The 132,871-nt window shown below is 45.0% G+C and overlaps 1 protein-coding gene and 1 long non-coding RNA gene across 3 annotated transcripts; one reads left to right on the top strand and one right to left on the bottom strand.

Moving 5' to 3' along the window:
- Positions 1-11,774: 11,774 nt before the first annotated feature.
- Positions 11,775-86,217, bottom strand: E2F3 (E2F transcription factor 3). 2 transcript variants are annotated; one of them, XM_073877630.1, is made up of 8 exons: positions 84,472-84,719; positions 76,569-76,675; positions 24,165-24,276; positions 22,722-22,923; positions 21,287-21,445; positions 17,984-18,098; positions 16,527-16,662; positions 11,775-15,395 (listed from the first exon to the last, which is right to left on the bottom strand). In XM_073877630.1, the coding sequence occupies exons 2-8, from the start codon at positions 76,665-76,667 to the stop codon at positions 15,133-15,135; spliced, it is 1,086 nt and encodes a 361-aa protein (XP_073733731.1). In that variant the 5' UTR covers positions 76,668-76,675; positions 84,472-84,719; the 3' UTR covers positions 11,775-15,132. The 2 variants fall into 2 exon arrangements, with proteins under 2 accessions (XP_073733731.1, XP_073733730.1); XM_073877629.1 differs by lacking the exons at positions 76,569-76,675; positions 84,472-84,719 and adding an exon at positions 85,695-86,217 and having other exon boundaries at positions 22,722-22,941.
- On the top strand, positions 85,747-87,611 carry LOC141370104 (uncharacterized). The gene is made up of 3 exons (XR_012373854.1): positions 85,747-86,060; positions 86,167-87,156; positions 87,407-87,611. It is a non-coding gene; the product is annotated as an uncharacterized lncRNA (long non-coding RNA).
- The last annotated feature ends 45,260 nt before the right edge of the window (positions 87,612-132,871 follow it).

Here is a 132,871-nt window from a genome sequence, read left to right as displayed (position 1 = left end):
TCTTTCTTTCTTTCTTTCTTCTTTCTTTCTTTCTTTCTTTCTTTCTTTCTTTCTTTCATTTTTTAAAAAATGTTTTATTGATTTATTTGACAGAAAGAGACGCAGCGAGAGAGGGAACACAAACAGGGGGAGTGGGAGAGGGAGAAGCAGGCTCCCCGCTGAGCAGGGAGCCCGATGCGGGGCTTGATCCCAGGACCCTGGGATCATGACCTGAGCCGAAGGCAGATGCTTAATGACTGAGCCACCCAGGTGCCCCTCTTTTTTTCTTTTAAATAATCTCTATGCCCAACGAGGGGCTCGAGCTAACGACCTTGAGATCAAGAGCTGCGTGTTGTACTGACTGAGCCAGCCAGGTGTCTCTTTTTTCATTTCTTAATTGCCTCTCTGATTTGTTTTTTTGTTTGTCTTTTTTTTAACTTGACTATAGTCAACATGCTGTACATTATATCCGCAGAACTTACTTACTTTATAACTGGCAGTCTGTACCTTTTAACCACATTCACCCATGTCACCCACCTCCCCACCTCCTGCCTCTGGCAACCACCAGTCTGTCTCTGGGTCTGTGAGTTTTTCTTTTTCAGATTCTACATACAAGTGAGATCATACTGTATTTGTTTTTCTCTGTCTAACTCATTTCACTTAGCATAATGCCCTCAAATTCCAACCATGTTGTTGCAAATGGCAGAATTTCCTTCTTTGTTTGCTGAATAACTTTTATGGCTAAATATGTATCACATTTTCTTTATCTATCGATGGGTTGACTCTTAGGTATCTCCATGTTTTGGCTATTGTGAATAACGCTACAGTGAGCATGGGGATGCATATGTATTTTTAAGATAGTGATTTCATTTCCTTCAGATAAATACCTAGAAGCGGAATTGCTGGATCATAGGGTAGCTCTATTTTTAATTGTTTGAGGAACCTCCATACTGTTTTCTATAACGGCCGCACTAATTTACATTCCCACCACAGTGCAAAAGGGTTCCCCTCACTGATTTGTTTTTCAGCTTATTTTATCTAACAGCACTGTGTGGAAAGAATATGAATTAGTAAGGAAAGGAAGCAAACACTTGCAATATTCTTGATCTACTTCTCATAGAGCAAAGACCAACTTCCTTCATTTTGGGTGATTCTGAAATGAGCAGTTTATATGTTTTTAGGAATCATCATGTGATCTGATTCCCACATCCCTTCCATTCCAGCATTTCTGTTTATGGTTTTAGAAGAAACTCAACACATACCAATCTCTTACCTTTCAAAGCATAATGTGAGTCAAGTGTTCAATGCTCCAATATGTTGTTAAAATACCTCTAGGCATTTTTTTTTTTTTAAGCAGCTTAAAATGCTCTTCTACCATCTTAAAATTTATGATCTTGGGGCACCTGGGTGGCTCAGGTGGTTAAGCGTCTGCCTTTGCCTCGGATCATAATCCCCAGGGTCCTGGGATTGAGCCCCGCATTGGGCTCCCTACTTGGTGGGGAGTCTGCTTCTCCCTCTCCTTCTGCCCCTGCTCACGTGTGCAGGCTCTCTCTCTCGCTCTCAAATAAATAAATAAAAATCTTTAAAGAAAAACAACTTAGGCTGTTTTCCTCAGGTCTTCAAAAACGTTGACTCCTGGAAGAGGCTGTTTGTCAAGCGGTAGCAGAGCTGACAAGTGAGGCAAAGTAAGAAATGGTTGCTGAGAGCCAAACCAGTGCCAGGAGAAGGGTCTTTGCAGTAATATCTGAATCTGTGCAATAAACATGGCTGGCGTTAGAATTTTCCTGAACAGTCTGGAAAGTCTCCTTAATTAGGCCGCTATAGAATTCAGTGTGGGAGGTTGCATTGAAACCACTCTATTTTTGATAAATGAAGCAATAGAAACTTCATTTTTATACTTAACTCTGAGAGTTGAGGCTTTCCACGTTTTATGTTCATGTAGTATCCTGCAAGCGGTCCTGGATGTGGCAGCTTTAAGTGGTAGGAAGAGGCCAGGGGATGATCCCCATTTCCTTTTCTTTTATGTCACCTCCTTGCCCTTGTAAGGAAAATAGTCATCCTAAAACAAGAGTAGCTTTCATAAATAATGTAGAATTCCATTATAAGGTTAGTACTATCTATTTCAGTTATGCCAAATAATTGCCAAAAGAAATAGGAGAGAAAAATATTGGTAATTTTACCATGAAGAGAGTATCTTTGTAATTTTAATTTAGGAAGCTAAATAATTAAAAGATGAAAAGTATATATGGGCTATATATATTTTCTCCCAAAGTACAATAAATGGGGTAAAAAAATTACATATGGGTTCTCTGTATTTTCCCCCAAAGTGCAAAAAATAGGGTGAAAAACAGCAGAGTCCACAGAAGGTTTTAAACTGAGTTGGGTGGGTAGTTTCACAAATATTTAATAGATTATTTCTTTATTGTCTCGGTTCTTCCATGAAGTGTGTGCTGTGATAGCCAGACTGGGAATAGCAAGGACCAAAATGCCAACTCCTAATGCTGGGTGGTCAGAGGGGATTTGGGTTTGGGGAATGGTCATTGTGGGGCAGGTGCATCCAAGCCGAGGTCACACAGGCTGAGAAACAGGGAGCCTCGGAAAGGGAAGGAGTAAGAGAAAGCAAAGATGTTATGAAGTAAGCTGTGGAATTTGGAGGTGAGACCGAGGCAAGAAGGAGTAAAGCAGCAAGAATGGCTCAGAAAGTTCTTTCTTGCTCCAGCTTCCCCTCTTCCTGGTATTTTCATGAAATTGATAAGGAAAATCTGTGTCCATGGCTAACGGTGCCAGTGAGAGAGTCCCAGTCCTTGCCCCGGGGCTCTTCCGGGTTCTTCTCCTGCTCTGCTTCCCGCGTGCACCAATCTGGGCTCCTCTCCCTGCCCCGCTTCGTGCAGGCGCCAAAAGGGCCAAGTATGCGGAAGTAGAAGTGTATAAATTGCCCCCTTTGTTTGTGCTCAGGGCTCAGACCTTTGGAGACACTCTCCCCTGAGCCTGCTGGCGTTAAATAAACCTCCTGTCCTCCAAGATCTCCGGGTGCTGCTTGTTCTTCCGTTGGGCGATGCAGTCCAGGTTCCACAACAAAATTACTATGAAAGTGGGGCACCTGGGTGGCTTAGTCAGTTGAGCAGCCCGCTCTTGATTTTGGCTTAGGTTATGATCTCAGGGTCCATGAACCCCACATCGTTAGGCTCCATGCTCAACGGGGAGTCTGCTTCTCCCTCTCCCTCTGCCCCCTCCCTCGTCATGTGTGCATGAGTGCTCTGTCTCTCTCTCTCAAATAAGTAAATAAATCTTCAGAAAAAAAAAAAAGAAATTACTATGAAAGCACAAGGCACACAGCACAGATCCCTGCTCCTCAACTCTTCCTGCTCTTATCAACCTCTCCCCTCTCCCCTATCCATGAGCAAGTGGTGCCTGGGGCCTTTGAGAAGGTAACTGAACACAACTGGACAGGGGGCCTGGAGCAGTTTTCCTCAAGGGCAGGTCCTGGCATTCTATCTGCACATAATCAGCATTGAAAGAAAGGCTAGGCATAGCACTCTATAGGCCTGGTGCAGTAAAACTAAATTTTTCTGTCTCCTTGCTTCTCTCCTGCGGGTTTTTTTTTTTTTTTTAATGTTTCTGATTTATTTCTTGGCTTTAAAAAAATAATGAGGGACGCCTGGGTGGCTCAGTAGGTTAAGCGTCTGCCTTTGGCTCAGGTCATGATCCCAGGGTCCTGGGATTGAGCCCCTCATCGGGCTCCCTGCTCAGCGGAGAGCCTGCTTCTCCCTCTCCCTCTGCCTGCCTCTCTGCCTACTTGTGCGCGCTCTCTCTCTATCAAATAAATAAATCTTTAAAATAAAATAAAAATAAAAAACGAATTGTAAAGCTTTGCCTTTCTCTCAATTCTACTGAATTCTCGATGTTTATCTATTAGAAGCCTTTTTATTGCAGCGCACAGCAAGCTAAAGAAAAAAAAGATGACTTCAATCTGCAGTGTGTGATTCCTCTCTAATTAATTAGTAATATGATGGGCCATGAAATATCCCATTTGGTATTCTATTTGGTATTTGTTGTTAAAGAACTTGTCAATCCCTTACCTGATTTCTTCTTGGGCATTTTGGGGCCCAACCTTAAAAACATTTTAGATGATACAATAATTTTACATTTAAAAAGATACATAGTAGCATGAAAATTTTGATACTTAATAAAATGAGATCTGTGAATTTACTGCTTAAAGTAAGCATGAAGAACCAGCACTGTTGCATCAAACTATGATCAGTTGATCGATATTGTCTTCCTGGGTCATGCTTTTGGTGTTGCATGTCAGGAGTCATCACCAAACCCCAGGTGACCTAGATTTTCTTCTATGTCATCTTCACATTTTATGGATTTGTGTTTTATATATTTAGGCCTATGATTCATTTTGAGTTAATTTTTCTGAAAGATGTGAAGGTTGTGTCTAGATTCTTTTTTTTTTTTTTTTTTTACATGTGGGTGTCCGGTTATTCTTGCACCATTGACTGCAAAAACTGTCCTTTCTTCATTGAGTTGCTTTTGGTCCTTTGTCAAAGATCACTTGACTATGTTTTCATGGATCCATTTCTGGACCCTCTATTCTGTTCCCCAGATCTATTTGTCTATTCTTTCACCAGTGCCGTACTGACTTGATGACTATAGCATGACGGTTAAATCTTCAAGCTGGATAGCCTCAATTATCCCACTTTGTTCTTCAGTAGTGTGTTGGCTATGCTGGGAATTTCCCCTTTCCCTATGAACTTTAGATATCCACTTTTGCTGATATCCACAAAATTACTTGCTGGGATTTGTTTGCAACAACTTCTTTCAATGTTTATTTGTCTGAGAAAGTTTTTTTTTTTCTCTTTCTTTTCACTTTTGAAGGATAATTTCTCTGGATATAGAATTCTAGGTTGCTAGTTTTTTTTTCTTTCAATATTTTATCAACACTTTAAATATTTCAAGTTACTCTCATCTTGCTCGCATGGTTTCTGAAAAGTCCAGTGTAATACTTAGCCTTCCTCTTCTACAAATAAAGTCCCCTGCATCCAGCTTCTTTCAAGATGTCCTCTTTGTCTTTGATTTTCTGCAGTTTGGTTATAATATACCAAGATATAAATCTCTTTTCCTCTTCGGTGAACTATAAACTTCCTGGATTGTGTTTTGGTGTTTGTCATTGCTTTTGGAAAGTTCTCAGCCATTATTTTTTTAAATTAAAAGAATTCCCATATAATTAAGGTACAGTGTTATATTAGTTTCAGCCATTATAACTTAGAATTTTTCTTCTCCATTCTCTCTTCTCCTTCTGGTATTCTTACTGAGTACATGATAAAACTTTTTACATTCTCCCACTGTTCTAGGATAGTCTGTTTCTTATTCTCTTTTTGTTTTTCAGCTTAAAAAGTCTCTAGTGACATATCTTCAAGCTCAGTGATTCTTTCCTCAACCATTTCCAACCTACTAATGAGTCCATCAAAGATGTACCTCACTTTTGTTTCAGTGTTTTCAATTTCTAGTATTTCCTTTAAAAAAAATATTTATTTGAGAGACAGCATGAGTGTGTGGGGGGTGGGCAGAGGAAGAGGGAGAAGCAGGCTCTCTGCTGAGCAGGGAGCCCCCAACAGGGCTCGGTCCTGGGATCATGACCTGAGCCAAGGACAGACACTTAACCAACTGAGCCATCCAGGTGCCCCTCTAGTATTTTCTTTTGATTCTCTCCTAGAGTTTCCATCTCTCTGCTTACATTGCCCATCTATTTTTGTTTAAAGCCCACTTTTTTCCATTAAAGCCCTTAGCATCTTAATCACAGTTATTTTAAAATCTCAGTCTCCTAATTCTCAAACCTCTATCATACCTGAGTCTTGTTCTGATGCTTGCTATGTCTCTTCAAACTTTGTTTTTTGTCTTTTAACATGCCTCATAATTTTTTTTTGCCAGAAGTCAGACATTATGTATAGGGTAAAAGGAACTGAGGTAGATGGGCCTTTGGCGTGAGGTTTTATGTTTATCTGCTTAGGAGTTAGGCTGTGTGTGTTATTTGCTGTAGCTGTCTAGAGTCAGTGGCCAAAATTTCCTCTTGTGTCCTTGTTTTTTCTTTCCTATTGTCTTGGGGTTTTCCTAGAGACTTCCTCCCTTTTAAATAGAATCTGAGGCTTACAGGTCTTTCCATTGTGGTTCCCTATTATTATACACAGTCCTGATGTTGTGGTAGTAAGGTGTGGGAGATGGAAAGCATCCTATAACCCTATAGTTGGATCTCATTCTTTTAGTGCCTCTGGACCGAGACCTCCACAAGAATTTCGGGTATTTTTGTTGTTGTGTGTATGTGTGTGTGTTTGTTCATTAGTTTCTTTCTGCCCCTTAGGTGGGACAGGAAGACTAGAAGTGGCTGGAATTGGGTATGCCCTTTTCCCCACATTAGTTAGGCTCTGACCAAATCCACGTTGGTTAACATCTGGCAAAACTGTTTTCCTCAAGAGCAGGCCTTTGTTATGCTCTGGGCATATTTCAAAATAGCTAATTTCCCCCTTCCCCTGCTAGAAGCATGAAGGAAATATTCTCAGATCTTCATCCTGAGAACCTAGTGGGGCTCTTGAAGGAAAAACTGGTGTAAGTGGGAGGGGTCCTCCTAAGACTGGGTTTGTTCTGGATCAATTCTCTGATGAATCTAAGGAGAATTGTTGATTTTCACATTGTTCAGCTTTATTCTTGCTGTGAGGCAACTTCTACACTCTTCACATATTGGACCAGAAACCACCCACCACCTTCTTTTGTACAACAGTGAACTGAAAACAATTTTTGCATTTGCAAATGGTTGAAAAGAATCAAAAGAGAATATTATTTCACAACTGGTAAAAATACATGAATATCAAGTTTTAGGACCCATCATTAAGTTTTATTGGAATATAGCCATGCTTACTTATTTACATGCTATTTATGGATGCTTTCATGCTGCACAGGCAAGCTGAATAGTTTTGACAGAGACCTCAAGGCCACAATGCCTAAAACGTTTATTATCTGGTTCTTTACAATGAAAAAAAAATTAAAACTCTGATCCCTATCTCTTAATATTTCTATGTGTATATAAATATATATATATATACATATATATATATAATCTCCTTTTCTCTTTGTGCTACATTCTTGGTAATTTACTTTCCAGTTTATTATGACCTTCTTAGCATATCTAATCTGCTGATTTAGTCATCATTTTTCCCCTTTTCTTCCACAATTTAAAATTTTTAACACTGTGTTTTATCCTTTTTCTAATCTATGTGGCAGGTTTTGATCATCTCTATTGCTTTGAGTAAGGAATTTTTGTGATACCATCTTTTATTTCTTTACACATTTCATATATATTTATTTTATATTCTGTACCTGATAATTCCATTGTTTGAATCCCTTAAGGTCTAAATCTGATATTGCCACTTCTGCTACTGATGTTGGATCGTTTCTTTATGTATTTGTTGATCTTTGATTGTGAGCTCAGACTTAGATCAAGTCTATGGTCCTACATTAAGGACCTGTCCAGAGAGGATTTTGCTCTGCTGGAAGCCAGGGAGATGACTATCACCTGAAGCATTAGAGCCCTCTTCCAATTTCTCTCGCTTAATCTGGGAGTCTGAGGTTCAACGCTTCAGTCTTTCTCTGTTGACCCAAGACTTCTTTCCTTCCATTCCAGCACCAATATCGGCAATTAAATTGGTGACTGTCTTTAGGCATGCCTGTCTTTCCCATGTGCATGCTCCTCTAATTTTCTTTTCTGCTCAGTTTTCTTCTTTATTCTTCTAGCCATTAGGAATTCCCTGTAATCTCGGCAAATTTTTTTTCTATGCAATCTCAATGTTGTATAACAGGAGGGTTTCCTGGCTATCTAATCTGCCATATTGCCAGGGTGGGAGTCCTATCCAGTTCTTTGTTCTACCCTTATGACTAATTTTGGCCCCCACTTGTTGGTTTAGCTCCTTCCCAGGACCAGGTAAGGGAATTATTTCCATACTTTCTACCTTCTCCTTTCCTTTGCGATAGCCCTGTGCCTGCCCTTGTCTTCAGCACTCATTTTATCCCCTTAAGAGATACCCAAACTCAGAGTCGACAATGACGGTGTCTTCTCTTTGACCAAAGAAACACCCGTTCTTTGGTTTCTTGCCAAGGACAGAATTTAGCTGTGGCTCTTTTCAAGCATTTTGGGTCTCCAGCCTCCTCCCATTTCTAAACACACACAACCTCTATTGTCAGCCCTAACCCATTTAAACATGATCTCTCTGTTGGCGTGGTTGAATTTCTATCTGCTGATGTCATTATTTGAGGTCCCTCCTGTGGAACTAGTGTTCTTTCTTGCTCTTTGGGTCTCCAGAATATGGCTTAAAGCTAAATGCTTTTCTTCCTCGGTTTACATCACTGCCCATAGATTGTTCTGTCATTTCTAGATTGATTAGTTACTTCTGCAGTGGTTGCCATCAGTTATGAGCGGCTTCAGATGAACAGAGGCATATGAAAATACTTTGTAAACTAGAAAGCCCTGTGCGATGCTGAGGATGATTCGGGGATAAGATACACAGTGTAGTTTAGGCTTCAGCTGATGCAGATGTCCCGGACTTTGATTATTTAGAAAAACAGTCCAGAAAAAGAAGTCCTAAAGCCTTCTGAAGGTGCAAAGTGGTCTGCACAGGAAGAGTTGTCTGAGTCTTTCAAGGGGGAAACGGAACATCCTATTTAGAAGCCTGCACCTCTGAAAGGTGGTGTGGAAGAGTAGAAGGAATTACGGCACTCGTGGACAATCTGGATGAGGAACTTCCAGAAGCTATGTTAATTCAAAATGATGAATTAACCATGACAGCAAGCCTATGGTTCCAGGGCTAAAACTTGGAAGGTTTCTGATGTGCATGCCAGAGTGGGGCAACTAAACCTTATGGACATAACAGAAGGAGCCTTGGTCTAGGATTCTAGAGACTTTTTTTTTTCCTGATGAAAAAAAATTGATTGCTGTACTGTCACATGATGAAACCAGTTTCTTGTTAGGAGGCTGCCTTCCAGCTCGAATTCTGGGATTTGATCATTACCAGTTGATGTGGCTTTGTCTGAGTTGAAACACCAGGGGCTTGATTAATGGTTGGCTTTGTTTCTCCCTAATTCCCTGGTTCTACTTCCCAAGTTTCTGTGTTCCTGACTTGCAGGCAGGCAGTCCCTGAGGTGGGGTAGCAAAGAGAAGACAAAACCCCTCTTTCCCCTAGTTCCTAGTTCTACCTGTTCCGTGATATAATCTATACCCAAGACCCAAAGTCTCCCCACAGAAGCACTAATGGAGTTTCCAATGTTGTTCCTGAGGCACATTCCTGAGAACATGGGACCTTGTCCCTTCTGTTTCCCATAGTACTTCTCAGACACTTCAGCATCAGGAACTCAGGAACTTTTTCATAGTGCTCTTCACATACATGAAAAGCATACTTGTAATTTCTAGTGTTAGAAATATTTTAGAATATTTTAATAAATTGCTCTGTTCGTCTTTCCACCTTCAAGTCGTAGATTTAAGGCACCATGGAGAGCCTTCTCTGTGCATTCTATGGATCACCCCAACTTGCTGCTACAAAGATTACTTCTTTTAACTTCTGACTGACTCCTGGCTGATTCATTCTCAAAAGCCAGTGTGGGCATTCTCACTAAATACCACAATGCATGACCTACCATTTACGCTTGTTGTTTTCCTTCATGGTATCAGGGTTGCAGGCCTGGTCTAGATGGAGGCTCCCCACTTCCTGAGATCCTAGAAAATGAATCCATTGGTTTATTCACGTTTGAGTCATGCTTACCTGGGCAATCTCCTGCACCCACTCCTGCACCTGGATGCACAGGTCCAGGACTGGGAATTGCCTCCACACCACCCCAGATCAGAATCTCCCATTTTGCAAAGCTCTTTAGTAGTAAGGCTACATCCCCCCTCCATTTCTGTTTCTGCCTCTAATCATCTGTCCTTCCAAGTCTTTCAAATACGGCTTCAGAAAGAAAAATTGCTTATTTAAGATCTGGCCCTCAGTATTTACTTCCAGCTAAAACTTGTTTCTCCCCCAACTAGACTATAAGCTTCCTCTTGGTGATAGGAACTGTGCCTTTTTCTGTTTGGACTCCAGAAACTACAACAGTGCCTGGCATATAGTAATTGCTGTATCCTTCAGTGACTAAATGAATTAATGAATGATTTCTCTTAATGGGCACTGAATGAGTGAGTATAGTGAATTTTCCAATTATTTTCTATCTCTTAATATTGCTGAGACTGACTTCTAAATTTTCTCAAGTACAACCCATCTCTACAACAATATTTAGGGTTGCCTGGGTGGCTCAGTTGATTAAGCATCTGACTCTTGATTTCAGCTCAGGTCTTGATCTCAGGTTTGTGAGTTCAAGCCCCATGAAGTACCTCTCTCACTGAGCTGACATTCTAGAAGTAGAGAAATGACAGCTACATATATATTAGCTAGTGATGTATGCTTCAAGAAAACATAGAGCCCTCGTATAAAGCACTTAAAATGGTACCCGGCATTCCAATAGCCAAAAGGTAGAAACAATCCAAATGCCCATTAACTAATGAATGGATAAACAAAATGTGGTCTATCCACACTGTGGAGCATTATTCAAGTGTAAAAAATGAAGGAAGTACTGATACATGCTTGAAGACGGATGAACCTTGAGGACCTAAGTGAAAAAAGGCAGATACCAAAGGTCATTTATTGTATGATTCCATTTATAGGAAATATCCAGAACAGGCCAATCCATATGGTCAGAAAGCAGATTAACGGTTGCTGGGAGTTGGGAGGAGGGGTATGGGGTTTGGTAATGGGTATGGGGTTTCCTTTTGGGATGATGAAAATGTTCTGGAACTAGATAGTGGTGGTCATTGCCAAGATTGTTAAATGTACTAAATGTCACTAATGGTGAATTTAATGTTACGGGTATTTTATCGTATTAAAAAGAAATAGTATCTGGCATAATATAAGCATTCAATAAAGCTTACATATTATTTTTTATAGCAAAACGAACAATAATCTCTCAAATAGAAAATTACTCAGGAGTGCCTGGGTGGCTCAGTTGGCTAAGCGTCTGCCTTTGGCTCAGGTCGTGATCTCAGGGTCCTGGGATCAAGTCCCATGTCGGGCTCCCTGCTCAGAGGGGAGTCTGCCTCTGTCTCTGCCCTCCCCGCCACCCCTACTTGGGCTCTCTCTCTCTCAAATAAATAAATAAAGGAGGATAGTGGTTTTCTTTGGGGTGAATAGGTTGGGGGGACGAGGGGTGGTTTTGTTTTCGTACTTTATACCCTGTGTATTGAATGATTGTGTGTATATGTACAATACATAACATGTTGGAATTTTAGATGATGAGCTGAGTTAAGAGTATGAGATGGCTATTCAAAACCCCTAACCTGCTCAGAGGTGGCATTACAAGAAACACGGAACCCAGGACAAGGGAGGTAATTTACCCATCATGAGAATTAAAATTTTTTGGCTTCATAACTCATTATGAAAAATAAAACTGGACTTGCCACGTGGTGTAAAAACCCTTCCAGATCTGAAAGTGGTTTTTGCCGCTGGTCAGAGGCGTGGCAAATTCTTCTGCTTCTCAAAGTGCCGAGTACACCACAGGTGCTCGACAAATATCTGGCCAGTGTTCCTGAAGTCCCATTTAAAGGGCAGGGCATGTGATGTTCTTGAACTTTGGGGCCACCTTTCCCCATGTTAAAGCACGTCTTTAAGAATGAAGTTAATACAGGAATGTAAGATACTATGAAGGAAAGCCATTTACAAGTCTGAACTCTTAAAAAAAATCATTTTATTGATCCTTTACCATACAAAATTTATTCAAATTACACCCATTTGAAGTGGTAAGATCACAACTAGAGAACAGGTTACCCTGTAACAAATCTATTTACAAAATCCATCATAAAAGCTTTTTTTTTTTTTACATTATATTACATATTTTCTTTTTTAAACTAGCATACAACACAAAGCTAAACCGATTAGTAGTTTGCCTACTCCCAATTTTGGGAGAAATACTTCCTTTTGACAAAAATCACGTACCCCGTAGGAAAAGAAATTCCCACAATCTGACAATTGCCACCTGACTCACTCTGCAAGCCATGTTCCTTCAAATCCCCCCACACACAGGCTGTCATGCACGCATCTGAGTTCTTACTTACTTTCTTTTCTTCCTGAAAGCTAAAGCTTTAAATACTGCGGTTTTATTTACAGATCTACACTTGAAAACAACAAAAACGGAAATAAGAACCACAACCACAACAACAACAACAAATAAACAGAAACAAAATAGAACACTCTTAAAAAATTACAAACCAGCTAGAAAATATTCTGGCAGTGTTTACAAATTAATTGCTATTTTTTTTTCTTGTACAAAATCGCTAGATAATGAAAGTGTGGAGGAGACTACAATCAACTTAAATAAAACGATCGCTATGCACAAATCTGTACATATGAACACACACCTAACACTGTTTGACAGCTCATGTGTTGCCCTTTATACACTTTTTATTTTGTAAGGCTCACGCAGTCATAATTCGCACACTTGTAACTTTTAGCCATTTCATGTGTGAGCGTTAATAGCAGCAACTCAATGGTACCAGAAAACCTGCATACTTAGTACGTAAAGTAACACAAATACTGTAGTACTAACCCACTTTGTGTGCCAGATACTATGTCAGAAAGAAAAAATGGGCAATGCAAGCAGAACACAGCATGGACAGCTAACTCAGGGACACCAAGCTCAGCCCACTAACTGGAAAAATCTTATGCATGAAGGAACTTTTAAGACTTATTAGTATTCCTTTCGTTTTCAAAACAATAAATACGGCATCATTACATTACGAAAAGGCTTAAGGAGAAAGCCAACAGAACACACAACCACCTAGCCAGGTGAGCGCTCAGTCTTTAGACTTTGGAAACAAAATCAGCTTTGTACAGCTGATAAAGAGAATCATGACAAAGCCGGAAACAGAGGCAGCCAACCAGATGAGATAAATATGGGAAATGGGCAAAAGCTTGGCATAAATGGTTTCCCGTACAGGAAAAAACCCCACAGTGCATTTCCAGTAGGCACTTGACACAAAGCTCCCCTCTCCCTCCCCCACCCCAATGCTTCATCACAGACCACACTGCTGTTTGTACCAAAGCCAGTGTGTGTGAGGGAGGAGGCTGGGGACGGAGGCCGAAGAAGAAAAAGAGGGATAATGTGCACCTTTGTTTTCCTTCCCAAACATACACCCACGCACACCCACACAAATAGTTTAAAGTGCTGGTGTCATTGGTTTTGACCCTACCACCACTTTGCATATTGTGGAAATCTACCTTGAATCAACTGGCTGGGGCTTTCGTGGTTTTCTTTTTGTTTTGTTTTGTTTTTGTTTCGTTTTGTGTTTTTCCTAAGGGATATTTTCGATTCCATTAAACACACAAATCGAGTGCTACTGTGTCAGGCACATAGCATTTCAATTTAACTGTTTCGTTTGGAGGTTTTTTTTTTTTAACCGGACTCCCTCATTCCCGCCTCAGGATCCAAGCAATGGACCTGAGGTACCATGCCACACGCCCAGCGGGAGAAGGGTACCTCTCCCCAGAGCCAATGGGAAAGCCATTCTTGGACCTAACTGGTAGGATTTGCAGCTGACACGAAGCCTCCAGCTGGGGGACACCATTCCTGAAGAGTAAAGCAGGACACGCCCTGGCATTCTATCACTTCTCCTTCCATGTAATGACTTCCCTTGGTCCAACTTACTCCTTCATAGAGGAAGGGGAATGGGTTCTGGGCCAGGACGATGGCAGCCCCCGATGCAGGGGGAACGCCCTGTTCTCACCAGCTTTTAAGTAAATGCCACTGACACAGTGGGGATGTCTTTGTCCCCAGAGGCCTCTCCATCCGACCCCCATCCTGAGAAGTGGTCTCCCTGAGTGCAGAGTAAGAGAGCCCTTGCCCCAGTCACAGGGCCAGGAAGCCCAAGGACGGAGGGATCCACACCTGCTGCTCCTTGGGACTGCTATGTCATCTGACCTGGTTCTCCTCTCAAACGGGCCACCCGTGTCTGTGAGCGAGCGAGCGAGCGAGCCCCAGGACTGACTCGCTCCACGCTCCCCACCCTGGGAAAGGAAGCAAGATGGGGCAATGCTTCTTGCAGAAGCTGTTAAACCTTAGATCACACACGTTTAGATGCTCTGATCAGTAGAGGTCCTCTACCTCTGCTTAAATAATATGAATTAGCAAAAACCGTTTCAAAGTAAACAATTAAATTGAAATGGTGCTGGGTGCCACAGGAATGCTTAAATGGCAGCTTAAAAAAAAAAAGGCAAAAACAATCCACAGAAAACTCCTAAGTAAGCATTTGCTACAAATCAACTTTAAACTTACAAATACGTTGGGGGCAAGGGAGTGGGAGTAGTTAATGGAGACAGGAAAATCCACAACAGCTTCGAGTGGCAGATCTACCGTTCTTCTGTATCTGCAACAAATATTGGAAAACAGGTTCTTCATCCGAAAGGCTGTGCAGGTTCTCTTGACCTCCTAGCGGTACACAAAGTCTGTAGCTTACACTGAATTATGACAGTAATTTAAATATTCCTAAGAAGAGCTGAAGAAATCCATTTCATACTTTTGCATGACTTCAAGTTTACAGTTCCTGCCGTTCCATTCCATATGAGCAGACCCCAAAGACATGCATTCCTCGGAGAAGGCACGGCTTGAAATGCTATTAAGGAAGATTGCTGTTTTCGAGTGGGCCAGGTGGCCAGACCCCATTCTACAGCCCATCCGACAGGCACAGCAAGCCAGTCCGGGAGGGAGGGAAGAAAAATATGGGTGAGAGACACCTGATTGCACATTTTCTCACTTGCTGACTCATCCAGGAGATTTTGGAGCCTGGGGCATAGCAGGGCTTTCCCAAGGGAGCCTGCGACTGTGCGTTTAGACCAAAAAAAAAAAAAAAAAAAAAATCTTGGAGCTTTTTTAATTCATTAAAATGTCAGCTTTGTTCTGAAGTTTGTAGTTTACTTCATGATACTATCTCGGAGGAAGAAGGTAGGAAGGGACAACACTGCATGACAGATGTTCTGGTTCCATAATAAAAAAATATTGGTTTATAAGGGGAGGTCACACAAAGCGTAATCAACTACACATGAAGTCTTCCACCAGCGGGAGCTTTTCCAAATCATAAGCATCAAAGAGATCGCTGATGCCTTCTTCCTCCCCAAGGCTTAGGAGATAGTCTTCTTGGAGCAGGGGAGGCAGTAAGTTCACAAATGGTCCTTCTAGGTTGGAAGGAATTTGGTCCTCAGTCTGCTGTAAGAGGTTGGCTGGGGAGGCCAAAGGAGAAAGGTTTGCCATAGAAATCGAACAATCGCTATGTCCTGAGTTGGTTGAAGCCAAGTCTGAAAGGAGAAAGAAAAAAAAAAATTGGAGGAAACCAAAAAGTAAGTTAGGATAAAAATCAAATCAACTTGTTGGAAGACTATGCATGCTGCTGTTATAAAAGCATGTACCCTCTGCTAAGGATGATCAGATGCCACTACGATCCAGCCTGTCTTGTGCTAACTGTTCACCGAGACTGGCAGCTTTTCTCTGTTCTGGTCTAACTCACTCAACTTTTGAGATGCCTACTGTTAGCAAACAAGAATACAAATGGTTTCCAAGATTAGAGACTAACAAGTTCAAACACTTCTCTCTGCTATCAGCTAGTCAATATTTAAGGAAAACAAAACAAAACAAAACACATACTGAAAAGGTGGCTTCCTCGTAGGGACTCACTGATTTTAACTTAGTCTTGTTTGAACAACTTTTTAAAGATACTTCTTAAAAATGCACGCAATACGACATGTCCGCTTTGAATGTCTACAGTGAAAAAAGTGATCTTTCGTTTTCCCATCTGAGGTGCTGTGGCAATTATAAATGCTCAGTATTACAAATCAGACCTGATTAACCTAAATCGATCTAATTCTTGCTGCTATATTGGGAGACAGTAGGGGGAAAGATTAAATACATATCCCCAGTCTGAAACCGAAAAAAGGGGAAAGAACTTAGATATTCCTGGGCTTATCCTCCCATATCTTGTCCCCATCACCCTGGGGGGTTGGGGAAAGGAGCAGAAATTAAGTTATAACTTCTTTGACAAAAGCCTCTTTGCTCCGAACTTGTTCCCTTTCGCTAGCATGATCTCTGCAGCATCATGAGAAGGTGTGTGGCCAAGTGGAGCTGGTGATTCACCCAGAGAGCTCACAGTTTCAGTCCGCACCTTAGCTGGCTTTCAAAACATTTTAAGGGAAGCGGTTTCTGCCCATAGCGAAAGCCTGAGGGGCTCCATTCGTGGGCAGAGAAGTCATTGGCTCAAAATCATGATTTTATTCTGTAACTAGTCAGAATGCCTTAAAAAAAAAAAGTTACCTTAATAACTTTTAATAACAGAAGTTTTTGTTTCTTGCCTAGGCATGTGGTTCCCACAATGGATCCTTCTGGTCACCTTCATTTTTAAAACAGTTTCCAAATAACAAAAGTGGAATTTTTACCTTTGGAAGGGGGTTTCGGGATATTCCCATTGTGGTCTTGGTTGTTTGTTTTCATTGGACTGTGTGTTTCTGTCTCTTCTGGACACAAATAAACCTCAATGGGCCCTTGGGTACTTGCCAAATGTATTTGTAGGCTCTATCAACAGAAGAAGTGAGAAAAGTTCAAACTAAGAAATGAGAGCTATAGTAATTTTCATCTAGAAATGGGAAGGGTAATTTTTATTGTTCATTTTGCTTCTTCACTGGTAGCCGCTCCCCCTGCCCCCCCATCAACAGATGACTGTCATCCTCTAGAGGAGGGGCCAGTAAACAGCAGCCTGAGGGCCAAATCCAATCCATCAACTGGCTTTGTAAATAAAGTTTTATTGGCATAGAACCATGCCCGGTCCCACTGTTTACAGATTGCCTCTGGCTGTTTTTTTTTTTTTCTTCTCATGCTCTAATGGCAACTGTTGTATAGTTGAGTAGTCCCAACAGAGACTTATGGCTCACAAAGCCAAAAATATTTACTCTCTCGTCCTTTAAAGAAAACGTTTGCTGACCCCTGCCCAAGAGGAGGTGAACTGTGTTCTTTAAATATATTCCTTCTATGCAAACTATGAAAAGGTCCTTTAAGCGTTCTAAATGCAGTATTTCCATGCTGCTATCCCTTTATGGCGGGGCGTTTTTATGTGAACTTTAATAACCACTGGATGAATAGTATTCTTAAGTGCTAGGAGCAGAGTTTAATAAGAGAATGCAGCACACTAACATCTAAAATTCTTCTTCATCTGGGTCATAGAGCTATTATTATCATTTAGGTGAGAACTCTACCCTAGATGGGAGCTTGCAAATCTCACTTTTTATTTCCTATGCATTTCCTTTTTGCTACATTTCTTTATCTTATAGTTATGGTCCAGGCCTATATTAGCAAAGATTGTCGGAAACCAATCACAAAAATATATTCCCTCCTTTCTTATAATATTCTAGTCTACCAATTGAGCCAAAGTTGTATGTGATTTCTTAAAAGTAAACATGTTCTAAAAGATAAATTCTTAAAGTGTGCTAAGATAAGTTAGGGAGATATTTTTTTTTTTTAAGTTAGGGAGATACTCTAATAAAACGTTTATGTCTCTATTCCTAGTGGGGATCATATCCAGGGCAATCAACATAAAATTCCCCAACGGTTCAAATCAATCAGAACCACCAGATACCAAATTGTGAGCAAGAAAAAGTACCAGAGGGACAGGGCACCATACCCTGAATTCAATGCCCCATGATGTTAAAATTAGACTTTTGGGACACTCAATATGTATTGAACTGTTGAAATGTTTTTGAAGTTCAGGTTAAGTAAAATGGATGGGAAAGAACTATGGAGTGTTAAGGAGGATACATGCTTTGACCACATGTCAATGATTCTTTAACTTCAGGCATTGCAAAAAGATCTCTGCAGGTGAACAAAGACGTTATCTCCTTACCTCTATTGGGTCAGGCACTTCAAGTCTTGTTTCTGGAGGGGCTTTGACAACTATAACAGTTTGGTCTTTAAGGCCACTAATTTTTCGAATATCTTGATATGTAACGTAAGCTAACGTAGTGAGTGTTAAGGAATGTAACCATTAGAAGATTGACAGAACAGATGCATGGAAACATTTTCAAGTATTTTATGACCTGTAAGAATATACTGGTCTCTCTGTCTCAATTTTTTTTTTTTTTTAAGATTTTATTATTTGACAGAGAGGGAACACAAGCAGGGGGAGTGGGAGAGGGAGAAGCAGGCCTCCCGCAGAGCAGGGAGCTGGATGCGGGGCTCGATCCCAGGACCCCGGGATCATAATCTGAGCCGAAGGCAGAGGCCTAATGACCGAGCCACCCAGGCGCCCCTCTCTGTCTCACTCTTTAAATATATGGGATCTCTTGTGAATCTTCTTTTCTGGTTGATATTCTAAACAATAAGACAAATGCACAGCGTTCTCCTACCCATTTCTAAAAAAGTCCATGGCGATTTAAAATGTTAAACACAGAAACAGAATAGCTAAACTATCAAAATAAAACCAAAACCCAGTTTGGTCAGGTTCTAGCCAAGTTCCTCTGGAGCATGGACATTCTGTGAACTTTGGTGAAGTGTTCTGTCACTCAAATTGAATGATGGCAGACCCCAATTTACAGAAGAAAAAAAAATGTAAGCTCTATTGCTCATATATTTTTTGGAACTCCAGTAACTTCTATCTGCTGCTTGACCATTCGCAAATGTCAGTAGCCACGCACATGAACGCATGCGTAGCAAACAGATATATTGGTGGAAGAACTAACTCAGAAGATGGGTCAGGCAGATAGCTGGTTTTCTTTTTTTTTTTTTTTTTAAAGATTTTTATTTATTTATTGAGAGAGAGAGCATGAGAGGGAAGAAGGTCAGAGGGAGAGGCAGACTCCCTGCTGAGCAGGGAGCCTGATGCGGGACTCGATCCCGGGACTCCAGGATCATGACCTGAGCCGAAGGCAGTCGCTTAACCGACTGAGCCACCCAGGCACCCCAGATAGCTGGTTTTCTTAAGGGCACCTGGGCTGGTTGTGATTGTATACTGCCTACCTATAAGAGAGTCGTTATTTCTCTGTTAGAAAAATTAGCCTTTGTATATTACTGACTATCAATATTTCAGTGTTCACAAGGAGGGAATGCAGCTTCCAAGTGCTCTGCAACCTGAATCAATTTGAGAAACACTAGCGGGAAAAGAGTGAAAGAGTATTTTAGTACCCTTGGTCATGACTTCTGAGCGCTGAGCGATTCTTTTAAGTGCCCTGGCAGCCGAAGCTAAGAGGATACCATGAAAGAATATGGTACTTATTACATGATAAAAAGTATTCATGCAAGCTTGCCTGGAGAGACAAGTTTTTACTTGGCACTAAAAGAGCTCACATAGCTCTCTTATAAGAGTCACGTAGCTCTCTTCTATAAGGGACATGGGGTAACATGATTAATGTACAATGTCTTTAGTCTGTTGCGTTTTTTATGTTAGCCCACAAAAAATGCCTAGGCTAAAACAGCAAATCACATGACTCAATGAAGGCCTTTCTGAAGATAATATAATATTAGCAAATAGAGTCTGTGATCTAACACGTTTAATACAGAAATAGGGTTTAGAGAGTCAGGAGGAAATGATGTCTCTTAGAACAGTGGCTTTTAATTAGAAATTGAAGGAAGCTATGAACCTACTGTGTAGATAAAAAAGCACATTCACCCCAAATATGTATATACTTTTAGGGGCATCTACTGCAGACTATCTTCTTTACATCTTAATGGTTGAGACAAGAGCTAATTCAGTGCTGAGCTTGACAGGACAGCTCATGCAAGAGTCCGGGTCTTAGGTCACCATGTATCGCATCAAGGAAGCCAACTGTTGCCTTCATACGAGACTTGACAGTTCTGAGTTTTTACTGAGAACACGGGGAAAGTGATAACCAGGTACTTACCCCACAGCCCACTGTCAAAAAGCTACGTGACAAGAACTTATTAAAATAAAAACTCATCTACAGTTACTCAACCTGCTGCAGGAAGGAAAATTTCAACACATTTGTGAACAAGCTGTACCACATTCGGAACTGAATGGCGAATTGAAAAAAATTGTGCAAACACATTTTCTAATCTTCCAAACTTTAGAGTACTTCCACTATGGCTCCCTCCTGAATTTGTTTTTTTGGGTTAGCAGCTCCCTGCAAGGAAGCTTCCAGTTTCCACAGCAAAGGCCCTAGAGAAAGCTAATGTCAGTGACTCTGCTGTAAGCTGCACGTTCCAGACAGCTGCCAATCGTCCTCCATGGGGCTCCCAGCTAAAGAGTGAATGAAACAGCCCAACTAGAGCTATTCTTGTCTCTTCCCCTGTAAACCCACTCTGGCTGCCACTGGGGTTCAAATCACCACACCTCTTCTCCACCTCACTAATCATCAGCGGACAAGATCAATCCTGTGGTCAATAGAAAATGAGCAATCGCAGTTTCAAAAAACTGCCCGAATTGGGAAATGAATGTCCCCATACCCTCCAAGGGAAAAGGTAATGTGGAACAATCAGAAGTGGGGAACACAAATTAGAGATAGGATGTCTTAAAATATTGGCTTTGTCTTCTATGCATAACTGAGAACATTGCAAGACCTTCTTGTCAACACAATGAAGTCATCTTTCTCCCTTTTTGTCGGGAGTGCGATGATGAACAGTGAGTTTTCCTGTGATGGCCAAAAGATTGTCAGCCAGTTGACAAGAACTGGCTTTTAAAAATTTTTATTTCCAAGGACCAATGTCTGTGAATGAATGGATAGACGGAGACGTCTTAGGCCTGGGCCGGGGTGGGGGTGGGGGGTGCTTCGGAAATCAGTTTCTGGTGTTGTCCATCAGCAATAATGCATGGTAGAGGTTACAGAATGATTTTTCTAGACTCTTCATTCCTTCAGCTATAGCTCAGACAGATTCAACAAATTCCAATTGCTCCAATATCTGATGAAAAGAAAATAGAATGTGAGAACCCCAACGGTGACAGTGAACGCCCACCAAAAATCTGGGGAGACAGAGAGGGAGCTGCTGGATGATGTCATTAATATTAACGCTGACACCTCACCTATCTTAGAATAGTGCTTCCTTACGCACTGCGTGTATCTGCATGTCCCGAACCACACGTGAATGACATGCGTTAACCCAAGTAAAATTCTACCTGGGCGTAAGCGTCAGTGTGTGAACACTGGGTGTGTTCTAGAAGGCACTAACCCCCAAGGAACAGGTGCACAAAGGATATCTTTGATTCTCTGAATCTTCGGTTAGCAGTTTGAGGTCCAGGGTGCAGCTTTGGATCAGTTCATCTAATTTCTTCTCCTCCTGGCTGAGCTCGGTCACTTCCTTGGACAGGCCTTGACACTGGGCCAGCATGCCCCCATCCTCAGACAGACTGCAGCCCCTAGAAACCCAAACACAGACTCTTCGTGGCTGCTCGGGGGGCCAAGGGGGTGAGGGTGCAAGGGAGGGACAGTGAGAAATGGTCCTTTTGAGTAACATGTCCTCTCTTGACACAGGAGGTCACACTGCTTGTTAGCCAAGCGTCAAAATCAGAACATTTATACATTTGTATATATTTTTTGTCTACACAGTCCTTCACCTTTCACACCATAGACATTTAAGTGTGTGGAGGGGAACCCCGAAAAAACCCCCACACTGTTATTTTCAGGTTTCTTTCCTCCAGAGGAGGGCTGTTTTTTCAGAAGGCTCAAATTCAAAGGGCGAAAGGTGGAGTTCCTGCCTGTCACATGCCTCCCGGGAGGAAAGAGAGAGAAAGAGGGGAAATACAAAAGGATAGAGAGGCATGGAAAGAGAGAAAAGTGTGAAAGAAAAGATGAAGCGTGGTTCAAGATTCAACGAAATATCATTCGGGAGGCACAAAAGACCTAGGCAGTTTCTGAGGGTCTTCTACCAACCACCGAAAAGGAAAAGGTTAAGGGAACAGATGTGTGTGCTGTATGCAAGAACAAAGACCAATACCCAACAGGTTTCTAGAAACCACAGGCCTAAATGGGTCACTGAATCGTCACAAAATTCCCCAAAAGTACAAAAAGTTACCCGCACTCATCTCATGTTTGAGGGAGTCTGTTTTCAAAGCCACCCTCTAACAGACTTGTTCCTTCCCACAACACTTTCATGGTCCCTTCTAAAATACTGGCTGTTGGGATGCTCCGTCCGTAATTCACAAACGAGATGAACCACACACTGAATCACACGTGTGGTGACGTGTGTTATCATCCCTGCTTTCCAGGAGGAACTGAGGCCTCTAAGTCTTGCCTCCATTTACCCAGAAAGCGACCTGACCTGCCGTCAGAGCCACGGATGAAGCTACGTGGTGATGGGACACCTACACGGATGTGTTCATACACAGCCGGAGTTCATTGCCAAAGCCCTGTTAGGAACAAGCCGAAAACATGTGCCCGCATCCTTTAGATCACACACACGGCCTCACGGCTGCAGATGAATAACATCCTACTTGACATCTGCAGGGCCCCCCTGCCCCGAAATCCCGGGATCTCCTTGACTGAGGCTAATCAAATGTCTCTGACAGCATCTAGAGGGTAAAGAGACATTGAACTTTGGGCTGAGGAGCCGAGGGGCAGCAGGGAGGAGACCACGGAAGTGGAGTGCGGGCGTGATTGTGAAATCTGGGGCTGGGGGTCGTGGCTTGTACTCACATCCACTGCACGTTGTTTTTCGACTTCTTCTTAATGAGGTGGATGCCTTCCAGCACGTTGGTGATGTCGTAGATTCTCCTCTTTTGCACCTTTAGCACCTCCGCCGCCTTGTTCAAATCCAAGACCCCGTCAGGGGACTGGCTCAGGAGCTGAATGAACTTCTTGGTGAGCAGACCAAGGGATGTGTCATACCGTGTTTTTTCTGAGGGAGATTTTGGAGCTTAAAGAAAAACAAAAGCCGAGCGGGTGGGGGGGGGGGAATAGGGGGAAAGGTAAAGAAATGAAGGGTTTCTTTGCAGGTCGGCAAGCCCTCTTTCCCGTTGCAGCCCAAGTATTAGTGTCCAAGCAAAGCCGCTGTTGTTGTTCTCGGTAAGTTACAGAAAGCTATGAAGTGGCTTTATTAGAAAAGGAAGGGACAGTACAAATTCCTGTTTGATGAAAGCATTTTCCTGTGAATTTCTCAGTAGTTTCTACTTTGCCTCACCCTCCTCCCTGAGTCTAGTGAGGTATCCCACACATCGTAGGTGCTCAACGTTATCTGTTGAATGAATGAAAACATGCTACAGTCTCTGAGCACCAGCACGTGGGGAAGCCCAACCCAATGGGGCCGGGGCTGCGAATCTCTCCTGCGTTTCATGACGGGGGCTCAGACAGACCCCTCGCAACTGGCTTTGCAGGCTCCATGGTCTGTGTGTGTCTGTGACTTAGTCACCAGCTTTTCAGGGAATGCTTCATTTGGATGAAGAATACCTAAACAGGCTGACTCGCCCCAGCCCTCTTGCATGTTATGCCCTCATTCAATATCGTATTTATTCTGTCGTGCGGGTGTGCATCACATAGGGTTTGTGGAAGGCCTGATCCGTAAACTCCACAAAAGGGGCGAACAAAGTCTAATTTAGCGTCTATGTTAAATGCCAGAGACATAAAGGACTATTCTGCTGTTTCCAACCTACTTCTCTCTCTCTCTCTCTCTCTCCCCAAAGAAACAAAAGGTGGGAAGGAAAACGAGCTGCAATGTAGGAGTTTCGGTCAATTTGGACACTGCCTCAGGCGGAGCTAGAGATTGGGGCCGGTGTAGACCTGACCGACTCTGGCACAGTTCTATGTGCAGTTAGCCCGGTCTCAAAAGTAATGTCCATTAAGGGAAGTTAAAATTAAATTTGATTACAGAATGGTGCCAGAGAGCTTGTACACCGGGTGAAAAAGGACACCGCGCACATTTAAAGAAGCCTCCCCCTGAGTCAGTATCCAGGCACCGAAGGGACTCTACACCCTTTGGGGGGTGTCTGCAGACACTGCGTTTATTTTCTGGCTAGGAACAGAAAGAGATGAAAAAGGACCCAACAGGCCACAATTATCCACACCTTGGCATTCTCTCAGCCACGAGCTTTGAAAGGGGGGAAGCCCACACCGGGGAGAATACGAGATGGAAGGGATCCTTACTTTTTGGACTATCTGGACTCCGCAGGGCGGCTCTTCCTTTGCCCTTGGGGGTTTTTAAGCCATCCGAGAGGTACTGATGACCGCTTTCTCCTAGCTCCAGCCGTCGCTTTGCCTGCAACGTGAAAGGACGATCGGTCGTCACTGGCCACGCGGGCAGTCACAAGCTGTGGGGCTGTTTGGGGGCTGGCCCTGCCAAAGGCTGCGGGCACGTGCCAACTCCCGGCACCTCTGCTCTGCCTCACTCGGGGCCCCTGTCATGCCCTCCGGCCAGATGCTGGATCTGGAGGCTGGGCTGGCGCAGAAACTCTCTTCACCTGCCACGGATTACCCATCTAGGCTCAGACGGACCCATCCACTGGTCCTGCAGGATCAGGCCTGGGGGCCACATTGTTTACTCCTTCATTGATTCGACATATGTGCCAGGCATGGGGTGAGACAGTCAGACCACAGCAGGCAGCGTGGAACGTAAATTCGCTTTTCCCTTGTGACACTTCGCCGCCTACCTTCATCTCTGACCCGGGTTGGATCTCTTTCCTTGTGCCCCCCAAACACTGTGTGTTTACATGCATGATAACACTTATTGGATAGAAGGGTTATTTTACTTATCTGTTTCTCATTTCCTTTAAGGCAGGGACTGTTTCCCATTTATCTTTGTATACCTAGTGCTTGGCATAGAGCCTGGCTTTCTGTAGGTATTCAATTACTCTCGCTCTCTATATATTTATATTCAACGAAAGAGTGATTAAACAGCAACGCAGCTAGTCACAGACTGCAAATGGTCATTCATCAGAACAACAAATATTGTAAATGCTCAATCTTGGGCTTCAACTAGTATCACTGTCTCCATTTTTGCATCAAACCTGGCAAATGAGAAGTCTTCATCCAAGTTTCTTCTTCTTCTTCCTTTTTTTTTTTTTTTTTGGAGGGGGAGAGGGGCAGAGGGAGAGAATCTTAAGGAGGCTCCACGCCCAGTGCAGAGCCCAACTCGGGGCTCGATCTCAGGGACCCCGAGATCACAACCTGAGCCACAATCAAGAGTCGGACGCTTAACCGACTGAGCCACCCAGGTGCCCCTTCATCCAAGTTTTTCATTTAATTTAATTTTACTTAAAAAATACCTACTTAGTGTCTATGGACTGGGCTTAGGGAACAGAGGTAAAGCAAGATGGGGAAGAGTGTCTGCCTCCTTAGCGCGTAGAGTCCAAGAGAGGAGACAGATAACTAAGTAATTGTTGTGTACTAACTAACTGTATGCTGGGATGGGTGTTCAGACAGGAATGGCACCCAACTAGACACCCCGCATGGCCCTGTGTCTTCAGGCTCATCTGAAGACACATTCTTGTAATGAGGAGACACACAATTTCATGGTAACCCCTCATCACACAGAAACAGAAGGAATAACTTATCAGCTGATGACAGACATGCAGCTTCTTTATAAAAAGTTATCAGCGAATCTTGCTCTGTTCGCTCCAGAAGCCCCTTTAGCCACATGTGGCTCATCTGAATCAACATGAGCTCGAAGTATAAAATACACAATGGAGGTTAAAACTCAGCACTGAAAAGGGTAAAGGATCTCACCAATAGTTTTTACACAGATTACATGTCAAAATGATACTATTTTGCCTTTATGAAATGTGATTAAATCAGGTAGTATTAAAATTATTATTTTACCTGTTTCCATATATATATATATGTATGTATATGTATATATATATATTTTACCATGTGGCTTAAATTTGTGGCACACATGATCTTTCTGTTGGGCAATGCTGGGCTGTACTTCACTCTAAAGGCCTAGGAATGACATTTGGCAACTTTCTTAAATTCATTTTCCCCTCCCAAATATTCTGTCAAATCCTTGTGTGAGCCTGTTGTTTTAGTTGGCCCAGCAAACATTCCGTCTTCATGAGGCAAAAGCTCCCTCATTGTTTTTGGGGGAGCACCGCTCCCAAGTGCTAGCCCAAGTGCATTGTGCCCCTAGGTGACCCGGGCCTGGCTGATCTTTTGTTCCATCCTCCTCCTCCCTCACAGTGGCTGCAGTGAGTGGCATATGACCAAAGGGGGGTAAACAAAGGCCAACCCCAGGGATTTTTATGGAGCTACTGCCAAGAAGGGGTGGGCCTTCCCAGGAAGGCTGACGTTAGCCAGAAGCCATCCGAGAATGGAGGGTCCACAGGGGCAAGTGGAGTGGAGAAATGGAGAGAGAGGGTCTGAGGCAGTCCTTCAAAACTCGGAATCAGGTCATACGCTGGGGGCAACGGTTGGTCTTTGCCCCAGATTTCTCTGTTGCATCAGCCCATAACATCTCCTTTTTGCTTAAAGCTCTTTGAGTTAGGGAAATGGAAGTGTGTTGCAAGTGACAGCTTGTGGAACGGGCTGAGTCAAGCTGAGCCTTGGTGCAATGGGGAGCTGGCAAGCCTCGTTCAAGAGTGGCAGAGTGAGTGGGTCACTTCGTGGGGCCTTCAGGAAATTATTGCGGATAAGCTTCATTTGAGGCTTGCCTGAAAGTCGAGAGGGGGACAGCTTTGCTATGGAGGCCTTTTCTTTCCATCGAAAGCAATCCAAGAGATACAGAGCTGTATCCCCTCCATGCGAAGGTCCCCAGAAGGAAGCCAAATGGGAAAAGAGCTGAGGATCTAGGAGTCTTGGGCCCCTAGGTTGGGAAGTCTGTATACTCTCCCTGGACACTCCCAAGAAAGAACCACCCACTGGCGAGCACGCTGGGGGCATGTTACTTTTGTCTCCCCATCCAGGCTATTGTTCCAAATTGCTTTGAGGCAAAGGCCTATGGAAGCCGTAAGCTGTAGGCTGGGGAAATTCCCAGAGATCTGTTGCCAAGAAACGGAGATCTAACTTCAAGGACCAGGACTAGGCAGGTTGTGTGACTTTGGATAGTTGATCCAATCTAGATACTAGACAGAAAATCTAAGAAATCTTAAAGGCAATTCTACTGCCAGAGAATCCTTAAGTCCAGAAAACAAAGGTCTATGACAGATAGCTCAGCCTCTAAGGGAATCAATCACCAAGCCAATACATCTACACCAAGAAATGAGCTGTGGAGGAAGGTCAGCCCCGCAAATCCTCCTGGAGGGTAGGAATCAAGGCAGTCCTATCGGCTGCACCAACAGTCACGTCCCCACCAAGTCTCCCAGGGCCTGGAATTTATTCCTGTGCAGGAGACATGACGTGCTTTGGGAGGCGATCCCTGTGTCATTTCCCTTCTCCCAATGGATGTTTCTGGTGGGCTATCCCGTGAGCCTCCCTCCATTGTGCAGTGGCAGGGGCTGAATGGATTTGAGAGAAACACACAGACAGTACTTAACTACTTGTACCTCCCAGACCTGAGGACGGGCACACTAATTGGACTCTCTTTTGGGAAAGGGCCAAACAACTCTGGTCTCCGATGGAGCAGCATTACTTCCACACTCACCTTAACCAAGGCAAGCATGCACGCTTGGTTAAAAAAAAAAAAACAAACCAAAAAACTAGATGGGAGGTTTTAAACAGTACAGGTGGTCTCTGCTTACACCAGGGCAGATGGAAATCTCTTTTGTTGGCTCTTAACGTGACCATCTCCCCGAACTGTGAGTTATTCTGTTTACAAACAGACCTTCACATCACAGGGCCCCTACCAGTAAAGCAACTCATCTATCTGGTGCTCAGCAGAAGGCCCAGCCATTTGGTCCTAAATAAGAGTCAAGGCTAGACAGGAGTGATGCTGTGTAGACCATTTCACACTGCCGAGGTATTATCAAGGGTAGCTTCTCTTACCAAGGAACCCTGCACTAATTTTAGGACCTCAGCCCAAACTAAGATGACGTGCCTCTGTAATGAAACAGTTAGACTGTTAAATTTCTGAAAATGTATATATAAAAATAATAGGAATAACTGTCAGGCAGCCAAGCAGTAGGCTGTGAGGGGGGAAAACATCCACAGTTTCTGTCTCCCTGGCCCCTATTTTTCCCTTTGGGGAAGAAACTTCTCCCCAGTTCTTGGTTCAGGTGGTTTCTTTGTCTCTAAGCCTGTTGCACAAAAAGCCTGCCATTGCTCAACCTCTCAGGCTGGCCCTTCCCATCGAGGGTTCAAAGGAGAGGACTGTAATCGGGGCCTGCCAATCGTGTATTCCAGTCCCTTGGCTAGTGGGCCTCTGACCAAGGCAGGAGAATCAGCCAGTGCTGGGACTTTGGTTAGAAATGGTGGGTTCTTTTCACTAGGAGCTAGTAGGACGTAAGCCTGGAGCTACCTGGGAAGTGAACCAACATGGAAGGAAAAAGCTGGAGAGAGAATGAGTCCCAGCGCCTTCAAGGGAAGTGCTAGATAGAGCCACGCCCAAAGGCAGGCCTACCCACGACTTCCATTTGTGTGGACCAACAAATTCCCGTCCTTGGGAAAAGAAAACTGAGTTAGATCACCACCATTTGCAACCCAGTGTCCTGACAGAGCTAGCCTGCTAGCATTAGCTAGAACACAAGGAACCTCTGAGTGCATACAATGTGTTATGCACCATTAATTGCTTTCCATTTCATTACGCTATCTCATTTTCACGACATTCCCAGAAAATAGTTGTTATTATTATTTCCTATCCTACAGAAAAAGATGAAGGTTTACAGCACCTAAGTAACTTTTCCAGGATCCCAGTCAGTAAATACGCCTACTCAAGTCCATGCCTACAACTGCTTTACAAAATGATTGTGAAAAACCGCCATGTAAGAATATTTGAAGTTTCATTAAACTGATGCCATCTTCCTCTATGATAAACGTAGAGTTTTACTTGATTCATAATTTTTAAGAACTTTCCTTTACACAATAAACATGGGAATTCAAACAGCGCAGATGTGCTTATGAGGAAAGCAAATCTTTCCCCCCCGCTCCTGACCCCGTTCCCTTCCTCAAAGGCAAGACTGTTAAGTTCCTTTGATATCCTTTTATTTTTTAAAGATTTTATTTATTTGAAAGAGAGAGAGTGCGCACACGGGTGGGGGGAGGTGCAGAGGGAGAGGGAGAAGCCGACTCACTACTGGGCAGGGAGCCTGACACGGGGCTCGGACGCAGGGCTCGATCCCACGACCCTGAGGTCATGACCTGAACTGAAGTCAAGAGTCAGACACTCAACCAACTGAGTCACCCAGGCAACCCTCCCCCTTTGATATCCTTTTAGACAGACTATGGAAATACAAGTATGTATACAGGTATACACCTGTGCAACCCATAAAAAAATTGTACACAAATGATAGCAAACCATACAATACTCTATTAACACATCTTCAAGTTTGACCTGTCAGTACACAGAATGACTTTATTTTTCATAGCTACAGAATATTGGATTAATTAATACACCATGATTTGTCTACTTAACCAAGCATTCATGGCATTCAACACTCTTCTAGAAACTACTACATTTTCCCATTAAGCATTCATAATGGCATTTTGGGGTAGCTATTACTATATCCACCTTGCACTGAGGCAGAGAAGGTAAGGATTTACCTAAAGTCTCAGTTACTAAGTCATAGATACCAAGATTTGAGCCTATGACTTCCCTGGACTGATGGTAATGTGCCTCCTCTGTTGCCATAGCAACTTCCGGGGTACCATGGCATCATTTTGCCATCATTACTTAGGTATACGCTCCAGGTTTCCTCACCGGACCACGAGGAGCTCAGGTCTTAGGTAGCCTTGCACTTGGCATGCACTCAGTTGAATTTACTTATTTATTTTGAATGAATCCAAGGAATAAAATTCCCAAAGTCTCTTGGCAGGTAAATCACAAAGCTCTGACATTACCCACCCGTAAGGCTGCCGTGTATGTTGTAACCCATGTGTGTATATATAGACACGTGTGTACACATATACACATGCTGCAGATTAATCTCTACACATTTGGAAAGGTTTTCAAGAAATACGAAGCAGAAAAATTAAAGTTGCAGAAGGATACACATCATGTGATTTTATAAGGGTAAGAAAAACTCTAAAATATAAACTTCGTTATAAAAATTTCCAAGTATCCAGAGAGGAAGAAAGTCTGGAAAGATCCACATCAAATGTTAATGGAGGTTATCTCTGAGAAGTAAAATTAAATACAGGGTAATGATTTCATGTTTATAGCTCTGTAATATTTGACTGTATTTTACAAAGCAATGTGTACATATTAAAGTTACACCTTCTAAACTAGCAATTCAACTCTTTGGAGTATGTCAGGAGAACATTTATGTTGTCTCTAGGGTTTGTCTATTAAAAACAGTACAGCCAGTTTCTTGAATATTTTTATATTTTTCCACGTATGTCCAACACAAATGCCCAAGTTCAGGAGAAAAATTCAGAAAGTTATTGTACATTTCTATAATGGAATGTTATGCAATTAATGATGAACAATCTACATATGTAAGTTTAAAAGAAAAGTAGGTGTGAGTAGTAAAATTTTATTTTTGTGAGGAAATTATATGCATAGGAAGAAAGGATGTCTAAGGATATAGACCTAATAGTTTAAGAGTATTAATCTCAGGGTGGTAGGATTACAGTGATTTTATTTTCTTCTTTCTAAATCATTTAAAAGTGAGCATGGGTAATACTTGCATTACGTGACAAAAATCACTTCCATTTGCCCTTTGAGGTTAGACAAAAGAAAGCCCCTGGTTTGTTTTTTATACTGTTGAAAATCTTATGTATCATTCAGTAGGTAGGGGTATGAGTTCTCAGCAGAAATGGGATGGATACGCTACCGGAAAGGCATCCCAGGCTCACGATGGGAAGGGAAGTGGTGTTCTTATCTACCATTCGACTGAATGACAGGAAAAAATTAAATCAAGAAAAAGGCATGGCCTGCTGTAGTTCACAAACTGAGCCCTAAAATAAACTCCTTTTACCCCAGTTCATAAGAGATCCGGGCAAGGGAAAGAACCGGATCTATGATACATTTTGTCTCATGGCCAAAGATGAGACAGGGCATTTTGAACAGAGGAAGAAGAGAAACAGAAGATGGAAATTAGATAAGAAGAATGAGGGCCAGGTTAGGTTCATTAGTGAAATAACCCAACGGAGAGAATCTCCAGCTCCAGACCAGACCACAGCTGAATCTCACTTGGATTCTGGCGGTCAGGTCAGTAGGTTAGGGCAGGAAGATTTTAAGAAAGGCATACCCAGCTTCCAGTTGGGACTACATAGTAACTCCATCTGGCTGACCATTTTTAAATCCATTCGAATATTTATTAAATGCCTGCTGTGTACCAAGCCCCGCACATGCAGATAACTGATTATAAAGGCGACACGGTGGTCCCTGCTATTAAAGAGGCTGTGGGGGCAAACCAGTAACGGGAAATGCATGATGAAGACAGCAACGAACCCATGGTTGGGGGTTGGGGGGCAGGCAGGCAGGCAGGGGGCTGGATGGAGAAGAGGGTGGAGGTCTGGAGAGGCTGGTTAGAGGGGGCAGCGCTTGAACCATGTCCTGGAAGGCAACGGGGTTGTCCCGCACGAAATGGAGTGGGAGTCGGGGGTCCAAGCATGCGCAGAAGCACAGAGCCTTGGAAGGGCCACGGTTCAGGGGTGCTGGTGGGTAGGGAGGGGCTTGGGTGCAGAGGGTGAAAAAGGAGCCACATCCTTGCTCCCTTCCATGTCCCCTTTTCCTGGCGCTGAGGTTACCTAGGACGAAGGGCTGGAAGGTTGTCCTCCCTGGCTTTCCTCAGCCAGGGGCACGTTCAGAATTGAATCAGAGCAGTGTCTCTATGAGCTATTAGGTGAGAAGCCCAACCAGGAACCGAATTCTTTCCGAGACCTGGTGAGCCCAATAGGCATGCAGAAGGCCCCGACGGATGCATGTGGAAACAGGAGTAGCAAGTGTGCATTTTACCGCGGTGAAGACTGCCCCTTTGATCCTGCATCCCAACCACCACCAGTGGGGGAACAGAGGTCCCTCTCTTCCCCACGCCTCCCGGCCCCAGCGAAATCCTCCCACCACTGGGCACCTAGAATGGCCCCCAAACTGGGCCATTTTTCTTCTTTTCATTTTTAAACTACAGATCTAGGGTATCCTAATTTTACTATAACTTATGTTATGGACTGGTTTGGGAATCTAACCACATACACATGAATGTTTCCAAAGGAAAAGAAAGCCTAACTTCTGGGATGGAAGCCATTTACTTATAAACTGGTGACTGCATCCCTTTCTAAAGGCATTTGTTTTGTTTTTAAGAATAATTGGGAGACAGGGCACCAGGCTGGCTCAGTTGGTAGAGCATGCGGCTTTTGATCTCAGGGTTGTGAGTTCAAGCCCCCCGCTGGGCGCGGAGCCCATTAAAAAAGAGAAAAGAATAATTTAAGAAAATTTGAGAAAAATCAATGTACACGATTTTTTAAAAATCCACTAGTTCGGGCAGCTTCTAGTGGCTACCTCCCCAGGGGAATCAGTTTTACTCTTTCTCCTGCTGGTCACCTCGCTAAGGAATAAGCTTGGAGAGCTACTTCAGGACAAAAATGTCCAGCACCCAATGGTGACGATCACCCCACCAAAGATTACCTCACCTGTTTACATCCATCATATCTTTTTCTCCGTCCTATCAGGTATTCTATCAAGTCCCCAGTTTTTCTCCCACCTGAAACTCTTGGACCTCTTGCCGTCTAGACTCTTGACTGATTGTTCTGCAAGCCTGTTGCAAAGCTGTCATTCTGTGATTTTCCACTCTCTGTACCGTGTTGAAGCCTGAGGGGGACACCTGTCACTTTATTTGACTGCCCAGCCTCTGAACCTTCCCTCCTATGGTTAGGAAACTCCCTACTTGATCAGTCTTGGTGGGAGCCGCCTTGCTATTGCAGAAGCTGAAGACTCCACGCACTCTTTCCTAGCTTCATCAGAACTTGGGCCAGGCCCGTTACCTACGAGGGACAGACAGACACACCCGCCCTGGAATCTGGAATCTGGAGATGCTCTGGCAAAGCAGCAGGCTGTTTGGTGATGGCTGCCGGAGCCCAGGAGAAATCCCTAGTGTTGCTGGACTCCTTCCGTGGCTTGACATTTTGGCTGTGGTTCTGGCTACTGATCCTTCCTTTGTTCCTGCCTGTTCTCCAAGCCTGGTTCTCTCATCTTCAATAGCCTCCAATAAAGGTCTTTTCTGCTTAAGTCGGCCAGGGCTGTTAACCGATGGCTTTCCCGGAACATACCCGAATAGTATGGAAGAGAAAATCCGAGTCCTTGTATATCTGAAATGTGTATTTCATTCTCACGCTCGATAGGCTGGCTAAGTAAAGAACGTAAGGCTGATCTTTGGTTGCCCTCAGAACCTGGAAGTCACTGTGCCAGTGGTTTTTTAAACCCAGGGTGGATGATGAGAAACCCGCAGCCACTGATTCTCATTTGGCTGAAGCTATTCGGTGTCTAACCTCTCTGAAAGCCTCCCAGCCTGCCTCACGTTTATTGTGACATTTCATAACATCTATTCAAGTGTACATTTTTTCTCACTCACTGTGTGAGGGCATCCTAGAAACTACCTGCGTGGCCTTCAGCTACAAGAAATATTTACGTTGTAAATCATCCCCTCCCATTCCCTGTCATCGCCCTGGAATTCCCATTCCTCTTAGAGTGATCCTCTAAAGCTCAAATTTTCTATTTTCCATGTCTTTGCCTTTTTGTTCTACTTAGCTGTTCTTACATTAAATTTAGCTTCCATTCACTAAATTGTTCGTTTTTTTTTTTTTTTAAAGTTTGGGCACTGAGACTTTTAATATCCAAGAGCATTTGTTTTGCTTTTGCTCTCTGATCAATCTATTTTTATAGCATCTTGTTCTTTTATGAATAGGAGAGTCTCTCCTTCGCCACTCATTATTTTCTTTTCAAATTTTCTTTTGTTTCCCGTTTAATCTATTTTCTCCAGTCTTCTTTTCCTACCTAAAGAAAAAAGAAATCTTGGCCCCACTCTATAACTGTTGTAGTCTTTTTTTTCAAATGCCTAGTCCCTATTTAAGTGACACCTAGCGGCTGTATGACTCAGATTGAGGTGATATCCTTAAATGCCAGAATGGAGCTAATCCATTTATTTTGAGAAGATTTCTCAAAACCTATCCGGCTGAGGACAAGATTCCCAGATTCTGCATAAAGTCCTTCCTGCAAACTCCTATTTTTACCTTTGGTTTATCACATCTCAGTTTCTCCAAGGCAGACCAACGCTCTCTCTGGCCCTAGCTTCCTCTGTTCTTTTTTTTTTTTTTTAAAGATTTTATTTATATATTTGAGAGAGAGAGAGAGAGAGAGAGTACAAGCTGGGCAAGCGGCAGAGGGAGAGTGAGAAGCAGACTCCCCACTGAGCAGGGTGCCCGATGCAGGACTCGATCCCAGGACCCTGAGATCATGACCTGATCCGAAGGCAGATGCTTAACCGACTGAGCCCCCCAGGCGCCCCCCGTTCTACTTTACTGACTTCCACCCCTCCATCCTTTCTCTGAGTTCCAGAAATCTGCTGAATGATCTTGTCCACTAAAAACCCCGTTCTCATTTTCAATGATTTTTTTTTTTAAACTGTTTACTATTATTCTCATCGGGCTTCCAGGGAAAGGAGATACTTCTGTTTGACGATGTGCCTTTCTGAACCAGAAGTGTCTATGTATTTAATTCTCGTTTATCAGCAGATGATACCACCGTATGTAAGGCACCGAGCTAGGCCCTCCCATGATAAAGGAATGGCTCCTTTTGCATGTAAGAGCAGCTGAAACCCAGACATCCTTCCTAAGTCTCTACCCTAATAACTGAATATGGATTATAAAAAAGCAAAAACCTCTGAAAACCTTTTACAGATTAATTCTGTATCTATACTAAAAGAATAAGAAGCTTAAGAAAAGGGCCTGATTAATAAGTTAGATTTAATGTCATGCAAATGAAGTGAAAATAAGTAATATTTTTAATAATGAGAAATACTGTGATGACCTTTTCTATCATAACCATCGTGGTCTCTCGACCTACAGAGAGGGCAAAAGGTTTTTAATCCCCCCACACAATGCTCAAGCTTTATTATTCCCTTTGAAGTCTACACTTCACATGCTTTTGCAGGAAACTAAACACGTAACACTGTGCAATTAAACCACTAACTGAAAAGAGAGTTTTAAATTCAGTCATATCACCCAATTCATAATGTGTTTAAGTTATTGCTAACCTTAAGTATGTAGTTACTGCCCATAAAACAGAATTTAAGAATTCTTCTTTTCTGACAGCTGAATTTCCAGTTTGGAGGTTGGCAAAAAGAATTTAAACTAGATTTAGTGATGGGCAGTTACGAAGTATATATAGGCTCTGCTGCTCAGATGTACTTGAATCTCCCACCAGAGTACTATTCAGTTCATCTCGATTTTCCTTTCCAACTCCTGGTTTTTGGTCTTACGATTTTACCTCACTTCAACACCAATGAAATAAACCAGGAGTTGATGTTTTCTGTGTAAGGCCAGGTAGTAAATATTTTAGACCTTGTGGGACACAGCCCTGTTAAATGGGTTTCCTTGTATTCCAATAAAACTTATTTACAAAATAAGCCAGAGGCCAGATTTGGCCCACAGGCCACAGTCTGTGGACTCATCGGATAAACCATTACCCTCCTACAAGTTGATTTATGTTTTTATTAAAGGATATTTATATTGCTCACACCAAATACTGAAATTTTACGAAGAAAGCCAGTCATCTTTTTGGGTAATGGAATTCTGTCACTGTCATGCTTTATGTTATATGTGAGGACTTCAAAGAAGTACTAAAAATACAAGCACATTTGAGCTATCTGTTTGAATAGCTGAACCTCATCTCATCCACAGAAAACAATGATAATTAAACACACGAAGATACTCTTTTTTTATGTCCTCAACCTTTATGGATAAAGAGATAATTTATAGGCACAATGAAGAGCTATAAACAAATTCTTACTATGGGTTTGACAGATCAATTTCAGAGAATATTAATTTAATTGCTTCATGACTTGTGTCAAAAAAAAAAATCTTCTCTCAGTGAACTTTCTCCCATTGAGTTATTGTAGAAACATCAGAGTAACTGTTCTGAATCTCAACCAGACTTCGGAATGTAGTTGATAAAATGGCCTGCAGCACAGTGCGAGCACCTTAAATCTTGGAAAAAGAGCATGTGTTTAATAAAGATTATCGTGGCTCCCACAAATGGGGCACTTGGTCCTGGTGGACACAGCTTCACAAACCGCCCCCTGGTACAGAAGCATGATAAACGGACTCCAAGAGGTAAGTGCTCTTTTGAAAGATGTATGAAACGAAGAACGAATTGAAGAAGTTCCTCTTAAAGTAGTAAAAGGTTACCGTCCAATACTTGCACAACTGACCTGAAGACCAAAGAGTGCTACTTTTCCCACGCACTCCACTTTCATTTAGTGGCCAACTTAATTCCTGTCTCTGAGCGTTGGGGAGTTTCTGGGTTGTAACACGGTAAGGAGGAGCCCGGGTGGAGGCCAATGAACTCCCTGAGTTGAGAAGATGGAGCAGAGAATCCAGGGAGGTCAAAGTAGCTCAAATTTGGACAGAGCCCTGAAAGGAGAGAACTGGTCAGAGACACAATCTCGGGAATCTGCAGAAGGTCCCTCTTGAGAATCCAGCAGAATATAGCGTGAAACAAATAAGAAAGACAGAGTGCCTAGAGTTCCCATGGGGCCTGGAATTATAAAATTGTAGGCACACTGTTCCTACAACTGTTCCTAACAGACAGACTGGTGGGAGTGGGGTGGGGGTGGGGGTGGGGCAGGGAAACACACCAAAAAGCAAAACCAAAACAAAAGGCAGCCTCATAATGCAGAGACACAGGTAGAGTACTCAGAAGGGTGTTGCTGCATTGGTGAGGCAAAATTAGCTTTAGAATAAATACTGCTCTGGTCCCAACCTACAAAGCAAGAACTGAAAGATAAAACTATTTCTAAGAAACCTAACGGCATCTCAGAACAAAACTGAAGAACACTTACACAAATACAAAAATGTCCAGTACCCAATAATGACTATCATTCAACCAAAGATGACCTGGCTTCCAAGGAAGCATGAAAATATGACCCAGATTCAGGAGAAAAATCAATCAAAACTGACCTAGAACCAACACAAATGGTAGACTTAGTTGACAAAGACACAGAAAAAAGTTAAAAGTTAATGTGACTGTATTCCGTGTGTTCAAAAAATTAAGGGGAGATAACAGTGATTTAAACCTACAGATTCAATGAGCTCAGTGAATCCCAAACACAAGAAAACACAGAGAAAACTAGAACAAAGCACATCACAATCAAATTGCTCATCATCAGTAATAAAGAGAAAAATCTCAAAAGCTAGTGGGGGTGAGTGGAGGAATAGGTTACAAAAAAACAAAAACTGAGAATTCTCATTTGTAACAACATAGCCAGAAGACAGTGCAGCAGCACTGTTTTATAAGTGAAAGAAAAAAAACTGTCAAGCTAGAATTCCATACCCAGCAAAAATATCTTTCGAAATCCAAAGGCAAGTAGAGACTTTTCCAGTGATACAAAAGCTGAAGGATTTTTTTTTTTTTTAACCAGTGGATCCACAATAAAAGAAATATTAAAGGAAGACCTTCAAGCAGAAGGAAATGATACCAGCTGGAAATATGGATCTATACAAAGAAATTAAGAATATCAAAAATGGTAACTACAAGGTAAATGTGTGACTTCTCCCCTTATACTTCTCTGTAGAAGACGACGATCTAAACAAAAATAGTAAATTACATTATGGCATTTATAACATATGTGTAAGTAAAATGCATGACAATACTAGCATAAAGACCAGAAGGGGAGAGATGGAGCTATATCATCATAAGGTAAGTGGTATAATCTTAAGCATACCTAAAGAATGAGTAGGGGTAAGTACAAAGAGCCAAGAATAACCAAGACAATTTTGAAGAAATAAGAACAAGGTAGAAAGACCTGCCCTACCGGGTATCCAGACTTGTATTGTAAAGCTACAGTCACTAGTGAAATGTGAACTGGTGCAGGGAGAGGCAAACGGACCAAGAGAATAGAATGGAAAACCCAGGAGCAATTCCACACATACATGGAAATGTCATGTATTACAAATGGGGCACTGCAGATTGTTGGAAAGGATGACTATTTTTTGCTTATGTCTGTTTTTTTATTGAAGTAGTTGACACACAGCACGTTAGTTTCAGGTGCACAATACAGTGAGTCCACAGCTCTTTAGGTTCTGCTATGCTCACCACAAGTGTAGCTACCAAAGAATGACTACTTAACAAATGGTATCAGGACAACTGCTTATCCAAGAAGGAAAAAAAATAAAACCGAATCCCTACCTCAAACCACACACAAAATTCAACTGCAGATCTTAATGAAGGGACTAAATTTTACATCTATGAGAAGAAACAAAGGAAATGTCTGGCTTCAATTTCTTTCTTAAGAAAGAAACGTACAGATCATACATGTGAAAAACTACATTAAAATTAACTCCGGGGGCCCCTGGGTGGCTCAGTCATTAAGCGTCTGCCTTCGGCTCAGGTCAGGGCCCCAGGGTCCTGGGATCTAGCCCCGTGTCGGGCTCCCTGCTCCTCGGGAAGCCTGCTTCTCCCTCTCCCACTCCCCCTGCTTGTGTTCCCTCTCTGTCCGTCTCTGTCAAATAAATAAATAAAATCTTTAAAAAGAAATAAAATCAACTCTGGTCATCAAAAGACCACAACGAAGTCAAGCCACCGGTTAGAAGATATGTGCGATGCCCATAACCTCTTAAGAATTATAATCCAAAAAGATAAAAGAATTTAGTAGACACTGGTAAGGAAAGGGACTGTAACCCAAGAGAAAAATTGATACAAGACAGGAACAGGTGAGTCCCAGAAGAGGGTACTAAGTGGTCAAAATATTAAACTATATAATTGGGAAAGTGTAAAATTAAAAGAATCTTTTCACTCAACAGATTGGCAAAAAGTGCAAAGTCTGAAAATAGCAGGTGTTGCAAACAGGCACAACTGTTACACCTTCCTAGTGGGTGGGGTGGGGGTTGTAAACCCTCCGGACAAAAGTTTTATCCGTACTCAGTGAAAACCATCAACTGCTCAGTATGCACCGTAAACTCTTGCACACATGCCAAGGAGGCATGAACAAGAATTTGTACTAGGATATAGTTATCAACATGGACAGATCACACAAATTCTGAGTAACAACAAAAACCCCCACAACAGAATGGACATGGTATCCTTACCTAAAATTTTAAAACGTTGAAAACCTTATTAAATAGAATTAGGGTACTACATATGTAGTATGAGTATACGCACATAAGACGTAGGTAGGAAAGTAGAAGCAACACAGAAAAGAGAGGAAAAGAGAAAAAGCAATTGGGGAGGAAAACAAGAATCTTCAACTGCACTGTTGATGTCATTATAGGGTGCTATTCTCTGAAAAAATTGTAAACCAGTAGGAGTCAGCTGGGAAGAGAGAAGTACGGGTGTGTGACCAACAACCGCAGGGCAATCTGGCAATATTAGTATTTTAAACATGCATGTCCTTTTGACCCCAAAATTGTACTTCTGGAAATCAATTTATCCTAGAGAAACACTACAAAAACGTGCACAGGGAGGCATATACAGGATGTCTGTCACAGCATTCTATTCAACGGGGGGAGTTAAAAAAAGCAAGCCTGAATGTCCATTGTCCATTAACAGGAGGATAATTAAGTAAACCACTCTATATCATACAAGCGTGCCAGAGAACGCTATGTAGCTGCAGTACTCTATGGTGAGGCCCATCTTTGGCTTTATCTAGTAAGACAAAAAAGCAAGTCAGCACAGCATTTGCAGTAGGATCTCCTATGGAAAGACAAAACCAGGGAAGGCCTTGAAGAAAGTCTGTCAGTAAGGAGGGAAGCCAAGGGTGGAGGAAGTCAGTACCCTCTACTGATGATGTGCAAGAATACGTATCTCAGGGCACCTGGCTGGCTCAGTTGGTTATGCATCTGCCTTTGGCTCAGGTCACGACCCCAGGGTCCTGGGATGGAGCCCCACGTCGGGCTCCCTGCTCTGCGGGGAGCCTGCTTCTCCCTCTCCCTCTGCCTCTCCCCCTGCTTGTGGTTTGTGCTCTTGCTCCCTGTCAGATAAATAAATCAAATCTTAAAAAAAAAAAAAGAATACAGTATCTCTGTCATTCATTTTAAATTGGTGAAAGTAGAATATAAACAATGGGAGGGGCACCTGGGTGGCTCAGTCCATTACGCAGTCAACTCTTGATTTTGGCTCAGGTCATGAACCCAGGGCGGTGAGATCGAGCCCCACATTAGACTCTGTGCTTAGTGGGGAGTCTGCTTGAGAGTCTCTCCCCCTCCCTCTCCCCCTCCCCCTGCTCGTGTGCTCTCTCTCACTAAAATAAATAAATAGATAAATCTTAAAAGAAAAAAGAATATAAAAAAGGGAACACATGTTAAAAACACAGTAACAGCCTAGGCACCAAAGAAATGATGAGAAATCAGAGGAACCAGAAGTTAAAGGTGGGGAGAGGGGGGGCCAGCCAGGCCAGGAGAAGTTCTGAGATGGCGGGCTCCTGGGGGTCAGGGAACGGGGGGCCTCCCTGGAGAACAGCAAAAGACAAAGTTCAGTCAAAGAATGAATGGATGACAGCAAGAAAGGAAGGAATGGGGGTGGGAGCCTTCAGATTCTAGAATTAGTGGTCGTTTCTATAGTATCACTTCTCTACACTCCCCTAGAATTCAATTAACTCCCAAATTTTTAGAGAAGAAACTAAAATTTATCCAATACCATGTACTTTCATGTAGTTGACCCTTGAACACAAGAGGTGGGGCACCGACCCCTTGTCGCACAGCCAAAAATTGCATATAACTTCTGATTCCTCCAAAACTGAACTACTAATAGCCAACTGTTGACCAGAAGCCTGTTAACATAAAGAGCTAATACATAGTCTGTATATCAAGTGTATTATGTACTACACTCTGACAATAAAGCGCCAGAAAAGGAAAAAAATCACCAGAAAGAGAAAATACACTTAAAAGTACCATACTGTATTTATTGAAGAAAAATCTGCATATTAATGGACCTGCACAGGGTCAACTGCAGATTATTTTAATTAAGGAAAAGTGGGTCCTCTAACAAACCTTCAACTTGTTAAGATGAAAATTTCTTTGCATTTAAAAAGATCAGTATACAAGTGAAGGGGATTAAAAGGTATAAACTTCCAGGTACAAAATAAGTAAGTACTGGGGAGGAAAAGTTTTGATGAAAAAAAAAATTAATGTTAACATAGTGACCTCAGACCTTAGATACACTGACTATTCAGAAGCAGTATTTAACATAGTCTACGGGTAACAGGAGGATTGCAAACTAGTCTCTTCGTCTACTGGTATGAGTGATAGTTGGTTTTCACAGCTGGTGTTCCTGGGATCAGTGAGTCCCCACAGATAATCCCTGCGGGTTCATTCCTCTCACTGGGCTCTCCCGAGCTAGATCACTGAAGAGCAAACAACTGGAAAATATGACCTAGACCCCAATTCAAATGATCCTCCACATGGTCTATAAAGGATTAAGCAATCCTGGAGGTGGGCGAAGCACCCTACAACACCCAGGATGGGGTACATGACGGACCCTCCATTGTCTTATTTGTTTTTGTTCCCAATAACTTCCAGAGAGGCATCCTGGAATCCTGTTTCCGGGAAAAAGAATATTAAAAAAAAAAAGCACCAGCCACGCACAGAAGCAAATTTGGCCTCTTTGTCATGGCCAGGTTTTAGCAACAGGCTGATGACCATTTTTGAAAAATCTCCTAGAGTTTCAAGGACCGAATGGAACGCTGGGCACGTGAGTAAAGTTATACCGAAAAGACATGGATTGGCCCTAAGATGAGAATTCAACTTGTGTCAAAAAGCAACATTCACCAGGGAATAGAAATTTCCCTCCCAACAGGACCACCATGAGCTTTCTGAGGCTGAGGAAATGGTCTAGGAGGCGGGTGTGGAGAGGAGCCAGACCAGGCTGGGAGGGTAGGCAGGGCCACGGAGGGGCTGCTGTAGCTTCCAGGAGTCCTGCACTAGTACCTACTGCTTCTGCTTCAATTTTTAAAGATTTTATTTATTTGACAGAAAGACACAGCGAGAGGAAACACAAGCAGGGGGAGTGGGAGAGGGAGAAGCAGGCTTCCCGTGGAGCAGGGAGCCTGATGCAGGGCTCGATCCCAGGACCCTGGGACCATGACCTGAGCCGAAGGCAGAGCTTAAGGACTGAGCCACCCAGGCACCCCATTGACCTAGGATTTAAAGGCCCCGCAACCCTGGGAACTCAAAGATGGATCCTCTTGGTCTACACAGCAAAACAACACCGCCATCAAAACAGAAACAGTACAACCCTCTGAAAGGAGTCACATCCCTCCACTTGCATCCCGCAATTTTGATTCCCCAGGTTCTGATACGTGAATCAGACGTTAACTCCCTGTTGGACTAACTGGGCCAACATTCTGATAGAGATCATGCCTGGGGAGCCTCTGACTTACACGCTAAACGTTCAGACCAAGGTCTTGGCTTTTTTCTACTTTTTAAGGAGCCACTACCTTTGACGCAGAGAAGAAAAATCAGACTAGAAAGGTCTACGGCTGGGACTGCTACTGAATGTGTATGAAATCATGTTCATTTTCCAAATGCACGTAAGAAGACCTTGAAAACATACCAGGAATAAATGCTATGAAAGATGTAGGATGGAGCGGTGGTGGTACAGTAGCTTTGAAGATACACAAACTGGGTAATAATGAATTAAGTGAACAAGTAGACAAAGAAAAATGTTCTTTAAACGAGTTTTGAAAAAAATGCTAGGCTAGTGTTCTATAGGAAAGGGATGATGATAATGCTAACCTTTACTAATAAAAAAATTAGTAACAGGGGCGCCTGGGTGGCTCAGTCGGTGGAGCGTCTGACTCTTGGTTTCAGCTCGGATCATGATCTCAGGGTTGGAAGATCGAGCCCCACGTCCGGCTCCATGCTCTGCAGGGAGTCTGCTTGGGATTTTCTTTCTCCCCACCCCCTGCTCATGCTCTCTCTCTCTCTCTCTCTCTCTCTCAAATCAATCAATCAATCTTTAAAAAAAAACAATAACAAACTATAAAGTTTATCGAGCTGAGTCTATCCGGCAGCCTCATGATTACAGGAAACGGTTGATCTGAATAGGTCTTAAGCGCACATGGAGACAATGAGGCTCTCTTGGGGGGCACGACTGAGTGGCAGGTCCAGCGAGGTGGCCACTCTGATGGCCTGCCTCCTTTTTACAGGTGGGTTTTCTCCTTGCTCATTTACCTCTTCCTCCTCCAGCCTATATACCTTAGAATCATTCCAGGCATCAGATGTTACCTCAATTGCTACTTGTTAACTGGGAAACTAAAGAGAGATCTAAGGATCTCCAAAAGCAGTCCACGTGAACCTGACACCTTGGAGAACAATTTCTCCCTCATCTACACTTACTTCCAGAGGTAGGCAAGGGGTGGGGAGTGCACCAACAAGAAACTCTCTTCATCTCTGAAGCCCCACATGCATCAGATCCTCCCAGGGCCCCTCCTCCCGCTGGCTCTCCACCTGGAAAGCTCACCTGGGGGCAAAGTGAGTTCACAAACTTGAAATGCATCACTTTCTTGATGAATGACCCCAAACGAACCTCAAAGGGCGCCACGGAGGTCTCACCTGAGAATCCATCTAGAGTTTCCTTTTGCCGGTGTTAACTATTTTGCAGTTAATCATTATGAATGCAAAATAAGTACCTACTTACTAAAAAAAAATAACGAATGCTTACCCGTGTGATAAATAAAACCAAGATCTCTACAGATCATTTGGCATTTACTGATCTGAGAACATCAGCTTATAAAATAAAATTAAGCAATCCAAAAGAAAACCTTGATAGTTTTATTAATCATATGATTAATGAATCTTGTAATTACCTTGGCACTTTTCTCAACTAATGGACTGACAATCTTTTACAAAATCTATTTCTATTTGTATTCATACGCTGATTGTATTACTCACTAAAACTGCATGTGTAGGCAGTGACTTCATAAAAATCAGGGAGGAAAAGAGGACTGTCTGAATTACCTTCCAGTTTAGAAGAACGTTCTTTATGACGATACTCTCAGAGCGGTTTATAAAGGTGAGTAAAATAAGAAACTACAGGAACAGATACATTAAAATGCGTGTTATTTCCATCATATTATATAATTCTTTTTGTCAGTTTGCAAAATAGAACTTAAAAAAAAAAAACACCCTTTTTTCAACTGTCAGGCTGTGGAGGAATGGCAAGACACAGAGCCTTCCTGGGCCCGAGCTTCCTCATTGTACCAGGTGTATAGAAGACCAGAAATACCCCTGAGAGTCTCGGGAAGCCTCGCCCGCCAGTACAGTTTACCTCTTGGTCACGTGCGCCTACCATCTCGGAGCAAGATGCCCTGCCCCAGGGTGTTCCGACCAGAACCTGGAAAGTGTTAAATTCACCGGAAATCTGTACTTGATTAGTTACCAACATAAGGTAAGGGAAATCTACTTCAAAAACTATCATGGAATCCTGAGGAAAAACCTCATACTGAAAGTCTCTGGACGTGTGACTTAGCTTGTAGCCAAACACAGAAGCTCCTTCTCAGCTCATCCTGAGGTGTGGCCAAGGCACGCCTCCGCCCCTGGATCCTTCCGTGAGCTCTGGGTCCCTAAGAGTCTGGTTCTAGAGTTGACCGGGGTTGTAAAAGAGACGACAGACTTTCTTTCTGTCCCCACCCCTATGACCACAGTGTTTATGACCAGATGGCACCCTGGTCAAAGCAGCTGGGACACCCTTGCCCCAGGGCCACTGAGAAAGTACACTTTTTTTTTTTTTTTTTACGAGCAGTGCCCTGTCTTCAGGGAAAGCAGGATGTTTAGAAAATTTTGTACTCCATCCTCCTCTCCCTTTCCAGCCAACTATGACTTGCTATGAGGAAACCTGTACAGCAGGGGTCGGTTAATAGAATCACGGGCTGCTAGGAAGGACTGTTACCCTATTGCTGTGGACAAAACAGTATCTGACAGCAAAAAAGGTGGGGAAAGTTCTAACAAGGCTCGCAGCTTAGATAGCAGAAGCTGCTGGGGGTCGAAAGTTTCCAAGAGAAGGTTTGAATCCATCTGCTTAATGCATCAAAGCACAGCCAGTGGGACAACCCAGTCCTGACACCCCTCCCCCCGCCCCCGGCGCCCCTGTCCCTTTCCCTGCAGCTAACAAAATCGGCAAGACTACTATATTGAAATACAGAGGATGCAGAGAGGAAAGCTTGCCTCAACACGGGTTCTTCAGAAGGTGAGGAAGTCATCCAAAAGGGAGGTGATTTCGGTTTCAAGTAAGTTGCTATTTCAACTACAAAGGTCTCGTTCTGATCGCATTTGCCGTTTTCGGGACAGCTTTCTGGCACGCGGTGTCTGCTCCGTTACGGTTCTTGCTGTTACAACCAAAATCACTTTAAGACAAGTGCGTGAGTCCTGCTTCTCCAGCTGGGAGGGGTACACAGGGGAATCGAGTAGGAAACTTTTAAAAGTGATGCCTGGGTCCCACCCTTGAGATCCTGGTTTAGGTGCCTGGGTGTGGCCGGGGAAGCAGGGTTTCTAAAAGCTACCCAGCTGATTCTAATGTCCCGCAGAGTTTCGAACTGCTGCTCTTGGCTGAACCCTGGTTGGAAATTAGGCCCAGAGGGTACTGCTGTTTATGGTGAGTCCGCCTTCACCTGCCAAATAGAAGCCCAATTATGGTGTGGCTAACAGTCATCAGAAGCAAAGATGCATTCTGTTCAGATATCAAATTATTTTTTAAGGAAGAGGGGCAAAGGATGACAAGGAACAATGATGCTTTTGTAGAGGGAAGACGTCTTCGAGGCTACAAAACTTTCTAGCATATAACAGAAACCAGTTTTGCTGCTGGTTTTTTTTTTTTTTTTAATAGGACAAAGGGAATCACTGACCCAATCGCAGAATTTCGGATGTAAGATGTTCTAGTCCAAAGCACTAGTGAGATATCTTTGTGACTTCTGGAAAAACCCAGGGAAGTTTTCTACTCGAAGAATACCATGGTCAAAGAAGAGACAGTTGTTTGGTGCTGGTTGTTACATGTTTCCATATCAAGAAGAGAAGGACCCAACCGCATCCATCAGGAGGGCAGCACTGTAGGGCTGTAGGTCTCCATCAGGAGATGAAATAGAACTTGGAAGGCCACGGGTCTCCAACCTGGGCCAGCTCAGAATCACCTGGAGGGCTGGTTACATGCTGACTGTCGGATGCCACCAGACAGGCCCTCTGATCTGTAGGTGGAGGATGGCAATGTGCCTTTCTGACAAGCTCCCAGGTGACGCTGAGGCTGCTGCTCTGGGAACCACCCTTCGAGAACCTTTGTGTGATTCTTGAGTGGTATCAAGAAATGTTTCTGCCCTGTTTCAGGCTTGTGATAAAGAGACAAATTACTTTGAGTGAAATGACACATTGTCTTGGGTTAAATCTTGAGATGCCCAGGAGGCAAAATTGTATCGTTCCCCTAGAGAGAAGCAGATGGGTTCAGTTAACATCACTCATTCGCTCGTGAGTAAACGTCACCTTGGAGGGGAAAATGGGAGAGCTGCCTTAAGACAAGGACCTAAACATTCTTCCCAAAGAATGTTCATGCATGGTTTGTTTCACAAGGGAATAGTGGCTATTTTTCATTTATAAAACGTTTATTTTATAATGTGGCATCTAAGGAGAGGCAAAGGTGGGCTTTTTAACTCAGGGGTTAGGGCAACTGAGATAGCTAGAAAAAAAAAATCATACTGAATCGTATTTTACAGAGTGGAGGATAAACCTCAAATGGTGCAAACATTTAAATGTAAAAAAAAAAATACAGAAATTCTGCCAAAAAAAAAAAAAGGTCACCTTCTGTATGTGTGTGTGGGAGGGGCATAGAGGAGAGTGCTTTCTGACGGACTCCAAGTCTGGAAGCTATAAAAGAAAGAAAATGGAAAAACTCTGCTAACATGAAAATCACTGTATGGGGCACATAAAACCTCAAAGACTAAGAAAATGACTAACGGAGAACAATATTTGGGGATCATATCATGGACTTAGAGCTAATTAACCTCCCTAGTATATAAAGAGCCCTGCAGATCAGTAAGAAAAAGATCAACAAGCCAATAGAAGGCTAAGTACAGGAACACACAGTTCACATACACGACTACCAGCGGTCTTTACACATAGCAGATGTCCAATCTCATACTGAAAAAGCATGCACATCCAAACCGTATCAATATTCTATTTTGCATATCTGATTGGCAAAAAACAAAAGGGGGATGACCCCCCTCTGTTGGTGAAGCTCTCCTAAGTTGTTGGTAGGAGTGCAAAATGAAACAATCTTAAGGAATCAACACCACCCCAAATTCATGTGCATACATCCTCTGGCCAGAATTCCGATCCATCTTGCAGTAAACGACCATACAAATACACCTGCGCCTGTAGGAACTGATATACGTGCCACTCTGTTCGTAACAGCTGACGGTTGACAGAATCCAACAGTCTATTCACAGGAGATTGATTTAGTAACAATGGCACAACCATACAATGGAAGATGAAAAATACCAGGCAGTTCTGCATGTTCTGGAAAGCTCATTAAAGCGCATCACTAAATGTAAGAAGGAGGTGGAAAAGAACATATAGTTATCTTTTTCTAAGAAAGAAAGTAAAAAATATTTCATTTTTCAAATTTGCATTAAACAGTGGATGAATTCACAACAAACTAAGGGAAATGATGACCCATAAAAGGCACAGAAGGAAAGTTTGGGGTAGGGGTTGGGAAACAGGCTTGAGAGCAAGTTTTTCAAGCGTACCTTCTTATCAAGTTCCTTTATAATAGCTCTTGAAATAAAATTAACTATATCATCAATGAGAAAACTTTGGTGTACCTGAACATCTTTTTTCTTTACATGCTTTCAGCACAATTCAAAGCCAAACCCACCCCCCCCCACACACAGACACGCACGTACACCCCTAAGTACTTAGTAAATACCAGTCAAGTGATAGGGCTTGGCCAAAGTTATTGACCTCCAGGAGGCCAGACATGGATGGCAAAGTCCACTCTGCATGCAAGAGCTTTCCAGAATGGCATTTACGAGGGCTTCTGAAGATGAAAGAAGCCAGGCTTTTCGTTTTACTGGATCATTCAATTTCTATAAATACTCTCTTCCAATTAAGCCAATGAATTTACATTTCTCTGGAGCCCATGCTTTTAAGTGAAGCTCAGACCTTAGCCCTAGAATGCTTCTCACTTTGTGGCACTTCCCCCTCCACCCCCCACCAACCTTTGTTTTAATAAATAAGCAATCAACATCGGTGCCTGATTATAGACTTCAGGAATATAAAATTCCCCAGATCAGACAAGAAATATGATCTGCCTTCCCCCCACCTCCCCAGCCTGTCGCTTATCTAACTCAGAATGAGGAAACAGCTTCAGATACTGTACAAAGTACACCACATGGAGTATACAAGTAAGTCATAGTAACCGAGGGTTTTGGGTACCACCTCCGTGTTTCCCAGAGATAACAGCTTTTACATAGTCCCCTAAAACAACCTACTGTCCCGTCATTCCCTATAATTAGACTGTTCTATATAAGATTTATAAAAATTTAATATAAACCTTATATAAACATTATATAAAAATTTCATATAAATCTTATATAAATGTTATGTAAAATTTTTTAAAAATAAAGACAAACACATCTAACTCACTCTGGGCCCACGCCAAGGCTCCAGAGTTACAATCCAAGGACTGTCTGTCATCTCATCAATGAAGGAAAACACGTCGGCTGACCTCCCCTGGACTGACGACTCCGGACGCCAGGAATTCCCAGGAGCATATATACCAGTGGGCCGGGAATGTGCCAGTCCTGCCGGCGTTCCTGGGACAGCTGATTATTAAACCTCCGGAGATGTTTCTAAGCTAATGCATGGAGAGCAGCACTCCTGACAACCAAACCAAAAAAGCCCACTACACAACTAGCTCTTCAGCATCCCTCGTGAGGCTTCTGACGTTACTGCCTGTGATCCACCCGGAAAAAGAGAATGGGCCTGGACAGGGGCTAAATTTTCCCTATTCACCTCAGGAATGACACTTGAGTAAAATCCTGGCTGTTGTGTCACCAGGAAGTGGTGGGAAGGCCCAAGGACAGAGCATCCAGAATTGCCAATTTTCCAGTCCTCAACCGAACTCAGTGCGTGACCCTGGGCAAGTCACTTTCCCTCTCTGGGCCTCCGTTTGCACATCCCCAAAAGGCAGGGGTGGTACCTGAGCTCTCAGGAAGGTCTTTTCCCAGCCACACGAACAGAGGCTGGAACTTTAGGTGGCTTCATTCCGCTAGCGTACTCCGTCACTTGAAATCCCGATTTACTGGCAAGGGTAAATTCTGTCAGTGACTGTGGATTCTTCTGTTGGTGATTGCTTGAGATGAATGGGTGTGTTGTAACCCAGAGCGTGCATAAAGTGACTTCAGAGCCTAATCCTTTAGATTTCTGGCTTTTCTAGACTGATTATACAGCAATCTTCACACAAGATGACATAATATAAAAATAAGGTCTCTATTTCATCCTGTCTCCTATCCTTGGAGACTGGATCAGTGCAAATCATGGACATTCTGGGGGTGAGGGTGGGAAACCCCAAATTCCAGAAGACTGCTGTGGTTCTCAGTCTGGTGCAATGGTCAGTTGTCTCCAGGACCTGTTCAAGTTTAGAAACCCAAGCAGACAAAGCAGTAGCTTGGGGTTAGGATTACATTTCTGGGCTGAGGGCTGGGGGTGGGTTGTCAGAGACAAAGCAAAACGGCAAGACTTATTGGCTTTGCCTGTGTGTGTGTCTCTCTCTATCTTTCTCTCTCCCATAGATACACAATAATGCAGTATTGCTTAGCTCATTGGTCCCTTGGGCAAGAAACCCCACAAGAGAGGCAGTGCCTTGCCCCCATGTCTGTCAAAATCTGCAGACCACCAGGCATTGCCTGGCACCATTCCCCTTCAAAATGACATTAAACAGGGTTAACGGGGAGGATCCTCTGTCCTCTCTGCTCTGAGGACCTACCTCTTTTGCCTGACAAGAAGACACAAGCTAATACATTAATCTAACTTAGTACACTGCATCCTGATACTACCCGAGAAAGACAATTTAAAAAACGATCACCTTTGGGTCCAAGGTGGCTGCATTTCTTTATAAAGAGGCAGTATAAAGAGACGTTACATGAAACCGCTTTTTCGTGATTGAGATTTATCTGCTTTAACTTTCCAGTTTCCCTTGAACTGTATGTATTGTCTGTCCAGTCAAAAATACTACAAAGGGTGGATCACCAAGCTCATTTTCCATTTCCTAGTCCAGAAACGGATATTCTCCGTCAGGGCTCAGCAATGCTTCCAACCTTCGGTGCTGCACGTGGAGGTGTCCAGTAGGCCCCCCTCTCCTCCTGCCTTCAAGCGGAGCCCCTGCCCTTTTGGGAAAATGATCATAGGTGGTACGTGCTGAGCCTCTGTTGAGAGTCAGAGTGCTGTGTTAGACACTATTACATCATCTTCCCCCAACTTCTAAGTCACAGACAAGGAAACTGAACGTCAGCCGCAGAGTGGCTTGAATCCATCTTTCTAATAGTTAATTTGCCTCTAAGAGCGAAGTGAAAACAACGTCCTTGGCTCTCAGAAGTAACTGATTGCAAGATGTACCGTAGTTCGGTAAACAAACGTAGAGAGCTCAATGGTACGAGGACAAGAAAAGAAGAAATGTCTGTCTCAGAAAATAGAGAAAATGTGCTCATGCCCACACAGAAGACACCTGCTACGACGTGCTCCCTACTCCTCCACCCCGACGTGCGATGAGCTTAAGGCTCAGAGGACAGGTACTGAGCACCTATGAGACCACGACTGGGAGCCGCCTGGTGCTCAGTGTGAATCCCGGCCTTGGGGGACCAGACCGAGCCTCAGAACAGAAGCCCAGCGGTCCTCACGCCCAAGGTCCGTAGCCACCACCCCCTCTCCCCGGGATGCAGGAGACTTCCTGTGAACTTTGGATTCACTGTGCAACACTTCCCAAGACTTACATAACAAAGTGTTGAGTGCTTAAGAGAATGTGTTTTCTCTGCATTGTGTTTGTTTGACATAACCTTTCATTTCCAAGGCTCTTGCTTCTGGGTGGGGATGTGGGCACGTGTGCCGCTTGCCTGCACTGGGGTCTGGGCGCCATTGCAGGAAGGCGCTCACATACAAAGGAAGACAGAGGAACAGGGCCACAACTTGACCTCAGGTGCAGGTGGAGGGCCCACCGGGGATTGTGCTCGATGCTGCATGTTCTTCTCTTGTGAAGGAACTAAGAAACAGGCAAGGCTTTCATCTGTCCCAGGTGTCCACTGTGTAACTCTACTGAAAAAAATGGACATCTCAAGGATTTGAGTGAGTTTATTTCACAAAGACTGAACTTGTTATGAATCATGAATAGCTAGTATTACAAATCTTACCTAAAAGCACCGTATCAAATCATAAGTACATGGTGTGGACCTGTGATGTTGGAGACACCACGGGGATGCGAATATGTAGCTTTTATCCCTAGAAAGCTTAACAATCTAGTGGGGAGGGTGTTCTATCATTTTATTTATATGTTTTTAATTTTATTTTTGAAAAAGATTTTATTTATTTGAGAGAGAGAGTGAGCAGGAGTGGGGGGTGGGGGGGGGAAGGGGCAGAGGGAGAATCAGGCTCCCCGCTGAGCAGGGAGCCAGACATGGGGCTCGATCCCAGGACCCTGGGATCATGACCTGAGCTGAAGGCAGACGCTTCACCGACTGAGCCGCCCTGTTGCCCCATCATTTTAAAAGCTAAACAAGGATAAAGTAGCGATAGGAAATTGAAGTAAAATAAATAAAATAACTAATTTTTAACTGGATGGAAGACATGTAATATCAGTGGGCACAGTTCATTGTTATTAACACATAATTTCCATAGGCAATCAAGATACCGGAATTCCCACAGGCTGAGACAGGATCTGAAGCACTACAGTTTCCAAGCAATATGATCAATAACCACGCCGGGGATTTCAGAGGAACAAAGTGTATGTTCTGTGCAGAGATGAAGGTCTGGCGACACTCTGAGTTAGGGTGCAGGGTAACCCTGTACACATCCAACATAGTAACTCCATGAAGAGAGAAAGAATGAGGACCAGGGAGGTGCAGACATCTCTGTCCCCACGCGTGCCCCTCCCCTTGTGGGCAGCTCTGAGGCTGTCCAGTCTACACGGCCCCTCCCCCACCGCACCCAGACGGGAATTCTTGGGCAGGTCCCACTTTCCTTGTTGATAGACACAATGGTTTCCTTCTCTGCCAAGAGAAGATAATGGTGTTCATGAGCCACCTGCTTCACACAAATGTTTCAAAGGTTAAAAAAAAAGCAGACTGAAGTTTCTAGAAATATGATTAATCGAGAAACCTAAATGTTTACTAAAGGCTCTATCTACCTTGGTCAAGGAGAAGAATCACGACCAGATATAAATATGCACATACACAAACATGTACATAATTGAAGGTGTTACAGCTTTTCAAATACTTTGAAACTCTGCTTGATTTATTGTTACTACATAGTGATAAAAAAGTATAAAGAGCTGAATGTTACAGAAACACCAATAATTCTAAACTGAGCTTTAAGAAATAAAAAAGAAGCACAGAAGTTTCCAAGATAATGGGTAAAATAATATGTGACACGTGAGGAGCCTTCCCTTTGGTAAGCAGCACAAGATAAATTTTTCATTTAGATGAACCAGGAGCTATTAAGAAGCCGGTTACCAGGATAATGAAAAGACTCACGGGCAGATTGTTTCTGGAGGAGGTGGGGTGAGCCCACTTCACCACATCGGCTCCCTTTACAAGCGAAGAACACAAAGCAGCACCCCGCTGGACCCCACAGCCACAGGAAGCCTGCGGGCACCCCAGAAACAGGTGGGCATATTCAACCAGTAAAGGACAAAACAAAAATGACCCTTTCCCCCAGTCAAAGCCGACCCAGCAGTAAGAAAAAGCAGTCACTCACAGGAGACCCAGTGACGAATGAGGCCTGGCGAGCCCATTGGTTAGGTGATAGAGCAGGTCTACACAAGGGTCTCCTCCTTGCGCACCTGCTGGTGGGAACGCGAAATGGTGCAGACACTGTGGGAGACAGTTGGGAGGCTCCTCAAATAGTTAAACACAGACATAGCATCTGGTCCAACAATCTCACTTCTGGGTATATACTCAAAGGAATTGAAAGCGGGGACTCAAACAGATACTTCGATGCCAATGTTCATAGCAGCTTTCTGCACAGTAACCTGACGGTGGAAACGACCCATCAAAGAGAAGAATGGATAAACTATCGGGGGTATATACACACCATGGAATAGTACTCAGCCATTAAAAAGGAACGAAATTCTGATACATGCTACAACACGGATGAACCTCGAAGATACTAAGTGAAATAAGGCAGACACAAAAGGACAAATACTCTGACTCCTCTCAGAGGAAGACCTAGAGTAATCGAATTGCTAGACGGTAAGCAGAACAGTGCTTGGCCAGGGACTGGGTAGAGAGGGGCATGCAGGGTGATTGTTTATTGAGTGCAGAGTGTCTGGTAGGGATGGTGGGGAAAAAACCTAAAAATGGATACTGGTTGCACAACGTTATAAATGTACTTAATGTCACCAAATTATACATCGAAAAATGATAAGTTACCACAATAAAACAAAACAAGGATTCCCAAGGGATGTCCTCCCTCACCCCTGCCTGTCCACACTGGATCGCTGTGTCTTCCCACCCCTGCTTCCGATCACCTTCCTTCCCCTTGTTCACTGAAACTAGTCCTGGTTGAAGTAGCCTCCAATAAATCTGAGAACCAGAGTTAAAGCAAGAGGCTTGTGATCCTGGGTCCCGTGTTCCCCTGGTAGCTCCAGCCTGTGACCTCCCCTTCCAAAGGAAAAGAAATCGTTCTTAATGAGTTTTCACACACACGGTAACTACCAACACTTAAGATTATTTTGGAAAGAAAACTTCAGTTTCTCCAGTAGGTTCCAGAGAACAGAGCAAATCCTAAGTAGGAAAAATGGGATTTTTCTACTACTCTCACTGACTTCCTACCAAGAAGCCAGAGAGACAGAAAAGGGGCCAAGCCTCCCACGAATCATCCACTGTCCCCAACTCGGAGGCCGCACCCCCTCCTCTCTTCTTTGGGCTGACGGACGTGCTTCGCTGGGTCTAAATGCCTTGATCAGAAGTAGGCAGGGGCCAAGGTAAAAATTCACAATGGCCATTCGTTTCCACTGAGTAATTCTGGAAAAATGCCCGATGGAAGATGATGTTGACACTATTAGCCTAAGTTATTATAACCCTTCTGGATAACCCATTGACATAATGATGATTTCTTTGGTAGTAATACTCCTGTCACAAAATATGCCCTGGGTAAGTACTTGTGGAATAAAGACATTAATAAAACGACTCCCTTAAACAAAAGATGAGTTCAAAATGTAATGATGCTCACAGTGTAATAACATGGATAAATCACGGATCTGTAGGAATGGGGGTTCAAGGAAGTGCAGTGAAGGGGTCAGGAGACCAGGAGATTCAGGGTAGTGTGAACCCCGGCTAGGCTGAGGAATTGACAACCCAAACCCAAACATACTGAAAGAAAAGTATCAGTGCCGGTCAGAAGTTTAAGTATCTCCATTATGTATGCTTAAGTAAGACACTGCTTGTGAGGTTAATGAAATGTGGACTCTTTTTTTGGTGTTTGTTTTTCCTCTTTTTTTTTTTTTAAAGGAAAAATGGGGTGGTGGGGTAATGGTTGCAGAGGCACACGTCACTGCATTTGTAATCGGTTATGGGTATATGGAAGGAACTAGAGTATTAAAATTAGATCCAACAGAGAAGTGGGCGAATAAATTTGTGTCTTTATTTATAAAATAAAGACACAAATAAAAAGGAACATCAGAGCAAGCCTGTCTGTCCTCCCCCAAGGGCAGCCTGCTTTGTCAACCCATGCTAAATGGTGGTCTCTCCATTCTAGAACTCAGTTCAAAATCTGAGCCATTTTGCATTCTGTTCCACATTGACAAAGTAGTTCTTTGCTGCTACTTATTTATAATTTAATTCCCCTGATGGTTCTAAAAGCAAGGGAAGAAATATTTCCAAACAAAAATCATTATTTATACAGCTGGAGTCTCCATTTAGTGAGGAAAATTAGTAGAAAAATGGTCAGAATTTGAGATAAGTTTTGAATGTTTCACAAAACCTCCTACCATCAAGTTCCAAATCTCTTTTAGTCTATTTAAGTCTTTCCCCAAGTCAACAAGGGAAGCCCCCTAATCAACTAAATTAACGGGTTCTGATCGGGGCAGCTCCTTTGGCAAGGGGTGGAGGATTTTTGAATCAGCAGGAAAAATAGCTCAATTAAAATACCATCCTAATATGTAAGGTCGTTTTTGTTTTGAAAAGGGAAACAAGCAACGTGCTTGCACGAGTAAATAGAAGACAGTCAGTCAGGCCGGGGTCTGCAGAGCAGAGAGCAGGGGAGACAGCTGGCGATTATCTGGCTAACTTAACCAGATAATCCAGGCCTAAAAATTCACCCTGGTGCCCAAATTGCCCAGACTGGCTATATTCATAGAAGAACTAAAGAGCATAATTACCAGACTCCTTGCAATCTGTGCTGTCAAGAGGTGGGCTGTTCCCAGGGGATGAGTACATCACAAATCATACTCAAGCCTCCCTTTTCCCCAGTGAGGAGCATGCTTGGATTTTCAATGTTAAGCCTGAACATTTGCTCAAGTGTCTCATGGCCTTGGAGGATGCAGTTATCCTACACTGAGTAAAGTATCAAAAATTTCCAACAGGCCACGGGATGGACAAATGACACCGGAGGAAACGCTTTACAAGCATACACCTGGAGACAAAAGTTTGCAGGAGAGATGCTCGAATGCCTCGCATGAATTCTGGAGGGGAAAAAAAAAATACCAAGAGCAAAAATAGGGAAAGAATTTGCAAGATTATGCAAATGAGAGTTAGCCCAAATGTGAAATGTGCCTTTGCGCTTATCACCAAAGTGTGAGATTAGTCTCACACTTGTGTAGCACTTTGTGTCTTTTTTTTTTTTAAACCAGGTCCTCCACCATTAATCCTCACCACTGTGTAAGGTAAATTGGGGAATTGATGTTATTCCCATTTTATGGATTAAGAAAACAGGGTCCTCAGATTTGCTGATGCAGAGCTAATGTTGAAGTTGAAACTTGAACCCAAGCCTGCTGGGTCCAAGTTGAGTGCCCTTTCCATTACGCCGTGCTAAGGGCTCAAGTTCACGCAAATAAAAACGATCAGGTTACCTGGTCAAATCTGTGGTATTCGCCATCCCGGAGAGTCTTGAGAGTCAACACATGCCACTAGAGAAATCTTAATACCAGGCCCCGCTCGAGAACACAGACTGCACAGGAGGATGGGATCAGGGAGGCTGCTCCCCACTAGCTCGGTCTGCTTCTGGACTCGGTTTCCTCATCAGCACAAAAACGGCTGAGTAGAAAACTCCCAAGTCCTTTCAACAGCAAGCTGGTAAGAACATTAACTGGCTTCGGTTTTTTTCTGTTCACGCCTACTCAGAATTTGGTGTCAACCAATGGTCTTCCTCCTTCTGGATTAACAAATGTGTCTCCAGGTCAACGGCTCTCGACCCACCTTGACCACATGAAAACAGGGTTCTAAAATGCATCTTACCAACTTTGGCCCAACGTAAGAAGTAAACACTACAGAACAAACGTGTTTAGAATTTTTCAATGTCTTCTGTAGGTGACTACGTTAGCTGCACTTCCAAACTTGATTTGCGCTGGCCAGGTTTTGTACTCTAAGGATAGATCCAGGGTAATGGAGGCTGGAATGTGAACAGTCTTCCCTAGAGACAAACGACCACTCCTTCTAAATGGATGCCCTTTCAAATGCTGATAAATTCGAATCAGAATCACCAGTCGCCTGTAATGGGCAATGGCATGTTTTACTTTCCACAGAAGCCAGGTCCAGCCAGAGACTCCTGTTTCTCAGGAGTACATCCCACCTGGGAATATCGACTTCTGACGTTTTCAAAGGTACAGAAGACTCTCCCACTCCCTAAATGGTCTTAATTGTTTCACTTGCTTGTAGGTCCGTATTTGAGCTTTACTTGAATTCAAGGGCTTAAAGGATGGGCAGCGTGTTCCCTTTACTAAACTTCATACTTTCTCACTTCTGCCTGGTACTTCTGTGTGAGAGAGGAGGGGAGAAAGGGCTACTCCCAGCGAGGGAGAGCGTCTCGTGCACCAATAAAGAGGAAGGGCTAGAATCTCCATTTGACCATAATAGGAAAAACTCAAACATTCCTTTTCCATGAAGACAATTCTTTAATACACAATCTTAGTTTGGTAAAGTGCTCTTTTTCCCCAGGGGAGGCTGAGAGGCACAAGCGGAAGAACTGTAATAATAATTGCTATTAGTATTATTGCTCTATAATAACAAAAGGAGCCCATTCTTCCTACCTCCAGTATCTCTTTTAATTACGGTATTCAGCAATTCGGTGAGGGTTAGTGATATTCATTGTTTTCCCTCTCTCTTTTTTTTAAGTTAACAAATTGGCTTGGTGAACTTCTATTTTTATCACACTCAAGGGGTCTGGCCTCACTATCCATTCGAAGGCCAAGCAATACTCAAGTTACCAACTACTGGGGGTTCACTGTTAATTTTATACACGACTTTGGGCAAGTTATAACCAACCCAGGCCTTGAGTTCTTCCTCTGTAAGATGGATACACCACTGAACTACTTCCAAGTGGGAAGACCAACTAAAAACTACCAGGAAATACTCTGAATTGGTCCATCTTGACCTCACTCATCCAAGGCCACACCCATGTGGCCACCCGTGCTGTGCAGAGTGCCCAGGGCGGGTGCCCATTGCTTTGGCCCTGGCGCCATGTTCTTGTACCTGCCCCTCCATCGCCTACGCCCGGCACCGGTCACTCTCCCGATTCCCTTCCCTGGTTATATGCATGTGCCTTTGCTGATTTTGAAGAGCAGAGCCAGCCCTGCTCAGTGGGTCAGTCACCAGGGCTCACTCCTACCACGGATGACCACAGGCAGTACCAAGCTTGCTGCAGTGAACGGGGTGTTGGGACAAGAAAGGGAGGGATATTCGGCTACCTGACCCCCTTCTGGTCTTAAACAAAGAAGTGAAGCTCCAAGGTACAAGGGCTAATAAACTTCATAAAGGCATTCTGGAAGAAACCCCGTGTTTCTTTGCAGACTTCCCAGGGAAACAGCAAGCAGCTCACTTTGGGTAATCCTGAAAAACCCACGGATGCATTCAGATGCTTTCAGCAGGTCTAAGATTTCAGGGGCACAGGAGAAGTGAGGCAGATGCATTACTTCTACATTTCCTTCTGACACCTTGATATCACAGTGTAAATGGTACCTAATTATGCCACACATCATAGTGTCTTCAAGTTCAGAGATTCTTAGATCTCAGTGACCAAGTTACCCCCTAATTATATGGATCATAAATTGCCAGACCAGTTGGAGGTTTCCTGGCTGCTTTGTGCCCCGCTCACCAGAATCCAAGCCTCCCGACTCCCACGACTGCGCTCCTTGCTTTAAACCACAACAGGGATTGGCTCACGGTTATTTTCCTTTAATAAATTCTGGCCACAAGTGAATTGAGGCTGTTTTTAATTAAGGTCTTCACCAAAAGATTGTTTGGAAAGCTCGGTCCCTCCCACAAAGCAGGATGGGCTTGTTTTGACCCGCTGCCCTGCGATTTTCCTGCTCATCATCAAGGCCTGCAATACCCTCTCTTACAGTCCTGACGAGGCGAGTGCCTCTTGCAACCACACTATGAAAAAAAGAATCTTTCACAGAAAGTCCGTCCCAAAATTTACAAAAGATTGGGGGGCAGGTGGAGAAAAGGAGGAGGAGGAGATTCTAAAGGAATCAATAAACCTGGAGCAGGGGTAGGATCTTTTCCGATAGGAATCTTCACTAATACCATGTAAGCCAAGGTGATAGGACCTCTATTTTTACATAATTCCACCAGGGCTCCTAACCTTTTTTTTTTCTTTTTTTTGGTGCCACAGACTCCTTGGCCTTCTGGTGAAGCCTACACACCCCTTCTCAGACTAATGTTTTTACATACATAAAACAATTGTAAAGGAAACACTCTGTACTGAAATACAGCTATTCAAAATATTAAAAAGCAACTTATGATACAATCATCTATGTACTTTTTAATTAACACATTAAATAAAAAGATTCAGTAGCAGGTCAAAAACTACTGTAATTTTTTTTTTTTTTAAAGCAGGCTCCACGCCCGACGTGGGGCTTGAACTCATGACCCTGAGATCAAGGGTCGCTCGCTCCACTGACTGAGCCAGCTGGGCGCCCCCAAATTACTATAATTTTGAAATGGTGATGAGTATACACAGTGTACACAGTATTTCGAGATTATCTGCCAACAAGCGATAACGAAGTGTGTTATGAAGAGATCTGTGATTTCTGAGGGTGACAAAGTCATAGGCGCTGCCAAAACTCCTGTACTTTGCTGCCACCACGTTCACCGTGGAAGGAAATGCGACATTTCAGTCAGAGGGTCGGAATAGAAAGAAGATCTAGAATCCAGTTCCGGGACCCAGGGGAAGAACCATACACTGGACAAAGATCCCCACGAGGTCTTACCCACGATTCCTGAGATCCAATGAGCGAGAGGCAAGGCACAAAGCAGACCCTCAGTGAATGTTTGCACCGAGTCAGTAGATAAGTCTGACTTATCTGCTGGGTGACCTTGCAAACTCCAAACCTCAGCCGGTCCACAACGGCCACCCTATTTCAACCTCTTTGTTCCTTCAGCAAAATATTCATGGAGTACCCAGTAAGTGTCAGGCAGCATTCTAGGTGTGGCGTGGATGCGAGATCCTAACTTCAGATGGTGATTCCTGGTTGGAAAATAAAACACCGCAACAGGATAAAGGGTGACGGGCGGGGGAGGGGCGTTTTTAGACTAGATGGTGGCAGGGGCCTTTCCGAGGGCTCAGCTGAGTCTGTGACGACCAGGAGCCAAGGTCGCGTGGGAAGAAGTGGGGCAAGGTCATTCCAGGAGGAAGGAACAGCAAGCGCAGAGGCTGTGAGGCAGGAAGAAGCTTGGCACAGGCCTTTCCTACTTCCGAACTTGTCCTCCGAAGGGCTGCTCTCCTCTTGGGCCCTGTGTTCCTGCCTGCACAACATGGCCCAGTCCATCCTCCTTAAGCACTTCGGTGCTCTGGGGCCCTCGCTCAAATATAGAAAAAGTTCCCTATTCCTTAACACGCCTGACCATACCACGTTTAACATTCCCTTCCCCTCCCCTCCCTCACACAAACCCTCTAGCCTCTTCCAAGACCCCGGAAGACGTGGTGTTCATTTCTCTCGGACCCCTCCCTTCTTCCCTTAATCGCTCACGTTTTCACAAACTCCAGGCCACACTGATCTCTCACATCAGAGGGTTTCAGGGCAGAGGCTCCATAAATCACCTGATTCAACCATACCTCTAATAATCTAACCACTCTTTCAGCCGTAACAGAATACCACCAACTGGATGGCTTAAACAGCAAATTTGTTGTTCACAGTTTCAGTGGCCGGGAAGTCCAAGATCCAGGTTGGGTTTAACCAAGGCCAACAGGGTTGGTTTCCTCCAAGGCCACCCTCCTTGGTGTGCAGATGGCCCCCCTCTAGCTGCCTCTCCACGTGGTCCCTTGTGCATGTGCGACGACCCTGGTCTCTTTGGACTTGAGCCCACACTAACAGCCTCATTTCAACTTCATCCCCTCTTTAAAGAGCCTGTCTCTGAATGCAGCCCCTTTGTGAGGTATTGGGGGGTTAAGGGCTTCAACATACGAATTTCGAAGTGGGGACAAATTCAGCCCGTAACACCTGTGAGGAAGAAAAACTCATAGAGTAGAGGCCACCCCATCATAACGGGTCTCCAGTTTGTGGCTGTTGGCACAAAACTTTTCTGTCTTCAGGCTTTGGAGAGGTGGATATGTGAGCTTCGAGGGGAATGATTACATTAGCTGGCTGTCTTCCTTTAAATTCACCTAGCAGCCTGTCTCTACTTCTGCTCTGTATACTCTGGAGAAACGGCAAGGCAAGGGTGATGCTAGCCAGAAGGAGCCGGAAGGCTAAATAAAACAAGACCGTTAGTCGTACATCAGCAGAGAAGAGTGTAAGTTTGTTTAAGACAAGCTATATGATCATAAAGTTAGAAGTTTACAGGGGAGAAGTGGGGATTCGGTTTCTGGTTTCCAGTTGGTGGTATTCTGTTATGGCAGCCCTAGCAGACTCACGTGACAGGTGTCTGAACTTAGATATTTCTGAAAACAGAGACCAAGACAAGGACTTGGGTGCAGGCAGTTTATTTGGAAGCCATCCCAGGAAGCAGGAGTTAGGGCGCAGGGAGTGTGAGGCAGGTGTATTATTTCAGGGTGTGTGAACCCCGTCATGGCTATGGATGATGGGGGCTTGATTCGGCCATGGCCCCTCTGGAATTGTTCTGGAAGGCAGGGACGTTGACCCACTGGCTTCCTGCCATTCCCACAGGGCACAGGGTTGCCTCCAGAGCTGGTAATGCCCTTGGACTTGTGGGTTGCAGTGTGTGCGTCAGGGGCCCTAGAGCAGCTCCTTGGGAGAAAGCAGAAAGTGACACTCGGTTGGGGGGGAGATCCTGAGCTCGAAGGACACCGGCTGACGCACTCAGAGGGAAATAGAGGCAGGCCACCGCGATGCGCTGTGGGACCAGCGGGAACATGCAGGTACCTGACCACAACTGACACAGCAGAAACATCGTTAGGGCGGCTGGGGGCAGCAGGGATCTGGGATGGACCCACTTCCAGGCCACAAAGATGGGGAAGGTGCTAGTGTCTGGGACAGCTGCTTTCCTCCCATAAAGCTAAACATGGATGTCGCTAGATAATGGTGAGGGGACGTGGACGGATACTCACTCGGGCATGCTCCCTTCCAGCAGACTCTTGCAAATTCTGTATTTTTAATGAGAATTCTGGCTGGGCTTTTGCGCTCTTTTCCAGAGCTAATCTAGTTCTCTTACAATCAACCCCTTCCCTTTGTTTTAACCGGCCTTTGAACTCGAACATGAATTCTGCCCATGACGAACAGAACGCACTTAGATATTGTACAATCTCACTTACGTTTTAGGTAATGCTCAGAAAGTCAAACCAGAACAAGGATTCTCTCTCCCATCTAGGTTCCACCTCTGGAATCCAGTTTTTAGGTCCAATACAGGGCCCTTCTGAACATGAGGTAAGAGATTTCTAACTCAGGTCGATCTGAGCCACGCTCAAAGACCAAGAAATGTGACTGCAGAACCGACTTTCCTAAATTCCCTTCAGAAATTTCTTTCTTTCTTTTTGGCAAATAATTGCCTGAGATTTATTATTGAACACTTTCATAAAGTCCAACATCCAAGATAAAGTTATGCAGGGAGATGCCAGACATGAGTGGTATTTCCTGGTGTTCTCCAATCCTGAGTCCTATCTTTAGGGTTGCCAGATTTAGCAAGTAAAAATGCAGAACCCTCAGCTGAATTATAGTTTCAGACAAACAACAAATAATTTTTAGTATAAGTATATCTCAAATACTGCATAGGACATACTTATACTAAAAGGCATTTGTTGTTTATCTGAATTTCAGATTGAACTTGGCATCCTATGTTTTATATGGCAAGCCTACCGATCTTAATATTCCAGAATGGGAAATCAGCAAAATTAGAATTTTAAAGTAGAATTTCTATTTAAAATACGAACTTCCTGTTTTCACTTTGATAAGCTACACAGCAGAATGTTCGAAGCATGACTAGCTAGAACAGGCTGCTATTCTCATAGTCAGGACTCATTCTAGAACTGATGGTTCATTCTAACAATTGGGTCATTCAATTTGAAATAAATAAAAGTTTCAAAACAAATTATTAATGTTCCCCTAGAAATCAGTGTGTGTAAGAACAAGAAGTCATGTATTATTTGTATAAGAAAGAGTAATTGACAGTATAAGAAGAACATTTTATTCATATAGCTTGCCACTGTTTACTTAGTGCTCACAAAACCTAAAATATCAACGGACACGGGTGGGGGAGGGCCGGGAGCACCAGAAAGCAAGCTGTGGCGAGAATTTCTGAGCGGATCTGAGAGCTTCTATACCTCAAGCTAGAAGACAGGACCGAACCATTTCCTCTCCAGCTTCCTCCTCCCCTTACAGTTTGAGAGATGGTCCTAGAGTTTTAGGATTTTGAAGATTTTTCATATGGAAAACCAATATACCTTAGAAAATGGAAAGACTGAGGACTTTGTAAGAAGAGGGGGAAGCCTGCCTATGGCAGGAAGGGAATCACCCGAGGGCATGGCTTCGCAAATTCGGCACTAAGGACATTTGGGGCCCAATAATTCTCTGTTCTGGCGGGGGCGGGGGGCACTTAACAGCCTCTACCCACGAGATGCCAGCAGCATCCCCGCCTGCCCTCTCCTCAGTTAGGACAACCAAACGTGGGAGCAGACCTGTCCCCGGTTGAGAACCACTGGCCTAGGAGAACCTTCGGCGTCCCGGCTCCCCCCGCCATCCCCCCGCAACTGCGCCGTCCTGAGTTCCAGCAATTTTTTTTTTTTAAGATTTTATTTATTTGACAGAGAGACACAGCGAGAGAGGGAACACAAGCAGGGGGAGTGGGAGAGGGAGAAGCAGGATTCCCGCAGAGCAGGGAGCCCGATGCGGGGCTTGATCCCAGGACCCCGGGATCATGACCTGAGCCGAAGGCAGACACTTAACGACTGAGCCACCCAGGCGCCGGAGTTCCAGCAATTTTTAAAAAAATACCATTGCAGGACAGCTTAGAACGAGAGAGAGAGAGAGAGAGAGAGAGAACTACAACAGAATTTGCACCAAAGCCATGCTGATTGAAATGGTTCTTAAATATATGTAGGGTCTAATTAAAATAAACAGGTCTATCTACCTAAAGATGCTTCTGAATCTCTGTATACACGGGAGTGGTGTGCTCACGGGAGGTTTAGACCCCAGACCTGTTTTTGGCCTGTCTCTCCAACCTCCTCCCCCTAGAGAGTAAGAGCTAACCTTTCTGATCACTTTCAACATTCCAGGCATGCATTCTTCCTCAACCCTCCATCTCCCCCCTGAGCCGACGGTCATTAGCTGTCCCATGCTATGGATGAAGGAACTGAGGACCTGGAAAAGTGAAAGAGCTTGCCCAAGCCCCCAAGGCTCATGAGATTTTCAACCTAAGTAATTCCAAAGTCTAATCCCATGTCAGCTTGGAGGGGAAAAGAAAGTCACTAGAAACCGGAGGTGGTTTCCTGGGTTGTTGGAGGGAAGGGACCAAAGTCCTGGCAACCAGCAGGCAATGAGATTCAGTGATTTCTGGGAGAGTGTAACATTCACCCAGGCTTGCTGCGTTGGGGCGGGGACCATCTCAAAGGCCAGGAGAACCACGCCCTGAGTCGGAGATCTACTTAGACTTGAAAATGAACCAGTGCCACTCACTTTGAAAGAGCACTATCAGGAATGCAAATGTAAATAGTAAACATCATAATTAACCCTTAGGACTTTGAAAAGTGGAGAAGTCAGAGACATCAAGTCTGGCTGGGGAGGGGTGTGGCGAGTGGTGGGAGGGAGCCGACTCACACTCCGGGGCTCCCCCCTTGCACAAGGTCTGAGTCACCTCCAGTGGGGCTCCAAATGCACAGCGGCAGATTGAGTGGCCCCCTGGGGTGGCGAAACCTCCCCGAGGCCCCCAAGAACCCAGGGGCCACAGTGGCAGGTGCCTGTGGCTTGAGTGGACAAATCATGGAAGGTCCAAGTAGAAGGAGGCTTTGAAGATCACCCACATTTGACAGATGAGGAACTGGAGCCTAGAGGTGTAAGGACTGACCGACCCTGTCCATCCAGGCTGTGGCCCCTGCCAGACACCAGGCCCCCCGAGTCTGACCACACGGCAAACCCACAGCCCTCGGCGGACCTCCTCCCTGCCCCTGTAAGTGATCACCGCACAGTCTGGCCCACCTCCAGCCCAAACAGAGTCCCATTTGTCAGGTACCTATTTTGCAGTATTTTCTGGACCAAATTACTGTTTTGAACTTCTAAGAGAAAAAGGACCAGATACAAAGTGTGTCGGTAACTCAGTCCAGGAAGCCGAAATAAAACGTTTCATCTTTGGGTTACAAAGTCTCATTAGGGTTGAGGAGCAGCTATGGAAGCAAACTTAGGGAGGTTCTGGATTCCTTTTATATGATCAGAGAGGCAATTAGTTTGAAGTCACTTCACCATACCCGAGGGAGGCAGGTAGCCCTGGTGGTGAACACCTCTCTACTTCATTACAGATGCAAAAACAGCTAACACGGCGCCCTGGGTGGAACTTTCAGACACAGGTCACCCCATGCCCCCCACGCGTCACAGCGGAGAAGGTACAGCTGGGTGGTTTGGGTGCCTGAAGACCACAGACGATCCGAAGAGAAAAACGTCCCACCCGTGGCTTCATGAAGCCACATTTAGATTCTGGGTCTAATTTCAACGGATATCAGCACAGGGGAGCTACAGTTACAGTGGACGGATCATTTGTCAAGAATGGAAAAATCCAGGATGCCAGGGTGGCTGTATGGGGGGGGAGAGGAAGAAGTGAAAATCCGTTTTGAAGGCAAGGAGGAGAATGACCGCTAACTGAGCGGGCAGAGTTGAAGCTTAAACCCTGGGAGCGACAGAAAGCCCAGGTCGGCGGAGGCAAAGCCACACTTAGCCGCTCGGGGCTCACCACCAGTGTGACCCCAGTGGGCCCACCTGGGGCCACGGACCCCGAGTGACACTCGATGGTGACCAGAGAGATTCCAGAGACACAGAGAAGGCTCGGGCAGGCGCCCCAGCCACAAGTGCAGACAGAAGAAACAGGGCCACATGGCATGTGCTAAATAGATAATCAGATGATTACACGTTCACCTCTCAATCGCGAGGGAAACCTTGCAGACTTCCACAGAATTAAGACTGCCGTTATGCAGTCAAAAGGAGAATTCTTTGATGAGGTGCCTTTTGTTTTATAATATAAGATCGGGGAATGTGGACTGATTAAACAGATAAATGAACAACGAAGGCACAATGATCTATTTTTATAAAGGCCTATAAGATTTAATAGCGATTCCTCTCTCCTTACTACCAGTGACGGTTGAAGAAGGAAAGGTAAATTAAATGACTTAGGATATGAAAACAAACTTGACCCACCAATTACCACTTTAATTATTACACGTACATGAGAAATTCACTGAGTACCTAATCATTTATATTCTGGAGTAGTATTTCAGCACAGCTAGTCTGTTAGATATTTTAAATTATAATTTCAGACGGACTCATTGTCACAGGCCTCTGGGTCCGTTTTACACACAGAATCAATATACTCCTACTAATAAATAGGATTACTTTTCTAAGGCTCCCAGTGGGCGCTCAGCTGGACTTCTGTGTAGGAGGCAGTTCCAAAGTTCTCCAAAGAAAATTACTTCCCTGATGTTCACCCTTAAGAACGGGAGGCACCCAAGAGAAATCGAATCAAGGGGCAACCGCCTGCAAAGAAGGCTCAGCCTGGCAGGTAGACTGATTTAGACACGGAGGAAAAAAATGCCCCAGTTTAAATTCTCTCCAGCAACATGTTTCCAGATCGCCAAGACCTTTCTTTGTTCCTACCCCAGACCTAACACGTGTTGCCTTTTCTTTTGAAAAGGTAGCCGCTCCGGGTGTGTGTGTGTGTGTGTGTGTGTGTGTGTGTGTGTGTGTGTGTGTGTGTGTGTGTGTGTCGAGGTGTGTGTGCGCTGAGGTGTGTGTCTGTGTGTGTGTCGAGGACCTTTCCCTCCAGAATGCCCTGGAATGTCCGGGACTGCATCCTCCTCACCGTGCATTCCACACCACGGGGCGCTCCGGGCTGAGGGACAGCTCAACAACTCCAGGCCCAAGAAGCATGTAGCTAAACCATTTCCTCTAGGTTACACGGGGGTCCCACGGTGACCCACGTCCTGGATGCGAACAAGTACCCTGAGCGAGGATGGATTTTTCAACCCTTACTGCCCCCAAAGTGGGAGTCCTTAGGCGGGCTCTCGTTGGCTCTTTCACTGCACACAGTAAACGCTCGGTAAGTACCACCCATAGCCCACGGAGCCACCTAATCACCCATCCTAAAGGCCCTGGAAACACCTCGGGAAGCGACTCCCTGCGTCTGGCTAGCATCAGGGTTAAACAAGAGGCTGGAAATCACTTGGTGTGGAATCCTGCTTCTACCACCGTCTAGAAGCGTAGCCGGGGACAAGGTGCTGAACCCCTGAACCTCCCTTTTGCTCATCTACACATGAGGAAGGGCTGCTCTATCAGATGCAGTAATATACACAAGATGCTCAGGGCCATGGCTGGTGTACAAAACTGTTCAATAAGGCAGACACTTATCAGACCAATACAGATCCATGTGCGTGTATGTATACACACACACACACACACACACACACACACACACACACACACACACACTTCTGTATGATAAATGTGGCATTTCTTTTTTTTTTTTCCTAAGTAATCTCTACTCCCAGTGTGGGGCTTGAACTCACAACCTCGAGATCAAGAGTCGCATGCTCTACTGACTGAGCCAGCCAGGCACCCCGGAAGTGGCATTTCAAATTCATGAGGAAAGGCTGAGCCGGTCAACAAAGGGCACTAGTACGACTGGCTATCCATTTGGGAAAAATACAAAGCTAGGTCTCTAACATACACAAACAGAAACACACACATACACACACACGCCCCCTTCCAAGGAGGCTGAAGATCAAAATAACACAATTATGAAGTTGGGAAAAGAAAATACAGAATATTGTTATAATTTAGGGATTAGGGAAGACTTTCCCAAAACAAGCCACCAAACGCATAAACTGTTGAGATTATTGTTTTATATGTTTAAAAAAAATGAGCAAAACTTTCGTAGAGAGAAATATTTCAAAGGTAAAATTAACAGGAAAATGACAAAAAGGGAAAAATAGTTACTACACACACACAGGTGCACACACCAGAGAAAGTCCAATATCTGCCACTCATTAAAAATTCCAATAATTCAAGAAGAAAGTTATAAATAGCTTTGTAAACAAAAAAATGGTAGAGGATTCCAAGAGGCAACTCACAGAAATACAAATCGGGTCAGGGATGCTTCAATTTACATCTGTAAAATGAGGACAATAATCATAGCAAATTCACAGGGGTGCTGAAGTTAAATCGGTAAATTCCAATCCTGTGCCACAATCCTGGCACATAAATACACTGCATAAATAGTGGTAGTGGAGGTGGTGGTGAACGAGTATTCATTAAGAAAACACACAAAATAAAAATCAGAGATCGCTAAGCAAAAGTGCAGAAAGACTAATGTTACCCAATATTGGAAATGGTAGGAAAACAGGCATCGTCTCCACCTCCCTGGAGGAGACACACACACGTACGGAAACACAACCACGAGGACAGTGAAACCCAGAAACAACAGAAACCACGACTACACGGGAAGCGCTCACTGTGTTCATCCATATAATGGGCTGCAGCACAGCAATGGCAAAGGGCGAACCCCCGCGTGGAAATGTGTCTACGGTCTTGCTAAGCACAGACTGCAAGCCACAATTTGTTCCTTTGTATAAAATATGTATTTGCAAATGAACAAAAAAGGGAAAGGCCAAGCTGTTATTGTGGTTACGTCTAGGAAGGGAAGCAGGATGGGGTATTTAAAGTTTTACTCCATTGAGTGTCTTTGATTTCTTTAAATAAGCAAGCACGTACTAAAAACACGTTTTCTCTTTAAAAAAAGGGGGGGGCAACAAAGTTACTATTTCAGAGAGGTCATGGGTGGACACCTGAGTAAATGACAGGGTCCTTTATGTTCCTTCAGCAACCAGCACGGGCTGCACCTTGGCAGGTCGGCTCCAGAGAGGAGCTATGAAAGCTGGATACTAAGAGGATCATTCAACTTGAACCTGACGCCGCTAATAACCTCCTGATTGGGGATGCAAGGCAACAGCAAGGTCAGCGACCGGCGGTTTGATGTCCCAGGGTCAACGAGCAAGTTCACACACTAGTTTATCAGTCTACAGAAGCCTGATTTACACAAAGAAGTTTCCCAGGGCAAGAGATCCGAGTTCCTAATCGTGCCAAGTGGGGGCCTACACAGCAGGAGACCTTCCTGACCTAGAAAGGGCAGCCAACAAGCTGGCCATTTCAACACCTTCATTCTTGTATTACAGCAAAAGGTAGAGCAAGACCCAAAAGAGCTCACCACTTGGCAACCTGTAACTGTCAAATGTGACAACGTATGCCTGGATCCGTTTAAAAAATATTTATAAAACTCAACTATGGTAGACGGCACGGCTAACTTCTTTTACTCCCCAAGGCAGGACGGGAGGACCACACCCCGGACCTGGTTTTGGGAAGATGGCAGCAGCTGAGTCATGCTAGACCTTCAGAAGTGGCGGCATTTAAGGGCCACACCTTGGCCACCCTCATGACACCGAGCCGCAAACATCGGAAGTCAAGGGCTTCAGAAAAGCTGATGCTCACACTCTCGAGCAAAGCAAGAAGCAAGAAATGAGTAGTGCCTGCTGTGTTTTCTCGACCTCTATAATATCATCAGCCCCAAATGGCAAGCTTAAAACTGTCAAACTTAAAACTGTCTCTGTCACCAGAAGTTGGTTTGGCTGAAGGTGGGCAGAAAGGGGGCGGAGTTGCCCACTGAATGGCTTAGAGAGACATTTTTTAGAAAAAGAACCACCAAGACAAACCTGGGCCATAACCAAGCCACATGATCCTTCACATGCGTTTTCAAGACAGCCCGTTCTCAAAAGAAAGTATCGTTCCATCTCAAACCCTCCTTTTAACACGGGTAGCAGTCGATTAGCATTTATAAACTGAAGAGAGGTTACTTAAGAAGCCAACCCTGGTTTGGGCTGGGGCAGAAGAATTTCTGCCACTCTGATTAAGGTCTTTTTTTTTTTTTTTTTTTACAACCCTCTTCATGAAGGAAAAAAAATCAGGTTAACATCTTTATTTTCTAGTTTCTAAGTTTAATTTTACATATATGTAAGTTTAACTAATCAGAATTTCTGATTCCATGATTTTGATTATTATTTATATGATGGTGATTCTGATTATTATTTATATGATGGTGATTCATACCCATTCAAACTGTGGGTAGTCAAAAGCTTTTCGCAAGGAGCGTGTGATCTGTTTAATGCCTTTACTGGGGATGGGGCAGGAACTGCAGACAGTAAACGAGTGCCCGGCCACTCTGTGCCCAGCTCCAGGCTGGACGCTTTCCCGTGGTCTCTCATTTCATCTGCTCCTCACAATATCTTTAAATACCCAAATTACCAGACATGGAAGGAGAACAACCATTTCATTTCCAGATAAGTCCTGTACATCTGGCTGGCAATTTGGTTATAAAGATTTTTAATGGTGCTAGATAAGGGGACCATTAAGAGGGAAGGAATTAAGAGGAGGAAAATATTTGTCAAGCAAACATGTCAACAGTCTCTGGAGAAAAGGGAGGGAAGCAGTTTCCCTGTTTTGCCGGATGATGAAAAGCCCAAAGAAGGCTAAGAATTTCTGTTACTGAGTTCTGGGCTGCAGCGTGCAGGATCCTCCCAGAGCCTCTGGTTTCAGGGAGGGATGCCAGGTCCAGGGAGAGATCAAGGGGTACTGCCAGTTTCAAACCATCTTGATACACCCAAGACTATGGTTTGTAAGCTTTGCTGCTAGGAGACTTGCACTTACGTGAGCAACACTGTAGCACAAGCGAGACCTTAGCATTCTCCAGTCCTTTCTTGCTGAGAGCTCTTTTCTCTAACAGTGTCTTTCCCAAACTTGGTGTACCAGCATGACGGGCGGGGGAGGGGGGGTGCAGTTTAACCCTACACTGCTGCTTCCCACCCCAGAGCTTCTGCCTCAGTAGGTCTCAGGTGTGACCGGAAAGTCTGCATTTCTAACATGCTCCCAAGTGCTTCTGCTGGTCTGAGACCACACACCTCAGAACCACTGTTCTTAAAAAAAAAAAAATAGACCAGAATCCATCAAAGATGGGAACAGGGCAGGGGATTTTGTCTGTTGCTGTATGCCTAGCGCCTAGAAGAGGGGCTGACGTATAGCAGGTGCCCCATACACCCCTACCAGGGAAGTCAAATGAATCGGTACACTCCATGGTGGAGACTGGCCCATACGGGTAGGGGTGCACCAGGGAAAGTGGTTGTATATGCACCAGCTACAAAGGGAATGGCTGCTAACAGTTTTTGGGTTTTCTTTTTCCCATGGTCACAACAGAATACATTTTTAAATATTTCACAACCAGCTCTCCAGGAAAAAAAAAAAAAAAAGCCCTAATTAAATCCTTCCACCATGGTCAATTACAAGCTATCCGTGTGGATTCACTGGACGCAGAGTTGGGGAGGGATGAGCACTGTCGGCTCTCCTGAGCAGGTGAAGGCTCTCCACACCCCTGGAGGTACAGTTAAATGTTGTGCAGAGCCCATGCCACCGGCACCCAGTTGATCTCTTCGTGGCATGTTCCCGTCTTTCTAGTCAGGCAGCCCAATACTCCTTTGGAATGCAAAGTAATTGACATGCATATTCTTGCTAAAGCATCTAATTCTGAAAACTCGAAACTCAGATTTTCCGTGTTTCAGTGAGCAAGTCTGAATGGAAGGCTGAGCTATAGTATTCTTTTTTATTAGAAGGGGAAATTGTGTCACTTCAAGGAGACGTGGAGCTGACATTTCTGTCATCTGCTTCTGTGTGTACCACAGTTAATACTGTCACTTGCAAAATATAATAAACATGACGTTAAAAAAAAAAACACCAGGTTTTTCTCTTCATTTACAAATGTAATCTAGTCTTCAACAATGTATAAATTTCCTGGTTGGCCGATGTATTTCAAAATGTTTGGATTGCACAATTACTACATACGATGAAAAATGTATATTATGCATTTTTTCTTATTAAGTATTTGATGCAAATTAATATTTCTCAGTTGACATTGATTCACTTCTGCTAGCTTATTAATAACACATTAACAGATGTTTCTTAAATCTCTACAGACTTCAATTCTTTTTAAAAAGATTTTTACCTTTCTAACTTCTTTTTTGATATGCACATTTAAGATTATTTTCTTCTGAGCATTTATTTTTGTTTTTATTTATTAATTTTTTTTAGAGAGGAGGGAGAGGGAGAGGCAGAGAATCCCAAGCAGACTCCGCGCTGAGCACAGAGCCCGAGGCGGAGCTCCATCTCATGACCCTGAGATCAAGACCTGAGCCGAAACCAAGTGTTAAGACGCCTCACCAATGGAGCCACCTAGGCGCCCTGTTATTTTTATTTTTCACTGAAGTAGAGTTGACGCATATGATGTTAGTTTCAGGTGTCCAGCACAGTGATTCAACAATTATCTGTGCTAGGAAATGCTCAGCACCACTAAGTGTAGTTACCGTCACCGTCACCGTATGAAGTTATCACAATATTACTGGACTATTCCCCATGCTGTACTTTTTACCCTTGTGACTAACTTATTTTATAACTGCAAGTTTGCACCTCTCAGTCCGCTTCCCCCTATTTGCTAACAGTTGGTTTGCGCTGGAAGGGAAGCTTCTACTTAACAACGACGGTACCGCTTCGGATACCCACAGGCAACGATGGCAAACGCTCCCGAGTTGAGCATGTGGCCGGCCCTGGAGCCAGCACTTGACACACATTATGGCATTCGACTTTCACAACAGCCCCGTGATGTAGGAACCCCAATTCAGGTGAGGGAGATGGGGCTGAGAGGGGAAATCGTGTGCCCAAATCGTGAGAAGTATGGCATGGTTGCACGGGGATGAACAACCACGCTGAACAGGAGGTCCTGAGCAGGTCTGTCTTAATGACCCAGGTCAGTAAATGATAAATGCAAAACTTCCTCGGCCTTCGCTGAGCTGCAGACTTTGATCCTTTCTTTTCCAAGTTACGGGGAGGCTTTGCGTGGCCGATTCACAGCACGCCCGCCCAGACATGGGCCAGGGCTTCGGCAGGCTAGGTAGAGCATGTTTTCTTTGTATCATTGACCAAGGGTGGGAGCACGGCTCCGGGGTTCCACGGGAGGGTAGGCATGCCGAAATTAAAATCAAGCTATGAGAGATCATTTGCTTTGAAAATCTCTACCATACTTTAGAATGTCAATACACACTTTATATCAAAGATGCATCTATGGGATTCCCTGTTGCTGCCCTTCCTTCGAGCTCTAGTACAGCAGTTCTCAATGGGGAAGGGGGTTGATTTTGCCCCCAGGAGACACTGGCAATGTCCAGAGACCACGCTGATGTTGTACTTGGAGGGGGGACTGACATCAAGTGGAGGCAGTCTCTGCCCAAAACGTCAGTGGTGCCTGAAGTCCTTCTCCATTTTCAAATGCCCTCCAGCTTTCTTCTCTTCCCCAAGTTTGGGAGCCTAAGAAACTCCACTGACACCATCTTACGGCCTTCACTGTCTTCTATCTCGTCTTAATGACGGAAGAACATGTTCCATCTTGCCTTTCTCCTGATGAGGGCCAAGAGCGTCTTGGTCGCCTTTGAAGGCCTCAAAACACTGAGAACTGCATTCTGCACAAAGTGGGTGTGCGATAAGTATCTGTCCGACACTCGGCTTTCCCTGGAGGGGGTAAAAATACTGAGAATTCAGACCCACCAATACTCAAGAGTTTCCACTGTGGAGGTGGAGGAGGGGTGCGCACTGAATCAGGAACACACATTTCCTATAAATGCTATCTCTTTTAATCCTTCGAACGAACCGCTGAAGGAGACAGGAAACACTATTTTAGGTACCTTCAGCTCATACATCTCATTTGTAAAAGGTCACATGCTGGTAAGTGACAGAGCCCGTTTTTGAGGCCAGATCTCTGAGCCCTGTGCTCCTTCAGTGACCCACTGCCCTGACACCAGGGCTCAGAGCCCCGCCTCCTAGAGTCCCAGATTTAGGGTGCTGGAGATGCTAACGGGGAAAACAGCAACATGAAAGGTTGGAAACTTTACATGATTAGTGTGATCATCACCAGTTTTGCTACCCAATATAGCCACAAAATCAGTCAGTTCGTGGAGTGCTGGAAATGGGCTAAAGTACAAGTTACATATTTAAAAATTAATTATAAAGATACTTAAGAGTTTACATGAGTCTTTCCTCCAGAGGAGTACTCAACGACTCATTTTTAAATGCTAATGTGCTAGAGCTTAAGAAAGTTCAAGATTTTTTTCTTTTAATCAGCAAAATCAGAGAGCCTAGGAAATTACGGTCCAAAGAGCCATCTTAGTTCAAGACGTAATTATGTGACCTTTCTTTATGCTCCCTAGCTGGCTCTCGCCTTCGAGGGGTTGCAAACTGTGGGCTCTCTCAAAGCAGCCAGGAGCTAGGCCCGGACCTGGTAAAGCACATAATAAATAACACCTGATGGCTCGTCTCAGTGAGCCCTGACAGTATTGATCCCCCCAATCAACCTGATGGATCTGTCTCGTTTTCATATTACGCGGGAAGAAGTGAAAACAATGAAAGGTATTCTTGTGGCACCACATTCATTCATTCTTTCTTTCTTTCTTTCTTTTAAGTTAGGGAGACCAGTTCTTGGCTCGCCATTGTTCTTCAAGAGGCCCACTGAGTCCTCTGTGCCAAGGCCACATTTCCAGAGCGTGACCCTAGCCTCTCAGGAAGCTGGATGGCCTGTGGTGTCACTCACAACCAACTCCTACCAAATAACCATCCGCTCCCCACAGCGCGCACAGTGATGGAGAACACCCCTGGTCTCGCCCATCCCGAAGGTCCCGGGAGCGAAGCGCGGGGGCAGTCTGAAGTCCTTTTAGCTCTTTTCTCAGCCTTTCCCTCACTTCCATCCTGCCTTTTCACATGGTCACTGTTGCTATCCTGCTTCCAGACTCATGAGATCTGTGGTGCCCACACCCTAAATGGTGTGACCTGGCTCCCTCCCCAGGGAAATTTCCTGGCTTTGAGTTCACTTGGTAACCTGTTCCAGGCAGGCCTAGACCCAACAGAATGAGAAGCCTTCCTACTACAGGGTCAAGTGAATCCTCTGAAGGCACAACGTCCAGCATGTCATACGATATGGTATGCTCCCAGCCCGTGTGGGCACCCGGCATGCGGCAATCACACCCACTTGGACCTCCTGGGCCGAGGTTCTCAGTGCTTTGGGAGCCCCTTCTTGTTTTGCTCACTTTGGGTTTTGGGTAACCCACCTTCAGATGGTCTGCCTTAGCAATGACCTGGATATACGGGTGTTGGAGCCACAGGGGCGGGCTTGGGGTCCAGCGCACCTGGCCCAGGTTTCCGGGGTCTGCTGGGCTAGTCCCTCTGGGCTGAGGAAGGAGCTGAGATGAGCCCAACACTAGTGCACGGGTTCTGCAGGTAGCTTCAGCCCTCGCCTGGCCGTTCCAGCTTCCAGAACCTTTGCCTGTGCTCAACTCCTTCCAGCCACCGGTGTTTGTCACACATCCCAGAAGATCAGAAGATCTTGGTATTTCTCTCTAATTGAAGAGGGTAGAGGGACAAGGGCTACAGGCAATTCTTGCTATCAGGGAAGCTTGGAAAAACACCGGGTGATTCCTTTTTGACAGGCATCTTGAGTTTCTACTATATAATGAACACTATGTCAGAGACCACAGAGGACAAAAGCCAGGAATGAGCGGAGACTTTGTAGCCAGGCCCTTCGGGTTCCATTTCTGCGGCCCCACTCATCAGTAGGGACCAGAGCCAGCCCCTTAACCCCTCACTGTTTCTCCCTGTGCAGAACAAGCATGATGATAATACCCACTTCATAGGTTGTTATGTGGATAATGTGCTAATGTGCGTAAAGCACTTAGTTTAGTGCCCTCCACACACTCGGGCACTCAATAAACATTAGCTATTATTATCCCATAGACCAGAGACTGCTGAGTGGCAGCCCTTAAGCCAAATCTGTCCTAGAGACCTATTTTGTTTGGCCGGCACATTTTCCTATTTAATCGAGCCAACAGTTTAAAACTGGTAGATTCTGGCATTTTAAGAAGGTTGAAGATACGGCAACGCGCAGGGCCTGCCTTCCCCTCTGGCAGACATTGCCTAGGGCTGGGTCCCACGGCCCCCCTTTGATAGCAAAGCATAGCCCCCCACATCACTTAGGATTAACTCCCTGCCTGACCGTCGCAGGAAGGCCAAGCCCTATTCTAGACCAGTTCCACCAACACGTCCAATGTTAGGTTCTGTTACTCCCCCATACTGACTGCAGTCCAACTGGTCTCTCCTCCTGTGACCTATATTCCTCTCCCTACCTTTCGCCTCACGACGCTTCCCCAGCCATGAACAAGCTCCTCAATCTTCCTTCTCCATCTAGCTCCATGGTTCCAGCTGCGAATGCACAGCAAAATCATCTGGGACACTTGGAAAAAAAGAAAAAAATTCCCATGTCTGGATGCCACCCTCAAGGATTCTAATTAAACCAGGTGGGGCCCGAGTTTTTGGTATGTTTTTGGAAGTGCCCAGATAATTCGAATGTGCACCCTCGTGTGCTCCGAGACTGACGGTCCCGAGAGCTCCCCTCTCCCCTGGCCCAGCCAGCACCTCTTGTCAGCACTGCGCCACTGAGGACTAGATGAGTCTTGCTTCCCTCCTGACTCCTGTTTAGTCTTGCTCGCGAAATCACCTTGTGTTTAAAGCCTGTCTCCCCAAACAGACTGTAAACTCCAGAGTGGGCGGGTCACACCTCCGACTTCTTCTCCATCCCCGACAGACCAACCAGGGTGCCGAGCACACCGGAGACATCGAATGAAAACGCCTCTCGAATATCTGGGTCTTACGGTGTAGAAGGCACTGTGGGCAGTACGTGAGGAAACCACCCCAGACGGGATTCCTGGAGCCTGCAGGAACGCCAGTAATGAGGCGGCGAAGAGGCGGACTCGGGGCCGGTGGGAATGAGGGCAGCAAGAGAAGCGAGGTGGAGCGGGAGGAAAGGGAACCCACGAGCAAACGAAGGCGTCAGAAGGAACCCGGCAGCCGCCTGAAGGCTGTGCCCGGCCAGCAGCCCAGCCAGGAGGAACGGGAGGCAGAACGGGAAAGGCGAGATCTCACCGGACCTCGAACGCCGCGGAAAAGGTTGTAACTAATTTGGTAAGTCGCAAGCGCGGCCAGGGAAGGCTGCAATCCTGGCATCGTTCTAGAAGCCAGGCGGAGGGAGAGGCGATGGGTGAAGGGGACAGGGAGGCCCGGAGGCAGGCTCCCCGACTCTGGAGATCAGCGCAGTTCTCCCCTCCCACCCCCTCCATGGACGGGGGCCTCTGCGCCAGCCGGGGCCCAGCGTGCTCAGACTCCCCGATTCCGGCCATTCAGTCTTAAGCCACAGTTTACTGTGCAGAAGTGAAATCACGCTAACAGTGCAACTTTATTAACGCATTTAATCGCAGAAATAAAGCCTTTCCTCACGACGCGATTACTACTGCTAGGACTATTATAATAAGAAGCTTATTCTTCTGTTCCTTCTCCCAAGTCAGTGCACGGCTTATCAAGAGACACACACCCTAATGACCAGGTCAGGAGAAAACGGCCCCCTGCGTCACTCCTCCTCCCCGCCACCACCTTTTGTGGAGGTGTAACTGGGTTTAAATGAAGGCGGGGCTAGTTAAGAAAACAGGCCACAAAGGACAGCCCAAGAGATGGCCGTGGAAGGGGAGCCCGGTCCTGCCAGGTATCTGCTGAACACTCTCATGACCCCTCCCATGTGCCAGGCCTCATCTACTTACTTTACAAGTAAGAACGAACTCCTGCAATCTTCCTAACCCCCCCCTCCAACCCCGGGGGGTCGGGGGTTAGGTACTGTGATCTTCCCATTCTACCGGTTAGGAAACTGAGGCGAAGAGGTTCGGCGTGCTAAGCCCCAAGTCATATAGCTGGTGCGCGGAGCCAGAGTAAGAACCCAGGTGCCCTGGCTCTAGACTCCACCATCTGACCCTCATACCCAGCTGCCCTTCCCTTGTCGCCTGAATTCAAGGTGAGGGTGCCGTTTGGCACACGAGCCTCCCTCTCTCCTAAGGCCTGCCAGACCCAGCGGGACTCAAAGGAGATGGGGCTTGGGGCCCACAGGGCTACAGCTCTGGTTTTCTAGCTCTAGAACCTTGGAGCATCAGAAATGGCAGCGGGCAAAGGAGAGGGTGAGCTCTCAAGCTCTCGGGGCTCTGAGCTCCCTTCCCGTGACCCCAGGGTCCGGAGCCACAACCACTGGGGGCATGAAAACTAGAGCATGCCAGAGGAGCCAAAAGGCTCTCCAGGGTTAGCCAGGCATGAGCTGGCCGGGAGGACCAAGGGCACTCGCTTCTCGCTGCCTGGAAGACGGACTCCGTTTACCAAAATATCTTCTGGAACACGAGTTTCACTGATAAGCACAACCGGTCTTCACGCTCCTGAGCGCTCCCTGGTCGAGAGGCCGGCGCTTCGCACAGCCCCTTGCGGGTCTGTGGGCGACACACAAGCCATAGATCCGAGCCCCTAACAACTGGATGAACTACAGCCACCTCAGATTAGGTTTCACTTTTAGGCTCCAGGGCTTGAAGTGGTTCTATTTTTAAGCTTCCTCAGTTCCACCAGTAAAAGTTGACATTTTAATGAAATGCGTTCTGAGTTTTAGGGGATGGTGACTTCCTCTGAAAGTGTTAACTGACCAGCCACTTGGTTAGATCAGAAGTCTTTCCTGCGGGAAGAGCCTCTAGCCCAGTGTGACCCGGCAAGGACCTCTGAAAACCTGTCCAGTAACTCCAGACGTGGATGGCCCTGGACAAAACTTCCAGCACCGGAGCTATTTGGTGCCCTGCACTGAAAAAAGTTTCAAAAGTCCTCTTAGGTTCTCTTCTCTGTATGTTTCCCCTTTTAATAAAAGCATCCGAAATGTCATATACACAGAGAATAAGCTTGTAACAAAGCTTTAAAAACACTGCCACGTTTTTATAAGTCAGTCATTCCTTCCATTTTGAAAAATTCCCTTTCATTGAACATCTAAGTCACTCGCTTATTCTAAATATTTGACAATGAGCTGTTACTCCAAGACCAACTGTTCAAAGGATACTTCCATATGTGCACGTCAAAAAAAAAATGTCACCCCCTCCTGAAGGCAATCTAAAATGGACTCTATACATCCGATTTTTCCCATATAGGGCACCTGAGACATAGTTAACCTTTTCTTGGTGACTGAAGCTTCCTCTAAGAATTCAAGTCTCTAATTTCAGTCCTGGCTTTGCCATGAGCTAGCTTGTGACCTTGGGCAAGTAACTGAACTCCACTGGGGCTGAATTTCTTCACCTGCAAAACGAAGGGATCTGGTCAGAGGATAACTGTTGCTTCACAGCTCTCAACGTTAGGAGTCGAACGAAGACCACAGGAACCATCGATTGTTGCCCGTGCTAACCGAAAGCATTTTTCTTAGGGACTGTCGAGTTATAAGAATACTGCCTGGACCCTACAGATAGCCCCAGACAGTTGGGCCAAAGTCACTTATAGTTGACCCTTGAACAACACAGGTTTGAAGTACATGGGTCCACTTCTATGGGGTTTTATTTATTTATTTTTTGTAGTACTAGAAGTGTATTTTCTCTTCCTTGTGACCTTAACACTTTCTTTCCTCAGGCTTACTTTATTCTAACACTGTATGTAATACACAGGCAAAATCTGTGTTAACTGTGTTATCAGGAAAGGTTCAACAGTAGGCTGTTGGTAGTTAAGTTTTTGGGGGAGTCAAAAGCTATATTCAGATTTTTGGTTGTGTGTGCGTGCTGTTCAAGGGTCACCTGTACTTTTCTTCATTTCTTCCCTATTCCACCAGCTGTTCATTCTCCCTATCGGCCTCCAGTGGACATAAACCCCTGCTTTAGCTGACCAATCTAAGTAATGGTCTGCTTTGCTCAGGTTCTCTCCAGCAAAGCAAAGTGCATGGGCTTTGTGATACCATCTGGCACCCAGTGGGCTTTATCTCCTCTTGCTCAAAGTGATACTCCACCATGGCCACAAGACTAACTCCCCAGTTGAGGTCCGGGGAAGACTAAGAATGCATTCTTGTGACTTGTACATTCTTTGAGTTCTAAAGACACACTGCTTTATGGGGGTGGGGGGAGTGTTTGAAGCAAAACTGACAACAGAAAATAAACCAATTTCCTTCTTACTGGAGCAATGCTACGTGCGTTACCCCTCTATAGGAACCCCCCTCCTGGGTTTCCTGTCCTCACCTCAGTTGTTGCTTTTCTGAGCCTTCTGTTGTCTAACTTTTCTCTGCGTAAGATACATTTTCCAAGTCACTCTGTGAAGCCAAAGAGTGGATCAGAGTAGGAGGAAGGAGATACCATTAGTGGTTTCCTATATTTACTGCTTTCCCAGTTTATCTTCCCTTCTTAGTCCCATGAAAAATGATTAGTAGAAAAAAATGCTTCTTAGCAATTGTAAATACAGTCCCTAAAACACTATTTTAAAGCTGCTAACAAGCATGAGAATATGCATTAAACCACATGCTTATTAGTACCTCGAAGAATTCAGGAAAGTTCCCCTCTCTAAAAACCAAATTGAAACACAGAACGTGGTAAGAATTGAATCTACTTCTGTGCCTTGCACTCTTTGGAGTGGTTTCATGGGCATCGAGGCAGGACTCGATATCCTGAGCACAGGTCAATGGCTGGCTTTCTCTCATCCTGGGTTTAAAAACGTTAGTAAGAAAGGAGGTGGTTACAAAGGAATGGGAGCCGGTGAGCCTGGCAAAGTGGCTGTAAACTGGACAAATGGAAGACAGGTAAATCCTGTGAAATCAGAAGACTAAGGATGGGTTATCTGAAGCTTTGCCAAATGGGTCCCAGTCCTGTGGAAAGAGGGTTGAAGGTGTGGGTGGCATATCTTTGGGGAGGCAATCAAGACAGAAGAGGTTTTGTTTTGTTTTTCAAGTAGGCTCCTAGCCCGGCCCAGCGTGGAGCCCAATACGGGGCTTGAACTCATGACCCTGAGATCAAGACCTGAGCTGAGATCAAGAGTGGGACGCTTAACCAACTGAACCCCCCAGGCACCCCAAGACAGAAGAGTTAAAAAGAAAACTACTGCATGAGATCTCTGAGAAATGAGAATAAAAGCAACTCCCCGCCTCCCCTCCCCCTCAGCCTTTAAATCTCCAGGTGCTGCTGTTTATTCAGGCCTAAGCTTTGAGTATTATTTTCTGTTTTCAAGTTAGCTTTACACCGCACAACATTAATCTCAGAATCTACTCTTCCAAGCATTACACAAGGTGATGACTTATAGGAAAAAAAAAAAAATCCTTTCCTGTGCACAAGCTTGGGTTCCTCCACTCGCAGTGCCACATTTAAGGGTGCTTTGTTCGAGAGGATGATTAGAGTGGCGCCCTGGGTACTGATTATAGAGGAGCTATTTGTACTGCCCGAGTCTGGGCACTGCATTATATTAAAACTTCCATTTTGGGGTATGTAGTGACTAAAAATTCTCTCCTAGTTTAAACTTGGCATCAACTATATATCTCAGCAGAAGCAAGATTATTGAGTATAGAACCACAGGAACCCGGCGTTTTTTCTTTTATACTTGCACAGGAAACAACAAACCCAGCTACAGCATCTATGGCTCCTCCATTCTCACACCGAAATTTCGAGCACTGTGGGTTCTTTCCCAAAGTATAATGAGGAGGCTGCTGTGACTGGATTAAATTAAATCAGATGTGAAAGGCCACTGTCTCTCCTGTTAATAGATCCCAAATTTTCTAGGAGGAGAATGAAATAAATCTCACCTTCTTTTTTAAGAAGAGGCAGAAAATGATGAAGCCCTTTCTGCTTCAGAAAATAGCACTTCTGGGCCTCTACAGCTCTTCCATTTCCACGAGTCCACCAGTTGAAAATGAATTTACCTAGAGCATGCCTCTGCCTTGCTGACAATTGAGAGCCAGGAAGCACAGACAGCACCCTGAAGGGAGCAGGTCCATGGAGTCACGGGAGAGGTAGAGCCCAGGTGAAAAAGTGAGGATGAGTTGATCTAAATTTATCACCACTCAGGGCACAAGATCATGTACAGGCAGTTCGACACCAATCTCTATATAGTCCTGGGACTATAGTCCTGGGACTAAAATAGGGACATGTCCCTATTTTACCCATTGCTGGAAGAGCCACGTTCTGTGGATTTAAAAACCCAAATTAATTCGGTATCATTAATTACATATCACCTTAGAAAACCTTTAACCCTTTTACTCTCATATGTAAATAAACAAGGCAGTGTGCACAAAGTCTTAACACTATTTCTCTAAGTTATAAAAGAAATAACATTTCCGAATGTTAATTTTGTTGGATATCTACTATTTGCCTGGCACTGTGTGAAGAGTTTTACATGCATTATCATATTGAACTCTTAAAAAGAAAGAGAACCTTAACCTTGCTATTGTTCCTATTTTACAGAAGAGGAAAGCTTTTGAGAAATTAAGTTATTTGCCTAAGATCATAAAACTTGTAAATGACAGCAGCAATATAGCTAGTAAAATAGTACTCATATATTTTCTCCCATTAAAAAAAGGTTGAGGATCTCTTCCTGTAAAAAGCTGTTAGATGTTCTTGAGAACTGGAACCAGGTGGGTCTGCAAATCTGGCCACCAGAACAGAGTTCTCAACCTCTTCTTGGACACAAAGTGTTTAAATGGTTACTCTGCTCAGCCAATCACTTAGCTATCCCCAAGCCATCTTCTGCCTTAGTGGAAGAAGATGAACAAAATTTCAAGGCTTAAATAGAAGTTTAATATAATTTGGTGAGAAAATCAAACTTTATCTTCAATGTTCATGATTTTGGAATAATTTCATGGAAAGAAAGATAAAGTTTTGACATAACTTGGAAGACAGGGTAATTTTTATACTTTAAACACAATGAACTACATCTAAGTTTGGCTAGACAGTTTTGGAGGTTCGACAAGCAGGCTAAGATTCAAAAACAAAAACAAAAAACAAAACAAAAACCCAAAAAAACCCTAGCAATCTGGTGGTCTCATAATTTCCCATTATCAAAACTACTCTCCCATAAATCTGAATCCAATCCAAGAATTATGTCAATAGGTGGTTGTTTCAGATTAGGTTTCTGATACAGCAAGAGAACTATGTAAGGGGCCAATATGCTTAAAAAATATTCTAAACATGTTCAGGTCAGATGAAGTTAACAGTATTTAATGCTAAAAGCATGGAATATTCTTGTGCCTGAGATCCAGCATCCTGGATACAGTATGTGTAAGTAGGTACTGTACTCTATCTCCCCCCTGCTGGCAGACCCTTGTCACTAAAAACGATGAGCTTCTTTGAGACTATATGAGACTGTATCACACATCCTCAGCAAGTATCTCCGGGGCCGGAAAGCAGTGAAGATCCAACCATGGGAGAAATTGGAAAGAGTAAGGGAATAAAAAAAATCTTCATTATTCCAAAACCCATCTCATTTCCCAAAGTGCTGCGTAGGTGCTGACTTTCTTAAAGAGCCCTGCAAAATCTTGATTCTCCAAAAAATACACCCATTTGGAACTGAGACAAGGTGAGGTCAACGACTGGTATTATCAACAACCATAGCTGTCTCGCGTTCGTTTCTAACCTCGTGGGGGCCAACCCTCACCACGAGGGTGAAGACAGGAGCCATGGAGGAAGGGAATGAAGGAGAGAAAAGGAGAAAGGGGAGAGACCTCCGGGCCACACTTCTTTCTAGTATCGACAAAAAGAGAAGCCGCATACTGACCTAAATCATCTCTCAAAGGCGCTTTATAAATTACAGGGACAAAGGGAGGGGGTGGCGGGTGGCCTGGGAATCCTACAGACACCCTACCCTCTGACCCGGCCCCCTCCCCCTCCAGCACAAGGGAAGGAAGACAGAAAACAGAGCTCAACTCGGCCATTGGCGAGAAGCCCCCCCTCCGCTTTCCGATCGCCCATCCATCGGCCCCCTAGAAAAAAAATACACGTAAACACCATACCCACCCCCTGGGGCGGACACTCCCGGCCCGAGGTTCGTAGAACCGGAGGCCGGGGCATTTACTTAGTTAGATTTTTCTTGCTTACTCATTTCCCTCAAGCACCCAACCCCCCGTTCCCACTCCAAAACCCCGCTCAACCGCCTACCCCCACGGCTTCAGCCCCCAACAGAATCCGGTGCCCCCGCGGCGGCGGCAGCCCCCGAGCCGTCCCGGTCACTAACCTGCTGCTGTAAGGGCATTTCCGAAACCAGCCTGGCTCCGGGGGAGGTGGGGGGGGCCGGCTGGAGAGGGGGCCCGGAGGGCCGAACAGACCGGCGGCGCCGGGCGAGGGCGGGCGCCCGTGGTGGGGGGGGGTTAGGGAGAGCAGAGGGAGGGTGGCCGTGCCGGGGGCGGGTGCGAGGGCGCCGGGACCGTCCCAGGCCAGGGAGCCGGCGAGCAGGAGGAAGTGGGTGCCCCCCTCTCCCCCTCCAGCGCCCCCTCCCGCCGCCGCCTCCTCCCCAGTCACAGGCGCGTCCTCCGCGCACGTGTGCGAAACGTCACCGGCGGGTCCCGGGGAGAGGGACAGACCCAGGCGGCGGGACGGGAACACGGCTGCCCCCGCCCTCCGTCGCCGGGGGGCGGGGAGGGGGACAGGGCGGGGAAGGAAGGGGCAAGGGGAGAGGCGGGTCAAGGGCAGGCCCGGGGCCCGGCGAGAAAGGCCCGGGCGCTCAGGCCACGCGGGCGCCGCCGCTGCCGCCGCCGGGATGCGCCCAGGCCGGGGCGCCTGCCCGCGAGTCCCTCACCCCCAGACAGCCCACGCCCCAGCTCGCACCCGGCTTCCAGCCCCACCTTCCCCGCCACCTCTCTCCGCCTCCCCCGGCCCCTTTGTTGCCGGGAGTTACAGATCCCAAAATGTGTCAAGCGCGGCATGGCAGAGCCCCTGCGCCCCGAGCACGCCTTAGGGACCCCCGGCAGCCAACGGGCCTCCGAGGCCGGCGGGGGGTGATCACCCCAACAGCGCCCCCCCGGCTTCCAGCCCCCAGAGTCCCCCACTCCCCAGTTCACTACTCCCTCCCCCACCCCCTTCTCCATCCGGGGCGTGACCCCTTCCTACGCCCGAGAAAGAGGAAGCTTCGAGTTGAAGGGGAGGGGAGGGTGGGGGTAGGGGAAAGTGCAGGAAAAGAAGGGGGGGCCGCGAAAAGTTTCAGAGTGTTTGAAGTGGTCCGCGCCAAGGCAAGCCCCGCTGCCCCGCGCGCCTGGCGGAGCCCCCCGACCCTCCGGGCGCAGGGGGGTGAGGGGGAGTGCACAAGTCTAACAATAAAGCCCAGTCGGAGGGGCAGCTGCCGAGGCCCACGACGCTCGGCCCCGCGCTGTCCCGGGGCGGCCCTCAGCGCGCCCACCACCCCGCGCGGTGCGAGCCCACCTCCCGCCCGGGCTGGGGACGGTGGGAACGGGAGGGCATTACCGGAGGGCCGCCGCCGCCGCCGCTGCCGCCGCGTCCCAGCGCTGGTGGCTGCTGCAGCAGCCCGGCTCTGCTGGAGGGTCCGTGCGGCGTGGTGTAGAGGAGGCTGCCGGCGGTCTGCTCCGCGCCGGGGGCACTGGGGAGGAGGGGGCCGGCGGCGACGGCGCCGCTTTGGAGGGAGGAGGAACAGGAGGTGGTGGAAGTGTTCGTGGTGAGGATCTGGATGTACGCGCCCGGGGCTGCAGCGGCGGCGGCGGCGGCGGCGGCGGCGGCGGGGAAGCCGGGGCTGGCTAGCAGTGCCCTTTTGTCCATGGAGGCTGCAGCGGCGGCGGCGACAGCCGCCCCCTCCCCACCCCCGGCGGTCACCAGGTACTGCTCCAGGGCGGGCTGGATCCCCTTTCTCATCTCTCGCTCCTGCTCTTTTTATTGCTATGGTATTTTAATGTATTGTTTTCAATTTCTTTATTATTTGCAGTCGGAGTTTCCAAGTCTCTCCTTCTCTCCTCCCCGCCCGGCGCTTCCGAGCCCCTTCTCTCTCTTTTCTTTTTTATTTTTCCGCACCGCACGGGCCCCGGGGGCCAAAAATAATCGGGGCTCTGGAGAGAGGAGGGTCCCGGCCGCACGGATATCGGGCCCCGAGGGGGGATGGAGGCGTCGGGGGCGGCCGATGCAACGGATTGCGAGGCGGCGGCGGCAGCCCGGGTGCTGCGGCCGGCAGCTGAAAAATGGCTCCAGGAAGCTGCTGCTGACAATGAATGAAGGGATACGGTTTACGCGCCAAGGTCCTCCCGCGAAACTCAGATTTCCCGCCGGCTTTTCAAACCATATTTGCATATCCCCGCCCTTCAACCCGCCGAGGACCGTTCCCACAGCCCATTGGGCCTCTGCCTCCTTACTTAAGTCCCAATCGTGGCGCAGGGCCGCGACTTGCTGGTTTCCATTGGCTACCGTGCATCATGGTTACCGGGGCGACAGGGGGCTCTATTTGCATAGGTCTCCTTGATTGGCTGAGGGAGAGCAGGGTTCTTAAGAGGTGGGGCAAAGCCTTTCCTTCTCTCCCACGGAAAACCACGCCTTGTCCAAGCTCCGCCCGGTCCCCGCCCGCACGCCGGGCGGGGGCTGCTGACCTGGGCAGGCGCTCAGCGCCGGCGGACTCAGTGTCGATCTAGTCTGGAGCGCGAGTTTCGGTTTTAGAAATTGTCAAGGTGACCAAGGGGACACTTGCGGGAATTCACTTTCCTTTGGCCAGTCAGTGTAATAGAGGTACACGAGCTGGAGATTCTCCCACATGTGCTCCAAAGGCAAGATGGACCATACGGACGATGCCTGGCGGGTGGGACCTGAGCCCTTTAAATCGTGGGTTTCTCTTTTCCTGAAATCCAACCAATGCCGCGGCGAGAGCTGATCCGGAGGCCCAGGCTGATAGACAGAAGCATGTGGGCAGACGGGATCGTGGGGGCAGAAGGTTCGACTGACGTGATTGCGGGCACCACTTTAGTTAGCCTTCCAGATCATTCCTGGTAGCTTCATTATTAGCCTGGATGGGGTTTAAGTAAAAATGAACTCTGGAACGTTTGGGGCGAAAGCTCACCACGAGTATTGGTTTGAGTCCAGCGGACCCCCCCCCCCCCCCACACACACTGGCCAGAAGCACCCAGGGCAGTTAATCTGGGCTGATTTAGGACTGATCTGCGGGTTTCTAATCCGCCAAACAGTAATCCGAAGGAGTACACGCTTCCCACGATGACGTCTTGCTCCCAGCAAACGCTTCACGCCCAGGAACCAGCGCTTTTCAGTCTCGGTTTCCTACCAAGTTCTCCGACTGAAAGCAAACGCGACGATCCAGACTCATTCCAAAACATTTTAAACTTTTTTTTTTTTTTTTAGTAAACCAGAAATTGTCACCAGAAGTCTATTAAATTATTGTCAAATCGACTTCTGTATTGATGTAACTCTGTTCATGGGTCTTAAAAAAATTGATCGCTTCTGTGAGACTGAACAGGAAAAGGAATGTGGGGAAAGGTGTACGTGTCAGTCGTCATTTACAATTCCGGTCACCGAGAATTGTACAAAATAGCCGCTAAGCGGGTGTTCATGGAGTGATGAGGCTTGCGATTCTTCATGCCCTGCTGCAAAACTTTGCTATTATTGTTATTTTTAATAATAATTTCCAAAAAATTCGTATACTCAGTATTATGAAAGGCCCGGCCAGATATGTCAGTTGAGGCTCGGACTCCCTAATACTTCAGTCCTGTTAACCTAGTCTGAAACAGGACGAGCTAAAAGTACTGTTAAACCTGGCACCAGGCTCCGGAATGTTTTGGTCTTGCATGCAAGCTGGTTGGGGACGCATGGCCTAGTCCCCAAACACTCTATCATAAAACTGACACTCTCTTTAGGGCAGATTAGGTGGTATTCGGAGGGCATCAATTCTTGTTGGACTAGAGGCATACTGTATAAGCAGTTTCTTTGATCTTGTTCCATCGATGCTGCTTTCCACCGTGGGTCACTACTGAGAACCCTCGTTCGGTTAACTCCTTGGATATTACCACCTGTAGAACATCACTGGCAGCATGGTTTTGGTGGTGGCAGTGAGGGTTGTGCCCAAGTCGTGAGAGACCTGCATTTTTAAGACTAGAGACAAGCCCAGGATTTGGAACTGTGTACAAAATCCTGGCTAGATCTCCCTGCAAGTGATTTACATTAAGATGAATATGACAGTCACATTCTTATTCTACTTTAGCCAAGTTATATTTTCAATGTAGGGTATTTGGTAGAAAACAAATGTTTTGGCATTTTATGTCTTGTGACAGAAAATAAGATGCTAAAATTTGAGGTAGGCTATTGATTTGTGGAGAGGCAGCATGTTTTACTAGAAAGATAATGGGTTTTGGAGCCACTTGCTAGTTATATAACTTTAATCTTTAAAAGCCTGTTTTCTCATATGTTCAGTGGGAAATCATATTGCAATGCCCATATTACAAGGTCATGATGAAAAGAGGCAATAATAAATGGAAAGTGCCAGGCATATAGCATAGCAGGTGCTCAATAAGCGGTAGCTATTTATGATTCTATTTATTTGTGTGATTGTGCTTTGTAGCTCTGTGTAGTCCAATCTGACTCCCAGCCTCAAATCTTCCCAATTGCCTGTGGATGTCCACTTCCTGTGGCAGGTTAGCTTTGTCCCAGAGTGGGAGCACAGTGATGTCCTGGTTAGTAGGGATTCTAGAAAACTGACTCAGAAGTTCATGGTAATAAAGTCCTCGCTGCTGCTCATCCACTCCCATCTAATGGGTTAGTGGCTCCTGGCTGCTTCCTGACTCTGAGCCTCCCTGTCATTCCCTTAAGGGTTAGACTGATCTAGCACTTGAGCCAGATAGCTCTTGCCAACCACCACCTCCTTTCTCTTGCTTTGACAGTGGCCCAGGCAGCTAGTTGTTACAAAATGGGCTTGTATAGTTAGTTTGAGTGGTGGCCCCTCAAAAAAACATGTCCTTATCCTATCCCTAGAACCTATAGTGTGAACTTATTTGGAAAAAGGATCTTTGCAGATGTAATTAAGTCAAGGATCTCAAGATAAGATCCTTCTGAATTACCTAGGTGAGCTAAATTCAATGACAAATATCCTTAGACACCCAGAGGAAGGACACAGAGGAGAGGCTTTGTTGAAGATGGAGGCAGGGGTTGGAATGAGCAGCTGAAAGTCAAGAAATGCCAACAGCCACCAGAAGCTAGAAGAGGCATGGAGTAGAATCTTCCATAAAGCCTCTGGAGGGAGCAGAGCCCTGCCAACACCTAGATCTAGGACTTCTGGCTTCTAGACCTGCGTTAGAATAAATTTCCGTTGTTTTGAGCTACCCAGTTTGCGGTAATTTATTTTGGCAGACCTGGGGGACTAATTCAGTCTGCTGGCCTGCCTACCTGAATCTCAAACCTCTCCGCTTCTACTCACCGGTTTTGTGCGGTTGCCAAGAGACCATTCCTTGCTGGATGCCAATGACACTGATTGTCAGCCCAGGCTAGAGGCCCTGTTGAAGACTTTTCAAAGGATGACTTGTTGCAGACTTACCTAAGGAGTTTGTAAAAATGCAGATTCCTGAGCTCTCCCCAGTCCTAATGAGCCGGAATCCTTTGAGGCAGGGCCCAAGCATTTTATTTAACGAGTCCCTGCAGGTTAATTTCTTCAAGCACTAAAGACTGAGAGCCAGAGTCCGCTGTATGACTTTGGACTTCGCATTATTTCCTATTCTAGCTCCAGCTGGAGTTGCCACTCCTGTGCCTAAATGCCTCGATGGGTGTTTCTCATCCTCCTGCCCCTTCTTATCCTGACAGTTAACATAATAAGCTCGGAATTCCTATTCACGCATGTACACACACACACACACACACACACACACACACACGTACTATATATATATATATATATATATATATATACATACATATATATACATATATATATAAAGCTGGATATTGTAATCTTCTCTAAAAGTCTTCATTTTCAATTTCAAAATAAAATTTTGCCAACATCCATCAGACAAATATAAATAATTCCTAAGAAACAGTACCCATACGCAGTTTTGTGGCAATTCAATATTAAATCTTCAGATAGAGAAATCGTAGGCTCAGGACACTAAAGAAACTGCTCATAAGCCCAGAAAGTCTTTGGAAGAACGAAAGTTTAAATTGTGCCTCTAATTTCAGTTCAGCCAAATCCGGTTGGCACACTGGATTTAGAGTATATAGCTTTAAAATGTGAGGGTCTGGAGAAGACTGGTTTAAGAATTTAAGGCTTTTGTAGTGCAATTCAGTTAGTTGCCCACATTGAAATAACATTCTCTGTTTTATCTTCCTGGTTAGGAAGAGCATGTCCTTAAGCCATTACCACATCACACACTAATAATGAAATTTCTAGGTGTTTATCCTAGAAAATTGACCATTATAGTTATTACAGATTGTGGTTTAGATACCCAAGTAGAGTTTCTTGTCTTCAGCTCTTTGTCCAGGAAGGTACTGTTTGGATAGAGCTCTTGTGTTTTTATTATTTATTTATTTAAGATTTTATTTATTCATTTGAGAGACAGAGAGAGTGGGAATGGGAGTGGGAGGGGCAGAGGAAGAGGGAGAAAGAATCAGAAGCAAATTCTGCACTGAGTGCAGAGCCTGACTCTGGGCTTAACCCCACAACCAGGAGGTCACGACCTGAGGTGAAACCAAGAGTCAGATGCTTAATGGACTGAGCCACCCAGCTGTCCCTGGTGTTTTTAAATAAATCTAGGATGAACTTCTGGCACAGTGCATGGCTCTCAAACACTTCCACTGAATCTGCATCTCTGATTGGAGTTCAGGAATGTGCCTTATTATAAACAGGGTAATTGTGATGCAGGCAGTCCACAGGACACACTTGGAGAAACATCCACAGGCGTCCATCCATGACCTAGCAATCTCTGCCCTATAAACTGGCTTCTTAGGCAACTACCTAACATCGACCTGAAGTACCTTTCGTCATGCTCCATCCTGATCACAGTCCCTGGCCTCCTACCAAAAGTTAACCATCAGCCCGATATTTTTAGTCTTCACTTCCCTGTATTTTTTTTTTTGAAGTTTCATCACCCAAATATGCATCTTTAGAAACGATAGTTTCATTTTGCCCATTTAAAGAAAATGTTGATATGCCTTTTAAGTCTCTTTTAATCTATGGTTCCTCACTCATCCTTTTATTTTCCTTACAATTAATCTCGAAGCATGGAGTGGGTTGAATTGTGGCCCCTCCCACAAGATATGTCCACTGGGACCTTTGATTTTGACCTTATTTAGAAAAATGGTCTTTGCAGAATGATTAAGGTAAGGATCTCAAGATGAGATGACCTTGGATTAGGATGAGCCCTAAATCCAATGTCAGTTATTTTATAAGAGAAGAGAAGAAGAGAAACATAGAGGAGATAATGGGAGCAGAGGCAGAGAATGAAGTGATGTGTCCCTAAACCAAGGCACACCAAGGATTGCCTGTAGTCACTGGAAGCTGGGAGAGGGGCATGGAGCAGATTCTCCCTCAGGAGCCTCCAGAAGGAAACAACCCTGCCGCCATCTTGATTTCAGAGTTCTGGCCTCCAGAACTGGGAGAGAAAGAATTTCTGTTGTTTTAAGCCTCCTCGTTTGTGGTCGTTTGTTATAACAGCTCCAGGAGCTCATTCAAAGAATTTGGGCCCTTTAACCTCATGGCCTGAATTTGGCAGGCACACTCATGGTATAGTTAACCCTGCTGCTCTGTCTCCTGCATTTCCTGCAGATTTTGCAGCTGGATCCACGGTGTGGACCAGCCTCAGGTTTGATTCGTTTGGCAAACCTGAGGCATGCAATACCATTTTGTCCCTTGTCTGTGGTCTTAGCAATCATTCATGCTCCTTATTTTCTTTTTCCCACCATATTTGTCCTCAATACTTTTCTGCATGTGAAATTTGTTTTCTTGGACTTGAGCGAGAAGGGTTCAGGTAAGCCTGTCTTCCCAGAGCTCCATCTTTCATTGTTGTCATGAGGATGGAGGCTTACTTTCTGAGATTTCCATGTTGTGTCCCCTCCGCCCCTACTCCAGTCTAGTGTAGACCTTCCCTTTCCTTCTTCTGCCTTGTCCCTGTCCTGGTCAGTTTTTGTTTTGTTTTGTTTTTGTTTGTTCTTGTTTTTGTTTTTTTAGAGAGAGAGAGAGCATGTGAGCGGGGTGGGAAGGGGTGTGGGAGAGGGAGAGAGAGGGAATTTTAAGCAGGCTCCATGCCCAGTGCGGAGCCCGACTTGGGGCTCACTTTCAGGACCCTGAGATCATGACCTGAGCTGAAATCAAGAGTCGGACGCCTAACCGACTGAGCGCCCCAGGCGCCCCTCGCTTGGTCAGTTCTGATTCTATCCTAGCACTGCCTGCTTGGCGTCTCCTCATCTGAAAAGGGAACCCGGAGGGTTTTGGAGGCAGAGGCTAGACTGTTCCTGTCCCTCCAGACCATCCTACCACTGTCCTTGCTCTCACCTGCTCCTGGGGGGCAGAACCCCCCCCCCACAGTTTCAGCTGCCATCCCCCTGCCACTCTGCTCACAGCCCTGTGAGGCTCCGCTGGCTCTTTGGGGGTTCTCCTGATCATAGGTCCAATGGCACTACCCTGTTCTTTCTTTCTTTCCCAGACACAGGTGCTGATACCAGGCAGCTTTTCTGGTAGTTGGTGGTCTGTTCCCTCTCATTTGTATTTTGGAACTCATGGGGTTACTCTGTCACCAAATTTTGTCATAAACATTGCTCATGGGGTACTGGTTTTCCTATCTAGAAGTCCTTTCTGTTTTCATACGGGGGTAGGGAGAGATTGAAGAACAATGCTGCCTCATTGCCATGTTCGGATTTACCTTTCCTTTTTTTTTTAAGTCTATATTTTAATTTTCGTTAACATACAGTGTTATATTAGTTTCAGGTGTACAATATAGTGATTCAACAATCCCCATCACCTACTTCACCCAACCCCCAACCCCCTCCCCTCTGGTCACCACCAGTTTGTTCTCTATGATTAAGAGTCTGTTTCTTGATTTGTCTCTATTTCCCCTTTGCTCATGTGTTTTGTTAAATTCCACATATGAATGCAACCAGAGGGTATTTGTCTTTCTATGACCAACTTATTTCACTTAGCTTTATGTTCTCTAGATCCATCCATGCTGTTGCAAGAGGCAAAATTTCATTCTTTTTTTATGGCTGAATAATATGCCTTATATATATATGTATATATGAATATATATATATATATTGCATCTTTTTTTAAAAGATGGGTTTATTTATTTGGGAGAGCGAGAGAGAGAGAGAGAGAACAGGAGCAGGGAGAGGGGCAGAGGGAGAGGGAAAGAAGTAGACTCCACACTGAGCACAGAGCCTGACACAGGCTCAATCTTGCGACCTGGAGATCATGACCTGAGTCGAAGTCGAGAGTCGGACGCTAAACTGACTGAGCCACCCAGATGCCCCTATACCACATCCTCTTTATCCATTCACATATCAGTGGACACTTGGCCTGCTTCCATAGTTTGGCTATTGTGGATAATGCTGCTATTAACATAGGGGTGCATGTATCACTTTAAATTAGGGGGTTTTTTTGGTATTCTTTGGGTACATACCCTTACCTTTCCTTTTAATCAAATTTATTTTGAATCCACCACATTGGACTGTCATGAAAACAATGCAATGCCGGCACACGTTTCCATAAGCGTGAAGGGAAAGGAACATTATAAGCTGTTTTCTTTCCAGGTTATCAGATAGAACTTGAAAAAGTGAGCTGAGGAAGAGAAGCGGAGTCGAGATGCTTAACTTTACTTAGGCAGTGACTCCAGTGAGATCTAGAATAGGAGGAAGTGGGGGGACACAGCTACCTTTCCACACTGGGTAGTCTGGTTGTACCTCTTTCTTGTGGGTTTTAAATAGGGAATGTTGTTGGCAGAGCATCACAAATGGGTCTGTGGGTAGAAAATGACTTTTTCTTTCCCACCTTGGTTTCCTTGACAGCATTGCCTCTGGTTTCCCATTCTACACTCCTGACTTTCCAGAACTTCTTAACGGCTTCCTTTTCTTCGTTATTCTCTTAAAAATCTCTTTTCAACCTTCTCCTCCTCCTCTTCTATACATTCTCCCTAGACAATATTTTTTTAACAATTATTATAGTAAAATATATACAACACAATATTTATTGTTTTAACCACTTGTAAGTATACAACTTAGTGGCATCAGATACATACAATGTTGTGTAACCATCACCACTATCTACACCCAAAGCTTTATAATTATCGCCAACAGAAACTCTGTACCCGTTAAATAATAACTTCCCATCCCCCATGTCCACCAGTTCCTGGTAATCCCCAGGTCTTTGTGAATTTGACTACTCTAGGTGTTATGGAACCCGGACTGGATCGCCCGATGGAAGAACCAAGCGGCACCCGGAGATTTTGGAGGACAGGAGGTTTATTTAACGCCGGCAGGCTCAGAGGAGAGTGGTCTCCAAAGGTCTGAGCCCCGACTACAAACAAAGGGGGCAATTTATACACTTCTACTTCCGCATACTTGACACTTATGGCGCATGCGCGAAGCGGGGCAGGGAGAGGAGCCCGGATTGGTGCATGTGAGAAGCAGAGCAGGGAGAAGACCCCGGAAGAGCCCTGGGGCAAGGACTAGGACTCTCCCGCTGGCACGGTCAGCCATCTTAGGACACAGATTTTCCTCGTCATTCCCCCCTTTGATGCCTCTTTAAGCACCTAGTTTAGAGGGTATCATCTTCATCTTCTAAGGGGCAATAGTGAGTAAGGAGTAACTGGAGTCTGATTTTAGCATTTTGAGTAGTCATAAACCTAGTAAGGGCATTAAGAATACAAGGACCAAATGCTACTATGAGGAGAAGCAATAGGAGGGGGCGGACAAGGGAGGCGAACCAAGGGAACCACTGTGAGAGGGTATCCCACCAAGTTGTCTGCTGGAGTGTTTCCCACCAGCGATGTACTCATTCCTGTAATTGGGTCAGAGTTTCGTGGACCACCCTGGACTCATTAGCTTAGAAACAACTTTCCTCCTGTAAGAAGAGGCAGAGTCGCCCTTGCGTGGCCGTGAGCAAGTCGAGCCCACGCCTGTTTCGGAGGACCAGTGAGGCCAGTGAATTGAGTTGGCTCTGCAGGGCCAGGGCCAACTGAGTGAGGGCAGAAAATCTGCCATGAGTTGTTGAGTTAACCCCTGGTACTGAACCTGAGACATCCCAATGCCAGTGGCACCGAGGGCAACACCTGATGCGGCCAGCAGGCTCATGATCAGAGGGATGGCCACAGGAGAGCATCGAGGGCGGCTAGGGGGTCTCCATATGAGTGGGGCATCGCTCCTGGGGAGGACTGAAAGATCGGGTAAGAGACTGACAGGCGTGCATGATTGATCGCGCGGGGTGATGCGGATATATACAACTTGATCACAAGCCAGAAAAGTGGTGTTAGGTGCACACACCCGAGAGTGGCCAGTGACAGGAGAGGAAGAGTTGCCATACAGCGGTACCAGAGCCAGAAAGGGATAATCTGAGGTCCCCGGCGCCGAGGTGGGAGGTGACATGGTAGATTGGTTGAGGATGACACCTAGGTATTGGACGGGACCGTGCGTTATACAGATCCAGCAGTCAGACGCTAGGGTGGATTCGAGTGGTTAAGCGCTTGGTGGGAGGCGTTAATCATACCTAACAGCTGCACTATAGATGCTTGCTGCGTGTGGATGGGGGACCTGGGGATGCGCCAGGGCAAGTTATTTTCTGTCTGACTCTGGGGGTTGACTGTAAGGCTTGGAGTGAACATGGACTTAATCATAAATTTGGCCATGGGGTCCGTCACCATAGGGTGATATTGGCCCAGCGGGAGAATGATTCCTGTACCCATGATGTGGCATTGGGTTCTAAGACTGAGAGGGTGAGCGGCATACAGTGATTGTTAGAGCAAGAGGGTGGGGTGGCGTTGCGTGACAAGGAAATCCGGATGTCACTGCACTGTTTGACATGTCACTACCTGGTGAACCATCGTTCCATTCCCAGCCAAGTCGCCACCCATGACTCACATCCCCAGGCTTGCAACTGAGGTCAGGTGTTTGGCTGTTGAGGCATAGGGCCCCCACAGATGTAGATATCTACCAGCTGGTAACCTGAGTGAGGGCCATAGTAGGAACACTGTCTATAAGGTTCCCAGGAGGTGTCGAGAAGCTGGCATCCATCAAAATAGAGGTTAACCTTTGCTGTGTGCCCATCCCAGGTGGAAGAAGTCAGTGGGGGCACTGGTGGGGATTGAGGGGGATAAGCTGGAAAGTCCATTTACCAGTAATGGTGATATGAGAGTTTGCCCCCCTTGCCTGGCTGGGCAAGCTAGAGGCAGTGCGGAGGAACAGCACACCAGGTAGCAGAAGACCGCGACTGACTGGGGCCAGGAAAACTATGGTGAGGGTGCCTGGGTGACTCAGTTGGTTAAGTGATTGCCTTTGGCTCAGGTCATGATCCTGGAGTCCTGGGACCAAGTCCCGCATCGGGCTCCCTGCTCAGCGGGGAGTCTGCTTCTCCCTTTGACCCTCCTCCTTCTCATGCTCTCTCTCTCAAATAAATAAATAAAATCTTAAAAAAAAAAAGAAAAGAAAACTATGGTGAAATGCGCTCAGGAGTAGACAGCAGAGGGCCAGTAAAAGTGGGATCTATGACCTTAGGTAGAGGGAGCCATCATGACTAACCCTACAGCAGATGAAACCTGTGGACAAGTAAGTGCAGTAGTACACCCTAGGGTCACCCAATAAGCAATGACAATAGTAAGCCTCTGGGGGAAAGTCCAGTCAGGAGGGGCAACAGTGTAGAGTCCGACTCCCAAGATGAGGGAAATCACACTGATGAGAGGCAGGGACCACGGTGAGCAGGTGTCCATCAGTCGGTGGGGGTCTCATCGAAGGTGAAGCCAGAGTGGGTTCGTGAAATCTGGCTGGACTCTGCACTGGCATGGCTCCTGGTCCTAATGATGAGCTTTCTTCATTCTGGAGTGGTGGACCCACGGGGTGACACCTGAGACCTTGAGGGCAGTCGGGATGGTTAGAACAACAGTGTGGGGCCCTGTCCACTGTGGTTTGAGGGGGCCTTTCTTCCAATCTTTGACCCAAACTGAGTCCCCTGTCTGGAAGAAGTGTACCTGAGACCCTAAGGAGATTGGCGCCCTCTCAGTGGTGTACTTTTGTAATTTATTTAGGGTGGCCCCCAGGGCATGAAGCTGGTCCTTTATCCCTTTATATCCAACCTGATGCAAGTTTCCTGGAAGGCCGTCCATATATCAATTTGAATGGGGAGAAACCTGATGTCCCAGGCATGCAGCGAGCACATAGGAAAGCTAGGGGTAGCAGATCCAGCCATGGGAGGTTAGACTCCTGACAAAACTTTGCTAAGGTTCCCTTGAGGGTGCGATTCATTCGCTCCACTTTCCCTGAACTTTGGGGCCCATAGCGGTGTGGAGTCTCCAGGTGATGCTGAGAGATTTGATCAAGACCTGTACAATGTCTGCCACAAATGTGGGGCCATTGTCACTATGGATTGTTAATGGTAGGCCAAACTGGGGCACAATCTCCCACAAAAGGACTTTAGCTACTTCCCAACTTTGCTCCGTCCTGGTCGGGAAGGCTTTGAACCACCCGGAGTATGTGCATACTATTACTAGGAGATATCTGAACTCCCTGCTTGGCTGCACATCTGTGAAGTCTACCTCTCGATCTTCGAAGGGGGCTGCTCCCATCCTCTGGACACGTGGAGGATACCATGGTACAAACCGAGCATTATTTTTAGCACATGTTATGCATCATCCACTCATTGCTCAGCACAGTGCCAGCAGCTGACTGATGTAGTCGTGCTTCTTGAGAAGGCCTCTAATGCAGTTTTTCCCAGATGAGTGAGTCGGTAGTGTTCCTTGACTAGATGACCTCCAGTTGCTGTTGGAACGAAGATGCGCCCATCTGGCATCATCCACCATCCTTTTTCAATCAGGGTGGCTCCCTCAGCCATGGCCCATTCCTTTTCCTTTTTAGTGTAACCGGGCGGAGGAACTTTTTCTGGGGTGTTAGGGCCATGGTGAGGGAAGGGGCTCTATCCATGTCCTCACTGGCTGTGGTCTTGACTGCCTCATCTGCCAGATGATTTCCCCGCACTATGGGGTCATCTCCTTTCTGGTGTCCCTTACAGGGCAGGATTGCTACTTCCTTTGGAAGCCAGACGGCTTTGAGGAGTCTCAGTATCTCCTCCTTGTTCTTGATAGCTTTTCCTGCTGTGGTTAGGAGGCCCCTTTCCTTGTAGATGGCTCCGTGTATATGTACAGTAGCAAAAGCGTACCAAGAGTCAGTATGGATGTTGACTCACTTGCCGTCACCGAGGGTGAGGGCTCGGACTAAGGCATATAATTCAGCCCATTGAGCTGACCATCCAGCTGGTAATGTCTTAGCTTCTAAGACTTCAGTGGCTGTGGTTACTGCATAACCCACTTTCCGGGCACCCTCTTGTAGGTAACTGCTGTCTTTGCTGAACAGCATGAGCTCTGGATTCTTTACAGCTTGATCCCGCAGATCTGGACGGCTCGCGTACACTTCATCAGTCACCTCAGAGTAGTCATGGTCTGGTTCCCCCTCTTCCATGGGGAGAAAGGTTGCTGGATTTAATGTCCTTACTGTTTCAAGGGTGACCTGTGGGTTTTCACAGAGGAGCCCTTGGTATTATGCTAGCCAAGAGTTGGAAAGGAAGCGGTGTCCTGTGTGTTCATGAGGGACACAACAGCATGAGGGACCTTGACATTAAGTTCTTGCCTGAGGGTAAGTCTGTCCGCCTCCTTGATGAGTAGGACTGTGGCTGCCAGCGCCCTGAGGCATGGTGGCCATCCCGCTGCCACAGGGTCCAGCTTCTTTGACAGGGAAGCAACTGGCCGTTGCCAGGGTCCAACAGTCTGGGTGATTACCCCGAGCACTATTTTTTCCCTTTCATGTACAATGAACTAAGGGTTTTTCTACATCTGGTAGGCCCAGGGCTGGAGCCTGCCCCAGGGCGGTCTTTATCTCTGTGAAAGCAGCTTCTGCTTCCTCAGTCCAGGCAGGGGGTTCTCGATCTGGTCCCCCTAAGAGATCTTAGAGGGGTCTTGCTATTGCCAAGAACCCAGGGATCCAGATGCGGCAGAATCCTGCAGCCCCCGGGGAATTCTCATAGGCCCCTTTTTTGCCTGGGGCCATGGCAGGGAGACGATGACTTTCTTTCTCTCCGGCCCTAGTTCTCTCTTCCCTTGGGTGAGGAGGAAACCAAGGTATCGGACCTGTTGTTAGATTTGTGCCTTCTTCCATGAGGCTCCATATCCCGAGAATGACAGGAGCTTTGGAGGGCCTTTGTGCATTTTGGTCAGTCTTCTTGTGTGTCACTGGTGAGGAGGAGGTCATACACAGACTGGAGGAGGGCGCATCGTGTGGCCTCTCTTGGGAAGCTGACCAGGTCCCCGGCCAGTGCTTGCCCAAAGAGGGTTGGTGAGTTTTTAAACCCCTGTGGGAGGCACATCCAAGTCAGTTGCATCTGGCGCCCTCTATCAGGTTCCGACATTCAAAGGCAAGTCGTGGCTGGCTCTGGCGAGCTAAGCGGAGGCAGAAGAAGACATCCTTCAAATCTAGGCAAATGAACCATCTGGCTGACCCTGGGATTTGGCCGAGGAGGGAGTATGGATTCGGGCCCAGTGGGTGCAGAGAGATGGTCACCTTGTTGATGGCGCGCAGGTCTTGAACAGGTCGGTGTCCCCCTCCTGGCTTCTTGACTGGCAGGAGTGGGGTATTCCAGGCTGACTTGCACTCGACTAGAATACCTGCTTCTTTGAGTTTGGCCAGATGTTCTTGGATGCCGATCTTAGCTTCTTGTGGAAGGGGGTATTGCCTTTGCCTCTGAGGTTGGGCTCTTGGGATCAGTTCAACAATGATAGGGGCCTGATTCCCGGCTAGTCCAGGTGGGTGGTTTTCAGCCCATACCGAAGGCAAGGTGAGTCTGAACCCCGGCGGGCCGCTCGGTTGGGCCTGGGCACAGAATAGCTCCATTCTTCTTCCTTTGGCATGGTAACTGCTAGTATTAGAGACCCCATCTCCTCTTGCCTTGGGTTCAATCAGAGGCTAGTGTGTCCAGTGGGCTCAAAGGTGATCTGAACCCTAAGCTTGGAGAGTATGTCTCGGCCCAGGAGAGGGATGGGGCCATCAGGCAGATGAAGGAATTCATGTCAGACCGTGTGGCCCCCAAGTTCGCACCGGTGAGCCTGGCAAAAGGGCTCTTATATCTCCTACGTCCCAGTGGCCCCAAGGATGGTTGCAGTCCTTTTGCTGAAAAGTGCCACTGGGAAGATGACAACAGAGTGCTCAGCCCCAGGATTAACCATAAAAGTCACTGGTTGGCCCCCCACCTTCATTTTGACCGTGGGCTTATGGGGGCCAAGGAGGAAAGAGCCTGGTCCCTCTGTCTGAGTCCATTCCCACAAGGCCTATGAGGGCCTCCTCTCGGGGCTCTTCCTTGTAACAACTGGGCTTTTGAGCCTTTCCCCGGTTGGGACGTTCGTTTTTCCAACGTCCTTTCTCTTTATAGTGGGCACATTGATCCCTTGTCAAGGGGGTTCTGGACTTCCCCCCTTTTGGTGGTTGGGGTCTCCCCATCTTTGTGTTGTCCTTTTTCTCAGGGTGGCAGCGAGAAAGCTTTCTTTTTCATCTTTTTGTCGGCTTCCCATTCGGCTGTGACCTCCCTGTTCATGTAGACCTTACTGGCAATTTCTACTAGTTGGGTGATGTTCATCCCAGCAAAACCCTCTAGTTTCTGAAATTTTTTCTGATGTCTGGGGTGGTCTGAGCCACGAAGGAGGTGTTTACCATCTGTTGGCTTTCCTGTGCCTTGGGGTCAAATGGAGTGTATATCCTGTAGGCTTCACATAGTCTTTCGTAGTAGTCCCCGGGGGACTCCCCTGGTTGTTGAGTGACCGAGGATACCTTAGTCATGTTCATGGGTTTCTTAGCTCCTGCCCAGATTCCCTGGAGGAGGGCCTCCTGGTACCGGTGGATATGGGCCTGTCCCTTGGTTGTGGTGAAGTCCCATGCTGGGCGCTCTTCGGGTGCGGCCGTATTAGCCCAGGCAGCAGGGTCGATGACTTCCGCTGGTGAAAGCTCTTCCAGGTACTGCTGTGCACCTTTCATTATTCTCCTCCTTTCCTCTGTGTTAAACAGGGTGCGGAGTAACTGTTGGGAATTCTCTGTGTTAACCGAGGTGTGGAGTAACTGTTGGCAGTCTTCCCACGTTGGCTGATGAGTCTGGAAGAGGGATTCTATGAGGTCTACCATAGCCTGTTGTTTCTCAGAGTAGGATGGGGTGTTATGTTTCCAGTTGAGGAGTTTGGTTGTGGAGAAGGGCTGATAATACTTCATGGAATGACGGGGTTGAACGTCCTATCTTCATCGTGCCTCTTGGGTTCCCACATCTCTCATACTGGCATTTGGAGGGTGCTTGCACCCAGCCTGGGGTGCAGCCTGGCTACTGGTCCTGGAGAAAGTGGATCTTTTGGTCCTTGGGGCACTGGTGGATCCTCTGGGCCTGGGGCTGCTGGTGAAACCGATGATGGCGGAGTGTCTGGAGCTGAAGGGCCAGGTGTAGGTGGTCTTGGGGGTACATACAGTGGGGGCAGGGTCTGTTCATCTTCAGGTTCTCCGGCTAGGATTTGTGGAGACTGGGGTTTTGCTGATTTTCTTTAGGTCGCTTGGATGAGGCGATTAAGATTCTGGCCTGTCCCTCCCTATTGCAAGTGAATCGCACCCAGAGGGGAAGGGTCTGAGCAATTCCTAGCCAGGAGTCAATGTACGGAAACTGGTCAGGGTGTCCTGGTTCTCCTGTTATGACCTGCCATACTCAACAAATCGTTGGGACATCCAATGTCCCTTCTGAAGGCCACCCGACATCAAAGGTGGGCCATTCCAATTCATATAGGGTTCTCAGTTTGCCGGGGTTCATTCTGACTCCATAGTCTCCTGAAAAGCCCTTCTTGAAATTTTTGATCATGGTCTCTAGAACCGTAGGTTTACTTTGCCCTGACCCCATGGTGATGTCTCTGTGTACGGTGGCGCAGAGACAGACAAGGGGGGGGTGCCTCCTGAGGTGAGGAGACCAATCAGATGCCCGTCTGGCCATGTCCCAAAGGAGCTTAGGTGAGGCTTAGCCGTAGTGGTCTCAGCGTTGTGACTTATGATCGGAAACTATTCTGATGCCGCCATAGATTGTATGCCGTTCACCACGGAATCGCAGACGGGCCCACTCAGACTCCGTAGGCTTCTGGGGACCTTAATAAGGGTGCCTGCCCATGGAGTCACAGAATCAGTCCGCTTGAGCAAGCCAGGTCAGACTGCACATTCACTCACACATTCACTCCAGAAGTTATTACATTCGCTCCCTGGGAATCTCTACCTGTGAGAGCTCTAAGAGGTCTCTGGGAGGTGATCAGGCTCCCCTTCCACCCCAGTGGGGGTGGGCCTGTCTGGGTCCTAGGGATGTCAGGACCAGGTCCTCACCTGCCAAGTCTCCTTGAGGCCAGCCCGAGGCAACTGGGACGGGGGCGGGGGGGGTAGACTGCCAAAAATTAGGCAGGGCACACCTTCTCCATTACGATCCCTCATTCTGTCACCGCCCCCAAACCGGGGGCAACAGTGGGCCAGCGCGGTTGGGTTTCCCCCTTAGGGAACCAAGTGTTATGGAACCTGGACTGGATCACCCGACAGAAGAACCAAGAGGCACCCGGAGATCTTGGAGGACAGGAGGTTTATTTAACGCCAGCAGGCTCAGGGGAGAGTGGTCTCCAAAGGTCTGAGCCCTGAGCACAAACAAAGGGGGCAATTTATACACTTCTACTTCCGCATACTTGGCACTTTTGGCGCCTGCACGAAGCGGGGCAGGGAGAGGAGCCCAGATTGGTGCACGCAGGAAGCAGAGCAGGAGAAGAACCCGGAAGAGCCCCGGGGCAAGGACTGGGACTCTCTTGCTGGCTCGGTCGGCCATCTTAGGACACAGATTTTCCTTATCATAGGTACCTCATGTAAGTGGAATTATATAATGTTTGTCCTGGGTCTGGCTTGTTTCACTTAGCATAATGTTTTCAAAGTGTATCCGTGTTGTAAGAGGTACCAAAATTTCATTCCTTTTCATAGGCCAAATAATATTCCATTGGACGTATACACCACAGTTTGTTTATCCGTTCATCTGTTGATGGACATTTGGATTCCTTCCACCTTTTAGAGATGGTAAATAATGTGGCCATGATGTTAGTCTACAAATATCTGTTCAGGTCCCTGCTTTCAGTTCTTTGGGGGTACATACCTAGTAGTGGAATTTCTGAGTCCTGTGGTCATTCTTTGTTTAAAGTTTTGGGGGCCTTCCTGGACAGTCTTGATTTTCACTGTAACTTCAACTTCAGACTAGATGGTGTTGTCCAATAGAACCTTCTGCAATGATGGAAATGGTCTATAATTCTGTACCGTCAGATACAGTAGCCATTAGCTACATATGGCCAATGACCACATGAAGTGTAGCTAGTGAGATGAATGAATTGACTTTTTAATATTTATTTACTTGTTTTGCAACACAGTATTATTAACGGTAGTCACCATGCCCTACATTGCATCCCCATGACTTTATTTTATACCTGGAAATTTGTGCCTTTGGAACCCCTTCACCCATTTAGTGAATTTAAATTCAAATTTATTTTTATTATTTATTTATTTATATTTATTTTATTTTATTTTATTTTTTTAAGTAGGCTCCACACCCAGCATGGAGCCCAATGCAGGGCTTGAACTCACGACCCCGATATCAAGACCTGAGCTGAGATCAAGAGTCGGACGCTTAACCATCTGAACCACCCAGGCGCCCCTAAATTCTAATTTAAATAGCTGTGCATGGGCTGGTGAATCAGATAGCATATACTTCTAGGCTGTGGCTTTTCCCAATTCTCTATTTCCCACCTGGCCATATTTCCCGAGTTTTAAGTATGAAACTTCCACTGTGGTTCCACTAACATGTCCTTAATTCGCATGGTCTTTACTCTTTTGTGAACTCTTGCTGCAGCCTCCAAATTTATTTCCTAATGTGAAATTGGCACCAAACTCCAATCAGTTCTACTGCCAACATGATCCTGTCTACTTTATCTCAGACACTTTAATTGGATCTAGACTACCTACATGAACAAGGAGATCTAAGTGAAGTTTCTAAAATGTCAATCCAATGAACTTTGTCTTTCTGAGGCTCCCCATTACCTGAGGAATTAAACAAGAGTGTATTTCTTATCTTAGCCTACAAGTTTCAGGTTCTCTCTCTCGTCTCACCTTACATTATTTTCCCATAGGTGACAAGCACTCCAGCCATTCCAAACTACTCTCTCTCCCACTTCCATGATGGCTAAAGCTGTCTGCTTGGAAATGCCTTTCCCTTTCTGTCAAAATTATACATTGTTACTCATCTTTGAAGACTCAGCTCAGGGAACACCTCCTCTGCTCAGATCCAATATTTTTCATTCACCCAATAAATGTTTATCAAGCATCTGCTTTGTGCCAGACTCCAATTTAGAAACAGTGGCTGTAAGTGAGAAACAGATAGACTTAAAAGTATCTTCTCCAGGCTTGAAGATAGAGGCTAGCTAATAGGGAATAATAATAATGATATAATTATAATCATATATAATGATAATACATAATAAGTCTGTGATGTGAGGCAATACATAGTACTATCAAAACACTGCAGAAGGATACTTCACCTGGGCTTAGGGGAGAATTTATGTAAGGCTTCTTGGAGGAGGAAATAGAGAAATGAGTAAGAATTATTTAGGTAATATAGAATGGAAGCAGGGAACATGAATGCATGGCTTCTTGCAGGAAATGGAAGTCGTTCAGCAGGGGACTGTGGAGGACCTTTATAAACCAGTATCAAGACATTTGGAGTTTATCCTGAGGGCAAGTCATTGAGACAATGTGCAACATGATAAGATCTGGTCTAAGAAGGACTCCTCTGTCTTCAGTATGGGGAATGTATTGGAGGAATCAGGACTATGGCAATAATCTAGGTCAGCAAACCATGGCTCCAGGTCAAATCTGGCCCGTGGTCTGATTTTATATACCCTGCAATTGAAGGATGATTTTTAGCTTTTTATATTTTTGAATGGTTGAAAAAAATCAAAAGAATATATCCCATGACACATGAAAAATTAAATGGAATTCAAAGTTTGGTTTTTGTTAATAAAATTTTCTTAGAGCTGCGCCAAGCCCATTTGTTTACATATTGTCTATGGCTGCTTTGGGGCTCCAAGGGCAGAGTTGAGTATAGTTGTAACATAGTTTAACCCACAAAGCTGAAAATATTTGTCTGGCCCTTCACGGAAGAAGTTGGCCAACCTCTGATCTAAGTGAGACATCGTAGTGAATTAGACCAGACCACCCAGGCAGATCGAGATGTCTCCTCTTTTCCATAGTGTGTGACTTAAAATGATAATCTATTGATTTCTTATTTTCTCTTTTTTCTCTTCCACTGAACCGCGAACATCTTGAGAGTAGATATTTTTTCTTCAGCTAACTTTGTCTTTTGGTACTTAGCACACTGTACTTGCTTAGTAAATGTTTGCTGGAGAAATAGGTGTATGTAGATTTACATGGGTGTGACACTCACGTGTAGATATCAGAAAGCATCTGCTGCTTTTGTTTACTGACCCCTATTCCTCACTGTCAGGAACCATGAGATTTAGTTGAAGCTGAGCCCTTTCATCTGCACTCTAGGGGTAGGAATGTGATCCAGGCCTATCCAGTAAGCTTTTTTAGTCTTTGCTTATAAATACTTGGAAACTCACAGGGCCATCTTTTCCCTTAATTTAGTATTGCCTAGATTTGACCTTAACTTTCATCCTGCCCCAACCTGGGAGAATATCCATGAGGAAAAGTGGAAGTTTATCCCTCTGGGTACTCACTAGTCCTGTTCTTATATGGTATGCACATACACACATAGAACTTAATGTCAAAGGTGAGCAGGTGGATTAGAGTATCTTGTGTGCTCTTTGGAATGCCCTTGGGTGGAGAAGGAACTCTAAGAGAAACAAACAGGGAAAGGAAAAGAAGAGCAAATGCAAAAAATGGAAGGCAAGAGGAAGAAAAGAAAGAGGTAGAATGTGGACCTGTATGAACAATTGCCTCAAATGCCATATTTTTTGCATAAGCGAAATCTCTAAGATGAGCGGTAGGTACTTTGGAAGGAATATTAATATTTTTAAGGAATTGGGTATGATTTATGCAATATAAAATATCTTAACTTGGGAGCACTTTACAGATGATAAAGCCTTATGCTTTTACATTAAAATATTTTAATTTTACAAGTAATATATGGATATTCTTGTTCAAAGTTTAAAAAATATATATTTTTTATATTTATAAAATATATATTCACAATAAACAGTGAGGCTATGTGCTATGTTCTACCCTGTGTAATGCATAGGTGTTTTTTACCCTCTCTAACACAGAGGCTGCCATCTATAATGTCAAGCTAGATGGCAAAGCTGAATTTCTGACTCAGATGTTCCTACTCTTGATTCAGTGATCCTTCTACATGCCGTGACACTCTAAAGGGGAGCCCAGTGGCCTATAGACACAGCTCTGAAAATGGAACACTGGTCTAATTTGAGGAGCCAACTTCTCCAGAGAGCAATACCTGGTTTCCAAGTCATTCTCAAATAAAATCGCAGATCCCAAATGTTATGGGTTGAATTGTGTCCCCCTAAAAAAGATACATCCAAGTTCTAACACCCAACATGTCAGAATGTGACTCCATTTGGAAATAGGGTCATTGCAGATATGATTAGTTAAATTAGATGAGGTCATACAGGAGTAGAGTGAGCCCTTAATTCAATATGACTGGTGTCCTTTTAAGAAGATGGCCATATGAAGACACAGAGACACAGGGAAAAGGTCCTCTGATGGTGAAGGCAGAGATTGGGGTGCGTAGCTATAAGCCAAGGAATGCCAAAGATTGCCAGCCAACTACCAGAAGGTAGAAGAGACAATGAAGGATTTCCCTACAGTTTTAAAGAGGAGCATGGTCCCAACAACATCTTGATTTCTGACTTCTAGCCTCCAGAACTGTGAGACAATAAATTCCTGTTGTTTTTAAGCTGCAAAGTTACAGCATCCCTAGACACCACTATAAAAGGTAAGTTCTACGTAATGGAGGTAAAAACCTTTGCTAACAATTTATTCATAAAAAGTGATCATATTCTCTTGGTCAGGATGACATTTTCTGTTTATATCTTAAGTTCCTCAAAACAAAACCAAAGCTCATAAAATGCCAGAAATATGATATTATGATTTTTATCTTTCAGTTACTCAATGAGGATTTAAGAGGTCAAAGGAAAAGAATATGTCCTTGGTTTAAGAGCAAATAGTCAATATATAATCCCTGAGGTTATTTTCCTCAACATCTTAATTATAATTTTTTTTTAACTCTGAGGTTATTTTGTTGGAAACATATAAAGAAATACTTATGCATTATTGTTGTATGAGAACCTTTTCAATTTAAGCGATGGCAGAAAATTTATAAAATGTGAATGCTTCTTGAAGTATATATTAATTTTTTTCTCTCCATGCAGAAGAGGGCTTGCGAGAAGGTCACTGAATTTTTCTCATTGAGCTAGTTTTGTGCTGGGGATGACTTATGTGTAATAATATGTGGTGAAGGTCCTTCCAGTTTTAATATATCTCCTTACTACCCTGGCCTAACATTCCTTCCCTCTGAGTCATTTCTTTGGGCCAGAGAACAAAGGTGAGGGCATTGTCTTCAGAGATTGTGATAGCTCAGACACCTGAGAGAGGCAAAAGACGGGGGTTTAGATTTTCCATTGCTCTTGTCCCATTGGCTGGTGAGCATGGAATAATTTGCTTGATCTGCTAAAATTTAGCAACAATGTCAAAGAATCTGGATTGGAGAGGCTTATTTGGGTGGTGGGGAAGGCACAGTAATATAAGAGCATGGAGGATTGCTGGGGAGACCAGTAGGCTCCTTATTCGGACAACGTCCTTATGTGGATGATGTCCTTTGATGGATGACATTCTTACTTGAACAACGATTCTTCACTATCTGGGAAGGTCATCCTCTCCCTTGGGCTAGCCAGCTTTAGGAGTGATGTTCTGGAGCAAGTAAGAATGAAGGTCCACCCACCAAGGAGCAGTTGGAAGACGGCTTTGAAGAATGGAGGTGGGGGTGGGTACGAATACTACCTTCATACCCTAGTGAGGAGGCAGGACACAGAGTGGGGCCTTGAGTATCAATATTCTAGGAGCAGAAAGATGGCAATTGGTGCTGATGAGCAAGCCCAGCAGAGAGGGAACAAGGAGAACAAAGGCGAAAAAGACACTCCGAGGACCACCTTCCCTTTAGTTGGTTTTATCTAGAGCTAACCTTTTTCATCCTGCCCAAAGCTGCCAAGCTATCCACCAGCAACAGTGAAAAGTTGATCCCTCTGGGTACCCACCAGTCCTGTTCTTGAAACACACACACACACACACACACACACACACACAGAACCCAGTGCGAAACTGTTCACTCTGAGGTAGTCATCATTTTGGCTGTGGACTACAGGAGGAGATAATTTGCCTGTCACCTTTAACATCCTTCCTTCTCTTTTCAGATGACGGGTAGGCCGCTGTGATCCTTGCAGAGCTGCCCTTCACAGGAAGCTGGATAGGCTTCTTGAGAATGAGGACCTTGATTTATACATTCAGGCCTGTCTCCAGAAATATCTGTCAATTGATTGATTATGTCTATGTGGCCCATCAAGTCAAATCTACCCAAGGTCTTAGAAGACCTATTTCTGACACGTCATGTTGAATATAAAACAGAAGGAAATAAGGCCAGAGAACAAGCACGTGTTATGCAGACGTACTTGTTTTATGCACCGCCGGCTTCAGAACCAATGGCAGAGATATGTAGGGACTAATATACTTCAGATGAGCAAACGTTAAAATCTGTGTTTGCGAATAAATAGAAATGACTTTCTGAAGGGAAGAGAGGGTGGCGGAAAAGGGGTGAAGTAAGAAAGAATGTGTAGGGAGGGCTCCTGGGTGGCTCAGTCGTTAAGCATCTGCCTTCGGCTCAGGTCATGATCCCGGGATCCTGGGATCAAGTCCCACATCGGGCTCCCTGCTCAGCGGGAAGCCTGCTTCTCCCTCTCCCGCTCCTCCTGCCTGTGTTCCTGCTCTCGCTGTCTCTCTCTCTGTCAAATAAATAAATAAAATCTTAAAAAAAAGAAAGAAAGAAAGAATGTGTAGAATTATGGGAGGAACATCTGGTTCAGTTAAAGAATAAAACCTAGAAAAACAAAACCTGGGGGCCCGGATGTTCAGTTTATGTTGATGATAGCTTCGTAAGAGCTGGGACTTTGTCCTTTTTCACAGCTGAGACCTGGGATTTTGTGGTTTATAACAAGGAATGTGTATTTGGTCTTTGTCCCCGTTCCTGGCACAGAGCTCCTATTTAGGCGCACCCCTGGGCTGGAGGTTGAATCAATCACCAGTGGTCAATGATTTAATCAATCACGACTAAATAAAGAAGCGTCTGTAAAAACCCAAAAGGATGGGATTCCCGGTTGGTGAGCACATGGAGATTTGGGGAGAGTGGGGGGCCCAGACAGGGCATGGAAGCTCTGCTCTCTTTCCCCACACTTTGCCCCATGCATCTCTTCCATCTGGCTCTTTCTATGTTGCATTCTTTTATAATAAACCAGTATCCAAGTAAGTAAAATGTTTTCCTGAGTTTTGTGAGCCACTCTAGCAAATTAATGAAACCCAGGGAGGAAGTTGTTGAAACCTCAAATGTAGAAGCTGGTTGGTCAGAGGCGCAGGGGACAACCTGGGTTTGTGATGGGCATCGGGGCGGAGGCAGCCTTGTGGGACTGAACCCCATCTCCCCGCATGTTGGAAGTGGGTGTACACCCTTCTAAGACCCTAGTGCCCACAACAGGCATACAATAAATATTTGTTGAAGGAACGGAAGACACTTTGGAAACAATTTCCTGCTTGTGAGAAAACCCGTTAGACTCACAGTTTTTAAATCAAAGGATTGTTTTGTTTTGTTGTTTTAGATGTTGATTTCTCTCTTCAAACAACATCTTGCTGAACATAAATAATGGCAGAGCCACACTTGAATGCAAGTTCAAGTGGGGCGTCCAGTGATGTCATCCAAGCTCCTCTCGCGGTCTGCCCTCTTCATTGCAGACGCTCCAATTCACTAAACCTGGGGAGAGGCAGATCTGGGTGTTTGGGGGGATGTGGAGGCAGGTTAGGAAGGTGCAGCTCCAAGGCTCCCCTGGGTACGAGACTGGATGCGCCACGAGAGCAGAGAATCTACACCTTGTGTCCCTCACAACTCGAGGACCATGTTCACCGGAGGTGCCAACACTGTGTTCCCTGCTTCTCCTACTGCAGCAGAAGGTTTGTGGTCTTCCAAGCTTCCCTCGGAGCTGATTTTGGATTGCAAGGATTGTTAGCGTCATCATAGACACTCAGCGAATGTCTACTGATGTAGTCTAGCATTCTCAGAAAATTTGGGGACAGGGCAGAGAGGTTTTTTTTCTTCTCTTCATCCAAGATAGGGCTTTCCCCCTTGGAAATGTCTCTTTCTGACATTTTTATTCACAGCATCCCAGTGGATGGGGAAAGATAAGCATTTCTTTCCCTTATTTTATAGATGGGGAAACCAAGAACTAGAAAAATGGATCCGTTTACTCCTTACCAACAAGACAATTCAAAGCAGAGCTTGGACTGGCTTCCATGGACATATTTACAGTGATTGGCTCTCCTTAAGCCATAAAAAGGAAGATCTTTTCACACAAGAGTACATTAGAATCAGCCCTAATATAAATGTCTCCTACTCCTCAGATAGCTGGTAATGAATGGGTATGATAACGATCTCATGATTTTGTTCAGCAACAAACACCATCTTATATTTTATTTCAGAGATGATAAACTTTACAATCAGCTAATGTTATTGTATACACTTTGGGTCCCTCAGCCCCTTTCAAAATACTACTTAGACTTTTCCTATCAGCAGTATTTATATACTGCATTTCCCATTTATTTTCATCAAGCCCGTTCTCTCAAAGATTCTAATAAGCTTCCTTTGTAACTGAATTCCTCTATTTCCTCTCCAGGACCTATTAAAGAACAGACCTCTAGAAGGCACAACATTTAATGTGTTAGCTCACACTCTGATTCTCAGACTTTTCGAGATAACCTTGAAAGGGCTTCGGCTCTATGGCATTCTCTAACGAATATCATGGGAACGTGCATGTTTTGACCCAAACCACAAGAGGCGCTCCTTTGGAAGTTATCCCAGATTTGGGTCTGTGGGATCATAAGAATGAGTTTATTTATGGACAATGATTATGTGAAATCTTCTGTAAAAACACAGAAAATTCTAATCATTGCCTTACGCTCAGGCATCTCTCCTCAATCTGAGCATAATTTCTTTCAGTTTTGATCAGGATGTGTGATGCATAACTAATGGGCTTCCCACTGCCATCTGGCAGACTGTGTAAGTTCATAGCTCACACTACGGCAGAAGCAATACCACAAGCCAAATTTAAAGTAAAAGTGGGCTACAGGACAGTTGAGTCTGTAAGAATGAATTCTCATGTAGCTCCGGAAATTCTTTTCGGTGGGACAACCATTTGTAAATAGTGTGTAAATTTCCATAGCCTTCCAATAGGACTCTTTACCTGTACCGACAAAGGTAAATCTGAGCTTCTGAAAAATTGTTTTAACCAAGAAAATTTGCTTATTGGTGGACTTCCAAAGCTTTCTTCTGTTTGAATCACTCATTCATCACTAGTTAGAAAACAATTTAATTACATTAGGAGGGTAGATTCTGAGGACTTTCTAACTTCTAGCTTGAGAAGATGCTCGTGTATATTAACCAATATCCAAAATTGTATTTAGGAATAATAATTATAGGAAAGCACCTTAATTGACTTGCTTGACAACATTGTCCCTGTCAGTCATCCTTTACCTCAAGGTGAGTTGCTACAGTTCTCCTGAGTAACACTGGAGGAATAAAGGAGGACATTGGCAAAATCAATTATTTTCAGGGTAATTTATGTTCCTTATAATTCTTGCACGATATCATTTTTCCCTTAAGAAATAGTGCCAGGGCGCCTGGGTGGCTCAGTCAGTTAAGCCTCCGACTCTTGATTTCCGCTTGGGTCATGATCTCAGGGTTGTGAGATCGAGCCCCGACTCAGGCTCAGCGCTGGGTATGGAGCTTGCTTGAGATTCTCTCTTCCTCTCCCTCTGTTTCTCTCTTTCTTTGTCTCTCTCTTAAAAACGAAAAAAAGAAATACTTCCTGCCATGTCTTTTTCGCATTATCCCGTTTCCAGGTCAGAACCTGTCTTTCCATTGCATTCACTTATACTCGTTGTGATTGTAACTCAAGCCAACTTGAATTTGCTTAGACTCCAAGGAGAAGTCAAATAACTCTTTCATTGGTTCTAAAATTTGCCTTACAATTTTTAAAAATATCTCTGCAATAAAATGAGTCTAACACTTGATAGCACATTATGGTTTAACTGTGAGCATATTTACATAACATACATACTAACAAACTGGTGCATCTTTTAACTGATAGTGTCTTAAACTTTATCAGAGAGGGGAAGTCATGAGGAGATTGCAGTACAATTGAGTCTCAGGAACTACCTGAACCAGAAGCTCAAACCCTACTGGAACTTTCTGTCTAACCATCTTCCCTCATTTGAATTGGCTGCATTTCTTTCACTGCAGGCTGGCTTCCTGGGCATGCGAGACACAGGGCTACAAACAGCTTCTTAGTTTCATATCTTCTGGATTCCATAGACTGAGACACGAACTCAAAGCTGCCAGTAAAGGCCCTCCTCGTCTTAATTTGGGTCAGGTGCCCATCCCAAGATAAGTCACATTTGGTTGGGGAAATGTAGTTGTGAAAGAATCATAAGGAGAATACTCCTATAGAGTAGCCGTGCAGATGGGAGGTGTGGTGGGGAGTGCACTTCTCAGGAGCAGAGAAGTCAAGTCTGCGGGGGATGATGCCACTGATATCTACCGTTGTCTTATCTATATTAGCAGGCGATCAATTATCTTGCTTCGAGAATGTGAAATCTTTACTGGTCCGGCTCTGTGCTTTGTTCTCTTTACAGTTCTCACCCTGCCCTCATGTTTAGGACAAATTGCAAGAGGGAAAATTCAGGAAAAATAAATATATTTCTAGATCACATCTTTTTCCGCCCCTTATTCACAGAGGGCAAAACTTTATTGAATCCCCAGGGAGAAAAAGTGTGTGCGCTTGTAGCAGAATCCGCCGTTTGTGTAGGACGTACTCCAAACCCTTCTGGATTGTACCTCTGAGGTGAGCAAGCTAAACATCCATTTCTCAGGCTCCTTAGCAAGTAGCTGCCACCAGAAACTTGGAGGGTGGCATGAACAGGATGAAATGGCAGCCCATCGGGAGCTGGGGTCCAGTGGTGGAGACGGATGTTTTGAGAGCCTCGGACACAAGAGTCTGCTGTCCCATGCCCTCACAGCAGCCAAGAGGTTCCCTGGTGTCCCACAGGCTCCTAGTGTGGTTGGGTATTTCTCCTAGTGGCGGTGTTCTTGGCTGTGTGGCTGCCAAACTTCTTTCTGGCCCGCTTGGAAGTTCCATAAACCCAGATAGCAAACGATAAATCCATTTCTGTTGAAACTAGCTTGCATGGATTCTGCTGTCGGCCACTCAGATCCCTGACTGATAGACTCACCCTGTCAACAAGAACATTAGAACTTTCCGTTTCATCACAAAAATATTAAAATTTGGGGCTAGTGGTGAAGTAGCCACATGGAATCAACTTTCTAATCTTTTATCCTTTGCATCCACATTTAGCTCATAATGTTCATCCACATTATCTCATAAGAGATGGATAGAAGTACAATCCCCAATTATTATTGAAGATGTAGGAAAACAGGCAGCCTTCCTTGGAGAAACACATGCTGAAGGACATATGCTCTGGAGTCCAATTTACTGATCCATGACTTTGGTCAAGCCGTTTGACTTGTTTATGCTTCCATTTCTAAATAAAATGTAAAAAGAAGACAGAAGTACCTATCTCAAAGGGCTGTTTTAAGGAATAAACTAAGCAATCCAGGCAGAATATTTGGGAAGTTGCCTTGGGTACAATAAACTCTCAGTCAACATTGGCTATCATATCATTTACCTTTGCCGAGTATAAATAGGTATATCCTTATTGGAGGACAATTTGGCAATATCTTTCAAAATGTCTATGTACTTTGGCTCAGCCGTTGTACTTTGTATCTAACCTACAGAGATACACTTGCTGGAATGTTCTTCAGTGGGGGAAAGTTAAGTCGATTGTATCATATCAGAGAGCACTGTGCCGGCAGTTAAAAAATATAATGGAAGTCTGTCCATTCTACAGGGAAAGATCACCCATATATTGTCCATTGATTCAACAAATACTTATCGAGGACTTAACTTTGCCCAAACCGTTCCAGGTGCTGAATGTTAAAACTATTAAACCATGGGACAGTCTACGTAGTATGACCCGTGCGTGTTAGACAATTATCTGCACCTGTGTGGAAAGGTCTCCTGGGCTGTGGTCACCTCCGCCAAGTAGGTAAAGATCTCAAGCTGGCTCTCCTCCGGCCACCCCATGTGGAGGCAGGGGCTTGCTTTCGCACATCACCACTCCCTATGTATCCGGGCTCCATCTTGGAGGTCTATAAATGGCCTGAACCTTTGGAAAGGGCAAAGTTCTAAGGCACGAACAGCCACCATATCTGCTGGACATTTGGTGGCTGTCCAGCCAGCTGCTGTTTATAGAAAGCCCTTGCCACAGGACAACCAGAAGAACAACTAGAGTGTTTGTTGGCTCTGTTTATTCAGAGGGCTGCTGGATCCTCTACAGACGTTGCCATGGCCCCCAGGAGCTCTCTGCTACTCACAGGGAAGGAAGGTGGAGTCTCCTCTTGTGTGGATGTGCTGGCTTTGTGTCCTGCCCTCGCCCTGACTCACACATACCCCCCATCATGTCCGGTTCCTTCTACCTCTGCACCTCCTAGCCAGTCTCTGGTGGCAAAGTTGGCCTCTCCGTGCATTCTATTTCCAAACCATTGTTTGTGCTGCAAATATTTCAGGGCTCTGATTTGGATGCATACCATCAAGATTTGGGAATTGAGAATACTTTTATTTCAGGTTTTGAGGATTCACAGCTTTGACCATGTCCTCCTGATTCCTGCAATACCCCAGCCTCACAGTCCTGCTCTAACGCTGTGTGTATGTGCGGAGGAGGACCAAAAGAGTAAAAACAAAACAAAACAAAACAAAAAAACCCAAGAATTACAAATAAAAAAAAAAACCATCAGAAATAACAACTACAAATATTGAGGACAAAACCACACTGATTAAATATACCAAAATATTATTTCACCACCCATAGAAGAAAACCCAAGAAATCTTCCTGGCTGTTAGTGGGATTTACCTGTGAGGAATGGAAGGGAATTGATAGTGAGGTGAAAGCAGACCACTTTCACTCTGAAAACCTCTTTTGGTTTCTTTAGATTATTTTTTTTAATATTTTATTTATTTATTTGAGAGAGAAAGAATGAGAGAGAGAGAGAGAGAGAGAGCACATGAGAGGGGGAGGGGCAGAGGGAGAAGCAGACTCCCCGCCGAGCAGGGAGCCCGATGCGGGACTCGATTCCAGGACTCCGGGATCATGACCTGAGCCGAAGGCAGACGCTTATTATTTATAGACATATTTTAATGATATATTTTGGGGGCACACGGGTGGCTCGGTTGGTTAAGCGTCCAACTCTTGATTTTTAGCTCAGGTCGTGATCTCAGGGTGTTGGAACTGAGCCCCATGTCGGGTTCCACGCTGGTCGTGGAGCTTGCTGAAGATTCTCCCTCTCCCTCTGCCCCTCCCCACTCTCATGCTCTCTCTCTCCAAAAAAAAAAAAAAAAAAAAAAGACATCTTTGTAATTAAAACTAATGATAAAACACAAGTTTCCCACTCAGGCCATAGTGTTTAGATCTCAGGGCTGGTGTCGGGTGTGTGGGTCCTGCCTTTCCCACGCCTTTGATCTTCTCTGCTCACTCTCCTTATGCCCAAATCTAGGCCACCCTTCTTCACCTGGCTGACTCAAGATGCTTCTCAGAGCTCACCTCCTCAGGAAATCTTTCACATTATCTTCTCCAGGCTGGGTTGGATAACCCTTCCTGAGTCTGTCTGCCCTCTCTACAGACTGTCATACTCACCAGGTGGCCTTAAAGATCTGTTTATGTGTTTTCTCCCTCTCTCTATAAGGATAGAAACTGTCTCATTCATGCCTGTGACTCTAGATCTTACCACAATGCCTGACACGTGGGAGTGTTCAGTACAATGTTTATTTGAATTCTGTTCCTGCATCCAAGCCAGAAAATTGCTGTCCTGACATACTATAAATATGTGCAGATGCAAAAAAAAAAAAATTCTAACATCAACTCCACTTTCCCTGCAAACTGACACTTCTTTTTTCTATATCTTCCACATCTCTTCTTTCACATCAATAGCTCCAACCTTCCTCACATTCCAAAGGTGAACTTCCATTCTAAATTTACCAGGAAAATTCGGACCCTCCCTCTTTCCTCTAGTCCTAACCAATTATGAGTCGTCCTGTTGAGACTCATCCCCTGCCTGTGCTTTTGGAAGCGCCTCCTTCTATCTCCCCTTGGGCCTATGTTCAAGGAGTTCATTCCTTTCTGTTATCTCGGACATAGTTGGGCATGACTTGGCAAACGGCAGCAAGATGACACATTCATTCGTTTGACCATTATTGAGCACCTACTGTATGCCAAGCCCTATGCTGGATGCGAGGCTTCAGAGATAGATGAGAGGCTGTCTGTCCTTGTAGCAGTTAGAATCCCTGCAGAAGAGAGATGGTACTTCATACTGGAGAACGTAGACAGAGTTTAGGGAAACCACAGGGGATAGAGTAGTCCCCTTAGGCTAGAAATACTGGGAATTACCATCCTTAGGCCTGAAATCGGGGGGAGAATGGGAGGCATAGCTGCTGGAACATGGGAAATGAAGAAGTACCAGCAAGCTCTGCAGAGAGGCTTCCTGACAGTGTGGCCTTCGGTCAAGGGCACATCAGCTGATGGCAACCTGGCAAGGAGGGAGCTGGGGGATAATTACCTTGACTTCACTCTCCTCACCCTGCAGTGTCCGTTCCCAACCAACTGGAGGCCGGTGGAAGAGGAAGCGAGTTGATGCAGTCTATACATGGGCCTCCTGGGGCAGAGCAGGAAGCAGGAGGGAAGAGCGGACCTGGACAGGCAAATAAAAAGCATCCTGTGAATCTTCAAGGAGATCAGTATCTAACAGAAATAAAAACAGGTGCTTATAATACAACATGGGATGTGATGGAGTAGCTGTATAGCGTACACTGGTGTGATTACTATATGCCAGGCACTATTCTGCATGACCTAAAGAAAAACCCTACAATGTCAAGGTACTGGGGAGGGAAACTAGTCTGGAAGGGTCAGATAAGTTTTTTGGAGAAAGCAAAGTGGAGATGAGTCCTAGAGTATGGGTGTGAGATAATTGGGTGAGGCTGGGCTTAGGGAGGGAGCAAGAGCAGAGATAGGGAGAAATAAAATAGTGTGATTAGAATCTCATCAAGTTCATTGTTGAGTTTGGGGAAGGAAGCATTAAGACCACATTGAAGAGGGAGGCAAGGGTTGGATGATGGAAGGCCCACATAAATTTTATCCAATGGATGATGGGCAGAAAATGGACAATTTTTTTTCATTGAGATATAATTGATATGTAACATTATATTAGCTTCGGGGGTACAACATAATGATTGGATATTTGTATAGATTGTGAAGTGACTGCCATGTAAGTCTAGTTAAATCCATCACCATACCTAGCTACAAATTCTTTTTCTTGTGATAGAACTTTTATGATCTACTCTCTTAGCAACTTCGAAAAATGCAATGCAGTCACTATAGTCACCATGCTGTACATTACATCCCCATGACTTATATATGTTACAATTGAAAGTTTCTTCCTTTTGACCTGCTTCACCATCTGGCCACCCTCCCCCCCCTTCTGGCAAGCACCAATCTGTTCTCTGTATCGATGAGCTCGATTTTTGTGTTTGTTTTTTGGATTCCACCTCTAAGCGAGATCAATGGTATTTATCTTTTTGTGTCTGACATTTCACTTACCATAATACCCTCTAGATCCATCCATGTTGTTGCAAATGGCAACATTTCCTTCTTTTTTATGGCTGAGTAGTATTCCATTGTACGTAGATACCACATCTTCTTTACCCATTCATCCACTGATGGGCTCTTAGGTTGTTTCCATAGTGTCCCTGGATGAGGGGCAGAAGATGGACAGTTTCCAACAAGACAGTGAAATGGTGATCTTGGCCATCAGGTGACTCTCAGACTGTGGGGAGCATGGATTTTTGGGAGACAGGACCAGAGATGGGGAGAGCAATGACAGAAGACCACAGTGATGACAGAGAGAGATGATACGGCAGGAACCCAGGCTGGAAAAGGGGTGATGAACATGAGGAACGTGGAGGAACCAGAGTGGCAAGTCTCAGGGATTAGAAATGCAGGTTGTAGGGCAAGGAGTTATCAAAGATGACACATGGGTTTCCAGCTTGGGTAATTGTCAGAAGATGGCGAGTCCTGCCGTGCATTGCTGAATAAAGGGGAGAAGGAAGGGTTCCTTCCGTTGGTTCCATGGGACATCCAAGTGAAATTGTTTAGCAATTGGAAGAAAAATAAGAATCTAAACTGCAGGAACAGATTTGGGAATCTAGGAGGGACTGATGGCGAGAGAGGAGGAGGGGATGTGTGGGATCCAAAGGGACCTTTTTTCTAAAGGAATATACGTTTCAAGAAGCTTGATATCCGGACACTTTTAACTCTCCCCTTCCTTCTTGCAATTCTACTGTCATGGCTTCTGTGAACTTGTTTTCCCCTGGTCTTTCTTGTTTTATCCCTCTGCTTCTTTCTTCCCATGACATACCTCCATCTTCTGCCCTCTAAACATGCGCACACCTAAAGTACTTATAGACCCGTCATGTTTCCGAATTGTAGTTCTTACTGACTTGTTCTAAATCCAATCTAAACACTCATGACTGCCTCAGGGGTGGCCCCAGAGGCTCCCAAGGTGTGAGTTCATTTCCCACCTCAAGCTACATGCCTTGGGGAGGGAGTTTTGTGTCAATATAACTTTCAGCCACTATCCTCCATTTGAGGCCACTAGGACTCTCCCCCTCTCTTCACAATTAACACCTTACATGTACCAGCAGGTGGGTGTGCCATAGATAAAGCAACAATGATGAAGACGATGATGATCAATAAGTATTTATAAGTAACAGATCATTGGAGGTAGGACCATATCGACTTCTACCCCTCCTATTCTCTGAACTTTTCCACACATGCATACATTAAAAATTTAGAGAAAGATCAAGGAGCAAATAAGATAGAGGGGGCGAAGTGGGAGAGAGAGTGTGACATTTGAGCCAAATACTTTTGCTATCCTGCATGCTGTAGACATTTCATGTTTCCCCCCAGTGAAGGGGGGGGCCTTTACCCCTCTTTCCTATTTGTGATTTGGGGAGTTTGATACAATTGAGGTGCTTTCTTGGGGCTTTCAAAATCCATCATCCTTCACATGTGGGAATTATTCTAGGGCAACCAGCTCTAGAACACAAGACACTGAGTCCAGATAGAAAGTTTCTAAATCACTGGGTTGTAGGCCAGATGGCTCTCTGGAAGCAATATTGGGGCTTATTATTGAGCTGATTGTTAATTGGCAGAATATTACACTCCCCCCAGTAAACTAGTGACTACAAGACAGATACCTCCCTTCAGGAATTCATTACAATAAATGGCCTCTTCTGCCTCCTGTTAATTTAATCTCCAGTCCACTATGCGTCATGCTAGTACGCTCTAATGGAATATGGATGACATCCATGCTTATGTAACTTCTGGTTGAGTGCTTTATGCTCCAGCCATGCTTATTCGTGAGTCATAATCGTTGTCTGTGTTAAACCACGGCTGCAAGCCGTGTGTGCCCTTTGTGGGTGTTTTATGTATGGGTGTAGTCTACAGCCTGGGAAGCTAAACCTGTTGGAAGGGATTTTCACTTACCTACGAGAAAGATCTGAACACTTAATAGAAATCAGATTAATTTCAACCGGTTATTTACATGTAAAGCAAGGTTTGTGAACAAGAGAAGATGTAACCAGGGGGCGCCTGGGTGGCTCAGTGTTAAGTGTCTGCCTTCAGCTCAGGTCATGATCTCAGGATCCTGGGATCAAGCCTTGCATCGGGCTCCCTGCTTGGCAGGAAGCCTGCTTCTCCCTCTCCCACTCCCCCTGCTTGTGTTCCCTCTCTCGCTGTGCCACTCTCCGTCAAATAAACAAATAAAATCTTTAAAAAAAGAAAATATAACCAGATGGCAAGCCCCTTTCTCTGGGGGAGAGGAGTGGACAGCAAAAATCAAAGAATTCTTCTCCCAGGCTGGGAAATTAACGTTCTCTCTCTCTTTTTTTTTTTTTAAGCAAAAGCTAGCAAATAGTATAATAGATAAGAGGATGGATTCTGGATCCAAACCATTTACTGGCTGTGCGCTTTGCTCAAAATTTCCTTCTCTTGTGCAAAGTTTCCTTTCCTATCGTCTGGGATGGTAATAGTGACTATCTCATAGGACTGTTGTAAGGATTAAATGACTTAATACATTAAATACATTAATTTTAATTAATAAAATACGTAATTAAAATACATTTAATGCATTAAAAAAAAAAAAAAACTTGGTGCCTAGCACAGCGGTAGTCAAATAGCTGGCTTCTCTTTGGAGGGTTCAGCCAGGGTCCTTAGGCTGGAGCTGGACCACTTGCTTGAATCGCACAAAGGAATGTGGACGCAGACCTCCCGAGCTGGGACTTAAGAGGATAGCTCACTTGGGTACCCTCTTGCTGGCTCTCTTCTCTTCTTCGATCCCTTCTCTTGAAGGCCCTGATCACTGGGTGGCTCTGTCTTGTCCTTGAGCCTCTTAGGGTGGTTCTTTCTTTTCCTTGAGTCAAGTGTTCACGCAGGCTGCCGTGTGTTTGTCTTTTGTTAGACTCTGTTCTTTCCACCCCTACGCCACCCCCAGCCCTGAAGGCCCCAGTGCCTCTTTTCATCTTGCTCAAGTTTGGGCAGCTCTGTCAAACCCCCTGTTTGCTCTGATGGAGTGTGGGTGACTTCGTGACTGCCTTCCCACCTTATCTGAGACCAGTCTGTTTTCCCCGAAGTGCTGTAACTGGCGGGCGCGGTGTTTCCTGTTTTTCTGTGCACCGCGGGGCATGGTAGGGGGGCTCAGTGGGCAGCCATGTGCACTCTTCAGTAGAAACCCGGAGCTCTACCCTTGTTTCTATTTCAGAGAGTTCATTCCACCTGCTGGATTCCATTTCCACAGGCTTCGGATCCCTTCTGTCATTAGGAGGGCAGCCCTGGGGCTCTCCCACCCGCGCCCCTCCCGTTGAATGTTTCCCCCAATTGTTGTTCCCTGCCATCGGGAAAGGTAGAGACAACTGCACGGATGGGCTTTTTGCAGATTTGAGGGTTGATGACAATGTTTAGCATTTCGTGACCTCTGAGAGAAGGCATTGGGGTTGGGAACCCTACCAACAAGCCATCCTGGTAAGCTCCCAAGTCTTGTGTTCCTCCTGGACCACTTTTTTGAGGTTGATGGCATTGGCATGTGCATCTTTCCTCATTTGACTGCCGCTGGGGAATTTCTGGAGGACTCGCTTTTACTTTGTTTCCATTATTTCCTTAGGAATTAGCTATGAGGCAGCTTCATTGCTCCATAGTCATCCAGAAGTTGTGTTTTCCCCTTTTAATAGGAATGGGACCTATTCCATAGGCAGTAGAAACCCTGAACTTATCAGGCTATACCCTATTTGACTCTTTTCTGACCTGGCTTTTTTCTTTGCAGGGATCCACACACTAGCCAGCAACACTTCGACATGAGTCATCTGGTCAAATGGCACTGTATCTCCAGCTTTCAAATCTCTCTCCAGTAACCGGGGTCGTGGTGGAGCAGAGAATCATTTCAAGTGTGCCATACAAACCAATTTGCTATAACCAGCCACAGAAGTTGGTCTCCCTCAAGAGCAGTGATGTAGTAGATGACACTGTGGGCTTTGGAGAAACACTGCTCGGGGTCAACTTCTGTCTCTACCACTTAGTAGCTAGCCGTGCAAACTTGGACAAGTCACTTCATTTCCTGGGCCTCGATTTCCTCATCTGTAAAATGGGATGATGGTAATTCATCTTACCTGCCTATTAAAGTTCTGTGAAGCTTAAATGAGTGATTATGGGTGATGTGTTTAAAATAGTGCCTAGCTCTGGCGCCTGGCTGGCTCAGTCGGTAGAGCATGTGACTCTTGATCTTGGGGTCATGGGTTCAAGGCTCACATTGAGCAAAGAGCTTGCTTTAAAAAAAAAAAGGGGGAGGGAAGGAAAGAAAGAAAATGGGGCTCTTGGCTGGCTCAGTGGAAAGAGCATGTGACTCTTCATCTCCGGGTCATGAGTTTGAGCCCCACATTGGGGGCTGAGATTACTTAAATAAATAAATAAGTTAACAATAAAATAAAATAGTGCCTAGCTCATTGTAACCATTTGGGATGTAGTAGCTATGGTCTCCTTTTCTATTCCATTGTTGATTGTCTGACTTGGCTATTTCCAGCAAGTCCTGGTCTTCATTGACCAAGAGGAGCAAACATACTTTTATTGAGGAAGAGTGATGTCAAAATATAACAGCTCTGCTGATAGAGATAGGAGTAGGAAGGGGAAGAGATGAAATGAAAGCGGGAATTATAAAGTGGGTGATAGGCACATGGGTGTCTTGTTCATATAGTATTTTCTCATTTCTGTGTGTATTCATTGTCCATAGTAAAAATTTACGAACAAGGGGCGCCTGGGTGGCTCAGTCAGTTAAGCATCTGCCTTCGGCTCAGGTCATGATCTCAGGGTCCTGGGATCGAGCCCCGCATCGGGCTCCCTGCTCAGCGGGGAGCCTGCTTCTCCCTTTGCTGCCACTCCCCCCGCTTGTGCTCTCTCTCTCTCTGTCAAATAAATAAATAAATAAATCTTAAAAAAATATTTACAAACAAAACGAGAGGCAAACTCTGACCTGTACCAGTGTAGATAGAGTGCAGCAAGCTGGGAGCTCGCCTAGGATCTGTGTGGGAAGCCAGATTGCTACAAACTGTCCGGAAAACAGTCTGACAGGATATATCCAGAACCCCAAAAATGTTTGTTCTAGTTACTATTGCTGCATGAAAAATTACCCAGAAACTTGGGTTAAAACACCGTTTTATTATTTAAAAAAAAGCAAGAACAAAAACAAAAACCCACACCATTTTATGAAGTTCACAGCTTCTGCACATCAAGAAGTCAAAGGGTAGGGATGGACAGTCTATTGCATGGCATGTGGGGCCTCAACAGGTAAGACCTGAGGGCTGGGTGGGCGTGACTCTGGCTTGGGCTGGAATCTTCGGATGGTATGTTTACTCACAAGTGTGGTGCCTAGACTGGTGTGACCCAAAGACTAGTGCCTTACTGGGCCCCCGTGTGGGTTGGGGGGCCAGTAAGGCACTAGTCTTTGGGTCACACCAGTGACATGGCGTGGCAGCCTTGTGGTTGTCTGGTGCGTTATGTGGTGGCTGGGGGCTCCAGATGTGAGTGCTCCCACCATCAAAGTTCAGAGGTCACACAGCCTCCCTTCTGCTCAGTCTGTTGGTTCAAGTTGTCACGAGCCTGCCCAGACCCAAGGAGAGGGGAAATAGACCCCTGCTCTCTCTGGGAGGAGTGCCAGAGGATTTGGGGCGTCTCCTTTCAAAACTGCCTCAGGGTTTATGTCTTCTGATCCAGTGATTTCACTTCAAGGAATTTATCTTAATGAAATAATTCAAAATGTGAACAAAGTTTTGTGTGTAAATAGATATATGTATACATAAATAATATATTTCAGCATAATTTATAATAATGAAATATTAGAAATAAACCTAATGACTCACAATAGAAAAAGAATAAATGTTGGTGCACCGCAAGGATCATGTAAAGCCTCTAAATAGTGATAGTTATTTAGTGCACGGGGAAGTGTTCATATTTTAATTTAAAATGATAAATGTGGGATTCATTCTGTATATAACATTTAATCTAAAATGTTTTAAAAAATCTGAATTGCTAAAAATGGCATAGACAAAGACAAGAGGGAAGCATATTAAATATTAACGGTAACTGTCTCCCAGCAGTGAGATTATGGGCACTTTAAGTTTTTTTCTTTATCATTTTCTGCTTTTCCAAAAATTTGTGCAATTTACGTGTATTGCTTTTGTAATTACAAAAAGAAATTCTAATTTATTGGACGCATTAAAAAAAACAGTGACTCTTAACCATGATGCTTGTTATATTAAACTGAAAAAATACTTGCTGTCTTGATTCAAACTTGCATTTCTGTCACCAAGCATACACCCTCTGGGACCCAAAAGGGGGACGGGCGAACTGAATACCGCAGGATTAGCAGCATCTTTCAGAATCCAGTTGAGCCCCGTCTAGGCCTCTTTCCTCACCCTGTCCCCTCCATTCTTAGGACTGAGAAAAGTTCTCCTCTCTGCTCAGAGTAGCTAAGATCTCAAGAGAGTGTGTGTCAGACACAGGACAGTTGCACCCTCCCTATCTGTTCAGTGAGCAGAAGACAGAAGACCAGGAAGCTAAACCCCAGCCCCCAAGCCCCAGCTAGGAGTTTTCCTCTGCAGTGAACTATGGTTCTTCAGTAAGTCTCTCTGGCTTTTTTTCTAGGACACATCCTCCTCTCTACCCCACGTGCAGAGGTCTTTCCAGGATCCTGCTACACCTCTCCCTGGGCCTCAGGCAGTCCTCTGCTCCGCCGACCACCTACTCAGCTCCCCTTTCCAAGAGCTGCAAACTGCCAGCCCTAGAGACCTATCACCTCTTTTTCATTCCCTCCATGCCTGCTGCATCTTTACCAGTGAAATTGGTTGTAAGTGAGCCTTTGTGTCTAGGCTCATCAGAGGACATCCCTGGTACCTGTCTGCCTGAAATCTGGAGCTTCCAGTAGCACTCAGTCGGCTACCTTTGCTCCCACCTCAGCCTCCAAGCAGATGACTGTACTTGGTTCCAGTGGTACCCAGGGGCTCGGGTGAACCTCCCATGATGACCAACTGCACTTGGTTCCAGTGGTACCCAGGGGCTCGGGTGAACCTCCCATGATGACCAACTGCACTTGGTTCCAGTGGTACCCAGTGGCTCCTGTGAACCTCCCATGATGACCAATGCCATCTTTCTTTCCCCAAGGCTACACCCCCTTGGGACCCATCAATAAATGTAACAGATGGATAGATCTGAGTCCCACCACGCCGTGTAGCTCCAGATATAGTTTTCCCACAGTCTGTATAATATATTACTTGTTTAGAAAGATCTCAAACATTTAATCAGTTAAAACATTCAGCGGGCAATACGTGAAATAAACTGGCTCCAAAGCTATATATTATTACCGGTATTATCTTCATAATAGTCCCCTGGTCAGACTCACTGATAATAATGCTCCCATTTTAATATTAAATTCCTCAGGATAGTTTTTAAAACAGTTTAAGTAATCAAAATTACTCATATTTTGTTTTAGATCACCTAGAATTCATACCACTGGGTGTTTTAGCATAACACAAAATTGTCTTCTGTGTGAGTTACCGGAACCAGCTGTCGGCATCCTTACTTTCTGGTTTGTTTGATATTATATGAACAGAGGATTAGGGGGAGAGACAAAATATAGTTTAGGATAGAAAGGGAAATGGTTTATGATGCAAACGCTGACTAATATGGTTAAATCATTTGATCCTCTTAAAGGCTTTGCAAATTGGGAAAGATTTTATTCTCTATTCCAACCCAATTTCAACGACTGAATTGTTTATACACTCAAACAAACAAAGTATCATCTTTGCTATTTGTCACTCACAAATATTCTAGTTCTTCTGGAGACATGGTAAGGTGCATGGCGGGATTCCTGCTTTGGTGATAGTTTGACCATGAAACTTACATTGGCTGATGACTTGTGAGTAGAAGTAACAAGAAACAAGATGTATCACTTCTGGGTGAAGCTTCAGGAACTGGGGTGTACTTTACCACATTTTATGCCCCTGCTGGGTTGAAATGGAGCTTTTATCACCCTGGTTCCCAAGTGCCTGTATTAGACATGTGGCGGGATAGAGAAATGCATCTTATGAAGCCACTGAGATTTCAGGATTGTTTGTTATTGGAGCATTACTGAGTCCATCATGACTGGTAATATAGGTAGCTAACTAGCTGATGGGTAGGTGTGTATGTAGGTAGACAGATATACAGAGAGATAAAAATTCAAATATCCTGGTAGTAGTTGTTCATGGGTAGGAAAGTAGGTCTAGAAATCATGACTCAAAAATTCCTACTCTAACATTGACTAATTATCCACTATCTTTGATTACAATTCATTTGAATCCCCTTACTCTGAATTAAAAATTATATTTCCATCCTGTTGCTATTTATTTAAAGTTTTTGCAAGGTATTTTCAGTGGGGAAAAAAAGGCAAATTGCAATGTAGAATGTACAGTAAGGCTCAGTTTTTGCCAAGAAAATATTATATATGATTAGAGAAATGTCTGGAAGGCTATATACCAAAATATAAACTGTAGGGGGGGAAATACAGGTGATTTTCATTTTCTTCGTGTATACTTATTTTCTACTTAAAAAAACATAAGCAGCTATCATGAGCATCTATTACTTTTGTTCTAATCAGTGTCCCTTCCTTTGGGTAACTGCCCTGCTTTTAGCCCATATGATTGTGGATGTCCTGAGAGCTAAGAATTATTCCCTTCCCACCTCCCTGCCTCCCCACCCCACCCAGCATGAAGGTGGTTACATAGCATCTGGACTTGGCAGGTCAGATGCTCTCCTGGAATCTGAATCTGTCTATACACACAGGATGGTGTGGGGAGGTGTATCATCCATTGGCAATGTCAAAAAAAAGAATCTTTAGAACTTCTTTGATTTCTGTCTTTCTTGAGGCTTTAGGAGTTACTTTAATTTTAGGGTTATGCAGTTTCTTCTGTTCATTTTACGTTTTTTTTTAAATTTTATTTTAAGTAATTTCTATGACCAACATGGGGCTCCTATGCATGACTCCAAATCAAGAGTCGCATGCTCTACCTACAGAGCCAGCCAGGCGCCCCTGTTCATTTTGTCTTTGGTTTCGTCTTTGGTCTGAATTGATTTGGGGGTTTGCAATGAAAATATTTTTACTAACACAACGATTACTACTTGTTTGGTTTAAAAGATTAACAAGATAAAACGTAAAGAATGAATTTGGTTTGTCCTCTTGCCTATGAATGGTTAAGTCAGGGAAACTTTTTAGGCTTTTCATCCTTGCTTCTTTCAAGCTGGTTGTGATTATTAGCAAGTTTCTTTTAAGAATGAACGAGACATTTGTAATCAGCTAGTGCTGGGTGTATGTGTGTGCATGCTCATGAGGACACGTGGTGTTATGTGATAATTGGAACTTAAGCTGAACTTATGTGAACTCAGACACGCTGGGAGTGTGTGAGTCAAGGTCATGTAAGCATGGGTATGTGAGAATGGTGGGTCGATATTCTTCCATGCTAGCTAGCCACCCACCATTTCATCCACACCTGCTAGTTATATTATATGAACATATTATTTCTGGCTTCTTTCATGTAGTGACTTGGACTGCCCCAAGCAATGGGCCACCCTTCCTAGCAATTTAGTCCTATGCTCTCTAGTACTTTTTACATAAAAGCTGTTCCAGGGGTAGTATTCCCTCTCTCATTCCCCATTCACTAAATATTTGTTGAGCAATTGCCAGTGCCAAGAGATATACCAGTTGCCGGGGATCGAAAGCAAGTAAGACAAGACTTTGTCTTAAGCCTCTGGGTTCACAAGGACCATGAGAAACATACCTAGATCCCTCCAGGTTAACTCTGGAGACTCCCCAAACCTGAAGCCCGTTCCACACCCCCCACTTCCATGGGAATGGGAGTCTGGTTGTCATTAATGTTACTCCCCAATATTTCCAGTTCTCCTTCTTTAGAGCACATGGTACCGTTGCATTTCCCTCCCTCTTGAAGTTAAGAGCAGCCAGGTGACCTGCTCTGGCCAATAGCATGTGAATGGAAGTAATATATGTCACTTCTGAGAAAAAGCCTTGATGAACAAGTGCATGGTTTTCTATGTCAGTGACTGGCCGTGTTCCAGATAGTGAGGCTCTATTAGCCTGGGTTCCATGATAAGGGTGATTTGGAACAGAATCCCCGACACTGACCCAAGATAGATGATTATGTAAACATGAAAAAACTTTGTTGTTTTAGGCCACTGAAATTTGAGAGTGTTTATTACCTCAGCAGAACCTAGCCTTTCCTGACAGATACAGTGGGCATCTCCCAGACCTGGCAAGAGGTTTTGTGGTCCTGAATCAGGCTCTCTAGTCTGAGTTGGGACTGCGCGTCCCCGGTGGCCTGCAACACTAAAAATGAACAAAGTTAACACTGAATTTAGTCTAGCTGGAATTCCCAGAAGCAACAGTCCTTTCAAGTTGAGTAATTCCCCCTTCGCTTCAAAGGGGCCGCCTCCCTGTGCCATCAAAGTCTTTGAAACAGTAAAACCCAAGGGCAGACCTACTTGGCAACAGTACGTCCATACCGGGTGAAAAAAAAAAAAAAGGGACCACCCCTGAGAACCAGGATTAGAACTGTCTGTTACAAAACAGACCTGAGGATGGTGGGCAAGCTGGTGTGCCCTTCTGAGAGTCTCTAATCTTGAAATCTGGGCTCCCCTACTTCACTCTGCATTTAGAATCAGTGGCTGAAGCCACTTCTGAGATGTATTTCGACAGAAAAAAAATGGTGCAGACATTACCAAAAACTAAGAAAATGCAACACAAAACAGCACAATGATCATTTTCTTATGTTATTAATTTGGCCAGAGATATTTTAAAGGTCCTGTGCTGGCAAGGGTGATATAAATTGCTACAGTCATTCTGTAGACCAATAATGTAGCAGATATCAAAAGCCTTTAAAATAAAAAAATAATATTAAAAAAATAGAAAGCCTTAAAAACATGTATGCTCATTAATCCCTTCTTGCATGGTAATAGAATTTTTAGCTGGGCTACTCAGAATAGAGATGATATTCCCAGCTTCCCTTGCAGCTGAGAATGAGCACATGGATAAGTTCTGGCCAATGGGATGAGAGCAGAAGGGATGTGGTGACCTCCAGGTTGAGCCGTGAAAGGACAGAAGTAAGTTCTCTTGTTTGCCCTCTTTTTCTTTGTCCTGCTGTCTGGAATCCAGATCCCTTGGACAAGAGCATCATCTAGGGATGCCCAAGCGGCAAGACAGAAAGAGCCTGGGTCCTTGATATCATGGAGCAAAACCCACCATTCCAGCTCTGACTTTATCCCAGATATAAATACACGTATGTTAATTAAGTCCCAGCATGTCACATGTGTGGCCAAAATATCCCAACTAATGCAGCAGAATCTCTACTTTTGGCGATTTATCCTAAGTCAATAATGGAGGATACGTGTAAAGATGTAAGCAACAGAGAAATTTATCACAGATCTTATGTGAAAGTTGCAAATAAAGTACTTGTGGTTTGGTTAAAGAAGTTATACTTTATTTATAATAATTTATTATAGTTTACAATGGAATACTAGGAAGCCATTCAAAATTATTACATATAAGAATATTTGCTGATGTAGAATAACATCTATTTTTTTTAACTGCACACGTAAGATGAGAAAATGATAGCCCATGTAACAATGTCAGCTTTTCCCTCTTTGCACTTGCAAAGAATTCTGAGTCCTGCAGGTTTCTCTCTCTCCCTCATTCTCGGTGGAAGGACCTGTCTTGCCAGATGAGCTTTCTTAGGCCTCTGTCTTGAGAACTGAGAGGAAAGAAAAAGGGGGAGAAAGATGTGAGGCACATTGGTTAGGGCTAGGAGGATATTTTCTGAAGGGTTTTGAGAAGTGAGTTTGAGAAGTGAGGAGAGGTGAGCTGCTGCATGTGGGACAGTGGGCGGGAGAAGAAAAAGGGGACTTTGAAAAGTCTGCCTGTGGGCCATATGCCTCTTCAAGGTCTTTGGGCTGAAATTATTTCAGGCTGCTATGAAATGCAGGCATTGAACCGTGGGATCTATCCTGGACATGGAAATGGGTCCTGAAGATATATATCAAACACCCAGGGTTTTTTGTTTTGTTTTGTTTTGTTTTTACTTTTTGTTCTTTTGTTTTTTAACCAGCTTTTCCTCTGGGTAGGTAAAAATCCATCTTCTGCTTTTCAGTTTTCTGCTAGTACTTCTCCACTTGTAGTTAAAAACAAATGCTTAGATTTATTTTTTTTAAATGGTTGCGGAGCCTTGCTAATAGGAGCGGAAACATAAATTCAACCTGTCCTTTTCCCTTAGCACACGGAGAGGTGAGGGGAGAGGAGGAGGTAATTTCCCACCTTCACTGTCTCCAACACATACCGCCAACTGCTAGAAGCGACCACGTGCCTTCCCCTGAGCCAGTGAGAGTCAGGTCAGGTGGGGTATGTCCACGGTTCCCCAACCACCCAGTGGTGGAGAGGACGAGGGAGCTCGGTAGTAGTCTGCTGCCTCGTTTCCGGGATGCTGGGACGGTGGACACGCTCCTGGGCACCCACGGCAGGCCCTCCCGCTACCTCACCAACAGACCTCCTGCCCCCATTCCTGGTTTTGATTTTTGGTAGGATTGAAACTCAGCTGGTTGGAAACCTGGTCACCATGACTCTCTCAAGAAAATGAATGAACTCTGCCTCTGGAATTCTTGATCTATAGCTTGGCACATACCTGATGGCTTGAAAATGACAGTTTCACAGAACATTCTGGTGCCCCTTTTGGCCCACTTCAGGGAGTATCGATCAGAAGCAATGAGGGAGGTCCCAGGTTCTGGTAATCTCAACATAGAAAGGAGAGAGAGAATGGTGTTTTGTTTGTCCACATTAGTGAGAGTTGATTAAATCCCTTCCTTGACTATTTTTAGCTATCTCTGTCCCCAGGGAGACATCCTGAAGTCTTCTGGGCAGCTCAAGAGATAAAATATAAAGAGTATGGCAGGAACACTTGGGCACTGTTGGTGGGAATGCAAACTGGTGCAGCCACTGTGGAAAACAGTATGGAAGTTCCCCAAAAAATTAAAAATAGAAATATCATATGCATTGCTTGGTATCAACCCAAAGAAAACAAAAACATTAATTCAAAAACATATATGCATCCCTATGTTTATTACAGCATTATTTGCATTTGCCAAGGTATGGAAGCAACCCAAGTGTCCACGGATAGATGAATGGATAAAGATGTGATATATACATATCACACATGTATAATGGAATCTAAAAAAAGCCACAAAAAAGAATGATATCTTGCCATTTATGAAAACATGGGTGGACCTAGAGGGTATTATGCTAAGTGAAATAAGTCAGGCAGAGAAAGACTAATACCTCATGATTGCACTTACATGTGGAAATAAAAAAACCAAAACAAATGAATAAACAAACAGCAGAATTAGACCCATAAATACAGAGAACAAACTGATGGTTGCCAGAGGGGAGGTAGGTGGGGGATGGACAACATGGGTGAAGGGGAGTGGGAGATCCAGGCTTCCAGTTATGGAATGAGTAAGTCACAGGAATGAAAGGCAGAGCATAGGGAACATAGTCAATGATATTGTAACAGCATTGCAAGGTGACAGATGGTAGCTACACTTGTCATAAGCATAGCGTAACACAGAGACTTGTTGAATCACTATGTTGTACACCTGAAACTAATGTTACATTGGTGTCAACTGTATTCAGATTAAAAATTAAAAAAGAGGGTGGCAACCAAGGTCATTCCATCTATAGAGGATCCCCTTTTAACTGGCTGCATTTTTTAGGGACTTCATACCAAGGCTTTGCTCCACAAAGTACGTCCCAGAGATTGACCTGGAGCTTATTCTATGGGTACAACTGTAGTCCTGGGGGAGATGGGAGGATGAACGAGAGACTCCATAATTACTGTGGAAGGAATATTTCAGCAGGTCATATGGAAGGTATTAGTCAGCGGTGGGCCACTAAACTGCCAAGTCACCTGGGGGACATGTGGTATAGTTCCTGAGGAACGGATTCCCAGCTCTGCTAATGCATTTGACCATCGTGGTGTAGGTCCTGGGCAGAGGACCCATGGACCCGAACGGCACGGTTTTAATAAGGATCTGCAGGAGTCTCTCTGGGTTTCCAATCATTCCACAGGGCTGGAAAACTCCCCAGATGGAGAGAGCCCCTGTCTTGATGGCCATCTGAGGATATGTCCATATGACAACACGTGCCATGTTACTTAAAAACAGAATGGAATGCCCTTGAAGATCCATGGGTAGTAAAAGTCCAAGTTGTTTCTTTTTTTTTTAAATTTTTTTATTGTTATGTT

This window comes from Callorhinus ursinus, unplaced genomic scaffold (genome assembly GCF_003265705.2).
Source record: "Callorhinus ursinus isolate GAN/ISIS: 27379988/994484 unplaced genomic scaffold, GSC_fseal_2.0 scaffold26, whole genome shotgun sequence".
In the NCBI taxonomy this organism is placed as follows: domain Eukaryota; kingdom Metazoa; phylum Chordata; class Mammalia; order Carnivora; family Otariidae; genus Callorhinus; species Callorhinus ursinus.
This window is presented reverse-complemented; position numbering and strand designations above follow the sequence as displayed.

Coding starts and splice junctions, on each gene's coding strand:
- E2F3 (XM_073877629.1), bottom strand. CDS start 86,096: ATGAGAAAGGGGATCCAGCCCGCCCTGGAGCAGTACCTGGTGACCGCC. Junction 16,663..17,983: donor AAGTGCCTGACCCAATAGAG/GTAAGGAGATAA, acceptor TTCTGTTGATAG/AGCCTACAAATACATTTGGC. Junction 15,396..16,526: donor CCCGAAACCCCCTTCCAAAG/GTAAAAATTCCA, acceptor TTCTCCTTTCAG/ACTTGGCTTCAACCAACTCA.